Source organism: Leucoraja erinacea, chromosome 12 (assembly GCF_028641065.1).
Source record: "Leucoraja erinacea ecotype New England chromosome 12, Leri_hhj_1, whole genome shotgun sequence".
In the NCBI taxonomy this organism is placed as follows: Eukaryota; Metazoa; Chordata; class Chondrichthyes; order Rajiformes; family Rajidae; genus Leucoraja; species Leucoraja erinaceus.
In genome coordinates this window covers 757,634-901,812 of record NC_073388.1, presented here as the reverse complement: position 1 = coordinate 901,812, position 144,179 = coordinate 757,634, and the positions used below count along the sequence as shown (strand labels likewise).

Sequence of the window (144,179 nt, the reverse complement as noted above, 5' to 3'; positions counted from 1 at the left end):
CGCAACTGTTTACCATATATTAATGATTTGGAAGAGGGGATTAGGAGCAACACTGGCAAGTTTGCGGGTGACACAAAGCTGGGTGGCAGTGTGAACTGTGAAGAGGATGTTTGGAGGTTGCAGGGTGACCTGGACATGTTGAGTGAATGGGCAGATGCGTGGCAGATGCAGTATAATATAGATGCATGTGAGATCATCCACTTTGGCGGCAAAAACAAGGGGGCAGATTATTATCTAAATGGGGTTAGGTTAGGTAAGGGGGGGGGGGGGGGGGGTACACCGGTCACTGAACGTTGGCGTGCAGATACAGCAGGCAGTGGAGAAAGCTAATGGAATGTTGGCCTTCATAACAAGAGGATTTCAGTATAGGTTCTTCTGCAGTTGTTTTGGGCTCTGGTAAGACCACATCTGGAGTATTGTGTACAGTTTTGATCTCCTAATTTGAGGAAGGACATCCTTGTGATTGAGGCAGTGCAGCGTGGGTTCACGAGATTGATCCCTGGGATGGCGGAACTGTCATATGAGGAAAGATTGAAAAGACTAGGCTTGAATCCCCTTGATGAGGGGGATTCTTATAGAAACATATAAAATTATAAAAGGACTGGGCAAGCTAGATGCAGGAAAAATGTTCCCAGTGTTGGGCGAATCCAGAAGCAGGGGCCACAGTCTTAGAATAACGGGGAGGTCATTAAAACGTTTTCACACAGAGAGTTGTGAATTTATGGAATTCCCTGCCACAGAGGGCAGTGGAGGCCAAATCACTGGATGGATTTAAGAGAGAGTTAGATAGAGCTCTAGGGGCTAGTGAAGTCAATAAATATGGGGAGAAGGCTGGCACGGGTTATTGATAGGGACGATCAGCCATGATCACAATGAGTGGCGGTGCTGGCTCGAAACATAGAAACATAGAAAATAGGTGCAGGAGTAGGCCATTCGGCCCTTCGAGCCAGCTCCGCCATTCAATATGATCATGGGTGCTCATCCAACTCAGTATCCTGCACCTGCCTTCTCTCCATACCCCCTGATCCCTTTAGCCACAATGGCCACATCTAACTCCCTCTTAAACATAGCCAATGAACTGGCCGCAACTACCTTCTGTGGCAGAGAATTCCAGAGATTCACCACTCTGTGTGTGAACATTTTGTTCCTCATCTCGGTCCTAAAAGATTTCCCCCTTATCCTTAAACGGTGACCCCTTGTTCTGGCCTTCCCCAACATCGGGAACAATCTTCCTGCATCTAGCCTGTCCGACCCCTTAAGAATTTTGTAAGTTTCTATAAGATCCCCCCACATTCTTCTAAATTCTAACGAGTACAAGCCGAGTCTATCCAGTCTTACTTCATATGAAAGTCCTGACATCCCATGAATCGAAGGACCTAATGGCCTCCTCCTGCACCTATTTTCTATGTTTCTATGTAAGGCATTAGAGGGTCTCGACCCGAAACGTCACCTGTCCATGTTCTCCATGGATATTTCTCCGACGTTGCACTGTCCTTCTGATTAGTTTTATTGATTGTTTGCCCCCTTGTCACCGCCCCCTCAGCTAGCAATGAACTCTTCTACATTTCTTTATCTACGTCTGTTTAGATCTGTCGTTTTTACACCTTACCCTTCTATATATCCGTGTCCCCCTCTCCCCTCACCCTGAAGAAGAGTCTCGACCCGAATCGTCACCAATTCCTTCTCTCCAGAGATGCCGCCTAACTCGCTGACGAGTTACTACAACATTGTGTGTCTATCTTCTTCTGCTGTTTGCCCGGCTCTGTTGCTCCAGCACTTTCTGTCCATTTCTATTTGCTCATATCTGTTTACGACGCCATTTCATCCGGATGTTTCAATACCTTCTGCTGAATCCCTTCCACTGCCTTGGTCCCAGGACAACTTCCTTCACAACTCACCAAATAGGAACGGCTTCTCCCCGCCTTCTGCATTCAGTTCCACAATGTGCATCGTCATTTTACACGCTGGGCACAATTGTAAACATACTTGCGACATTTTGGAACACATAACAGTGTCATCTGTCCCCACATCTACGTCATTTAGAACGTCATTTAGAAACACTTTTTCTGACAGAGAGTGGTGAGTGTGTGGAATTGTCTGCCTCAGACGTCGGTGGATGCAGGTTCTCTGGATGTTTTCAAGAGAGAGCTAGATAGGACTTAAAAATAGCGGAGTCAGGGGATATGGGGAGAAAGCAGGAACGGGGTCTGATTGGGGATGATCAGCTATGATCACATTGAATGGCGGTGCTGGCTCGAAAGGCCGAATGGCCAACTCCTGCACCTGTCTATTGTCTAGATTGGAGCGGCTGGGCTTGAATACTCTTGAATTAAGAAGGATGAGCGGAGATCTTATTGAAACATATAAGATTATTAAGGGTTTGGACACTCTAGAGGTAGGAAACATGTTCCCGATGTTGGGGGAGTCCAGAACCAGGGGCCATAATTCAAGAATAAGTGGTGAGCCATTTAGAACGGAGATGAGAAAAACATTTTCACACAGAGTTGTGAGTGTGTAGAATTCTCTGCCTCAGAGGTTGGTGGAGGCTGGTTCTCTGGATGCTTTCAAGAGGGAGTTAGATAGAGCTCTTAGGAATAGCGGAGTTAAGGGATATGGTGAGAAGGCGGGAACGGGGTACTGATTGTGGATGATCAGCCATGATCACATTGAATGGCGGTGCTGGCTCGACGGGCTGAATGGCCTTTTCCTGCACCTATTGTCTATTGATACACTGCCCGACAAAATACTATGTTTACAAACCTGTTGTGATGCTGCTGCAAATTAAGAATGTCGTTAATCCGTTTCGGGACATATGACAATAAAACACTCTGACACTGAAGCATTCGGTAGATGTTTCCGTCTTTAATGATGAAAGATGATGAAAGAAAAAACATAATATTTTAACCCATTCCCTCACTGCCCCATGTAATCTCCCAGAATCTTTAACACAGTCATTGTTGTCTTGCACATGAAGGTTTACTACAGAACCATTTACATCGGGTAAAACACGTCTTAAGGCACAGTTATGCATTAACAATAGAAACATTCAGAATATTGTAAATTAATTACAGCGTAAATGAACAGTCCTAATCCTTACCCTGATACAATTTCTCAGATCACTGACATCCATCTGTTTACTGAGTCAGTGATGAAGCAGCATAGTTCAGTGTGATGGTGTAACAAGCTCCCACACCTTCCTCCCACTGTACCTGGCCTTTGCAATGTGTTTCTTACAAATTATTGTCCACTGCTTTTCCAATTCCTCGGAAGTTTATATCTAGTTTAGTTTAGTTTAGTGTCACATAGAGGTACAGTGAAATGTTTTTGTGCGGGCTAACCAGTCAGCGGAAAGACAATCTATGATTACAATCAAGCCATTCACGGTGTACAGATACACGATGAGGGATAAGGGTCCATTTCCTGTAGATGAATAGACACCGCCATCCAACACAAAGGAATCTTCCACTTCATTCCCACAATTGCCTTACTCGGCAAACAACCGGTTTTTGGTTTGTGTTGTAGTCTGTGATTTTTGGGGGAATTTGTCAAATCCAAGATAAATTTGTTGACTGGAATGTTCAGAGCACTTTATAACCATATAACCATATAACAATTTACAGCACGGAAACAGGCCATCTCGACCCTTCTAGTCCGTGCCGAACACATAATCTCCCCTAGTCCCATATACCTGCGCTCAGACCATAACCTTCCATTCCTTTCCCGTCCATATAACTATCCAATTTATTTTTAAATGATAAAAATGAACCTGCCTCCACCACCTTCACTGGAAGCTCATTCCACACAGCCACCACTCTCTGAGTAAAGAAGTTCCCCCTCATGTTACCCCTAAACTTCAGTCCCTTAATTCTCAAGTCATGTCCCCTTGTTTGAATCTTCCCTACTCTCAGTGGGAAAAGCTTTTCCACGTCAACTCTATCTATCCCTCTCATCATTTTAAAAACCTCTATCAAGTCCCCCCTCAACCTTCTGCGCTCCAAAGATTAAAGCCCTAACTTGTTCAATCTTTCTCTGCAACCTAGTTGCTGAAACCCAGGCAACATTCTAGTAAATCTCCTCTGTACTCTCTCTATTTTGTTGACATCCTTCCTATAATTAGGCGACCAAAATTGTACACCATACTCCAGAATTGGCCTCACCAATGCCTTGTACAATTTTAACATTACATCCCAACGTCTATACTCAATGCTCTGATTTATAAAGGCCAGCACACCAAAAGCTTTCTTTACCACCCTATCTACATGAGATTCCACTTTCAGGGAACTGTGCACAGTTATTCCCAGATCCCTCTGTTCACCTACATTCTTCAATTCCCTACCATTTACCATGTACATCCTATTTTGATTTGTCCTGCCAAGATGTAGCACCTCACACTTATCAGCATTAAACTCCATCTGCCATCTTTCAGCCCACTCTTCCAACTGGCATAAATCTCTCTGTAGACTTTGAAACTCTACTTCATTACCCGCAACTCCACCTATCTTAGTATCATCTGCATACTTACTAATCCAATTTACCACACCATCATCCAGATCATTGATGTACATGACAAACAACAGTGGACCCAACACAGATCCCTGTGGCACCCCACTCGTCACTGGCCTCCAACCTGACAAACAACCATCCACCATTACTCTCTGTCATCTCCCATTCAGCCACTGTTGAATCCATCTTGCTACTCAACCATTAATACCCAACCATTGAACCTTCTTAACCAACCTTCCATGAGGAACCTTGTCAAAGGCCTTACTGAAGTCCATATACACAACATCCACTGCTTTACCCTCATCAATTTTCCAAGTAACATCTTCAAAAAATTCAAGAAGATTAGTCAAACATGACCTTCCAAGCACAAATCCATGTTGACTGTTCCTAATAGACCCTGTTTATCCAGATGCTTATATATATTATCTCTAAGTATTCTTTTCATTAAGTTGCCCACCACTGACGTCAAACTAACAGGTCTATAATTGCTAGGTTTACTCTTAGACCCCTTTTTAAACAATGGAACAACATGCGCAGTACGCCAATCCCCCGGCACTATTCCCGTTTCTCATAACCCTTGAAATATTTCTGCCATAGCCCCTGCTATTTCTACACTAACTTCCCTCAATGTCCTAGGGAATATCCTGTCCGGACCTGGAGACTTATCCACTTTTATATTTCTCAAAAGTGTCAGTACTTCCTCTTCTTTGAATCTCATAGTTTCCATAGCTACTCTACTTGTTTCCCTTACCTCACATAATTCAATATCTTTCTCCTTGGTGAATACCAAAGAAAAGAAACTGTTCAATATCTCCCCCATCTCTTTTGGCTCTGCAGATAGTTTGTCTCACCTTAGAAATTGATTGATCTGCTATTTCTAACACCAGGCTTTTCATTTCAGTTATTTTTCACAACCACTGTGTGTTCCACACGGTAAGATGAAGAATCAGTAAAATCAATAACTCATCCCCAATATACAATGTCATTCATATGTTTTCTCCCAAAACGTTTCTGTGGAAGGACTACCACATATATTTCATGTCAACATTTAAGCGTTTTTTGTGCCTTCATAGTACCTGACACATGAAATAACATGCTCCAAACTGAGGCTGTATCTAGCTAGATTGAGCAATGCCTGGACATGGTATAAACAGGTTGGATACAGACGGTATATAAGAAAGCAAGTGTTTTCAATCAATTGTCAAGGGTGATCTTTGATTGTTAATAAACTGAGTTTTTTAGGGAAAGTTTTGGTGAAATTTGAAATGACTCGTCACCTGTACAAACGGGATAACTTTCCCCCCCATTAATAGATGTAAATGTAAAGCAGTTAATTAATTTCAAATGCTGCCCTCACCACCCTCTCCGCACTCTCTGTCAGATCCTTCAGTGCATCTCGCAGCATCGTGAAGGTCATGAGGAATGATGAACCTGCTCCAAAAATGGAACCAATGACAGGGACAAAGTCGAGAGCTAGTTCCAGAGCTGACACGGTAACAGCAGCAGTCCCCCAACCTATCCTCATAATGATATCTGGAGTTATTTCTCCCAGCAGATGAGGTTTTACTGCAGCCTTTAGCTCTTCCACAGGTTTACCTGTTCTGTTGGCCAGTCGGTGAAGAGAAGCATCATCTAGACCCAGACATTGCTGGAAATGTATTATTACTCTAATCAATATCCCAATGTCACAAGCGAGAGAGAGCCCAGGGATTGGGATCGCTCCCATTCCTCCAGAGAGAGTGGCGAACATCCAGATGTCCTTCTTCAGTATTTCATTTTTCTTTTGAACAATTTCTACACTTTCTATAGGAAGGGCCAGAATAAAGGCCCTTTTCTTTACATTCGTTAAATCACCTTCAAGTGCTTCCTTTAACCGATTGAAATCATACCGATCCGGCTCAAAACTGGAAATCAGGAATACGGTGTGATTTGGGATCCCGGCTTTTCCCAACCCACCGACGCAGTCACTACGGATCATTTCCATTTCTGCAACTTTATCAAATTCTTTCCGTTGTCTCCGCATACAATTAAGGTCAATGTCTATCTTAGAGCGGACAAAATAGAACTTCTTCCCCAGCCGATTAATCTCCATGGCAAGTTTTGCATCATTCCCTGTGAATCGACCAGCTGACACTATGATGACAAAATCGTATTTTTGAAATTGCATTTTCTTCAGGTAGGAACCCGCGGTGAATTGTGTAGATCCGGTCCCCGGCAGGTCCCAGTAGCGGACATTGGGCAGAGTGGGATGTGGGTATCTGGTTGGCGCCATTGTAGTTTCCTTGTTCCCAACCGCAGCCGCTCCCTCGTCTTCGCTACGAAGCCCTCTCATGGCGTTGATGAAGGTGGATTTTCCTGTACCCGTGTCTCCCGCCACGGCGATGTTCAGCTCGGTGTTGTTCAGTTCTTTGATTTTATTCTGTATCAAAGGTTGAACGTTTTCCACACCTCCCGTTTCGAACTCGGACTTCAGTATGCTGATTTCTTCCTGTGTGAAGAATGCGGGGGTCTCAGACTGAGCCGCCTGTTGGCTAAAACGAAAAATGTTTGGTGATAGTTTCCAGTTGAAACAGCACCTATTTAGCATCACGGTAATAGAGTCTTACAGTACACAGTTCCATCAACCCAACTCTCCTTGTCAACATAGATGACCCATCTAAGCCAATCCCATTTGCCCGCATTTAGCCCATGTTCATGTAAAGATTTAATATCCATGTATCTGTACCAGTCATTGTTTAATGCTGTTATGATACCATCCTCAACTACCTCCACTGACACTTTGTCCCATATACCCACGACAATGAGAGTGAAAAGGCTGCTCCTCACATTCCTGATAAATCACGCTCCTCGCACCTTAAACCGTTGGTTCTTGATTCCTTCATCCTGGATTCTCTGCAGTTGCCCTATCTTTTAGTCTCATGACTTTGTACACCTCTATAAATCACCCCTCATCCTTCTGTGCTCCAAAGGACATGAATTAATCACGTAATCCCTCATCGTAACTCCTCATAAAATACAGATCAAACTTCAAACTGGTAAGTTCTCGTTTAATCTTACTATTCTAGCCGTTTCCTCACTACCGATGTTAGACTAACTGGTCTGTGATTCCCCGTTTTCTCTCTCCATCCTTTTTTTAAAAAGTGGGGTTACATTAGCTACCCTCCAATCCTCAGGAACTACTCCAGAATCTAAAGAGTTTTGAAAAATTGTCACTAATGTCCTGTCTATGTATTTCCCTCTCCCCTGACTTCAATCTAAGGGAGGGTCTTGACCTGAAACTGTGCCAATTCCTTCTATTCAAAGATACTGCCTGTCCCACTGGGTTTTCCCCGTGATGTATTCAATCCATCGCCGGTGACCGCAGACAGGGCGGCACGGTGGTGAATCGGTAGAGTTGTTAATGCTCCTGTAACACTTCGGAAACCGGAACGGAAACCTCTGGAGACTTTGTGCCCCACCCAAGGCTTCCGTGCAGTTCCTGGTGGTTGCAGGTGGTTGCCAGTAGTGGAAGGCAGGGCCGGCCCTAGGCCGATTGGACCGATTTTTCCAAACCTCTTTGTAAAAGGACTTACTGCACACACACAAGTCTTTTACTATAACTATTTATTAGGTCACTGTTAATCACTATGCTGTAGCTGTCCGTGGTCATCACTGGAGCTAGAGAGCGAGCTAGAGGTGGGGACACTACAATTATACTGGAGACAATGGGGAGTGGTTAGTAATACGGGAGGTCACTATGGTTAAAGGAACATGCACTGATCTACATCCTTCCTCTGGGAAACAAAAGCATGGCAGGTACTATACAGAGTGACCACGGCTCATATGCTACGAACACCAACCGCACCGGCAACAGTACAACACTATGCGAATTCCCCGTAGCGGACAGGCGGCCTGACCAGGCGGCCAGAGCGGGTGCGTAAACCGCCCTCCTCCTCATCGTCGGGAACAGAAGGGACGGCAGCCGGGGGATGGGCAGGAGAGGCGGGCGGAGGAGAATGCGGGGCTGCGGGTGGAGAGACAGGCTTGGCAGGGGAGGGAGGTTTTGCGGGCGATGCTGGCTTGACAGGCGAGGCAGGGGAACGGGCGGACAGTTGTGAAGGTAGGGTGCGTGGCATGCGAGGCGTAGACGGGGCCTGAGGGGCCACGGGAGGTCTGGAAGAGATGGGGGGGTGAGAAGGATCCGCGGGAGGCGGAGCGGGCTCATTCACAAGGAGTAAGTGCTGGCGGGAGCGACGGTAGATAGCCCCCTCGTAGTCGACGAAATAGGAGCGCGGAGAACCGGCGTCTCCGACTACGACTGCCAGGCGGTAGTGGCCAGTGGGGGATTGCATCCGGACAACCTGCCCCGGGAGCAGACGTGGAAGTAGGCGGGCAGATTTGTCAAAAGAGCGCTTCTGGGTGTCCTGTTTTTTGGCAATGCGCTCAGTGACAGTGGCAGGATTTTGTACAGAGGGCTTGAGGGACTGCTGGGAAACCGGCAGGGGAGGTCTGGTGGTGCGAGACATGAGGCGTTGGGCAGGGGAACCGAGCGCAGGGTCGCGGGAAATGTTGCGGAGGTTAAGCAGGGCAAGGTGGAAATCGGCACGGAACAGGCGGCAGTGTTCCAGCAGCTCCTTGGCACTACAAACGGCCCGCTCAGCAAGTCCGTTGCTCTGAGGAAACTCGGGGCTGCTGGTGATGTGGTGAAAGTTCCAACGGGCAGCAAAGGTCTTGAACTCGTCGCTGGAGAACTGGCTGCCGTTGTCGGACCGGAGGGTCACCGGGGAGCCGAAGGTGGAAAAGTGACGGCGAAGCTTCCCGATGACGGCGGCAGAGGTGATGGAGGTCAGCTGATCGACCTCGAACCAGCTGGAATAGGAATCCACCAGGACCAGGAAGTGCTTTCCGCGCCACTCAAAGAGGTCGGTGGCAACGGCCATCCATGGGAGCTCTGGAGCCGGTGGCTGCAGGAGAGGCTGGCGCTGCTGATGGGGGTGCAGGGTGTTGCAGGCAGCGCAGGCGGAGACCCTGTCACGGATGTCCTGAGCCATGCCAGGCCAGTAGAATTGGCTTTGGGCATGGGAGAGGGTAGCTTCCACCCCAGGGTGGCCGCTGTGAGCAGTCTGGAAATAGTGATCCCGGAGTGCGGCAGGCACCACGACTTTGTGACCCTTTACCACCACGCCGGCGTGAAACACCAGTTCGTCGCGAACGAGAAAATATGGTGCCGCGCCAGCAGGCAGTTCGGAGCGACGGTCAGGCCAACCACGGCGGATAACGTCCGCAAGTTGTTGCAGGGCAGGATCATCAGCAGTATGTTGGACCAGGGACTGCATCTGCTGTGAAGGAACAATGTTGACGTTTAGTACCAGAAGGTCGGAGGATTCGTACGGGTGGCGGACAACGGAAGGCAGCGGAGCACGAGAAAGAGTGTCAGCTACAAACATGTCTTTGCCCTTACGGTAGACGATCTGGAACGTGAAACGCTGGAGCTGCAGCATCATGCGCTGCAACCGGGAAGAAGCAACATGGATAGGTTTATTCAGGATTGTCACCAACGGCTGGTGGTCAGTCTCGATGGTGAAAGAGTTGCCGAGGATGTAGTCTTTAAACTTGGAGCAAGCGAAGACCACGGCAAGCAGCTCTTTTTCAATCTGGGCATATCGCTGCTCGGCAGGGGTCATGGTGCGTGAAGCGTAGGAGACGGGCAGCTGAAGGTTGTCATAAAGCTGCAGGCAAGCGGCACCGAGACCAAACTTCGAGGCATCGCAAGTGAGGATAATGGGTCGGTGCAGGTCGAAAAATTTCAAAGTCGGGGTAGCGGCAAGCTTTAGCTTCAGAGTCACGAAAGCTGACTGGTGGTGCGGGAGCCAGACCCACGCGGAGTCCTTTTTGATTAGTTCCCGAAGGGGGGCACTCAGTTCACTGAGGTCGGGTATGAATTTACCCAGGTAATTGACCATGCCCAGGAAACGCTGCAGGCCAGGGACGTCGGTAGGAGCGGGCATGTCAGTGACTGCTGACGTTTTCTGGGGGTCGGGTTTGAGACCCCCAGCCGTGAAGACATGGCCAACGTAAGTGACTTCTGGAACCCGGAATCGGCATTTCTTCGGGTTCAGCTTGAGGTTTATCACCCGCGCCCTGTCCAGGACTTTGCGGAGGTTCAGGTCGTGCTCAGCAACGTCCCTCCCGTACACCAGAATGTCATCCACGATGATGGCGCACGGTAAGCCGGCAAACAGTTGCTCCATGGTGCGCTGGAAAACCTCGCTGGCAGAGTTGATTCCAAACGGCATGCGGAGGAAACGGAACCGGCCGAAGGGAGTGCTGAAAGTGGTGAGGAATGAGGAGCGTTCGTCCAGAGGGATCTGCCAGAAGGAGCTCTTGGCGTCTAGGACTGAAAAGACAGTAGCAGGGCCGACCTGTGCAGCAACGTCCTCTACCGTCCGCATGGGGTAGTGGGGGCGCTTGATGGCAAGGTTGAGGTCCTTGGGGTTAATGCAGATCCGAATCTCGCTTTTGTCCTTTTTGGCTGCGACGACCATGGTGGAGACCCACCTGGTGGGAACGCTCACCTCCTTGAGGATGCCCATGGTCACCATATCGCGCAGAGTAGACTCCACGCGGCCCTTCATGGCAAAGGAGACGCGGTGTGCCGGTCGAATCACCGGGTCGACGCTCGGGTCGACAACAATCTTGTAGTCGCAGGGCAGCTTGCCCAGAACGTCATCAAAACGGTCGGGGTATTCAATAAGTGGGTCCATGGGAGCCTGCACCAGGTGAATGCTGTGGTGGAATGAGACTAGCCCCAAGTCCTGACACGCACGGGCGCCCAGCAGGGTGACGTTGTCAGAGTCCAGAAGGTGGAAAGTGAGGGGCCGAGAGGTCTCTAGAACTGTGCAGATAAGAGTTGCCTTTCCCACGGGAACCAGGACGCCCCCCCCCGTAGGCATGGAGGCAGGTGTCGCCAGGGAGTACTTTCTCACCAGATCTGATCTGCTTGAAAAGGCTTATTGACATAACATTGGCGAAAGCGCCAGTATCGACCTTGGCTGAAAAGGAATGGCCGTTCACAGTAACATGCACAGAGGGATCCGTAATCAGAGCAGGTGTACCCAAAAGTGAAAAAATAGTTGGATCTTCACGAGAGGGGAGTGCATCAGAATCTTGGAGCTCCTCCAGCTCGTACTGAGGAAGCAGAGCGCTATCAGGGAGGGCAATGTTGTTTAGTTCGGCAAGGTTGTTTAGACTCCTTCTCGGAGCAGGGACTGGCTTCCCACGGGAACGGCAGGCGGCAGAAAAGTGGCCGAGTTTGCCACAGGAAAGACAGGTCTTGCCCTGTGCGGGGCAAATGTTTGAGGGATGAGCCGTAAAAAAGCAGTTAGGGCAGCGTCGCGGGACAGTGGAGGTGGCGACTTTCATGGGGAGAGCCGCGGGGTTGCGTCGCGTAGTCAGGCGACCGGCTTGACCGGTGAAGTTAATGTCCTGGGGAGCCTGTCTGGACACGGAACCAACGGCTTCAGACATGCGTGCAGAATACATAGCATCCCGCAGTGTCAGATCGGGTTTCACTAAGAGCTGCTCACGCAGTCTATCGTTTCGGAGACCATTGACCAGGACGTCCCTAATTAATTCGTCAGGGGTGATTGTGTCAAGGCGGCAGCGCTGAGCCAGGTGATGCAAGGCGGCAATGAAAGTGCCGACAGGCTCGCCTGGCAGCTGCTGCCTCTGGAAGAATTTGAAGCGTTCGATGATGTTGTTGGTAGGAATATCACAGAGGGCAGCGAACTTATTAAGGAGACATACCGGGTCGTTGCGGTCCTCTCCGGCGGCGAAATGGAACGATGCATACTGATCCATAGCTGCAGGTCCCGCGAGGTTAAGCAATAGGTGAGCCTGTACTGCAGGAGTGGCATCAGGATGGGCGATAGCAATATAATGCTCGTAATCGCGCTGGAACACGGTCCAGCGATGGACAATGTCCGTGTCGAACACCAACTGGTCTGGTCGACGACAGTGGTGGGACATGATAAAAGAAAGGAGGGAAGGACTGGGAGAAAGAAATGATAAAAGAAAAACCGATGAACAGGAGACGCAAGTCTACCGCTATGACACCATGTACAAGGACTTACTGCACACACACAAGTCTTTTACTATAACTATTTATTAGGTCACTGTTAATCACTATGCTGTAGCTGTCCGTGGTCATCACTGGAGCTAGAGAGCGAGCTAGAGGTGGGGACACTACAATTATACTGGAGACAATGGGGAGTGGTTAGTAATACGGGAGGTCACTATGGTTAAAGGAACATGCACTGATCTACACTCTTCTAAACATAATTACATTTTACTGGGGAATGTAGATTGATGCATTAATGACACATTGAGAATTTTATTAAAACTCACCATTATGATTCAGAACTTCTTCTTGGTGACATTCTTGGTCTGCAGTTTAATCATTCAATTTACCTACCGACCCACATTGTGTCTCTCTGTCTATCGCTCTCTCCCACCCTCTCTCTCTCGCGCGCTCTCTCCCTCTCTCTCTCGTGCACTCTCTCTCTCTCCCCCGTCCCCGCCTCTCTCTCTAGCTCTCTCGGCATTCCCGGAATCATTAACGTTTTGCAGTAGACAAAAATGCTGGAGAAACTCAGCGGGAGAGGCAGCATCTATGGAGGGAAGGAAATATGCAACGTTTCGGGTCGAACCCCTTCTTCAGACCCGGCCATTTCCTTCGCTCCATAGATGCTGCCTCTCCCGCTAAGTTTCTCCAGCATTTATGTATACCGCAAAACGTCAATGATCCCTCTGTGTGAGTTCATTCAAGAGCTTAAAATCTCTGTGTAGCACTGTCCCTTTCTTCAAATTCACACTTTGAAATACAATACAGTTTCCGACTTAAACATTTCGCAGCAGTATCGCGATTAGTCGATTCCCACGCATTTTAAATCCTCGTTCGATTTAGTGTAATGTTCATAACTGATTGATGTAGTTTTTTTTAAAAGATACAGTGCATTACAATAAATAGTTTCATGCATACCCGGTACTAAATGTAGGTATGTTACAAAACTTACCTTCAGCAGTGCTGCAGTTCTGTCACTGCCCGTGCGCGACTTTGGCGCCTATGAGAGCTAGGGAGTGGGGGGGGGGGGGGGGGGCTTGAAATGCTTTTTTTTTCCCCAGCCTGTTGACATCGATTTTTGTCAGGCTGTTTAGCTGCGAAAGAATAATCGCTCTGGCATCGGTTTTATTTAGTTTTTTTTCAAATTGCACTGCATATTTTAAAGAGCAGCAGTAATTAAAAAATCAACTTCTAAAGTTCTTCATTAGGATGGAGAGTGACATCGTTAATTCAGAAACAAGGATCCTGAACTTAAAGAAAGGTAAATTTGAGGGTATGAGACGTGAATTGGCCAAGATAAACTGGCGATTGATTCTTAAAGGGTTGACGGTGGATATGCAATGGAAGGCATTTAAAGACTGCACTGCATGGATGAAATACAATTGTTCATCCCAGTTTGGCAAAAAAATAAATCAGGGAAGGTAGTGCATCCGTGGATAACAAGGGAAATCAGGGATAGTATCAAAACAAAAGATGAAGCGTACAAATTAGCCAGAAAAAGCAGCCTACCAGAGGACTGGGAGAAATTCAGAGACCAGCAGAGGAGGACAAAGGGCTTAATTAGGAAAGAGAAAATAGATTATGAAAGAAAACTGGCAGGGAACATAAAAACTGACTGCAAAAGCGTTTATAGATATGTGAAGAGAAAAAGATGAGTTAAAACAAATGTAGGTCCCTTGCAGTCAGAAACGGGTGAGTTGATCATGGGGAACAAGGACATGGCAAACTAATTGAATAACTACTTTGGTTCTGTCTTCACCAAGGAAGACATAAATAATCTGCGGGAAATAGCAGGGGGCCGGGTGTCAAATGAGATGGAGGAACTGAGTGAAATCCAGGTTAGCCGGGAAGTGGTGTTAGGTAAATTGAATGGATTAAAGGCTGATAAATCCCCAGGGCCAGATAGGCTGCATCCCAGAGTACTTAAGGAAGTAGCCCCAGAAATAGTGGATGCATTAGTGATAATTTTTCAAAACTCTTTCGATTCTGGAGTAGTTCCTGAGGTTTGGAGGGTAGCTAATGTAACACCACTTTTTAAAAATGGAGGGAGAGAGAAAACAGGGAATTACAGACCAGTTAGTCTAACATCGGTAGTGGGGAAACTGCTAGAGTCAGTTATTAAAGATGGGATAGCAGCATATTTGGAAAGTGGTGAAATCATTGGACAAAGTCAGCATGGATTTATGAAGGGAAAATCATGTCTGACGAATCTTATAGAATTTTTCGAGGATGCAACTGGTAGAGTGGGTAAGGGAGAACCAGTGGATGTGTTATATCTGGACTTTCAAAAGGCTTTCGACAAGGTCCCACATAAGAGATTAGTATACAAACTTAAAGCACACGGTATTGGGGGTTCAATATTGATGTGGATAGAGAACTGGCTGGCAGACAGGAAGCAAAGAGTAGGAGTAAACGGGTCCTTTTCACAATTGCATGCAGTGACTAGTGGGGTACCGCAAGGCTCAGTTCTGGGACCCCAGCTATTTACGATATATTTTAATGATTTGGACGAGGGAATTGAATGCAACATCTCCAAGTTTGCGGATGACACGAAGCTGGGGGGCAGCGTTAGCTGTGAGGAGGCTGCAAGGTAACTTGGATAGGCTGGGTAAGTGGGCAAATGCATGGCAGATGCAGTATAATGTGGATAAATGTGCGGTTATCCACTTTGGTGGCAAAAACAGGAAAGAAGATTATTATCTGAATGGTGGCCGATTAGGAAAGGGGGAGATGCAACGAGACCTGGGTGTCATGGTACACCAGTGTTTAAAAGTAGGCATGCAGGTGCAGCAGGCAGTGAAGAAGGCGAATGGTATGTTAGCATTCATAGCAAGAGGATTTGAGTATAGGAGCAGGGAGGTTCTACTGCAGTTGTACAGTGTCTTGGTGAGACCACACTTGGAGTATTGCGTACAGTTTTGGTCTTCTAATCTGAGGAAGGATATTCTTGCCATAGAGGGAGTACAGAGAAGGTTCACCAGACTGATTACTGGGATGTCAGGACTTTCATATGAAGAAAGACTGGATAGACTCGGTTTGTACTCGCTAGAATTTAGAAGTTTGAGGGGGGATCTTATAGAAACTTACAAAATTCTTAAGGGGTTGGACAGGCTAGATGCAGGAAGATTGTTCCCGATGTTGGGGAAGTCCAGAACAAGGGGTCACAGTTTAAGGATAAGGGGCAAATCTTTTAGGACCGAGATGAGGAAAACATTTTTCACACAGAGAGTGGTGAATCTCTGTAATTCTCTCCCGCAGAAGGTAGTTGAGGCCAGTTCGTTGGCTATATTTAAGAGGGAGTCGGATTCAGATTCAGATTTAGATTCAACTTTAATTGTCATTGTCAGTGCACAGTACAGAGACAACAAAATGCATTTAGCATCTCCCTGGAAGAGCGACATAGCATATGATTTGAATAAATATTTACATTAGCATATATACAAACATAGTGTTTTTCCTGTGGGAGGAGTATCCGGGGAGGGGGGGGGGGGGGGGGGGGGGGGGGGGGGGGGGGGGGGGTGATTGGCAGTCACCGAGGTATGTTGTTGAGTAGAGTGACAGCCATCGGGAAGAAGCTGTTCCTGGACCTGCTGGTCCATCTGTAGCGCCTCCTGGATGGTAGGAGGGTAAGCAGTCCATGGTTGGGGTGAGAGCAGTCCTTGGCGATGCTGAGCGCCCTCCGCAGACAACGCTTGCTTTGGACAGACTCAATGGAGGGGAGCGTGGAACCGGTGATTCGTTGGGCAATTTTCACCACCCTCTGCAATGCCTTCCGGTCGGAGACAGAGCAGTTGATACAGTTGGTAAGGATGCTCTCAATGGTGCAGCGGTAGAAGTTCACCAGGATCTGAGGAGACAGATGGACCTTCTTTAGTCTCCTCAGGAAGAAGAGACGCTGGTGAGCCTTCTTGATCAGAGTTGAGGTATTGTGGGTCCAAGAGAGGTCATCGGAGATGTTAACACCCAGGAACCTGAAGCTAGAAACACGTTCCACCTCCGTCCCATTAATGTGGATGGGGGTGTGCGTGCCGCCCCTGGACTTCCTGAAGTCTACAATGAGCTCCTTGGTCTTCTTGGTGTTAAGGGCCAGGTTGTTGTCAGCGCACCATGCTGCTAAGTGCTGGACCTCCTCCCTGTAGGCCGACTCATCGTTGTTGCTGATGAGGCCAATCACCGTTGTATCATCTGCATACTTGATGATGGTGTTAGTACCATGTACAGGTGTGCAGTCATAGGTGAAGAGGGAGTAGAGTAGGGGGCTCAGCACACAGCCCTGTGGAACGCCGGTGTTCAGGGTGAGGGTTGAAGAGGTGTGCTTGTCTAACCTAACAGACTGTGGTCTGTTGGTTAGAAAGTCCAGTATCCAGTTGCAGAGGGAGGGATCGATGCCCAGGTTACCGAGTTTGGTGATCAGTTTAGATGGTATAATGGTGTTGAATACTGAGCTGTAATCGATGAACAGCATTCTTACGTAGGTGTCTCTGTTGTCAAGGTGGGAGAGGGCGGAGTGAAGTGCCATTGAGATGGCATCCTCTGTACTCCTGTTCTTGCGGTAGGCAAACTGATAGGGATCCAGTGTGGGGGGTAGGCAACTTTTGAGGTGTGCCAATTAGATGTGATTAGATGTGGCCCTTGTGGCTAAAGGGATCAGGGGGTATGGCGAGAAGGCAGGTACAGGATACTGAGTTGGATGATCAGCCATGATCTTATTGAATGGCGGTGCAGGCTCGAAGGGCCGAAGGGCCTACTCCTGCACCTATTTTCTATGTTTCTATGTTTCTATATGGGACAGGTAAAGGAAAGCCGTTTATTTCACATGTAAACGTGTTTCTTAGGATGCCTTTAATCAAAATTTCACATTGCGAAAAGGGAACTTAGTACCCATACGAATCGGAAGTATTTTTCCTGCCGATATGGGGTTTAAATTCACCGCAGCCGCAACGTTCCAAACGATCGCGTTCCTCAAAATCCCACGTAAGATGATTAAAATGCCCATTAATTTATGGGAATTAAAGACTAAATTCCTTTCATTTGGCCTATAAATGTATGACAATGAGATTTAAAAATCATGTTATATTGTGAGTTCTTGTATGAATGTTATTTGGACACTTAGGCTAGTTAAAAATGTTAACCATTTCTTAAGAAATTAAAAGATGTTTGGATCTAGTAATTGAATTTTGTAATTAGCTACAATTGGGTAACTAACTAATTATATGCTTTAATTTCAGGTCATCCATAAGATTGTTTCATATTTTTTTCAGAATGCTTTAATCTATAATAACTGAAAATTTCATTCAGTTCTCCTAATCTTTAAGAAAGTTATGGGCTTTTGACTGTCCTCGATCACAGCTTTTGTGTTGTCAATGAAAAGGCAATAGGGAACAAGATGCTAATTTTCGAGTATGAAAATGGCCATAACTTTTCTTAATACTGACGATATGATATTGAATTAGGTGTCAACTTAATTAAACTTATTTTTATGTTTTATCTGATGGGATAAATTGCAGACTTGATTTTTTTAATCTCAAAATATTGTAACATTGCTAGGAACTCTCCCCCGAATTGTCATGTTACTCACGCCACGTGACTCATTGATGATTATTTATTTATATTTCTATGAACAATTTTCCCAATTGGGCCCCGCACCTCCTAAGGCCGGCCCTGGTGGAAAGGGGTGGGAGACTGACAAAACCCTCCGGGAACCGCGCGGAAAACTTGGGTGGGGCGCAGAGTCTCCAGAGGTTTCTGTTCAGGTTTCCTAAGTGGGACAGGGGCATTACTTACAGCGCTTGCAGCACCAGAGACCAAGGTTGGATCCCGACCACGGGTGCTGTCTGTACTGAATTCTCCCTGTGACCTGCGTTGTTGTTCTCATTAGGTATTGTCCCCCAGCAGTCTCTGTTTCCGCACTGTCTTTAGCCTCATAGACCGTTAACTCCCGGGTCTGAGTGCCTGACTCGCCGGCGGGTAAAGAGTAAAGTCAGTCAAATGTGCTGGAGAAACTCAGCGGGTGCGGCAGCATCTATGGAGCGAGGGAATTAGGCAACGTTTCGGGCCGAAACGCTTCCTCAGACTGATGTGGGGGGGGAGGGGGTGGGGGGAAGAAGAAAGGAAGAGGAGGAACCAGACGGCTGAGGTAGAGCTGAGAGGGGGAGGAGACAATAAGAGCTACCGGAAATTGGAGAAGTCAATGTTCATGCTCCGCTATAAAATGTTTGGTTCATGCAGTTGGAGTACGGACTGACCAAGCGAAATATGGGGTGCTGCTCCGGCAATGTTCGGTGGTGTCCACTCTGGCCATGGAGGAGGTCCAGGACAGAAAGGTCGGCTTCGGAATGGGAGGGGGAGTTGTGGTGCTGAGCCACCGGGATACAGATTGGTTATTGCGGACCGAGCGGAGGTGTTCGGCAAAACGATCGCCAAGCCGACTGGAAACTGTTCAAAACACTCAGTGAGACAGGCAGCAGCCGCGGAGAGAATCAGTTATCAGTTTCTGAGTTATCTCTCTCCAGAGATGCTGCCTGTCCCGCTGAGTTACTCCAGCTTTTTGTGTCTATCTCTAAGTTATCAAATGTGAGTGAAGTGTTTCAGCTCGAGGATCCATTGGCTGCCTGGGCTGCTGAATGTTTCCAGCGTTTGATGTGAATTTTATTTCAGATCTCCAGTGCACTTGGTTTTCATTAACAGCATGAATTGAAGTGAGAGTTGGCAAAAGTGTGCACTGGGTTTGATCGACCTGGGCAGCAGGTGTGTGTGTGTGTGTGTGTGTGTGTGTGCGCGTGTGTGTGTGTGTGTGTGTGTGGTAGTAGCAAGGATGACATCAAAAGGAAAAAGTACAGATATGGTAAGGAAGAAATAAAAAAAAAACCCGAAGGAAATAGATGTTTACCAAAAAAAAGCGGGGCGGGCGATCGCACCGTGTCCGTGACTGGAAGAACGGGGGCGGGGGTTGGGGGAGGTGGTTTGAGTTCCTCTTTCTCCTGACCAGTCTCGACCCGACGGGGAGGAGTGTGTGTGGAAGAATGGAGAAGGGGAGGTGCCCTCACGCTCCCGGGTTAGCTCTCCCGTCCCTCCAGTCGCCATGCTTCACGCACACAGCCATTCTCCCTCCCTTCTCTCTCCTCCCCCCCCCCCCCCCCCCCACACACACACACACACACATCACGTACAGACAACTAAGATTGTTTTCCAGGCTCTAGTTAATTAAATTATTGTTTTTTTTTTACATTTCACAGTCACTAAAACAAGTGGTATTGTAACTATGTAATTTTTAGAGGTGATCTACACATTTTGTTTGTTACGTAGGCTTACATGTATGCAGTTTTACAGTAAAATGTAGCTTCGAACTGTTTGGTCCATTAACTCGCGGGCATTTTTAATCGCACTTTTTGATATATGAAGTATAATAAACTTTATTTGTATTTCAATGATTCTACAGGCCTTGGCTGGGAACCTGGGGCTCAGCGTGTGCGTGCGTGCGCGCGTGCGTGTGCGAATTGGACACGTTTCTAATTGTGATTTTCCCATCTTTTGTTCCACATAAACTGCGACGTTCGAGTGGAAATTAACCTGCAGCAGAGAAAGTAAATGTAGTCCGATAAAGGATAGGTGTTTCTCAGAGACTGTGTTTACACAAGCGGCATTTAGGGAGGCAGTAACAAAATGCTGCAGATCAGGTTTAATCGACGAATATATACATAAATACATGGAAAATAGGTGCAGGAGTAGGCCATTCGGCCCTTCGAGCCTGCACCGCCATTCAATATGATCATGGCTGATCATACAACTCAGTATCCTGTACCTGCCTTCTCTCCATACCCCCTGACCGTCTTTAGCCACAAGGGCCTCATCTAACTCCTTCTTAAATATAGCCAATGAACTGGCCTCAACTACCCTATGTGGCAGAGAGTTCCAGAGATTCACCACTCTGTGTGAAAAAAGTTCTTCTCATCTCGGTTTTAAAGGATTCCCCCCTTATCCTTAAGCTGTGACCCCTTGGCCTGGACTTCCCCAACATCGGGAAAAAAGTGATGGGGTCACACAACGGGTCAGGCAGCATCTGTGGACAAAAGGAATGGGTGACGTTGCAGAAGTCGGGATCCTTCTTCAAACTGAGAGTAGGAGGTGGGGGAAGGAAACTGGAGCGGGGTGTGGGTGGGTGTGAAGAGTTGGAGGTGGGAAAAGACCAGGACATATCAGCGCTCGTAACAAATCAGGGCGGTGCCCATTGTGTGATCTGAAGGGAAACAATGTGAACTGTTGAGCTGATGAAACAACCAGGGTGGAGGATGGGGGAGCGAAGTTGAGAGGAATGCTTGTAGGTTAATTTTAAAGTCTAATTCCTTTATTCTGCAGATGCAACTTGTTTCTGAGAATCACTGGGAGATTCAAAGCTAGTTACTGTCACAGGGTTTTATCCCAACACAACTAGAGAGCAGTTCTGAACTACTATCTACCTCTCCCGGGGCCCTCTGACTATCTTTGATCAGAATTTACTGTCTTTACCTTGCACTAGACGTTATTCCCTTATCGTGTATCTGTACATTGTAAATGGTTCAATTACAATAATGGATTGTCTTCCCGCTGACTGCAGAGCCACACGACAAAAGCTTTTCACTGTACCTCGCTACACGTGATAATAAACTAAACTGAACTGAACTGAATTAAGTTGGAAAGAGCGCAGAGACGATTTACGGGAGTGTTTCCAGGACTCGAAGACTTGAGCTCTAGGGAGAGGTTGGGCAGACTAAGACTTTATTCCTTGGAGCGCAGGAGGATGAGGGGTGATCTGAAAGATGCGTGCAATATCATGAAGGAAATTGAGCGTGAATCGACAGTCTCTTACCCGTGGTAGAGGCTTAGGGTTAAAGTGAGGGAGGAAAGGTTCCATTGGAACATGAGGGGCAACTTTTTTTACTCAGAGGGTGGCGGGTCTGTGCAACGAGCTACCAGAGGAACTAATTGAAGCAGGCACTATATCAACATCTAAAGTACATTTGGACAGTGGCATGGATGGAAAATGTTTATAAAGGTATGGACCAGTTGTGAACAAGTGGGACTAGCATAGATGGGGCATTGTGTTGGCACGGACCAGTTGGGCCAAATGACGTACATTGATTAAGAGGGATATACTTTGCTGTCTCACATACACCTCTGTTACAGAAAGAACCACCAGCAACCTCTCTGCTTTCCTCTAGGAGAACACACACAACTGAAGACAAGGAGGAGCCCCGGTGCCCAGACCTCTCCCCCCCGGGCAGTGCTGGGACCACTGGATCATCACACAGGCGAGACAAGGATAGTCAGAGAAGGAGAATGGGAAATGCCAGCTCCAGGTATGTCCGGATACATCACACAATGTTACTTCTCCACCTCTCCTCCCTCACCTCAAGCACAGCGCTGGAGTAACTCAGCGGGTCAGGCAGCATCTCTGGGGGACAGGTGGCGTTTCGGGTCGGGACCCTTCTTCACTCTGATTGTGATTGGAGGGAGGAGACTGGATGAGGATTGGGGGCAGGACTAAGTCAGGCAAGTGATAGGTTGATAGATGTTGGGGGAGGGGGAGGGGGGTGATGATTGAAGGGAGACCGGAACTACTTCCTTCCGGCGGACGTTACAAGGCCTTCTACGTCCGCACACCAGACTCGGGAACAGCTTCTTTCCCAGAACTATAGCGGCTCTCAACCGGCCCTGCTGAATATGCCCCCCCCCCCCCCGCCCCCCTGGACTGTCTCCCTCGGATGGTCACGTCGCACAGACACATCTGCACTTTAGTCTGTTTTGAGTATTTTACTGTTGTAATGTTCTTTGTACAAATAATGTTTTGGGGGTTTCTAAATCTAAATTTTAGTAGTTACTTAAGTTAGGATGTCGGATGGAAGCTGCATACCCAAATCTCGTTGCACTTATGTGCAATGACAATAAAATTTATTATTATTATTATTATTAAAAGACTGAGAAAAGGAGAACTCGTGGGATAGATGGGCTGAATGGCCTAATTCCGCTCCTAGGCCAAGAGAAGAGACGTGAAATGGGAAGCTGGATGAATGGATATAGGTGACGGGGGAAAGGGTGGGATTGTGGGATAAATGGTGTATCGAGGTGGAACAATGGGAAGAGAAGAGGGAAAGGGAGAGAAGGTGCTTGTCCTTTATTTCAGTTGGTTTCATTTCAACTGGAAACTTTCACCGAACATGTTTCCTTTCAGGCAACAGGCGGCTCAGTCTGAGGCCCCTTCACACCCCACACAAGAAGAGCTCAACAAACTGAAGTCCGACTTCGAAACGGGAGGAGTGGAAAAGGTTAAATCTCTGCTGGAGAAGAAGTTGAAAGAACTGGACGACACCGAGCTGAACATCGCCGTGACGGGAGAGTCGGGTGCAGGAAAATCCAGCTTCATCAACTCCATGAGAGGGCTTCTTAAAAAAGATAAGGGAGCGGCTGCGGTTGGGACCACGGAAACTACAATGGAGCCAACCGGATACTCACATCCCACTCTGCCCAATGTCCGCTACTGGGACCTGCCGGGGACCGAAACTACACGATTCACCGCGGGTTCCTACCTGAAGGAAATGCAATTTGAAAAATACGATTTCTTCATCATAGTGTCATCTGGTCGATTCAGAGAGAATGATGCAAATCTTGCCAAGGAGATTAAGCGGCTAAGGAAGAAGTTCTATTTTGTCCGCTCTAAGATTGACACTGACCTTTATTCAATGAAGCTGGAAGGGGGGGAATTTGATGAAGAAGCAGAAATGAAAACGATCCGGAGTGACTGCGTCAGTAAATTGGAAAATGCCGGGATCCCCGATACCACCGTGTTCCTGATATCCAGTTTCAAGAAGAATATGTATGATTTCCCTCCGTTAATGAAAGCACTTGCAATTGGTTTACCAAATATGAAGGAATCTGTCTTTGTCCTGTCCCTTCCCAACGATAGTGTGGAGATTATTTGGAAGAAACATGAGGTGTTGAAGAGACGGGTCTGGATGTTGGCGACCATCGCGGCAGGAGTGGGAGCGATCCCGGTCCCGGGTCTCTCTGCCGCCTGTGACGTTGGGATATTGATTGGAGCCATAAACAATTTCCGTGAATACCTGTGTCTGGATGCTGCTGGTCTCCACAGATTGGCCGAGAGAAAAGGCACATCCGTGGAAGTGCTGAAAACCAAAGCAGGATCACACCTGCTGGGAGAAATAACTGAACTTGTAATAGTAAAAACGCTGCGATTTGGTGCGGCCCTCGCTGCTGTTTCAACCGTGGAAGCCGGTCTTTACTTTGTCCCATTCATTGGTTCCCTGTTTGGTGCAGCGTCATCATTTGCTATGACCTACGCGATACTGAATGATGCGCTGAACCATCTGGTGGAGACCGCTGATAAGTTGCTCGCTATAACTAATGGCGTCGAGTAACCGCTCTGCCCCAGTATCCATCCCATCCGTTCACGTCGAGCTGAGCTTCATGCTTTGAATAAATGCTGTTTGCTTGGAGCTATCCGCTGGTCGGCCCAGGCCCACGTGATCTATGTTACTCTAACCCCCCCTCACATTCCCACACTGACCTTTCTGTCCGCGACCTCCACCACTATCAGTGAGGCCACACACAAATTGGAGGAACAGCATCTCATATTTCGTTTGGGCAGCTCACACCCCAGCGGTATGAATATTAATGAGTCCAATGTCAAGTACTCCTTGCTTTCCCTCTCTCTCCATCCCTCTCCTATTCTAGTTTTCGGACTGGTTTTACTGTCCTCCTGATTGAATTTTACTGATTGCATGCCTCCTTGTCACCTTCCATTCGGTTAACAATGACCCATTCACATTCTCCACCGGGTGTTGCTTCGATGGCAGCCTCGCCGACAGTCTGTCTGTCCCTTGATCGCCCCGAAGAGGAAGGCCCACCGCCGGCTATGGGAGTAAGATCGTCCCGTCAACGGAAGGTTTGAGGCCCCTAATCGCTGGAGGACAAGGAATGGAGAGATTGACCTTTTCCTCGCCTTCCATCACAGTGAGGAATGCGGAGGAGTCACTGTGGTGGATGTTCATGTTAAAATGTATTTTGTGTGTTCTGTTGCTTTTTATTGATATGATAACTGTATGGCAAATGAAATTCCTCGTATGTTGCAAAACGTGCTTGGCTAAAAAATATGATTATGATTATGATTCTATAATTTTCTTCAGCAGCGTCCCCTTTGATCTCTCGTTTTCACACCTCACCATTCCATACATCTATGTCTCCCTCTCCCTTGACTATCACTGAACAAGGGTCTCGACATGAAACGTCACCCATTCCTTCTTTCTGGGATGCTGCCTGTCCCTCTGTGTTACATCCCCTCTCAGCGGAATGAATATTGATTTGTCTAACATCAAGTAACCCTTGCATCCCCTCTCTCTCCGTTCCCCACCACTCTCGTCATCATAGCAACATACAAAATAGGTGCAGGAGTAGGCCATTCGGCCCTTCGAGCCTGCACCGCCATTCAATATGATCATGGCTGATCATCCAACTCAGTATCCCGAACCTGCCTTCTCTCCAAACCCCCTGATCCCTTTAGCCACAAGGGCCACATCTAACTCCCTCTTAAATATAGCCAATGAACTGGCCTCAACTACGTTCTGTGGCAGAGAATTCCACAGATTCACCACTCTCTGTGTGAAAATAAAAATACTAATCTCTTAGCTTCAAACTGTGACCCCTTGTTCTGGACTTCCCCAACATCAGGAACAATCTTCCCGCATCTCACCTTTCCAACCCATTACGAATATCGTAAGTTTCTATAAGATCCCCCCTCAATCTCCTAAACTCTAGTGAGTACAAGTCGAGTCTATCCAGTCTTTCTTCATATGAAAGTCCTTACATTCCAGGAATCAATCTAGTGAACCTCTACACTCCCTCTATGGCAATAATGGCTTTTCTCAGATTTGGGGACCAAAACTGTACGTAATACTCCAGGTGTGGTCTCACCAAGACCCTGTACAACTGCAGTAGAACCTCTCTGCTCCTTTTGCTATGGATGCTAGCATACCATTCGCTTTCTTCACTGCCTGCTGCACCTGCATGCCTAATTTCAATGACTGGTGTATCATGACACACAGGTCTTGTTGCATCTCCCCTTTTCCTAATCGGCCACCATTTAGATAATAGTCTGCTTTCCTGTTTTTGCACCAAAGTGGATAACCTCACATTTATCAATGTATCCACATTATACTGCACTAATGAAACATCATAATAGTTTCACTATCGTCCTGTTGAGTACCACAGTTTGTATAACTCGTTACCGCCTTCCCCATAGCCAACAATGCACCATTGTGGGCTCTACCTGACTTTCATCATCGCGCCTTGTTTTGATTTGTCCTTTTACATATATTTTATCCATTTGTTCTCTGTACCATTCCATATCTCTCGTTTCCCTCTCCCCTGACTCTCAATCCGAAGAAGGGTGTCGACCCGAACTGCCACCTATTCCTTTTCTCCAGAGATGCTGCCTGTCCCGCTGAGTTACTGCAGTGTTTTGTGTCTGTCTATGATTCTACCAGCCCGTTTGTGTCCCTCAGAACTTCCCGACAAGCAGCAATAAACCAGTTCTCATTCAGCAGCAAAACACGCCAATGCATCTACTTTGGTGTCAATGTGAACTGGAAAGTCAGCGCCTTCATTAGATTGTACCTGGCAGCGAGTGTCTGGGAAGGACGTTTCTCTCCAGGACGGGAAACTTCCAGTGTGGGGGAAGGTGGGAACGTGTCTGAGAACCTGTCACTTGTCTTATTCCCAGTAATCTTCACCAAGGTGAAGGAGTGGAGATACATCGGCAAGAAGACCAACTCTCTGTGAGGGAACTGGGACCATGTCTATCATCTACAGCTCCAGACAAAGAGATATGGAGAATATTTAGAACTGATGAGAATGACCCGCCTGAAATACATCCCACTGGAATGTGGGCGGCACAGTGGCGCAGCGGTAGAGCTGCTGCCTCACAGCGCCAGAGACACGGGTTCAATCCTGACTACGGGGGCTGTCTGTTTGTGCATGGGCTTCCACCGGGTGCGACGGTTTCCTCCCACACTCCAAAGACATACAGGTGTGTGTGTTAATTGGCTTCTGTCAGCATTGTAAATTGACCCTAGTGTGTAGGATAGTGCTAGTGTACGGGATGATTGATGGGCCACTTGTAATCAGTGGGCCGAAAGGCCTGTTTCCACACTGTATCTCTAAACTAAACTAAACTGTAACCACGACTATTTTGGTATTATTTTGCATTCTGTTATTATATGAAAACGTTGTTTCTAATGTAACCGACAATTACTATTGCAGCTTTGATCATACAGCTCGTTGATTGAGCAGGAAATGCTGATGGTAAAATAAGCCACATTGGGGGGTTTAATATGTACTTGTGTAGTAATGTGGACCCTGTTCCCTTCAACTGATTTGTTGATGGGGAATGTGTGTAATCAGATTAGTCTCGCACAGCAACAGGTGACTCTTTGACATGATATGTAATACTGTTTCTGTTGATGGGTCAACACATGTAAACTGTTTAGACAAGTAGAGTTGTATCTATTGTTAATTAACAAGCTTGCTTCAGTACAAATATACACAATAAAAGTTCTATATAAAGCCGAACTCTTAGTATTCGTCCGTTAAATTAAAATGACTGCAGCTGACCCGTGTTAGTGAAACTTGTGAGATCCGGTTGTGTTTCAACATGCTGAATATAGAGACAGATATTTCCCCTGGAGGAACGGGTTACATATCACTACCAGGTCGTGCGGCACTGTGGTCAACCCAGTTCTATAACCCGGGCATTGATGTTGAGAATGGGGCAGCACAGTGGCACAGCGGGTAGAGCTGCTGATTCACGGCGCGGGTGATACAAGTTCCATCCTGACATCGGTTCTTGTCCGTGTGGAGTTAGCACAGTCTCCCTGTGACCGTGTGGGTTCCCTCTGGGTGTCCCGGTCTCCTCCCACATCCCAAAGACATGCGGGTTTGTAGGTTGATTGGTCTCTGTAAATTACCCCTAGTACGTAGGGAGTGGGCGAGAAAGTGGGATAACTTAGAACTAGTGTGAAGGTGAGATCGATGGTCGCCCTCGACTAGTTGGGCCGAATGGCCTGTTTCCATGCTGTATCTCTAAATAACTATTCTGTGTCACGTCAAGGGGGTCAGTATCTGCTGTCATCGCCATGAAGTGGAAGACTACACACAGGCCTTGTCTTTGGTTTGTACTGAAGCAGTAATGTGGGAAATGGGGTTCCCACATGTTTGGGGAATCTGGTCACGTGGACATTTATTGAGGATTTGATCATTAAAGTGTTATGTTTACAAAACCCAATCTGATGTGGGGGATGTTAGATATAGCTCTTGGGGCTAACGGAATCAAGGGATATGGGGAGAAAGCAGGAACATGGTACTGATTCATGATCATATTGAATTGTGGTGCTGGTTCGAAGGGCCGAATGGCCTCCTCCTACACCTATTGTCTACGTTTCTATGTTCCCTTTGCTCTTGGATGTCCAAACATAAACAATTCGCATTCTGGGCACTTGCCCCAGTGGAGCTGAGTGGGTGACACCTGCCACCTGCAGGCGATGGTGGAGACTGCAGCTTTCCTGGCACTGAGCTGATGTACATCAGTGCTGTCTGCCCGTACAGGTGAGTCCCCACTGTCCCCAGTCACTTCATGTGGAATTTGTGGAGGCTTCAGCCACGAAAACGGAACAAGGTTCTTGCCCTGAAACGTCACTCATTCCTTCTCTCCAGAGATGCTGCCTGTCCCGATGATTGACTCCAGCTTTTTGTGTCTATCTTTGGTAAGAATTACTCAACAGGTCAGGGGAGGGAAACAGAGCTGGCATTAGGGATTCAATCCCCTCATCACAACTGGAATGATGGATTTGAGACTATTTTGAGTTGTGAACACCGATCCAAATGTAGAGTACAAACCTGCACGTACATGATAGTCCAAAATTAGTTTAGAAACACCTGATATAGAGCCATGTGGCTGGACAACACGTGACTAGGCTCTTCGGCCCATCACATCCATACTATCAAGCTGCCATTATGCTCTGGACCCATTCTCCTGTATTTAGTTCATGACCCATAAACCCTTCTGATCCATACATCTGTCCAAATATTTATTAAAGTCACAATTTCACCCCGTTCTATAGCTTCCTCTGGTAACTCATTCCCCTCACATTAAACCTATGTCCCCTCGTTCTCGACTCCCCTATACTGGGCGTGTGTCTCCATGCGTTTACCCGATCCATCCCTCTGACAATTTTGTACATAATTCTGTAACAAGTACGTATATTTTGTACCTCTCATCCTCCTGCGCTCCCAGGTATAGAGTGCCAGCCTGCTCCACTGCTCCTTATACCTCAGGCCCTTGAGTTCTGGCTACATCATCATAAATCTCCGCACCCTTTCCAGCTTGACGACATCTTTCCTATAACATGGTGCCCCAAACTGAACACAATATTCTAAATGTGGCCTCACCAACGTCTTATACAACAGCAACGTGACCCTCCAACCTCTATACTCAATACTCTGACTGATGAAGGCCAAAGTGCCAAAGGACATTTTGCCCCCCATGCCTTCCTGCGCCCTGTAAGAGGGACATTGGCGTAACACTAGGCAACAACAAACTCTTGTACCATTAAGTTGTGGAAACAGGAAGGTGCACAAGCTGTCAAAACCCGGGGGCAACGACTGTTAAACTGAGCGCACAGAACAGGTGGCTTGAGAAGGGAGAGATCCTGCACAACCAGTCAAGTAAGTGAATGGAGCAGCGTAGGAGCGGTGCCCGTAGGCAGCTGCATGGATCGCTGGTGGAAGGAGACAATGGCATCACGCTGGACCAGGCCCAACCCCACTCCAGCACACAACCTACTGTCCACAGCTAGAGTACGATTAGACTGGATCGCACGCATAACAAGCATCTCACCTGGTCTCTGCACATGTGACAACAGATAAAGCCACTATCTAAATAATGTCATCAGGTCATAAGTGACTGGAGTAGAATTAGGCTTTTCGGCCCATCAAGTCTACTCCACCATTCAAACATGGGTGATCTATCTCTCCCTCCTAGTCCCATTCTCCTGCCTTCTCCCCATAACCTCTGACACCTGTACTAATCAAAAATCTATTTATCTCTGCCTGAAATATATCAACTGACTTGGCTTCTACAGCCTTCTGTGGCAAAGATTTCCACAGATTCACCATCATCTGACTAAATAAACGTATCCTCATATCCTTCCTAAAAGAATGTCCTTTAACTTCAGTTAACCCTTGCTTTCTCTCCCCATCCCCTTCCCCTTCCCAGTTCTCCCACGAGTCTTACTGTTTCCGACCACATTCTATATTTGTCCCACCTCCTCCCCTGACATCAGTCTGAGGAAAGGCCTGGACCCGAAACATCGCCTATTCCTTCTCTCCATAGATGCTGCCTCACCCGCTGAGTTTCTCCAGCAGTTTTTTGTCTACCTTCTGTTAATTCTAAGGCTATGACCTCTCATCCTAGACTCTCCCACTCGTGGAAACATCCTCTCCACATCAACTCTATCCAAGGGCTTTCACTATTCGCTATGTTTCAATGAGGTCCCCCTCATTCTTCTACGCTCCAGTGAGTACAGGCCCAGTGCTGACAAACTCTCATCATAGGTTAACCCACTCATTCCTGGGATCACTCTTGTAAACCTCCTCTGGACCCTTTCCAGAGCCAGCACATAACAAATTAACTAAATTCCTTTGACAATTAGTCACAAGATCATGTGATAGGAGCAGATTTAGGCCATTCGGCCCATCAAGGCTACTCCACCTTTCAATCATGGCTGATCAATCTCTCCATCCTAACCCAATTCTCCTGCCTTCTCCCCATAACCTCTGACACCCGTACTGATCAAGAATCGATCTATCTCTGCATTAATAGTGTGATGGGGAACAATATGAAGTATGTGTTGCAATATTAAAGGGGCTTCAGGGAGAGAGGGACACGTGTCTTCTTGCAGACACACTCCGTCCTTGCACTGGGCTTTGCATTAGGAGCCTAGAGGCAGCGGACAACTTTGGTCAACAATATCAACGACATCTGGTGAAGCAAAGATGCTCCCGTTCTAAGCTCATGTGGTCAGAAGTGATAGGTGCACAATTAGGCCATTCAGCCCATCATGAATGATCCCACGAACGAGTAGGCTAACGTACGGCGAGAGTTTGTCAGCGCTGGGCCTGTATTCGCTGGAGTTTAGAAGGATGAAGGGGAACCTCATTGAAACATACAGAATAGTGAAAGGCTTGGATAGAGTGGATGTGGAGAGGATGTTTCCATTATTGGGAGAGTCTAGGACTAGAGGTCATATCCTCAGATTTGTGATTACCACAGGTGTCAGAGGTTATGGGGAGAAGGCAGGAGAATGGAGTTAGGGGGGAGAGAGATAGATCAGGTATGATTGTGGAGTCGACTTGATGGGCCGAATGGCCTAATTTTACTCCGATCACTTTTGCCCTTGTGATCAAGTCTACTCCACCAATCAATCGTGGCTAATGGAAGGCCTGGTGTCAGAGGGAATGAAGCCGTTCCCGAGGGAAAGATGTGTAAGGCAGTGACTAGTGGGGTACCGCAAGGCTCAGTGCTGGGACCCCAGCTATTTACAATATATATTAATGATCTGGATGAGGGAATTGAAGGCAATATCTCCAAGTTTGCGGATGACACTAAGCTGGGGGGGCAGTGTTAGCTGTGAGGAGGATGCTAGGAGACTGCAAGGTGACTTGGATAGGCTGGGTGAGTGGGCAAATGTTTGGCAGATGCAGTATAATGTGGATAAATGTGAGGTTATCCACTTTGGTGGCAAAAACAGGAAAGTAGACTATTATCTAAATGGTGGCCAACTAGGAAAAGGAGAGATGCAGCGAAACCTGGGTGTCATGGTACACCAGTCATTGAAAGTAGGCATGCAGGTGCAGCAGGCAGTGAAGAAAGCGAATGGTATGTAGGCTTTCATAGCAAAAGGATTTGAGTATAGGAGCAGGGAAGTTCTACTGCAGTTGTACAGGGTCTTGGTGAGACCACACCTGGAGTATTGCATACAGTTTTGGTCTCCAAATCTGAGGAAGGACATTATTGCCATAGAGGGAGTGCAGAGAAGGTTCACCAGACTGATTCCTGGGATGTCAGGACTGTCTTATGAAGAAAGACTGGATAGACTTGGTTTATACTCTCTAGAATTTAGGAGATTGAGAGGGGATCTTATAGAAACTTACAAAATTCTTAAGGGGTTGGACAGGCTAGATGCAGGAAGATTGCTCCCGATGTTGGGGAAGTCCAGGACAAGGGGGTCACAGTTTAAGGATAAGGGGGAAATCCTTTAAAACCGAGGAGAAGAACTTTTTTTCACACAGACAGTGGTGAATCTCTGGAACTCTCTGCCACAGAGGTTAGTCGAGGCCAGTTCATGGGCTATGCTTAAGAGGGAGTTAGATGTGGCCCTTGTGGCTTAGGGGATCAGAGGGTATGGAGAGAAGGCAGATACGGGATACTGAGTTGGATGATCAGCCATGATCATATTGAATGGCGGTGCAGGGTCGAAGGGCCGAATGGCCTACTCCTGCACCTAATTTCTATGTTTCTATGTTACCCAAATCCCCAGGAATTTCAAACCAAAGATCCCAGCTTCAAACAGGCGCATTATTGCAATTGGTTCATGTAGGAACATGCGGCCAATCACATGAACGCTACTGGGTGTGAGAGAGAGAGTGGGTGAGTGAGGCGGAGATAGAGAGAGAGAACAATAGCAACCGAAACCGAAAGCGAACGGGAAGGGGGAGAAGGAGAGAAGGAGAGAAGGAGAGAAGGAGCGAGCCACACACTGCTTGTTGTGTTCACCTTTCCCCTCCAGCGTCCACCTGCAAGGAGTACAGGTAGGAACAAGCGGTTGAAGGACAAACTGAGGCGAGTTCTCAGCGCGACGGTGTCACGTTAGATGGAGCCACACTGTAAAGGCAGCAATGTTCTCCCCGTCAGCTCTCCGTGTGATCTGCTGCAAAGCGACTGGATCCCACAATAGACGGAACAACTCCGGCAACACTTGAGCCTTACTTGTGTAAAGTCTCCCCTCCCCCTCCTTCACCAGCGCGGCTCTCTACTTCCGGCATGGTCTGGGCTTGAAGTTTTGGGCGAATCGAAACTTAACAGCAGCAGCAAAACACCCTTTGTTTGTCCTTCAGATTCTCTCTGAATGGGAGCGGTTTCAGAGAGCGGGCGTTGCACTCAATACATTGCAAATAGATTCGTAAACATGATAGGGGATTAGCGAGTGGCCGCTGGCGTTTGTTGTCACGTTACTAGTCCGTCTGGTTGTTCCGGCACTCACTGAGAGAAGGCGGCCGCTGTTGTCACTGGACTCTTTAACATCCGCTACAACCAGAGCGGCACAAACTCCAGCCCCGCGGCCTCCTGTGGGCGGTGAGGAGACTGAGTGGATGATCTGCCCCTCTCTGACACTTGTCTCCGGGCCCGGGACCCCCCTGCAGAATATCAACCCTCTCTCGGAGCCACGTTAGAATCATAGAAACAGCAACATATTTGCAGTAGTAGGCGGTTCGAGCCAGCACCGCCCTTCCATATGATCATGGCTGATCATCTAAAATTAGTTCCCCGTTCCTGCTTTTTCCACCCCATGTCCCTTGATTTCTTTAGCCCATTAGAGCTAAATCCAACTCTCTTGAAAACATCCAGTAAATTTGGCTTCCACTGCCTTCTGTGGCAGAGAATTCCACAGATTCACAACTCTCTGAGTGAAAAAGTTTTTCCTCATCTCAGTCCTAAATGGCCTTATTCTTAAACTGTGATCCCCTGGTCCTGGGCATTGTTTCAGTACCTGATCATTTTGATTGATCTCTGTTAGTGGTAACATTTACTGTACAGAAATAGACCATTCGGCCCAACTAGTCCCTGCCATCCTTTTTCTGCCACATGTTGATGGTGGTGAATTTGCCACAGGTAACATTGTTGTCTATCAGATGTTTCAGTTTAGACACAAAATGCTGAAGTACTTCAGCGGGACAGGCAGTATCTCTGGGGAGAAGGAATGGGTGACCTTTCGGGTTGAGACCCTTTAGACTGATGTCAGAGGAGTGGGTGGTACAGAGATGGATGTAACAGGGATTTCCAGTCCAAGACACTGTTTTAACAAGGGGATAGTTACAGCGTTTCCAGTTACACACGAGCCAGTTATTGTATGAGGTTGTCAGTCACCGTTTCAAAGTACTGACCGATTTACAGACTACTTCTGTAGACCGACCTACAGAGACCTTGAATTTCCCCCATCTCCATTCACTACCAGTCTCTGTGTTCAACAAGTCCTCCTTCTCTGGGGATGGGGAGACTCAATTCTCCAAACCTCCTGCTGTCAGGTTGAGGAAGGTGGGGTGAGACATCCCCGCTGTACACAGGTTCATAAGTGAAAGGAGCAGAATTAGGCCATTCGGCCCATCAAGCCTACTCCACCATCTCCCATGGCTGATCTATCTCTCCCTCCTAACCCCATTCTCTGCCTTCTCCCCATATCCCCTTACACCCATAACGAATGAAGAATGTATCTCTGCCTTGGAGAAATCCATTGACTTGGCCTCCACAGCCTTCAGTGGCATTGATTTCCACAGATTCACCAGCCTCGAACTAAAATAAATTCCTATTCCTAAAGGAATGTCCTTTAGTTCTGAGGCTATGACATTGGGCCCAAGATTCTCCCACTAGTGGGAACATCCTGTCCACATCCACTAGACAGGTTTTTGGTAAGTCTCAATGAGGTCCCCCTCATCCTTCTAAACCCCAGCACGTATTGGTCCATTTTCAGTAGATTGCATGAAACCCATCCTGATTAAGGGTGATTTTCCCAATAGCCTCAGGGATTTCTGGTATAGAACAAACCATCACTCACTCTCTCACTACTTTCCTGTTGAAGGAGCAGACTGACACATCCACGGACAAAGAGGAGCTCTGATCACCGACCTCACCTCAGCACAGCGCCGGGATCACTGGATCATCACACAGGCCGGCAGCGAGACACAGAGATCAGAAATGGGAGGAAGCAGTTCCAGGTAGGTCCAGACATGCCGCACCCTGTCACCCTGTGTCCCCTGTCTCCCTGTCACCCTGTCTCCCCATCACCCTGTCACCCTGTCTCCCTGTCACCCTGTCTCCCTGTCACCCTGTCTCCCTGTCACCCTGTCTCGCTGTCTCCCCATCACCCTGTCACCCTGTCTCCCCATCACCCTGTCACCCTCTCTCTCCCCGTCACCCTGTCTCCCCGTCACCCTGTCACCCTGTCTCCCTGTCCTCCCAGTCACCCTGTCTCCCAGTCACCCAGTCACCCTGTCTCCCCTGTCACCCTGTCTCCCTGTCACCCTGTCACCCTGTCTCCCCGTCACCCTGTCTCCCTGTCACCCCGTCACCCTGTCACCCTGTCTCCCCGTCACCCTGTCTCCCCATCACCCTGACTCCCCATCACCCTGTCTCCCTGTCACCCTGTCACCCTGTCTCCCTGTCTCCCAGTCACCCTGTCTCCCCGTCACCCAGTCTCCCTGTCTCCCTGTCTCCCTGTCACCCTGTCTCCCTGTCCCATGTCTCCCTGTCTCTCCCTGTCACCCTGTCACCCTGTCACCCTGTCTCCCTGTCACCCTGTCTCCCTGTCTCCCTGTCTCCCTGTCACCCTGTCTCCCTGTCACCCTGTCACCCTGTCTCCCTGTCTCCCTGTCTCCCTGTCCCCTGTCTCCCTGTCACCCTGTCTCCCTGTCCCCTGTCTCCCCTGTCCCCTGTCTCCCTGTCTCCCTGTCACCCTGTCACCCTGTCACCCTGTCCCATGTCTCCCTGTCTCCCTGTCACCCTGTCACCCTGTCTCCCTGTCCCATGTGTCTCCCCTGTCACCCTGTCTCCCTGTCACCCTGTCACCCTGTCTCCCTGTCCCTTGTCACCCTGTCTCCCCATCACCCTGTCACCCCCCGTCTCCCTGTCACCCTGTCTCCCCATCACCCTGTCACCCCGTCACCCTGTCTCCCTGTCTCCCTGTCTCCCTGTCTCTCCCTGTCACCCTGTCTCCCTGTCTCCCTGTCACCCTGTCTCCCTGTCTCCCTGTCTCCCTGTCACCCTGTCTCCCCGTCACCCTGTCACCCTGTCTCCCCGTCACCCTGTCACCCTGTCTCCCTGTCCCTTGTCACCCTGTCTCCCCATCACCCCGTCACCCCGTCTCCCGTCTCCCCATCACCCCGGGTTGAGATAGAGATATATACAATGATGAGGAACATCGATCGGTATGGTGAATGGTGACTTGTCTTTTTCACAGGGCAGGTAATTAAAATCTGGAGGGTTTCCAGTTGAGGGGCAAAGATGACTGGTGGGTATTTGGAACCAGCTGTCAGAGAAGTGGTAGAGACAGGAACACGATCGTCATTTATTAGCCAAGTGGGTTTAGCAACAAACGAGGAACAGTCAAACCTAAAAAGCAACAAGACACACAACTATATACGAATGTGATATAAACATCCACCACAGTGACTCCTCCACACTCCCCACTGTGATGGACGGCAATAAAGTCTTATCCACTTTAATCCTTTCCTCCTGCGAACCAACCGCAGCTGGAGATCGAGCTCCAACGTTGGGGCGGTCGAACTCTTGCAACTTGGAGCAACAAAAGCCGACTCCTGGCAATTGGAACGCCCGCTCCAAGATGGTAAAGTCCGCAGGCTCCATGGTTTTGGAGTCTAGAAATCCCAAAGCAGAGGCCGACAACTTCACGATGCTAGGCTGCAGTGCAGACGGAGATACGACATGGAAAGAGTTGCATCTCAATGGACAGTAGGTGCAGGAGTAGGCCATTCGGCCCTTCGAACAAGCACCGCCATTCAATATCATCCTGGCTGATCATCCCCAATTAGTACCCTGTTCCTGCCTTCTCCCCATATCCCCTGACTTTTTAAAAAAATTTTAGCCCGATCTAGCTCTCTCTTGAAAGCATCCAGAGAACCTGCCTCCACCACCCTCTGAGGCAGAGAATTCCACAGACTCACCACTCTCTGTGAGAAAAAATGTTTCCTCATCTCCGTTCTAAATGGCTTACTCCTTATTCTTAAACTTTGGCCCCTGGTTCTGGACTCCTCCAACATCGGGAACAAGTCTCCTGCCTCTAGCGTGTCCAAACCCTAAACAATCATATATCTAAAGTCCAGAGTGTACAAGCCCAGCTGCTCCATTCTATCAGCATATGACAGTCCCGCCATCCCGGGAATTAACCTGCAAACCTATCCTGCACTCCCTCAATAGCAAGAATGTCCTTCCTCAAGTTAGGGGACCAAAACTGCACACAATACTCCAGGTGTGGTCTCACTAGGGCTCTGTACAACTGCAGAAGGCCCTCTTTGCTCCTATATTCGATTCCTCTTGTTATAAAGGCCAACATGCCATTCGCTTTCTTCACTGCCTGCTGCAACTGCATGCTTACTTTCATAGACTGATGAAAAAGGACCTCCAGATCCCATTGTACTTCCCCTTTTCCCAACTTGACGCCATTTAGATAGTAATCTGCCTTCCTGTTTTTTCTACCAAAGGGGATAACCTCACATTTATCCACATTAAACTTCATCTGCCATGCATCTGCCCACTCCCCCAACCTGTCCCAAGTCACCCTGCATTCTCATAGCATCCTCCTCACAGTTCACACTGCTCCCTAGCTTTGTGTCATCTGCAAATTTGCTAATCTTACTTTGAATCCCTTCATCCAAATGATTGATGTATATTGTAAATAACTGCGGTCCCAGTACCGAGCCTTGCGGTTCCCCACTAGTTACTGCCTGCCATTCTGAAAGGGACCCGTTAATCCCTACTCTTTGTTTCCTGTCTGCCAACCACTTCTCTATCCATGTCAGCACTCTACCCCCAATGCCATGTGACCTAATTTTGCCCACTAATCTCCTATGTGGGACATTTTCAAATGCTTTGTGAAAGTCTCCATTGAGGAAAGAGATAAACAAGTTTCCCCCACCACCCCCCACAAATACACAAACTAAAGATAAACTAAAAGATACATTTTACAACAAACTAAAAAGACAAAGGATGAAAAAGACAAAGATGGCCCATTGGCGAGGCAGCCACCGTGCGGCGCCCCCTGGTGGTATAAAGGCATTTAACACAGACAGCAATTGGAAAGGTTAGTGGGATATGGCCCAGACGTGGGTGAAAGGGATTAGCCCTGGTTGGCATCCTGTTAACAGGGACGACTTGGGCTGAATGGCCTGTTTCTGTGTTGGATCCTTCTACGATTCTATGGCTGTGTTCTGTGTTGGCGCAGGCACTCTGACAATCTGACAATTCATTCTTCTTTAGTTGAGACTGGGCATGTTGTGAAAGCCTCTATCACCTTCTGCAACCTATTCATGACTGGATGTACTTAGACCACAGAGCTTTGCATTAGTCGACGGGTTGTGGAGCCACTTTGCTCTGTTCATTGTTTGTCAAGATCCTTCCGATTCCCTTCATTACAGATAGATGCATTCTTTGTATGAGAAACACATTTAAACGCTCCCCTTCTTGAGCAGATGTACCCTCACAAAGCAACTGTTCTTTGACTCTACCCAAACCTCACTTCACCAACTTGACCCCAACACCTAAACCTGGGAACATACAGGGCCATGTAAGTGGAGGCCTTCTTGGAGTGAGTGGATATTACAGAGTGAAGACATGCAGGTGAACGGAGGGAAGTGGTACGGGAAGGATTAGTTGGCCCGATGTGGAAGGGCAGCAGCTTCTGTAATGTGTTTGGGGACAGGTATCGATTGATCAGGGAGACACCAATATCTGGAGAAGCTCGGCCGGTCAGGCGGCATGTGTCGAGTGGCTGGGCTTCCTGTAATGAGACCAAGATCAGCAATTCCATGAGTTAAAGCAAGGGTGGCTATTCACAGTCAAAGTATATTGACTAACAGCAACAAATGAACAAACTGCAGGAGGAACTAAGTGGGACTGGTGCAGCCTCGACCCAAAATGTCCATCTTCCTTTTGCTTCCATACATGCTGCCTGACCTACTGACGTCTTCTGGCATTGCTGTTTTACACTAGATTCCAACATCTGCAGTCCCTCATGTCTCCACCATCAACTGATCCATACCCAGGCACATTCCAGAATCTCACTCTGTACAGATTATCTGTTGCACTTTGTTCTGTTGCAGGAAAAGCATATCAACCATAACTATACTTAGCCTTATCATTGTGCATGTGTACAGAGTACAGTGAAAAAAGCTTTGTTTAGCATGTTGTGTAATCAATAGGTCAGGTTGACATGAGGATATCTGGTAATGATGCAATGTGCAATGTATTTCGATGCTATTTCAACTGGAAATTATCATGGTTCCATTCAATCATGTTCTAACACATGTTTCCTTTCAGCCAACAGGCGGCTCAGTCTGAGACCCCCACATTCTTCACACAGGAAGAGCTCAGCAAACTGAAGTCCGACTTTGAAACGGGAGGTGTGGAAAAGGTTCAACCTTTGATACAGAATAAGATCAAAGAACTGGACAACACTGAGCTGAACATCGCCGTGACGGGAGAGACGGGTACAGGAAAATCCACCCTCATCAACGCCATGAGAGGGCTTCGTAGCGAAGATGAGGGAGCGGCTGCGGTTGGGACCACGGAAACTACAAAGGTGCCCACCGGATACCCACATCCCACTCTGCCCAATGTCCGCTACTGGGACCTGCCGGGGACCGGATCCCCACAATTCACCGCGGGTTCCTACCTGAGGAAAATGCAATTTAAAAAATATGATTTCTTCATCATAGTGTCAGCTGGTCGATTCAAAGAGAATGATGCAAAACTTGCCACGGAGATTAAGCGGCTGGGGAAGAAGTTCTATTTTGTCCGCTCTAAGATTGACGCTGACCTTTATGCTGTGCGGAAGGAACGGAAGACATTTGATGAAAACAAGGAATTGGAAAAGATCCGGAGTGACTGCGTCAGTACGTTGGGGAATGTCGGGATCCCTGATCCCACCGTATTCCTGATATCCAGTTTTAAACAGGATCAGTATGATTTTGCTGAGTTAAATGAAGCACTGGAAGGTGATTTACCAAACATAAAGAAAAGGATCTTTGTCTTGGCCCTTCCCAACCTCAGCGTGGAGATTGTTCAGAAGAAAAGTGAGTTGCTGAAGAAGGGGATCTGGGCATTGGCGACCATCTCGGGATTAGTTGGGGCCATCCCAGTCCCTGGAGTCTCTCTCGCTTGTGACATTGGGATATTGATTGGAGCAATCGTCCAGTTCCGGAAATGCCTGGGTCTTGATGATGCTTCTCTTCATCGACTGGCCAACAGAACAGGTAAATCCGTGGAAGAGCTGAAAGCCGCGGCTAAAAGTCCCCTGCTGGGAGAAATAACTCCAGATGTCATTACGAGGGTAGGTTGGGGAGTCGCGGCTGTTACTGTGTCAGCCCTGGAACTAGCTCTCGACATTGTCCCAGTCATTGGCTCCATTTTTGGAGCAGGTTCATCATTCCTCATGACCTTCAAGATCCTGAGAGATGTGCTGAAGGATCTGACAGAGAGTGCGGAGAGGGTGGTGAGGGTAGCGTTTGAAACTTGAACATAGAAGGGGACAGCACAGGAATGGGCCCTTCGAATAATGCCAACGTTACGCCAAGTTCAACTGATCTCATTTGTCAGTACATGATCCATGTCTCTCTACTGTCTGCACATCCAGGTGCCTATCCAAAGGCCCTTTAAATGCCACCATCAAACATGATTTACGTCTTTCAATTAATCGAGTTCCTTTTATGTTGTAGTCATAGATACATAGAATATAGGTGTGGGAGTAGGCCATTCGGCCCTTTGAGCCAGCACCGCCATGCATGGAAACAAAGAAACATAGGAAATAGGTGCAGGAGGAGGCCTTTTGACCCTTCAAGCAAGCACCACTATTCATGATGATCATGGCTGATCATCCACAATCAGTAACCCGTGCCTGCCTTCTCCACATTCCCCTTGATTCCACGAGCCCCAAGAGCTCTATCTAACTCTTTTAAATTCCTCCAGTGTATTGGCTTCCACTGCCTTCTGTGGCAGCGAATTCCACAAATTCACAACTCTCTGGGTGAAAACGTTTTTTCTCCTCTCAGTTTTAAATGGTCTCCCCTTTATCCCCTGGTTCTGGGCTCCCCCAACATTGGGAACATTTTTCCTGCATCTAGCTTGTCCAGTCCGTTTATAATTGTATATGTTTCTATAAGATCCCCTCTCAGTTTTCTAAACTCCAGTGAATACAAGCGCAGTCTTTCCAATCTTTCCTCATATGACAGTCCTGCCATCCCGGATATTAACCTCGAGAACTTACTCTGCACTCCCTTAAGAGCAAGAATGTCCTCCCTCAAATTAGGAGACCAAAATTGCACACGATACGCCAGGTGTGGTCTCTCAAGGGCCCTGTACAACTGCAGTAGGATCTCCTTGCTCCTAAACCAAATCCTCACACAATGAAGGCCAACATGCCAGTAGCTTTCTTCTCTGCCTGCTGTACCTGCATGCTTACTTTCAATAGATTGAAAGAAGTCAATAGATTGAAGAAGTCTAATGCCAAATCTTGCTGGATAAATACAAGAGTGATAGTATATTTATGATGACCAGGAACCACCAGTGAGATGTACAGGTGGTACTTCCAGAAATTCAGAAGCTCTGTAACAATCAAGGTGAAATGTTATTCAGCATGGGCCTATAGAAGGCACAGTTTTGTGAACTTTCAGTGTAGAGATACAGCATGGAAACAGGTCCCTCAGCCCACCAACTCCACCCCGACCATTGATCACAGTTTCACACTAGATCGACTTTACCGCACTCTCTCATCCACTCACTCCACACTAGAGGATATTTTACAGAGGCCAATTAACCTACAATCCTACACGTCTTTATGGGTAGAAACCTGAGCACCCGGAGAAAACCCACATGGTCACATGAAAACCATGCAAACTTCACACAGGCTGCACCTACCTGTTATATATAGAAACATAGAACATAGGTGCAGGAGTAGGCCATTCGGCCCTTCAAGCCTACACCGCCATTCAATATGATCATAGCTGATCATCCAACTCAGTATCCCGTACCTGCCTTCTCTCCATACCCCCTGATCCCTTTAGCCACAATGGCCACATCTAACTCCCTCTTAAATACAGCCAATGAACTGGCCTCAACTACCTTCTGTGGCAGAGAATTCCAGAGATGCACCACTCTCTGTGTGAAAAATGTTCTTCTCATCTCGGTCCTAAAAGATTTCCCCCTTATCCTTAAACTGTGACCCCTTGTTCTGGACTTCCCCAACATCGGGAACAATCTTTCTGCATCTAGCCTGTCCAACCCCTGAAGAATTTTGTAAGCTTCTATAAAATCCCCCCTCAATCTTCTAAATTCTAGCGAGTACAAGCCGAGTCTATCCAGTCTTTCTTCATATGAAAGTGCTGCCATCCGCCATTGCAAGGTACCAACCAACAGCACCTTACAGTTAGCAGCCAATTTGACAGCCAGAAAATGCAGCTGAAACGCTGGGGATTTTTAGCACAAAATAAGTGTAGTAAAGCACACAAATGATTGGACAATGCATATTCACCATCCCTACAAACCTCTGAGGTTTAATGTGGGTCAGAGTTTCCCAGCTAGGTTCTTGTCTCGTTGACCTGTGACTTTTCACCAATCGGGTGTAGGAATGGATTGCACTTCAGGAAGTTGGCCCAGTGGCCATAGGCAAGGTCTTGTATACGGAGGGCAGTGCGTGTTGAAGTTCCCTTGCATCACATTGATGAAGAAGCCTCAATCACAGAAATTACTAAAGAATCCTTACCTATATGTGAGGCACATCCACATGCAGGACGCTGTTATGGTTTTTAAAAACCTTGAAAGCCATTGAGAATAATTGAAGAACTATAAAAATGCTAAAACAATTTTAGTTTGTTCTCCCTTTAGAGTTTGATATTAACACACGGTGATGGGGGTAAAACTAATAATTGTACAGACAATAACTATGCAACACAAATAAACAATCTTTTGACATTTTCATTAACATGGGTAAAGAACATAAATTTATCACAGAAATATCAATAGATAACATGACATAATATGATGAATTATTGAAAGAAATTGCATTGTGTAAAAATAATGGCCTTGCGTAGCTTTAAAAATTACTTGTAAATGCCCATTTGACACTTGTTGAATGGGAAAGATAGATCAGCCATGATTGAATGGTGGAATAGACTTGATGGGACGAATGGCCTAATTCTGCTCCAGGAACTAATGAACTGTATTAATTCTGATTTTCAGCACAATGTATGTTACCGATCTGATGTATTCAAAAACGCTCTGTGATTAACATACACTATTCCAAATATTTCTCTCATCAATACATATCTGTGCCTTCTGATTATTCAAGATAAAACCTCAATAGAAATGCAAATATTGTGGTCTGATGTTTTTCTTACTTTTGCTTGTGCAGCGCAATGTATCTCAATACATGAGAAACACCAAAAGAGAGTTGTCTTTCCTGCAGAAATGCATTGCACCTTCCCACATGTTGCGAAGGTGCTCCATAGAGTACAATATTCCATGCAACTCATGCACATAGTATTTACACACATTTTCATCAATGGGCAGCACCTCATTCCACAGACGGTACAAGTCAAAGTCATCCGTTACATTGAGCGTGAAATCCAGGGTAATGTGTCGTAGGTGGTAATTGTTCAATAAAATATAGAAAACATTGGTTTGTCATCAAGACTCTACAGATATGGGGGACAAATAAATGATGAGAGGCGTAATTTGTTCAGATTGCAGACAGTTCTAAATATTCCACTGAGCAAATTGGTTCCCACTTTACGAGGTAATTCACAAATTCTCCCGAGTTTTCCCCTTGATTCAAACTCGCAGAATGTTCGTAACGGATCCGTAGGAGTCCGTAGATATATTATAAACCAGCCGTAGGTACTCGGGGCATCCTCCCGACTATTGTTTTACTCGTGGACATTTTATATCAGGCTGGAAAAAACGTCCTGACTTACCTGATGCCCTGAATACCTACGGCTGTCATGACGAGCCGCTACGATGCATCTTGAATTTAGTTTTGATAAAGGACTGATCTTATAGAGGTGTATAATGATCCTATAGAGGTGTATAATGATCATATGGAGGTGTACAATTAACCTATTCAGGTGCATAATGATCATATAGAGGTGTGTAAAAGCATAATTGGAATAGATTGGGTAGATGCACAGAATCTTTTGCCCAGAGTATGTGAATCAAGTGCCAGAGGACATAGGTTTAAGGTGAAGGGGGAAAGATTTTATAGGTATCTGAAGGGTAAGATTTTCTACACAAAGTGTGGTGGGTGTATGGAACAAGCTGCCGGAAGAGATAGTTGAGGCTGGTACTATTGCAATGTTTAAGAAACATTTAGACAGGTACATGGATAGGACAGGTTAGGATGGATATGGGTCAAACACAGGCAAGGAGGACTAGTGTAGAAGGAACATAATTTCAATGTGCTCACAAGTAACAAATGTGAGAATAACAAGCACAATTGACCATTGACTGTTGAGTGTTTTGTGGGCAAGTTGGGCCGAATGACCCTGTTTCACACTGTATAACTGATTCAATTATGTGATGAGTAGAGCCAGGATTTTGCCATAAGTGCCTTTTCATGCCTTTTTTGATGATTTCAGTAGGATATGCCTTTTTTCACGATTGAGTGCCTAAATCAGCCTTTTTTGCTGTTTTTAACGTAACTTACTTACAAGAACATTTACACCACCGGGGCAAACACCTGGCTGTAAGTGGGTGTTCAGTGGTGATTGAAGAGGGGTGCATGGGAAAGGGTCCAGTCTTTGCAAACTGGAGTCATGCTTTAAGTAGGTGTGAAGTGGTGATTGGGAAGGAGTAGGTGGGGAAGGGTCCAGTCTTTTCTGTTTATCGAAACTGCAGTAGAACTCGTTCAGGTCGTTGGTCAGCTGACGATTGTCCAAGGAGCAAGGGGTTTTCCTCTTGTAGCTTGTGATTTCTTGCAAGCCCTTCCACACTGAAGAAGAGTAATTTGCTGAGAACTTGCACCTCAACCTCTCAGAGTACCTTTCCTTGGCAGCTCTGATTCCTCTTCTTAGCTTGTACTTGGCCTGCCTGTAGAGGTCTGCATCCCCGCTCCTGTAGGGTCTACCCTTGCAAGCATCAAAAATGCTTAAAGTCAAGTCCACACCCTGTAAAAAATGGAATGATTTGGTGAGAGTGTACCAATGTTTTAAACTTTAATAAAACTTTTTTGCACTTTTAATGCTGTGTGTTCTTCATCACAATAGAACCTAATAGACAGGAATGGCTGCTCTGTGGGAGAGCCACTAAGAGTGCATGGGGGGAGGTTGTTTGGAGATGCACTGAATGTGTGGCTGGGAGGGGAATGGCAAGGAGCAGAGTGGGGGAGGGGGGTGGTGAAGGTAGGTGGGGTGACTGAGTGAACTGCTAGCGTACCAGGCGTGAGTGACTGCACTGCCAGCCCACGAGCCATGAGTTAGTGAACTGCCAGCCCACCAGCTGTAAGTGACTGAACTGCCAGCCCAATAATCCATTCAGTCCACCTTCTTCCCGCTTCTCTCTTACAGTCTGTCACCTGTTTTGGGCAGAATTTCTGGCAGTTTCTCAGCCGCCAGCCTGCCAGGTCCGAGTGATTGTACTGCCAGGCCTCAGTGACTGAGCTGCCAGCCCTCAGTGACTGTGCTGCCAGCCCAAAATTCCATTTGGCCCACAAACTCCATACTAGCCCTCTGGAAATCAGTACCTTCGGCCCACAACACTCATACTAGCGCAACAGGAAGCCCCCCCCCACTGGCCAGCAATATTGGAATTGGTGGAGAGGTGGAATATTGTGTTGGGTGTCCAGCCCTCCCATGTGATGCTGGGACCCAACGGGTCCCACTTAGTCTAGTATTCTCTACAAACAACTGTGTGCTGTTTTGCAATGTATGTGAGAAAACAGTGAATCATGAGAAAAAATATTTCATTTCCATGCACAAGTTGTTGACAGAGAAACAGAAGGTAGGAAATACACAAGGTTGTCTCCTCACAACATTTATTGCTGGCTCCAATCGCATATCTGAGTTTTTGAGTGATCTGTGCAACGCATTCATTGATGCTGGAATTCCCCTTTAGAAATTGGAAAACAAATCTGAGTTTTTTTAGGGAAATATACCAAGCGAGTCATCATTACGGAAAAATTGTGTTGACAGCAACTTCAACATTGATGAAGTTGCATGCAACAAAATATGGATCTCAATAGATGCGATAACTGATGCTGTGGGGAGATTTGTTGCCAATGTGGTCATTGGTACACTGGAGGCAGGTCAACCATCAAAGGGGTATTTCTTGACATCGGAAGTTTTGGAGAAGTCAAAAAACGGAACTATTGCTCAGTTGTTTACATCTTCACTTGCTGCTGTACTTTGTACTTAAAGTTCCAGGCGATGTAGGTGAAGACATACAAGGAAAATGTGAGAGAGTGTGGTTTTAGCTAACAAAGATCTTGAAGAAATACAAAACCTAGCTAAATTACTCAAAGGTAGTTGTAATGCACAAGATATCGACATGAATATTGAGTTTGTAGCTTGTTTCAGGTATGCACCAGTGACCTCAGCTGGGGCAAAAATAAGTTTTTCACAACTGTAGCATATTCTGTCTGACAGACGACATAGTTTAACACCAGATAATTTGAAAAAATGCTGGTAGTTATGTGCAACCAGGCAACTTTGGTCATTTCATGTAGTATACCTGTATAATTATCATTTTTAACCATATTTTGGTGGTGGAAATAAATGCCTTTTTCGTGCCTTTTTTGTAATTTTATTGTGCCTTTTTGCCTGCCTATTTCAGAGATTTTTAGCGCCTAAACATCCTAGTGATGAGGAATAATATGAAGAGATTTGCAAAGATCATATCGGGGCTGCTGTTGAGAAACGTTTGACAGTGTGTTGCAATGTTACGCATCCCCCCCAGTAATACAGACTCAATATATTCAGCAGCGAACACACATGATGGAGGCACAACTAGCATCACACCTGACAATCTACAACTGATTCCCTGTATGTAAATGCACCTTGTTGTGCAATAGGCAATTAAGTTGTTACAAAGAGGATAGACACAAAATGCTGGAGAAACTCAGCGGGATGGGCAGCATCTCTGGTGAGAAGGATCAGGTGATGTTCCAGGTCGAGACCCTTCTTCAGACTGAGAGTCAGGGAGAGTGAAACAAAACAAAGGTAGAAAGGGGAATGGGAGAGGGGGGTTAAAGTGCTTAGCAACTGGGAGATTGCCATGGCCCAAGCGGATTGTGTACACTTACAGAGTGTGTAAAGGATTATACAATTATCTAAATTCACAGTAGGAGCCGGGAACACAAACTGAAGCCGGTGCTTGCCCTGTGCTGCTGGTTTAGACACTTAGCAGCTGATCTGATAATAACATCAAATCGTCATTTACCAAAATCATGGCTTTAAGTCTGTCTGCATTTTTTTTAATGGGCATCCCTGTATTCTAAATCGGTGATCCTTAGTTCCAGTTTCTCCCACAATGAAATCATTCTCTGCACAGTCACCTGGTCAAGATCTGTCTGAGTATATTCTCCAAAATCAGCTCCACTTTCTCCCATTGATGCTGCAGTGGATGCAATGATCGGCTGTTCAACCTTTCACAGATTCATCCAGGCAAACAGCACGGAAATAGACCCTTCCGACCAAGATGACCCAACTACACTAGTCAACCTGCCCGCGTTTGGCCCAAATCCCTCTCAACCTTTCCTATTCATGTACCTGTTCAAATATATTTTAAATTCTGTCATGGTACTTGGCTCAAGTACCTCCTCTGGCAGCTCGTTCCAGATACCCAGCAACATCTCTGTATATTTGCTTAAAAAACAACCTGTCCTGTCCAATATGACCCAAGCACATGTTCCCTAAGCTCCTTCCAATTAGAGCTGCATCTAGAACGGAACAGTGAATAAGAAAGTCCCTTAGAGGGCAAATGCCACACAACCAGGCAGCAGTAAAGTACTCACCCATCGCCATTAGAGCATATCCAGCTTCCGAACAATGTATAGACTGTCACCAAATATAAATGAGTAAAACAAACAAGGTGCAACAATAAATTATCTTTCTCGTCCGGGGAATTATAGACCAGTTCGCCTGCCATCGGTGGTGGGGAAGATGCTGGAGTCAATTAGTAAAGAAGTAATAATGCCGCATTTGGATAGCAGTAAAAGGATTGGTCCAAGTCAGCATGGATTTATGAAAGGGAAATCCTGCTTGACTAATCTTCTGGAATTTTTTGAGGATGTGACAAGTAAAATGGATGAAGGAGAGCCAGTGGATGGATTGTAACAGGACTTTCAGAAAGCCCTTGATAAGGTCCCATACAGGAGATTAGTGTGCAAAAATTAGAGCACATGGTATTGGGGGTAGGGTATTGGCATGGATAGAGAATTTGTTGGCAGACAGGAAACAAAGAGTAGGAATAACCGGGTCACTGTCAGAATGGCAGGCAGTGGCGAGTGGAGTGAGGTAATGCTGGCCTCAACTATTTACAATATATATTAATGATTTAGATGATGGAATTAAAAGTAACACTAGCATATTTGCAGATGACACAAAGCTGGGTGGGCAGTGTGAACTGTGAAGATAGCATCTTATCATGCCCAGCCTGAAGAAGGGTTTCGTCCCAAAACGTCGCCTATTTCCTTCGCTCCATAGATGCTGCTGCACCCGCTGAGTTTCTCCAGCAAATTTGCGTACCTTCGATCTTCCAGCATCTGCAGTTCCTTCTTGAACATCTTATCATACATGTTATTCAACTATTACATTCACTGATTCTCGGGCGTTCTATCTCGGAGCTGGGCCCGTCAGGTGAAGACCTCTTGCACCTGAGAAGATCCAGAACACAGGAATGTCCCAATGTCGCTTCACTGCACACAATGTGCATTCGTGTGATTTAAGGTCCTGTAAAACCACACTGTTCATTACATTAACACAATGTATCAAACACACAATGTAAAGGTGGTTCAGTCACAAGTGGATTGTCTTTATTTTCATTCATAAATAACTCCAACTGGTCAACCCTCCATTATTAACCAGAAACCTCTTGGTCTTGCACATACACCTCATCATATTACAAAAAATATTAAATATAATTTAAAATGCATATAAAGAGAATCTATTGGAATGAAGCTGTTGAAACAGATTAGGGAAGCTAGGTTTTGATTTAGCTATATTTTTATTGATGGCGTGTACACTGAGATACAGCGAAAAGCTTTCAATGTATGCTGTTCAATCAGATCAGACAATGCTCTAAATGAATACAACCTTGTTAAACACAAGTACAATAGGCAGATCAAAGGCGGAAGTTACAGTGGCGAACACTGTTCTCAGCATTGCAGCGCACCATTCCCTAAACTAAGTCCAATGTCCATAATCATAATCATAAATTATTAGCCAAGTATAAGCTCTACTGCAAATAGGAGGAATTTGGTTTGCCACACAGTCATAATAAAAAAGCAACAAGACACACAACTACATAAACATTGACATAAACATCCACCACAGCGGCTGCTCCACCTTCCGCACTGTGATGGAAGGCAACAAAGTCTTATCTTCTTTCCTCCTGCGGTCGGGACAGTTAAACCATCCGCAACCGATGATCAAGCTCCCACTAAGCCCCCTCATTAACCATATAACCATATAACAATTACAGCACGGAAACAGGCCATCTCGGCCTTACAAGTTCGTGCCGAACAACTTTTTTCCCTTAGTCCCACCTGCCTGCACTCATACCATAACCCTCCATTCCCTTCTCATCCATATGCCTATCCAATTTATTTTTAAATGATACCAACAAACCAGCCTCCACCACTTCCACTGGAAGCTCATTCCACACCGCCACCACTCTCTGCGTAAAGAAGTTCCCCCTCATGTTACCCCTAAACTTCTGTCCCTTCATTCTGAAGTCATGTCCTCTTGTTTAAATCTTCCCTATTCTCAAAGGGAAAAGCTTGTCCACATCAACTCTGTCTATCCCTCTCATCATTTTAAAGACCTCTATCAAGTCCCCCCTTAACCTTCTGCGCTCCAGAGAATGAAGACCTAACTTATTCAACCTATCTCTGTAACTTAGTTGTTGAAACCCAGGAAACATTCTAGTAAATCTCCTCTGTACTCTCTCTCTATTTTGTTGACATCCTTCCTATAATTGGGCGACCAAAATTGTACACCATACTCCAGATTTGGTCTCACCAATGCCTTGTACAATTTTAACATTACATCCCAGCTTCTATACTCAATGCTCTGATTTATAAAGGCTAGCATACCAAAAGCTTTCTTTACCACCCTATCTATATGAGATTCCACCTTCAAGGAACTATGCACGATTATTCCCAGATCCCTCTGTTCACCTGCATTCTTCAATTCCCTACCATTTACCATGTACGTCCTATTTTGATTTGTCCTGCCAAGGTGTAGCACCTCACATTTATCAGCATTAAACTCCATCTGCCATCTTTCAGCCCATTCTTCCAAATGGCCTAAATCACTCTGTAGACTTTGGAAATCCTCTTCATTATCCACAACACCCCCTATCTTGGTATCATCTGCAAACTTACTAATCCAATTTACCACACCTTCATCCAGATCATTGATGTACATGCCAAACAACAAAGGACCCAACACAGATCCCTGGGGCACCCCACTAGTCACCTGCCTCCAACCCGACAAACAGCCATCCACCATTCCGGTAGGCGGCGCGGCTCTGGCCAGCAGCGGCCTCTGCAGCCTGTCCGCGTTTTTTTTATTTTTTGTCTGTGTTTTTATGTAGTTTTTGTTATTTTATGTTGGGGTGTGTGTGTGGGGGGATGGGGTGGGGTGGGAGGGGGGGGGAAACTTTTGAATCTCTCCCTGCACTGGAGACCCGACCTTTTCTCGTCGGGTCTCAGTCGTCGTTGAGGCCGCAACGAGGAGCGGCCTCCAACGGGAAGAAGCCGGGGACTCTGGTGCCGACTCACCGTTGCCGTCGCGGAGCTGGCCGAGACCGGAGCGGGTGGAGCGGTGGAGCTGCTGCTGCTGCTGCTGCTGCTGCTGCCGATGCCGCTGCTGCTGCTGAGTCGGAGGCTGCTACTGCGGGTCTGCGGACGGCGGCACCGGGAGCCCGCGGCTCCCTGGAGGGAGACCGCTTTTCGGGGCTCCTGCAACGGCGACTTCCCCCGCCCGTGTTGCGGGGTTGAAGAGCTCCTGGAGCGGGGCCTACATCACTGCCCCGCGCGGCTGGAATGGCCGCGGGACTTTGCGAGCGCACACCGGGGGCTCCAACACCAAGACCCGGTGTGCGACCTCGCACCACCCGGCGTGGCTTCAATGGCCGCGGGACAATCGCCATCGCCAGCCGGGGGCTTTGACTTTGACTCTGACATCGGGGGGGGGGGCGAGAGTGCAGTGGAGAGATAAGTTTTTTTTGGTCTTCCATCACAGCTATGTGATGGATGTTTATGTAAAATGTAATTATGTTGTGTCTGGGGTCTATTTGTGTGTAATGTATGGCTGCAGAAACGGCATTTCGTTTGGACCTCCAGGGGTCCAAATGACAATTAAATTGACTCTCTCTCTCTCTCTTGATTCATTACCCTCGGGCTTCTCCCATTCAGCCACTGTTGAATCCATCTTGCTACTCCTGCATTTATACCCAACAGTTGAACCTTCTTAACCAACCTTCCATGAGGAACCTTGTCAAAGGCCTTACTAAAGTCCATATAGACAACATCCACTGCTTTACCCTCATCAATTTCCGTAGTAACCTCTTCAAAAAATTCAAGAAGATTAGTCAAACATGACCTTCCAGGCACAAATCCATGTTGACTGTTCCTAATCAGACCCTGTTTATCCAGATGCTTATATATATTATCTCTAAGTATCTTTTCCATTAATTTGCCCACCACTGATGTCAAACTAACAGGTCTATAATTGCTAGGTTTACTCTTAGAACCCTTTTTAAACAATGGAACAACATGCGCAGTACGCCAATCCTTGGGGTCTATTCCTGTTTCTAATGACATTTGAAATATATCTGTCATAGCCCCGGCTATTTCTACACTAACTTCCCTCAATGTCCTAGGGAATATCCTGTCAGGACTTGGAGACTTATCCACTTTTATATTTTTCAAAAGTGTCAGTACTTCTTTTACTTTGAAATTCATTGGGGCGGTCGAAACTCCTGCGGCTGAGAGAACCCGAAATTGGTCGCTAACCAGGGGCAGCGAGTTTCACGATGTTAAAGTCCGCAGGTTGGAGCAACAAAGGCCGACCCCTGGCAAAGGGATCACCCGCTCCGAGATGTTAACGTCCACAGGCTCCACGGTTTTGGAGCTCTAGAACAAGAGGCCGCCAGCTCCACGATGTTAGGCCGCAGTGCAGACGGAGATACGACATGGAATAAGTTGCATCTCCGTCGTGGAAAGAGAAGAAAAAGTGCCCCCTCCCCCACCACTCCCACATACTACAAAACTAAGTATAAACTAAAACATACACTTATGGGATGGAGATGAATGGACAGTACCCAAGCTTATGGGAGGACCGTTCTGAAACAAAACGTTGATGATGCCGGTTGCTATTCGCAGGCATTGTGCTCTCTAAACAGAGTCAATGGTGGGCAGTGTGGTCTGTTTGATGGATTGGTGACAACTACATGCCGGCAATTTCTTGCAGTCTGGGGCACAGCTGGTCCACAACAGATCCTTGGTAACATTAACACAAAGGAAGTTGAAGCTCTCAACCATTTGCAGTCTTAAGAGTCTTTTAAATCCAGATATTTCTGGTGAACAGACAGATGGAGTTTAAATCCCGGAAGTTTATTGGACTTTGGGAAGTAGAACATCAAATCAAATCAAATCAACCTTTATTGTCATCATGCAAAGCAACAGTTGTACAGTGCAAAATCAGAAGACGTTTCCCGGGGAATACCGGAGCATCGCACATGAAACTTAAAACATTTCACACATAATAACAACAAAAAACAATCCAGTCCCTGATGAAACAGTATCAATAGTTAAAAGCAGGTAAATCAGCAACATTAAAATACAGTTAAACCAATCATTAAAATGTCCAGGGCAGCTGATTTGAGTGGCCAGTGTCAGAGTTATTAAAATGTCAGTGCAAAGCTGCAGAATCAGGTGACTGTGAGTACAGAGTGACTGTTTAGCAGCCTCACAGCCTGTGGCAGGAAACTGTTTAGCAGTCTTGTAGTCTGGGCTTTGATGCTACGGTATCTCTTGCCTAATGGCATGGCAGGAGATCCAGGTGTGTGTGGATGGGGTGCAGTTTGTCCTTAGCTATTCTCAGAGCTTTTTTCAGACAGCGGCTCTGGAACAGTTCTTGTACCGAGCGTCAGGAGAATGTACACAATTAATTAAATGAACCTTGACAGCATCATGTACAGATAGATATTGGGATCCATGTCCATAACTCCCTGGTTGTGACAACACTAGATAAAGTGAGAAATAAGGCATGGAGCATTCTTGCCTTTATTGGGCGTTGAATATAAGAGTCAGGCAGTCATGTTGCATCTTCATAAAAGGTGCATTTGTTGTATTCTATGGAGATCTGGTCACCTCATTTCAGTAAGAATGTACAGGCTTTGGAAAGGAAGAAAAGGATGAAGCACAGATTAGGGGTTAATTGCTGTGCGGAGAGGTTGGACAAATTTGGATTATTGTCTCTGGAGAGGCGAAGGCTGAGGGGAGACCTAATAGAACTCTATCTAATTATGAGAGGCATGGATAGGGTAGACTGGCTGAACATTTTCCCCCAAGGTCAGAGGTCAGTATTTAAAGGAAAAGAGGTGGGAGGGATACATCACAGATGTGCGGGCAAGTTTTACACACATGGTGTGGTGGGCCCATGCAACCTGCTGCCGAGGGTTCTGGTGGAAATATTTACATTGGTGGCATTTAGGAGGCCTTCGGATAGACAAGTGAATACGCAGTGAATAAAGGGAAATGGATCACTTGCAGGCAGAGGGTATTACATTAGATTTGGCATCATGATCATGTTCGGCAAAGATATTGCTGCTGTACTCTGCTATTCTATCTTCTATTCCCACATGCCAGGTGTTGGTGAAATGGTGCTTCCAATTGATCCATCGGCGGTGGGCTGTGCTCAAATGAAGATTGCCGATGCCACGATGACTGTAGGATTGAGGAGTTCCGGGGCCCTTACTGCTTTTGTGGTCTATGCTCTGTGGGCAAGCAGATGATAGATAGGTTAATAATGCTTTGATCATGGCTTCAGATTCAGATTCAGATTCAATTTTAATTGTCATTGTCAGTGTACAGTACAGAGACAACGAAATGCATTGGACAACGAAACGGCTTGATCGCGGATGTAACATTAGTGTGCGCTAAGTATACACACAGCACTTTAATTTAGATAAGCGATATAGCACGGAAACATTCCTTTAGCCCACCAGGTACACGCCTACCATGGCACCAGTTCCCGTTAGCTTTCCCATGAATTCTATAGTATACCACTTAGAAACATAGGAAATAGGTGCAGGATTAGGCCATTCGGCCCTTCGAGCCTGCATCGCCATTCGATATGATCATGGCTCAGTATCCTGTACCTGCCTTCTCTCCATACCCCCTGATCCCTTTAGCCACAAGGGCCACATCTAACTCCCTCTTGAATATAGCCAATGAACTGGCCTCAACTACCTTCTGTGGCAGAGAATTCCACAGATTCACCACTCTCTGTGTAAAAAATGATTTTCTCATCTCGGTCCTAAAATAATTCCTTCTTAACCTTAAACTGTGACCCCTAGTTCTGGACTTGTTCATTCACATCCACACATTAGGGGCAAATATACATAGGTCAAATATTCTACAAATCCACCTGCCTTTGGTATGTGGGTGGAAACCCGAGAACCTGCACGGAGCCCACGCGGTCGCAGGGAGAATGTGCAGACTCCATACAAACAGCATCCAAGGTCAGGATCGAACACTGGTCTCTGACACTAATTCAGCTCACCGCTTCGTCAGGTTGTCGCCCATTGAATGAAGAGCCTGGTTCTCATTGCCTGAAAGAATGTGAGGAAGGAAATGGCATTGCTTCAGCTCACCTAGATGGAGCGATCCCTGTGGCCACTTTCACACAACGTTGACACGTTATCTCCACGCTCGTCACTGCCCACACTGTTTACATCATCGTCGCTGTCATGAAATGAATCTGGAAGTGGGGAACGTGATGTTCACTGAATGCGATAATTCAACATGACTTTACATTTGAATGTTGACACGTGTCAACTCGCCTCCACTTCTTTAGAAGGTTCCACATGTCCCCAACAACTCTGTCCAATGTCTACAGATGCGCCGAGCAAAGCATTTTACCGCGATGTATCACAGCTTGGTTTGGGAACAGCTCCGCCAAAGACAGCAAGAAATTGCAGCGAATTGTGGACGCAACCCAGACCATGACACAAACCAACCTCCCTTCCATTATAGACAATAGGCGCAGGAGCAGGCCATTCGGCCCTTCGAGCCAGCACCGCCATTCAATGTTGTCATGGCTGACCATCTAAAATCAGTATCCCGTTCCTTGATTACTTTAGCCGAGAGCTAAATCTAACTCTCTCTTGAAAACATCCAGTGAATTGGCCTCCATTGCCTTCTGTGGCCGAGAATTGCACAGATTCACAACTCTCTGGGTGAAAAGGTTGTTCCTCATCTCATGCTGCCTGTCCCGCTGAGTTACTCCAGCATTTTGTGTCTATCTTCGATTAATAGCAGCATCTGCGTTTCTTTCCGACAGATAGTGGAAACTTACTCACTTAAGGAACGTAGTATTGATGGATGGTTGCTGACCCAAAACAATAACATCACACCAGGGTGAATAGTCCACACATGGGGTGGTCATCTCAGCTAACCTGGCTATTATTTACGGGATCGCACGTTAATGCGAGTCTGTATGTTGCTGGAAGGATGCGCAAGTGACAGTTTCCACACGAGAAAATCACCTTTGCCCAGAGTGAAGAATCCAGGAACTATTGTAAGTCCGTCAGCGCGTACCACGCTCTGACAAAACGCTTTTCGTCCAGTTCGCTTCCTCATAATAGCGACGGGATTGTCCTCCATGTCCCGTTAGTACATCAACAATTACAATGGTCAATGAGGAGATGACGTAGCTGTGCAGTACAGACAGCATCAAATAGAAAACAAACCTGAACCATCGGTTGGGACAATGTATTCTCCATGCGGAATATCCTCAATCTCTTCATATACAGCTTGGTACATATCAGCGCGGGAGTCCCATGAGCCAATGGCAACGCCTTTAAGAGAGCGGACGCGGTGATTACAATCTGTGTAATGTGATACATGTTTATCATCTCATAGTCTGAGTATGATTTGAAATCATGGCGAAGGTGAAGTATAATCTTTAGATCGGTTCAATATGAAACGGTGTTCCGGTGAGCGCGATGTGCGCGCCTCAATTTCCCCTCAACCCCTCGAGGCTTTGGGAACAATGTTTATAGGTCGTTTGGCAACAGAAAAACGCAAGGCAATAGACGATAGACAATAGGTGCAGGAGTAGGCCATTCGGCCCTTCGAGCCAGCACCGCCATTCAATGTGATCATGGCTGATCATCCCCAATCAGTACCCCGTCCCTGCCTTCTCCCCATATCCCCTGACTCCACTATCATTAAGAGCCCTATCTAGCTCTCTCTTGAAAGTATCCAGAGAACCTGTCTCCACTCTGGAGAATTCCACAGACTCTGTGAGAAAAAGTGTTTCCTCATCTCCGTTCTAAATGGCTTACCCGTTATTGTTAAACTGTGGCCCCTGGTTCTGGACTCCCCCAACATCGGGAACAAGGCACGTTATCTGAAGCGACATTTGGTGGAATTTAACGGGGCTTTTTGTGTTGAGGTGGGAGCGTGGGTTTCCCGGTGCTCTGGCCATTAACAACTACTCGCCGCTTTCAATATCGGTCAAATATTGCGCGCACTTCATTGAACGCGGGGATGAGGTTGCGGAAGAATATACTGGTGACCGGGTGCAGCGGCGCAACATGACGGATAACGCCTCACCTCTTCTTGCTTGCTTCCTCCGCGTTACCAGATACAAGGCGATGAACCCAGAGACGAACAGAACCCCCAACACAACACAGGCCATCACGGGAATGGTGAAGATCTTTCGTCCCTGTTCACAATAATAATGTGACAGACCATTGTAAGACAAACGTAGTCGGGTTGTTCTATCCAGACAGTTAGAGCATTCATCAGTCGAGTGGCCCGTCGAACAGAGAGTGGGAATGCAGTCATAATGAGATGAATGAAATCAGTTTTGTAAATATCGGTGGGGAGCAACTGAACTTTGTTGCCTCCCACCACAGTGAAGAATGTTGTGGTGGATGTTTGTGTTAAATCCTATTGTGTATTGTGTGTTCTTTTTAAGTGTATCGCTGCTGGCAAATTCATTTCACTGCATGTGATGTGGGTGTGACGAATACAATTGACATTGACTTTGACTTTAAACCTTTGGCTCAAGGGACTGGGGGTGGGGGTGGGGGTGGGAGACCGCCGAAGGGAGAGCAGCAGCACCAGTACTCCGGAATGCCGTGTCAATAGACAATAGGTGCAGGACTAGGCATTTTAGGAAAGCAGACTATTATCTAAATGGTGGCTGACTAGGAAAAGGGGAGATGCAGCGAGACCTGGGTGTCATGGTACACCAGTCATTGAAAGTAGGCATGCAGGTGCAGCAGGCAGTGAAGAAAGCGAATGGTATGTTAGCTTTCATAGTAAAAGGATTTGAGTATAGGAGCAGGGAGGTTCTACTGCAGTTGTACAGGGTCTTGGTGAGACCACACCTGGAGTATTGCGTACAGTTTTGGTCTCCAAATCTGAGGAAGGACATTATTGCCATAGAGGGAGTGCAGAGAAGATTCGCCAGACTGATTCCTGGGATGTCAGGACTGTCTTATGAAGAAAGACTGGATAGACTTGGTTTATACTCTCTAGAATTTAGGAGATTGAGAGGGGATCTGATAGAAACTTACAAAATTCTTAAGGGGTTGGACAGGCTAGATGCAGGAAGATTGCTCCTGATGTTGGAGAATTAAAGGAGATGTATGAAGGCAACGATTCTGCCAGAAGGTCGTAAATGTCTGGAACGCACGGCTAGGATTGGTGGTTGAGAGAGAAATGATAGTGGCATCTACCTTATTATTGATAGGTACACAGATATGCATTGATATTAATTATGTGCAGTTAGATAGCAGTTGGTTTTGGCTCCTATTGGCCAAGACATTGGTGGGCGAAAGGCCTGCTCATGTGCTGTCCTGTTCTATGTTCTATCTTGTGAATGAATTAATTAATGAATACGTTTTTTTTAAATGAATGAACAAGATTGTTGGGAAAGTGTGTACATAAACAAGGAATCATGTACAAGGGGCAGGGAGGAACATTTTTCCCCCCAGAGATGCTGCCTCATCAGCCGAGGTGCTCCAGCATGTTGTGTCCATCTTTGGTATAAACCAGTATCTACAGTTCTTTGTTTCCACATTCCCAAATATTTGTCTTGTCTATTGCACTAGAGAAGAGTCAATGACTCTATGACTCAATAAAAGGCGGCGTGGCACATGCTGTGTGTCTCACTTGTGCACCCCAACATTTGATGGGATAATCCTGGTGTAAATAGTGACCGAAATGAATGGGGTTTGATGGAATTATGTGAATTACGAGGAGCGCGATAATGTTGGATAAGGTTCCGAGAAATATTATGAAACCCATGACCACATAGAGGGTTAATAAAAATAACCTCATATTACCAACACTTACAGAACGCGATGAAGAATAGTCACGAGGAGACAACTCCGGATCTGTGGAGACGACGACAGAAACATGGTCAGATCTTTATTCCACAATATCTGCAAAATCCATACCAATATATTTAAAAACAGCCAAATGCCGCGGAAGCAGATAGAGGAGATTCTCACCGGAACAAACCACACCGGCATCTTCCTTGTGAGTGCAGTCGTTCTGACCCGGCGGCGAGGAAAGGCAGTCGGAGAGAAAGGATTCACTGCCCGTGCATTTCACCTCATCCAGCCAGATCACCCCGTCACCCTGACCAAAGGCGCCCCCCACCGGGGCCGACAGAGCGGGGCCGCAGCGCAACTGCCTGCAGACAACATGAGCATCCGCCTTGTCCCAAGAGTCATCGCACACCGTGGCCCAGCTGTTATTGGTGAATATTTCCACCCTCCCCGAGCAGCTGCTCTCAGCTCCAACCAGGCGCAACTCCTGTCCGGGTTCTAGCAAAGAGAATCAAATATTATATATTTAGTGCCAAAACAGCCAAACAGATTCAGGTAAACATTACAACAGGTAAACATTATGTGTAGGAAAGAACTGCAGATGCCGCTTTAAATCGAAGGTAGACACAAATTGCAGGAGTAACTCAGCGGGATAGGCAACATCTCTGGAGAGAAGGAATGGGTGACATTTCGGTCGACGCCCTTCTTCAGTCGACCCAAAACATCGCCCGTTCCTCCTCTCCACGGATGCTGCCTGTCCCGCTGAGTTACTCCAGCATTTTGTTCGATTTGAAACAGTCGACCCAAAACGTCACCCATTCCATCTCTCCAGAGATGTTGTCCGGGAACATTATGTACCTGCTGGGGAGGGAGATTGCAACCTTCACGTGGTCCGCCCTGTTTCGACCAATGCAATTAACCAAGCGTGCACAATCTAATAAGATCAAATAGAACAGGTTGTCCCACAACTTTAGGCTGTTCACGTCATAGGGAATAAGAAGTACCTGGTGAACGGGCATGCGCAGTTGGGGATTCCGTGAAACAGTCCTTTGGTCTCTCTGGCACGTTGGTGTCTGTGGAGAATGGAAATGGTTTAATTTAATTCAGAGGACATCATTATTTGAAATGGGGAACGCCGCGCGCACGCTGAGGTGCTCGTGGTTTTACCTGAACAAACAACTCCAGTGTCCATCGAATGTCTGCAGTCGTGATCATCACTCGGGTTGGCCGGGCACTCCCAAAGCGACGACTCGTGCGACCCACACGCCATTCCATTGAACCAAATGGAACCCGATCCCGATCCGTATTGCTGAGAGCCGAATCGAATACGCTGCAGGGGTCCGCATTGTAACTGTTTACACATCAATACGGCATCCACTGAGGTCACGTGTACCGAGCACACAGTTCCCCATGAACCATTATAGAACACTTCCACTCGACCCGCACAGTCATGGCCTCCGTTCACCAGTCGAATATCTTTGTGCTCTGGCCACCAAACGGGAAATACATGTTAGCCTCGGACCACGTTCACTTACGTTTTCACATTGTGTATCATATTTGGCACCGTCTGTGTTAACGGATTATCATCAATTGTTACTGACATGTTAGCTGGAGCGGAACACTGGCCGTTCATTTCACTGCCTCCTTGATTTTGACAAGGATAAGGAACAACTGCTAGAGTCAAGTTGGAATGTCATTGAATGAACCAAGACATCCTGATCTGGTGATACGTATGGTGCTTTAGACAACATGTAGTGTGGGGGGGTGTGTGGGGGTGTGTGTGGGGGGGGGGGGGGGGGGGGGGGCAGGAGAGTGCGCTCGTGATTTCTGGTCTATTGAGAATGCGCATTTCTATATCGGACACTACCTGTTCAATGTCAACATCTATGGACCCTAGGGAAGCAAGATGCCTAGAAGGAAGAAGTTAACAAAGCTGTCGTTTATTAAGCTGAGGATTGGGAGAACAGTTTGGGAACAAATGTTTGTATCATCTTGTTCCCTTGGGGAGGAAGGCAGGAACGGGGTACTGATTGGGGATGATCAGCCATGATCACATTGAATGGCAGTGCTGGCTCGAAGGGCCGAAAGGCCTACTCCTGCACCTGTTGTCTATTGTCTATTGACCTCAAGGCAACACTTCACAAGAAGATTGCAAGTTTACCCGAACACATGACCATCACGTCCTCTTTGTGAGCGCAGTCATGTTCACCCCAAGGTGCTGAGGGACAGTCCCAGAGAAAAGACTCGTCACCCGCACACGTCACTTCATCCAACCAAATCGCCCCAGAGCCTTGTCCGCAATCACTAGAACGTTTGGTCTTCAGGGCATTCCCGCAACCTAGTTGTCTACAAACCACATCTGCGTCAGCCTGATCCCATGAATCGTCACAGACTGAGCCCCAAACTCCAGCGTAATACACCTCCACTCGTCCCGCACACGGACTCCCTCCGTCGGCCAGTCGTAACTTTTTGTGACCTGTTGGACAGCAAATAAAAACTTCCAGCAGGATTTTCTCGTATTGGTCAAGTCAAGAGCTCCTCATTCTTTGGTCAAATGTCAACTCTGTTTATTTGTAGATGACCAATAATGGCCTCAGAACATCTAGAAATACACAACGATGTTAAGGCGCTGGTCGAGTGAGGACAGAGGGGGTTGTGGTGGATGGGAGTGGACACACAGACACAGAGTGGACACACAGCCAACCACGGAGAGGGTTAGAGAATAGGGTAGAGGGAGCGAGTGGTGGGTGGAACAGCGATGTGGACATTGGTCGGGATCAATGCATGGAAGGGAGGGGGGGGGGTCAGAGATGGGTGGAGGGCGGTTGAGGAGGGAGGGAGGAGCGGGGAGAATAGGCAATGGGGGAGGAAGGAACGAGTGGTTGGGAATATAATTATTTTCCAATTGTTATTGAATAGAAGGAGAGACTCATGGGAATATGCTCAAAGATCTTGAGATTCCCCTCCAAATTGAACCACATGTAAATGAATGATTTACCTGAACACAGAACCCCAACCCCGCCGCTATCATTGGCAAATGAGGGGGATGTCGTCAAGTTGCACTTCCGGAGCTGCGACACGTTTCCGTTACAGTGAACTCCACTTACAAAGAGAGGCAAGTGACTCTCTCCGTATTGTGAAGAATTAGAAGCAGACAGCGCTTCGCCACAGTCTAGTTCGTTGCAGACCACGTTGGCGTCATGAAGGTCCCACTGAATGTCCTGTACTCTCCCCCAACGTTTGTTGTGATAAATCTCCACGGTCCCATCACAGCGGCTACCTCCGTTCGTCAGTCGCGGAGTCCAACTTTCATCTGATGAACAAGGGTTAAGAGAGTCAAGAGTGTTTTATTGTCCCAGATAGAACGATACAATTCTTACTTGCGGCAGCGCAACTCAATATGTAAACATAGAAGGATGAGAGGGCATCTGAAGGATGAGAGGGTATCTCATTGAAACATGTAAGATTGTTAAGGGCTTGGACACACTCGAGGCAGGAAACATGTTCCCGATGTTGGGGGAGTCCAGAACCAGGGGCCACAGTTTAAGAACAAGGAGTAGGCCATTTAGAACGGAGACGAGGAAACACTTTTTCTCACAGAGAGTGGTGAGTCTGTGGAATTCTCTGCCTCAGGGGGGCAGTGGAGACAGGTTCTCTGGATGCTTTCAAGAGAGAGCTAGATAGGGCTCTTAAAATTAGGAGAGTCAGGAGATATGGAGAGAAGGCAGGAAAGGGGTGCTGATTGGGGATGATCAGCCATGATCACATTGAATGGCGGTGCTGGCTCGAAAGGCCGAATGGCCTACTCCTGCGCCTATTGTCTATTGTCTATTGGCTATAACAACCAAAGTTAAAACTAGGCTGAAATATCTCGCAAAAGGAATTCTAGTCATTAAAGTTCATAATAATAATAATTCGATTTGTGTTATGAGACCACGAGGCGGAATAGATCGCGTCAAGTGAAGATTAGATACACCGGGGTAGAAAAATAATTTGCAAACATGTCTTCAGGGAAGAGTTGAAGATTCTTCATGAAACACTCCATGATGAACGCACTGCGGGAATTACAAAGGAATGGACGAATCAACATTCCAGCAGGAATATTGAAGACTAGCTGCCAGGGCTAGTTGTGCATCCAGCCAAACTGTCCAAACATCCTGTTAAAGAGGGAACTGCAGATGCTGGAGAATCGAAGGTTACACAGAAAAGCTGGAGAAACTCAGCGGGTGCAGCAGCATCTATGGAGCGAAGGAAATAGGCAACGTTTCGGGCCGAAACCCTTCAAAGGAAATAGGCAACGTTTCGGGCCGAAACCCTTCGAAACCCTCCAAACATCCTGCTGGGCTAGAATCTACATGACAATGTGTATAGTCCGTAACTTAGACCGGCAACAAGGTGCGCTGGTAACGTCAATGGACCTCAACTGGTAAATAAACCAATTGCTGGGCTCACACTTCACACACATGAAGATGTCTCAGTTGTTGTGATCATTATCCCAGTCCCAACCTGTCACTGTCGCCGGACTGACTCGGACCCAACCATTTCCAGTTGTTTCCTCCGCTATTTTCCAAACAGCCTATGTTGGAATGTGAGCGCGTAAATGGCGAATATTTTTTTTTTAAATAGCAAAAAATTATTTTCTATCGATCACTTAAATCAATGAAGCATTTCATTGTCAGTCCACCGGAAATGTCGAATGTACATTTATTAATGTGAGCAGGTGCTCAGGTAATCTAGTCTCCTTTTACCTCACGATATCACAATCTACTGCAGAGACAAGGGAAAGGGCTCCAGGCCCACTAAACACCCCGATTTGAGTTGCCCGTTCCAAACAACAAGCTGGTTTGCTTTGGAACAAGATCCCCGATTGATGATTGTAATATTCTAAAATAGCAACATGGCGTGGCGACGCTTCATCGGAATGACCGTGTAAACATAGAAACATAGAAACATAGAAACATAGAAACATAGAAAATAGGTGCAGGAGTAGGCCATTCGGCCCTTCGAGCCTGCACCGCCATTCAATATGATCATGGCTGATCATCCAACTCGGTATCCTGTACCTGCCTTCTCTCCATACCCGCTGATCCCTTTAGCCACAAGGACCACATCAAACTCCCTCTTAAATATAGCCAATGAACTGGCCTCAACTACCTTCTGTAGCAGAAAATTCCACAGATTCACCTACGTGAAAAATGTTTTTCTCATCTCGGTCCTAAAAGATTTCCCCCTTATCCTTAAACTGTGACCCCGTGTTCTGGACTTCCCCAACATCGGGAACAATCTTCTTGCATCTAGCCTGTCCAACCCCTTAAGAATTTTATAAGTTTCTATAAGGTCCCCCCTCAATCTTCTAAATTTTAGCGAGTACAAGCCGAGTCTATCCAGTCTTTCTCCATATGAAACTGCTGCCATCCTAGGAACATGTCTGGTGAACCTTCTCTGTACTCCCTCTATGGCAAGAGGAGTAATCTCAAGACATTGGCGAACGATCAATATTGTACAGTTCAGGGGCAGGCGAATTAACAGGTGTGTTCGTGGAATGCGAGAGAGAAAGCAAGGTTTGCATCGGCCGGCGTATTGTGGCCGACATGTATATGGTGGACCGAGGCCATATTTGCGTGTTATCTCAGTGTACTTTCCCCTAGGCAAAGTTCGTTTCTTAAAAGCACACAACAACAAACTGGCTAAAGGTGAACCAAGCCAATCATTAATCGATCATCAGCTGGGAGTGGCGGGAAGTACAATGTTGCCAGTCTGTCCCCGGGCTCACAAAACAAAGAGGAATTAGTTTAGTTAGACATTTTTCTTATGAATAAAACACACCTACCAAGTATGAATATGGCACGATTGAAAGATTCTGTAGCCTTTCAGAATACAGAGTAAAAAGCTGGGTCCAAACCAAGCACATCCAACAACAAGTTATTACTGATCTCTGCAGCGTCAGCTATTTTTCCAATCTTCCTTCTTTATGGCCTTGAATGAATCACATGTTATTACCGCAGGCTGCCATCTTCATGTCTTTATTAAAAAGACAACCTGTCCTCCATATTGTGTTCCATAAGATTTTGTAAATATATTAGATTTGACTATTAGCTCTTTCACCAGGACCCACCTGAACAGGTGACACCGACGTCATTTGCATGTGAGCAGTGGAACGGTTGACCGGATGAAATGGGGCAATCCCAGAGCCGTGACTCGTTCCCCCTGCACATGTACTTCCGTTTCCAGGTTTGCCCGCTTCCTTTCCCAAAGTGAGCTCTTCTGTGGATTGCCGTCACTACTCCGCACTTCAGGTGTTCACACACAACAGCAGCGTCTTCCAAATCAAAGTGATCGTCGCACAAGGTGCCCCACGCAGGTCCTTGTTGGATTTCTATCCGTCCGGAGCATCGACCATCCCCAGATACGAGTCTCAGATTCTTGTAATCTATATAGTGAAAAGCACCGTGATTGTAAAATGCATGTCACTATAATTATATGCCACCAGCAAACCCCACCACGGCCCCTTCGCTTGGGAATCTCATATTCAGATGAAAACCTATGTGGAAAAAATCTATTTGCCACTGTCTGTAAATGTCCCTGATGCTCACAGACAGAAGCGCTGGGAATATATTTAAATAATTTGTATTCTGTAAGAGATTAATCAATTAAACTTTACAACGATACATTATTTACTGATAGGACATGTAAATGCCCTAAATAATGAAAACTGAAGCGAACAGTTAAAATCAACACGTGGTCCAGTGAACAATATTTCTCAGCACCAGGTCTCTAGGCCAGCGCTGTCTGCAGCATCGCCAGTAACAAACGCAAACATGTCGGTCTTTCAGTGGAAGTAAATCTCACCACATCGCTGAAAGTTCACAGTGAATTTACTTATAACCATTCCCCTCCCCCCTTCATGTCTACCGTGTGTATACTGTTTACACATGAAAGTATCAGGAATACAAATGATTCCATTTCAATTTAACCATATTTTGTTTACCATACGTCAGTTATGTTTAGATTTATTATTATTTAAAGCGTACCGAGGTACAACACAAAGCTGCACAGAGCAAAGGTACAACATTGGACTGAATAATGGTGTCAATAATGGCGGCGCCTGCATGTGTGAGGAGTGCAGGAAGATCCTCACTGTGTAGTTGCATATTCGACAAATAAACCTCCCCTGAACCAGTGATTGAAATTGTGCTCCACATCCGGTAACATACAAAATAAGCCAAACTCTGGTTGTGTTATCCTCCATTTTACCAGGAAGTGAATCCTTCTTGTCTGTTACCCCGCAGACAGCGAGACTACACATGTCATTGTTTAGACATTTGCTTTTAAATGTTCAAGGCCTGTACCGGAACAGATGATTTCAACGTCCCGTTTGTGTCCACACCCACGCTGACCAACAACAGGTCCCGAACCATTTCCGAAGTGGGTTGAGAGGGAAACTTCTATTCTGCTCCCACAGCCCAGTTCTTCACAGACATGGTCACCAGTTGGTATTAACCAGGACATATCTCCACACAATGAACTCCAAGTTCCATCCGTGAAGAGCTCCAACCGCCCTCCACAGGGACCACTTCCTCCCTCCAATCTGGGTTTCCGAGGTCCTGTAAATCAGAAGGAAACAGTGTCTTCAATCTTATAAACACAAGTTGCACTCCCTTCCCAATATATTTATTGTACATTCTATACAAATAAACACAACAAATAAACACAAAACCCACCGCCATGATCACAGAGGGGGCGTGAAACAAGAAATGATTCATGTCGCTATAAATTGTCATCTGGTGGAAAATATCGTCTCATTCGATGGGGTCACAGGATTGTGCAACTAACTTCCAAGAACAATGTTGAAGCAAATATTAGTAGATTACTAAAGGGGTGATCTTATAGAGATATAGATGGTCACGTGTTGAACTGACAGGGTGAATGCACAATCTTTTCACCCAGATTAGAGGAATCCAGAACCAGAGGGCACCGTTTTAAGAAGGGAGGGGATAGATTTCATAGGAACATAGAGGGGCAATATTTATACACAAAGGCTGGTCGGTTTGTGGAACTAGTTGCCGGAGGACATCGTTGAGGCGGGTAATACCATCATCAATTCTGATGAAATGTTGTGCATGTAAAGGGTTAATTTATTTTCGCCTTCCACAGATGCTGCCTGACCTGGTGATCCCTACTGGGGGGGGGGGGGGGGGGGGGGTGAGGGGAGTAAATATGCTCAATATTACCGTACATCTGTACTTTAAATCACAATGACAGCGTCTATCGTCCCATCAATCCGCCAAAGCATCGGCAGCATCGGGATCATTTTCACAAAGACGGACAATCCGGGTTATTTGACCTGCGGATATTTTGTGAACCAACAAACCCGCCTGGAGTGAAGACACAGAATGCATGTTTTACCTGTGCAGACAACGCCGGCATCATAGGCGTGGGTAAGGTTGTGGTGACCCCATCGTGCTGATCTACACTCCCGTAGAGCACTCTCGCTCCCGCTGCAGTGAACATTCCCCGTCACAATGGGTCCGGACCCTTTCCCAAAGTGAGCCCAGCTCGGCGCTGCCAGCGCGGCCCCGCAGCCCAGCTCCCGGCAAACCACAGCGGCGTCACGCAGGTCCCAGTCATAGCCCCACACTGTTCCCCACCGTCTCCAGTAGTGAATCTCCAGTCGTCCGGCGCACCGACTGCCGCCATTCACCAGCCGTAACTTCACACTTTCTGTAAAACAGCAGAAAACCCGACACCGCAGGTTACACTGGATTCATTCCGCGGCCACCCTGCGCTCTCCCGCCCCTCATTCCGCAGTCAACGTGGGCCATGCGATCTTCCCTGGCGATATGTTGCCTGGGACCAGGCCCCAGAAAGGTTGGAGTCCGCGCAGTCATGGTGAAACCAGGAGTGGACAGGTCAGCGCTGCCCACCAGTATCCCAGGATCAACTAGTGGGTGATGGGCGAGGCTGCTACATTCTACAGCGCAGCGGGACAGGCAACAGCATCTCTGGAGAGAAGGAATGGGTGACGTTCCGGGACCTCGACCCGATACGTCACCCATTCCTTCTCTCCAGAGATGCTGCCCGTCCCGCTGAGTTACTCGGGCTTTTTGTGTCTATCTTAGGTTTAAACCAGCATCTACAGTTCCTTCCGACACATTCTGCGGTGCGTTGTGTACAGCAGTGACCGGCCTGTCAGTGAGAGCCTATGGGCTGGAGGCGTGAGGGGGGATTCCAAACCTCAGGGTGAAGGACAAAAGATCCAAGGTGGGGGTTCACACAGCGCCCACTGAGCGCCCACTGAGCGCCGAGTGGTGAGATGAACCGTGAACGTTACCCGGTCCCGCCAACAGCGCGAAGGGATTGTTCAACCAGGGACCTCTCACTGAAGCTTGAAGGCAGCCGCTTCCCCTCATCGAGAAACTTGGACCTTTGTTATCGCGCGGTCGCTGCTCCCCACCCATCCTCACCGTGAAAATAACGCAGCATTCATTACCTGATGGGTCGGCTCGGCCATCCCCGGGACTGCCTGAAAGGGGAAAACGAGAATTAGATTTCACTGGTAGGACAAAAATGCTGGAGAAACTCCGCGGGCGAGGCAGCATCGACGAACGATGGAAAAGGCGACGTTTCGGGTCGAGACCCTTCCTCAGCCGCTAGATGCTGCCTCACCTGCTGAGTTTCTCCAGAATTTTTGTCTACCTTCGATTTTTCCAGCATCTGCAGTTTTTTTTAAACATTAGATTTCACTGGGTCTATTGACCATGAAATGACAAACCATAACAACAGCAAGCTGAGTGTCGCATTGTATTTCATGCGGAGAGTTTCTGATCCAGGTCCACAGGGCGTGAAACCGCGACCCTTGAACACGTAGATAGACACTAAAAGCTGGAGTAATTCAGCGGGACAGGCAGCGTCTCTGGATGGAAGGGATGGGCGATGTTTCGGGTGAAGAATGGCCTCCTCTTCAGAAGGGCCTCTACCCAAAACCTCACCCATTCCTTCTCCCCAGAGATGCTGCCTGATCCCTCTGAGTTATTTCAGCTGTGTGTGTCTATCTTCGGTTTAAACCAGCATCTGCAGTTCCTTCCCACACCCTTGAACATGTGATGTCTTATGAAAGGGAACATTCAGTCTGGGCAGCAAAGCAGTTACAACCATGGTCCGACTGAAAGTGTCTTTAGTGCGTGTTGACACCTCTGCAGACAAGGGGTGATCCCAACGTGGCCGCAGCTTCATGAGGAGACTTCGCTTTTGTCAGCCGCTGTAGGTAGATGGAAGTGTAATGAAGTGAACCAGCAAATGGATAAAGGGCAGTAGGTTAACTCCCTGGTCAACTCGTCCCTTCCCACCCAAACCGCCCCCTCCCCGGGTACTTTCCCCCGCAACCGCAGGAGATGCAACACCTGTCTCTTCACCTCCTGCATCGACTCCATCCAAGGACCCAAACTATTTCCAGGTGAGGCAGAGGTTCACTTGCACCTCCACAAATCTCATCTACAGTACCCGCTGTTCTGGGTGTCAATTTCTCTACATCAGCGAGACCAAGCGCAGATTCGGCGATCGTTTTGCTGAACACCTGCGCTCAGTCCGTCTAAACCTAACCGATCTCCCGGTGGCTCAGCACTTCAACTCCCCCTCCCATTCCCAATCTGACCTTTCTGTCCTGGACCTCCTCCATTGTCAGTGAGAGGCCCAGCGCAAATCGGAGGAACAACACTTCACATTATTCTTGGGTAGTTTACACCCCAGCGGTATGAACATTGACTTCTCTAACTTCAGATAGCCCTTGCTTTCCCTCTCTCTATTTCATTCCCCTTCCCAGTTCTCTCACCAGTCTTACTGTCTCTGCCAACATTCTACCTTTGACCCCCCCCACTCCCCTGACATCAGTTTGAAGAAGGGTCTCGACCCGTAACGTCGCCCATTCCTTTTCTCCAGAGACGCTGCCTCACCCGCCGAGTTACTCCAGCATTGTGTGTCTTCCCGTCATTATGGACAATGACCCACGTGTCAGGAATATAAACCTGCAAATATTATCATATTTCTTTATTAACCAACTTGTGAATTTGCTTTGCTATAACACCGGTGTTAATTTCCTCTCCCGCTTCTTGTGAATTACAAGGCAGAATGATTTTTGTGTACCCGTATAACACGATATTAAATCCAAAGTGTGTTCTGAAAATAAAGTGCAAATGTGTTCTTAGTTAATCGCACTAAGTCATGTGAAACTTTCCAAGCGACCAACCAGCAAAACTGTGCAGCTCAAGTATTTTGTACATTAATCTAGAACATGCGCTCATATGTTTTTGGTAAGTGAGCCTCTGCTTCATGAACTCTGCTCTTGAATGTAATTAGATTGTGATGGAATCATTTCAAGCACAACTCAAGGTACTGGACAGGGAAGGGCACCAAGAAACACCGAGAGAAGCTAAATAAAAGGAGGTTGAAGAGCGAAGCCGGGTCTATCATGTCTGAAGAAGGGCCACCCATTCCTTCTCTCCAGAGATGCTGCCTGGCCCGCTGAGTTATTCCAACTTTTTGTGTCTATTTCCGTTCTTCGTGAAACTGGCTACCTGCCAGTCCCTATGTCGTATTTACTAGAATACCATGGAACCAAGAATATTGACATTTAATTGATTAAAATACACAGCATGCAAACGGGTTCTTCGGCCTTCTGAGCCCACCCCGACCATCGATAATCCGTTCACACGAGTTCTGTCATCCACTTTCGCGGACACTCCCCACACATTTTACAAGACCCAAATGTCCTGCAACCCCTCAAGGCTTTGGGATGTCGGGGCATTCCGCACAGACAGCATCCGTAGTCAGGATCGAACTCGGATCTCCGGCCCTGTGAGGCGGCGGCTCTGACAGCTGCGGCACTGTGCCGCCACAGTATAAATCTCAATTCGTGAAAAATAAACCAAATTACAGATGCTGACCAAGTTCGAATGAAGTGTCATCGAGCTGAACTCTTTATAATTTGTTTCTCCGCTACACCATACGTCTCTCTACTGACCACCCATCCACACTACTCCTGTGTAATCTCATCTTTACCAAGGTTCTGTTGTGAAAATTACATTCTGCTGAACCGTTTAATTTGCAGGGAAATGCAACGAGACATTTGGGATCCAGCCGGCCTTTTTCATTATATTCAATATGTGAAAGTTCACCAGTCAAAAATAAATGAACCTTCACAATTACAAAAGTCTTGTGTTTCAGTGAAAATAACCTGCTTTAAAAATTGGTAACTTGGGAAATCCAACTTTACTTTTGGGATCTTTGGCCACCAGAGTTAGTCCAACTATTTGTTAAATATTGATGTCAACAGCAATGAGAATTTTTTAAAAGCGGAATAGCTTCATATTTAGATAATATTAAATGCAATGCCTATACATATTGGATTACAACCTTGTCGTGGTCGGGGAACTTGTGTGACTTAGTGACCCCTAGAGCTAAGCCAGCGGGAGATTCGTCTCCTGTTAGGGTCTCCCATGCTGGACAGGTCGAAGGGTCGAGGCGAGACGAAGAGCGATCCACTGGTCCTCCAGATTGGAGGTTGAGCACAGGGCTAACAACCCTGCCTCGTAAAACAAATATGTTACAGAAACAGCAACTGAAGGAATCAACAAGGAGTGGAGGACCTTCGTTGCTGCCGTACATGCCAGGAGGCATAATAGGCAGTAAATAAGTATACATATTGTACTGTAAAACCAGTGAATAGGAACTTTAACCCGATTTACTTCACGATAACATGTGCTGTGTACACAACGGTGTCAGCGATCAATATCAGAGACAGAAATATGTTCGCGCCTCAGCCGGCAGCAGATGCAACTTGAACTGAGGTTGCAGGCTCACACAGCCCATAACTTGCAGCCTCTGATACACTCGCTGCTGCGCTCATTAAACACCCGCCAGGTAAGTACCGAATTGAAAAGTCAACATTCCAGATTCTGGGGCAATTCCTTCCTAGCTGTTATCAGGCAACTGGGCCATTGTCTCATGAGGGTGAATGCGGTCCTGATCTCCCATATATCTCGATGGAGACGTTTGAACTATCTTTAAACGGACTGTATCGGACTTGCACGAAATGTTGTATCTTTTATCCCGTATCAGTAACAGTGGGCGGCTTCATTGCAATCATGTATAGTCTTGTCTTTGTCTGGATAGCGCTCAACACAAACTTTTCACTATAGCTCGGTACATATCAGTAACTCGGTATTAAACAGTTTGTTTGATTGTTTGCAGCTTCCACGGGCAGAGAGGGTTCACCTATGATTACACGCTCGTCTTCGGATGGTTCTTTCCGAGTGAGAAGCTCAAGCTCAAGACAGCGACAATGCTTCATCCTCCCGACTACCCAATAATCTTCAGCACAGCGATAAAAAGCTGTTGATGTTGAGTTCGATTAGAAATGGAGAAGGGATAAAGGGCGCCAACATTGAACAAAATCAATCATTTGAAGCCAGTGCAAGAATATTCTGGTGTCAAGATTTCATAAACACTGGCAAAATAATGTGCGGGGAAGAGAAACGCCGTCTCGTCAAATGGAAAGGCGTCAGCAGCCGGCCCCTAATTCATGAAATGGGGCCGATTCACACATTTAAAACCATTATAACTGTAAAATATGTAATTTGTGAAATTCCTATAAGAAAATAAAAATGACAATTCCTTTGAACGGGAGATTGATCCGATATAGAAGAGAACTGAAGGGTATAAAGTAAGTCTAGTGATGGCCAGAACACATCTCATTCGGAAACGCTGCATTTGACAAGGAATCTAATGAACAATCTAATGTAATGAAAACTGCAAAGGATCAGAAACTGGTCTATGTCATCCTTTAGGAAAAACACTGAAATGTAGATAAAATAGACGATTGAGATGGGAATAATCTTACTAAAAGTGCCAAATACATTAAACAGGATTGTATTTCTAATCTAATGTAAAAAAATACTGTATTCTATATATTGCACGATTCATGGTAGAGAAAGTGTGGGAGGAATATTAAACATATCCCCGTGTCGATCATTAAATTCTATGTCTACATCCACAGATTGGGCTGCATCCCAGCATGGGGGAAGAGAGGAGGGGGTGGGGGGGGATGTTGCATGAGGAGAAAAGATATTCAAGGAAATAATTGATGTAAAAGGACATAAACTGATGGCAATTGTTACCAAAGCAAAATCCCTCTTCTGGCAAATTTAGTTATCATATGAATTTAGCGGCAGTACACAATATTATCTTCACTGCATAATTATTATATTTTTATACCATATTATTAAACAAAATACTGCAGCGAATAAGCCATTGAAACTGGGGCGGCACAGCGGCGTAGCTTAGAGCTGCTGCCTCACAGCGCCATGACCCTGTTCCAATGCCGAAATAGTGTGGTGTTTGCACATTCTCCCTTCGACAGTGTGGGTTTTCCTCCAGTTATCTCCCACTTCCCAAAGACGTGCGGGTTGTAGGTTAATTGCCCCCTAGAATCGCCCCTAGTGAATGGGCAGCAGGTGCGATCGATGGGCCGAAGGACCTGATTCCATGCTGTGTCTCGAAGAACTAAAAACTAATCCTAAAGTGAATCAGTTACTTGTGCCATGCAGTACACAAGCAGCGATGTTGGTGATATATGTCAGGCACCCACAAATCTGTGCCGGCTCAGTAGGTGAACTTATGTCTGTGCGCCAGTCTGCCTGAGTCGCTTCACCGCTCTCCCTGATTGAGCGCATTCCAATAATGACGGTACTGTTCTCGAACAGGCTCGCTAATGATCCATTTGGAACTGCGGTGCTGGATCCTCAAGCGACAACATCAATAATGCAGCTACTTCCACGTGTTCGCTACTTCCAGGTATTCCAGCTATTTCCAATTGCAACTTACATTCAAATAGACACAAAATGCTGGAGTAACTCAGCGGGACAGGCAGCATCTCTGGAGAGAAGGAATGAGTGACGTTTCGGGTCGAGGCTCTTTTTCAGACCGTGCAGAAGACCGTCTGAAGAAGGGTCTCGACCGGAATCGTCACCCATCCTTCTCTCCAGAGATGCTGCCTGTCCCGCTGAGTTACTCCAACATTTTGTGTCTATCTTCGGTTTAAACCAGCATCTGCGGTAACTTCCAATGCAAATTACATTCGCTTCACCAAAATCTACAATGGGAATGTATCCGGTTCCAAACAATCGGAATCGGTTTTGCTGATAGTGAATATGAATATTAATAAACAAGCAGCCAACATACTGAAACAATGCATGCGCGGAATAAAGCTCTGATGTCCATGTGTGCATTTTGAGATAGCTACCAACGTGAATAAAATAAACCCGTTCCTCTGCTTCATGTATCCACCACTGTCCTACGTCGCATTTCTAAAATGCAGGTTACATTTTTCTATTAGTCTCACCTCATTCTACTAATTCAGAGTGTGGGGCCCAGCGCTGACAGACAACGTTTCATCGCCTCAATATGTCAATAGATTCTACAAAACAACATTGACACTGATCTACTTGGCGATCGATAACCGAGTAGGTTTAACGAGTAATAACTCACAGTTCCAATACAGTAGAAGCAACGCCAGCACCGGCAGCGGCATCTCCGGGCAAACAGTTGGGGCAATGGCACCCCAACAGTCAAGGGACGCTGTTTGCTGGTTATTTCACACTTATCCCTCTGACATCTCCTCACGCACCAGTGATCTGATTTGGCAGCTTTGACAACTTTCTTCTCCACAGGAATTATCCCTTCCGCCCAAACAACCAATAGATTGTCTCAAAGGTCAGATGTGAATTACAGACTTATTAAGTCAACCAATGGGAATGAACCTACCCAAACATGGACATCTTGGGCCCATCTCCTTTCCTGCCAGTCTGGAAAGGTCAATCTGTGCCAATTCCTCATCTCCCACTGCCCCCAATTATCACATGATCACCCAATGTTTCCCCCAAAGTCTTCAAACTACGAATTCTCGAGTCAGCCCACCGCACTATGTTTATAAAATGTAATAGCATAACAATGAATATTTGAAGATGTTTGATTAAATTGGGCCCTGACAGGTGAGGCGGATGAACTCAGGGCCCTGGTAGGTACCTGTGACTTCAACGTCCAGCTGTTGCAGCAACTTGGTTAAGGGAGGGACAGGTGTGGCAATGCAATGTTCCATGCTACATGTGTTACAGGTCAGACTGAGGTGGGGACAAATGTGCAGAAGAAGTTGCTTCATTGAATAAGGAAAACATCACGGCCATAGGCTGAGATGTTATTACTGGAGATTCATGTAGTGAGGCCATGTAGGTTGAGCTAGTAAATGGATCAGCTTGTTAAGGCAGTGGTGGTCTAGTCACTGGATGTTTTCAAGAGAGAGTTAGATATAGCTCTTGGGGCTAACGGAATCAAGGGGTATGGGGAGAAAGCAGGAACGGGGTACTGATTTTGGATGTTCAGCCGTGGTGATATTGAATGGCAGTGCAGACTCGAAGGGCTGAATGGCCAACTCCTGCACCTATTTTCTATGTTTCTATGTTAAGATTTTACTCTAGGCCTCCAAATAATAATAAACAAAAATAAGAATATCGGTCATGTCTGGAGGTTGCAGACAGATGCAAGTGTAATAGAGTTGTCCTGGTTGGGGATTTTAACTCTCCTAATATTTACTGCAACTACCGTTGTACCCAGGGATAGATGGGTTGAAATTGTCTATGGAAGAGGAGGTAAATTGTGATTCTGGTCATGAACAAGCAGGAGACGTGGGTCAAGTAGAGGCTCTTGGGTTTAATTTAATCCCCAGAGGAGTATTGGGAATTGGGGAGCACAGCTCAGAATGAAACCAGAAGGGTGAAAAGGGGACATGAGACAGCTCTGGTAGAAAATATCAAGGATAATCTAGAGAGATTACATGCATATCAAGGGGAAAATTAGCCTTTTCCAAATTAAAAATAATCATCTATGTGTCGAGCCACAGGTCGTGGGCCAGGTTAATCATCAATGCGTATCATCTGGGTTATTTTAGATTGAGGTGGGATGACAAGAGGAGAAGTTGCTTTATTAACTAAGGAGACAGTAGTTCCTCTCCCCTGTTTTCAGACAGGTAGCTGGAAAGATAATAGGCTGTTACTGTGGGGGATTTTAACTTTCCCTATTTAGACTGGAACTGCGATAGTGTCTAAGGCCGGGATGGGTGGGATTTGACATATGTGTGTTAAGGGAAGCTACCTTTGGCAATATGTTGGGGGCCTACAGGTTAGAGTCATAGCCAGAATCATAGAATGATACAGTGTGGAAACAAACTATTCGGCCCAACGCCCACACTGGCCAACATGTCCCATCTACACTAGTTCCACCTCCCTGCACTTTGTCCATATCCATCCAAACCTGTCCTATCCATGTACCTGTCTAACTGTTTCTTAAAAGTTGGGATAGTCCCAGCCTCACTACCTCCTCTGGCAGCTTGTTCCATACACCCACCACCCTTTGTGTAAAAAAATGACTCCTCAGATTCCTATTAATTTTTTTCCCCTTCACCTTGAACCAATGTCCTCTGGTCCTCAATTCCACTACTCTGAGCAAGACTCTGTGCATCTACCCGATCTATTCCTGTCATGCTTTTGTGCACCTCATTGAGATCACCCCTCATCCTCCCGCGTTCCAAGGAATAGAGACCCAGCCTACTGCACCTCTCCCTATAGCTCACACCCTCTCATCCTGGCAACTCTTCTCTGAACCCTTTCAAGCTTGGCAGCATCCTCCCTGTAACATGTTGCCCAGAACTGAACACAATATTCTAAATGAGATCTCACCAACGTCTCATGCAACTGCAACAAGACCTCCCAACTTCTATACTCTCTATGGCCATTCCTCAGCCCACCTGGTCAATTGATCCAGATCCTGCTGTGATATTTTACAACCATCTTCATTATCTACAAAACCACCCACTTTTGTATCATCAGCAAACTTGGTAATCTTGCCCTGTATGTTCTCATCCAAATCATTGATGCAGATGACAAACAGTAACGGGTCCAGTACTGAACCATGTGGCACAGCACTAGTCACAGGCCTCCAGTCTGAGAAGCAACCTTCCACCATCACCCTCTGCTTCCTTCCATGGAGCTAATTTGCTATCCATTCACTATCTCTCCTTGGATCCCATGAGATCTATCCTTCCAGGGCAGCCTACCGTGTGGCATCTTGTCGAACGCCTTACTAAAGTCCATGTTCACAACATCTACAGTTCTGCCCTCATCGACGTTTTTGGTCACGTCTTCAAAAACCTCAATCAGATTTGTGAGACACGACCTCCAATGTACAAAACCATGCTGACTATCCCTAATCAGCGCTTGCCCGTCCAAATGCCTGTATAACCTGCCCTCAGAATAACATCAAGTAACGTTGCAACTACAGATGTTAAATTCGGGGCAAAGCCTCCCCCAGCGGGGAATAGCAAGTGACTGAAGAATCGGTGAGCGAGACGTTTGCAACCAGCCACCATGGCGATATTAGCTTTAAAATAGTTATGGATAAGGACATGGCGGGTCCAAGTCCAAGTTCGGTATCGGGCCGAGGCCAGCATTGGTGGTATTAGACAGGAACATGTTCGGACATGTGCAAATTCCTCAATGACATTTTATCCCTTGTTTTACCCCGAAGATATAATGAAGGCTCGAGATCGGAGCAGTTAATGAAGAAATCTTGAGGATAGTTCATGTTACTGACCCAGCAACGCACGTGACAATAGTTATTTAGTTTAGTTTAGTTTAGTTTAGTTTAGTTTAGTTTAGTTTAGTTTAGTTTAGTTTAGTGATGCAGCATGGAGACATGTCCTTTGACCCACCGAATCCAGGTTGACCATTGATCAGATTAGTTTTATAGAATGACACGTTTGAATTACATCTTGTGAGTAGGGGAAGGATAAGAGAGTGGGATTATATAGACCAATGTGACCGGGTGGTCAGTGGACTCGGTGGGACGAGGAGCCTGTTTCTGTGTTCCATTATTAACCTAAACTAAACTAAACTATTGTCAGTAGAAGGACCTCGATCGGAAACGTCACCTATCTGTGTTCTCCAGAGAAGTTGCCTGAGCCGCTGAGTACCTCGAGTGTACTGTGTCCATTAAACTATTGTCATGTATGTTGCTGGGTCTGTCAAGTTCCTGTCAGTTATTAGACACAACAATGCTGGAGTAACTCAGCGGGACAGGCAGCATCTCTGGAGTTTCAGGGTCGAGACCCTTCTTCAGACCCCACCCATCACACATAAACGCCACCCATTCCTTCTCTCCAGGGATGCTGCCTGTCCCACTGAGTTACTCCAGCTTTTTGTTTCTATCTTTGGTTTAAACCTGCATCTGCAGTTCCTTCCTACACATCCTGTCTGTTACTGACTGAAGTATTCAGTTTGTATTTCCCTGCAGCGATGCTGTTTGTGTGGGCAATGCCGTGCGGAAATGATTCTCAGCAGCAGCAGCTCTGATATAATCTTTGCAACTCTGCCGTGGCAGCTAGCCAGGGGTTTCATGAAACATCCTGCGACCAGTGAAACGCTTGAAGAAATGGTAAATATTCATCATTAATGACCCGCACCGGGTAAAACCGATCGATCCAGACACACGACCATGAAGATACTTTATAGATGTCGACATGGTGTATAATAATCTGTAATATCAGCGTGGAGTGTGCCTCTCACTGACTGGGGGCGGGGAGTTTGGGGGGGGGGGGGGGGGGGGGGGGGGGGGGGGGGGGGGCAGGAATTGTGTTGCCAGTTTCATGTTGTTTTCTGCTGACAGGAAGCACCTGTAATTGTGGTCTTTCCCCGGCTCGTGTTACACTTGCCTCCACTCCTGAAACATGCTCACCTTGAGTAAACTCCACCCCGTGTTTTGTTTATTTCCAAGGCATTGACCTTAAACTTAAAGACCATCCAGTAATAATGAGCAGAATGATAAAACATATCCCCCACTGGAGAGCTGGGGTCGCTTGCTACACAGTACCCATCCCTTTACATCCAAAATCATTGCCAGTTATTATGGGGTATTTTGGATGTGAGGGGGAGCTCGGGTCAACGATTAGTTCATATGGATCTGTAGCATGACCGGTTCTATCTTCCCATGCCTAATTTTATCCAAATAACTTCCTATGTGTACAAACAAAGAAGGATACACAGTGCTGGAGTAACTCAGCGGATCAGGCAGCATCTGTGGAGAACATGGATAGGTGACGTTTCACAGAGTGCTGGAGTAACTCAGCGGGTCAGGAAGCATCCCTGGAGAACATGGATAGGTGACGTTTCGGGTCAAATGTGGGTCCCTTGAAGACAGACACATGTGAAATTATTATGGGCATCAAAGAAATGGCAGAAGAGTTGAATAGGTACTTCGGATCTGTCTTCACTAAGGAAGACACAAACAATCTCCCAGATGTACTGGAGGTCAGAGGATCTAAAGGGGTAGGGGAACTGAAATAAATTTCCATTAGGCGAGAAATAGTATTGGGTAGGCTAATGGGACAGAAGGATGATAAATCCCCTGGCCTGATGGTCTGCATCTCAGGGTCCCCAGTTTGTCTGACTTCGGTGGTGGGAAAGATGCTGGAGTCAATTAAAGAGGTAATAATGGGGCATTTGGATAGCAGTAAAAGGATTATTCCAAGTCAACATGGATTTATGAAAGTGAAATCATGTTTGATTAATCTTCTGGAATTTTTTGAGGATGTGACAAGTAAAATGGATGAAGGGTGCCAGTGGATGTAGTGTATCTAGACTTTCAGAAAGCCTATGATAAGGTCCCGCACGGGAGACTGGTGACTAAAATTAGAGCACATGGTATTGGGGGTAGGGTGTTGATATGGATAGAAAATTGGTTGGCAGACAGGTCCGGAGGAGGCGCTGTCCTGAACGGCTGCCTGTCCTGCAGCTGTCCGTTTTTCCCCTTCTTTTTTGTTATTTTTAGTACGTTAAGTGTACAGTCAGGGGGTCTAATCTTTTTATGTGTGGGGGGTGGTGGGGGGGGAGGGGGAAACTGCTTTTCCAAGTCCCTACCTGGTCGGAGGGGTTGCCTTCCTCCGAGCAGCGTCTTCGACCCGTCCTCGCGGCCTACCAGCGGGTCCTGGAACGACGTTTTCCTGAGGGGCCCTGCCCAGAACATCGACTTTGGTGGCGGCACAGCGCTGGAGCGCTGTCGTGGAGCGGGCGATGCCTTGTCTGGGTCGCCGCGCTGGAACTCCAGTATGCTGGGACCACCGATGAGAACATTGTGGAGCCGCGGTTCTGTGGAGCGGCCAGCTGCGACGTTGAACTTACATCTCGCCGAGTGTGTGGAGCTCCGTCCGGCGCGGTCTGTTTGGCTTGGAAGCCGCGGTCTCCGGTAGGAAGGCGGCCGTTCCTGGCACCCCAAGCCGCTGGGGGTTCTCCCGACGCCGGAATACCATCACCCGGCGAGAACATCGGGCGTCGTGGCGGCGACTGTGGAGGCCTCGATAGGCCCGATTTTGGGTGGACAAGAGGATGGGGACTGGACTTTGTGCCTTCCCCCACAGTGGGAATCACTGTGGGGGGATGTTGGATGTTTTATGTTTGGTGTTGAATTTCTTCATGTATACTATGTTGTATTTTTATTAGTGTGCTGCAAGAACATCTGAATTTCCCCTGAATAAGGGGATTACTAAAGTCTAATCTAATCTAAGACCGGAAGCAAAGAGTAGGAGTGAACGGGTCCTTTTCAGAATGGCAGGCGGTGGCGAGTGGAGTGCCGCAAGGCTCGGTGTTGGGGCCGCAACTGTTTACCATATATATTAATGATTTGGAAGAGGGGATTAGGAGCTACACTAGCAAGTTTGCGGGTGACACAAAGCTGGGTGGCAGTGTGAACTGTGATGAGGATGTTAGGAGGTTGCAGGGTGAACTGGACATGTTGAGTGAATGGGCAGATGCGTGGCAGATGCAGTATAATATAGATGCATGTGAGGTTATCCACTTTGGCGGCAAAACAAGGGGGCAGATTATTATCTAAATGGGGTTAGGTTAGGTAAGGGGGGGGGGTACACCGGTCACTGAACGTTGGCGTGCAGGTACAGCAGGCAGTGGAGAAAGCTAATGGAATGTTGGCCTTCATAACAAGAGGATTTCAGTATAGGAGTAGAGGTTCTTCTGCAGTTCTATGCGGCTCCGGTGAGACCACATCTGGAGTATTGTGTACAGTTTTGATCTCCTAATTTGAGGATGGACATCCTTGTGATTGAGGCAGTGCAGCGTAGGTTCACGAGATTGATCCCTGGGATGGCGGGACTGTCATATGAGGAAAGATTGAAAAGACTAGGCTTATATTCACTGGAGTTTAGAAGGATGAGGGGGATTCTTATAGAAACATATAAAATTATAAAAGGACTGCGCAAGCTAGATGCAGGAAAAATGTTCCCGGTGTTGGGCGAATCCAGAACCAGGGGCCACAGTCTTTGAATAACAGGGAGGTCATTAAAAACGTTTTCACGCAGAGAGTTGTGAATTTATGGAATCCCCTGCCACAGAGGGCAATGGAGGCCAAATCACTGGATGGATTTAAGAGAGAGTTAAATAGAGCTCTAGGGGCTAGTGAAGTCAAAAAATATGGGGAGAAGGCTGGCACGGGTTGTTGATAGGGACAATCGGCCATGATCACAATGAGTGGCGGTGCTGGCTCGAAACATAGAAACATAGAAAATAGGTGCAGGAGTAGGCCATTCGGCCCTTCGAGCCATTCAATATGATCATGGCTGATCATCCAACTCAGTATCCTGCACCTGCCTTCTCTCCATACCCCCTGATCCCTTTAGCCACAAGGGCCACATCTAACTCCCTCTTAAACATAGCCAATGAACTGGCCTCAACTACCTTCTGTGGCAGAGAATTCCAGAGATTTACCACTCTGTGTGTGAAAATTATGTTCCACATCTCGGTTCTAAAGATTTCCCCCTTATCCTTAAACGGTGACCCCTTGTTCTGGACTTCCCCAACATCGGGAACAATCTTCCTGCATCTAGCCTGTCCAACCCCTTAAGAATGTTGTAAGTTTCTATAAGATGCCCCCTCAATCCTCTAAATTCTAGCGAGTACAAGCCTAGTCTATCCAGTCTTACTTCATATGAAAGTCCTGATTTCCCAAGAATCGAAGGACCTAATGGCCTCCTCCTGCACCTATTTTCTATGTTTCTATGTAAGGCATTAGAGGGTCTCGACCCGAAACGTCACCTGTCCATGTTCTCCATGGATATTTCTCCGACGTTGCACTGTCCTTCTGATTAATTTTATTGATTGTTTGCCCCCTTGTCACCGCCCCCTCAGCTAGCAATGAACTCTTCTACATTTCTTTATCTACGTCTGTTTAGATCTGTCGTTTTTACACATTACCCTTCTATATATCTGTGTCCCCCTCTCCCCTCACCCTGAAGAAGAGTCTCGACCCGAATCGTCACCAATTCCTTCTCTCCAGAGATGCCGCCTAACTCGCTGACGAGTTACTACAACATTGTGTGTCTATCTTCTTCTGCTGTTTGCCCGGCTCTGTTGCTCCAGCACTTTCTGTCCATTTCTATTTGCTCATATCTGTTTACGACGCCATTTCATCCGGATGTTTCAATACCTTCTGCTGAATCTCTTCCACTGCCTTGGTCCCAGGACAACTTCCTTCACAACTCACCAAATAGGAACGGCTTCTCCCCGCCTTCTGCATTCAGTTCCACAATGTGCATCGTCATTTTACACGCTGGGCACAATTGTAAACATACTTGCGACATTTTGGAACACATAACAGTGCCATCTGCCCCCACATCAACACATCGCAGTGATGTGCAGAATGGAAAGAGACCTTGGTCCAGGGTAACCACTTGTTTTCATTCATCGTACACAGTTCCGTTTTTAAACTTCCCGTATTCCTTCCCATATATACAATTATACTGCATCTGCCAAGCATCTACCCACACAACCAACCTATCCCAGTCACCCCGCAGCCTCATAAGGAATTGGTGAGATCGCGTTGGGAGAACTGACTATATATCTGTTTAGGTTGTTCAGGGCTTGGGCACGCCAGAGGCAGGAAACATGTTCCCGATGTTGGGGGAGTCCAGAACCAGGCGCCACAGTTTAAGAATAAGGAGTAAGTCATTTAGAACGGAGACGAGGAAACACTTTTTCTGACAAGAGTGGTGAGTGTGTGGAATTGTCTGCCTCAGAGGTCGGTGGATGCAGGTTCTCTGGATACTTTCAAGAGAGAGCTAGATAGGACTTAAAAATAGCGGAGTCAGGGGATATGGGGAGAAAGCAGGAACGGGGTCTGATTGGGGATGATCAGCTATGATCACATTGAATGGCGGTGCTGGCTCGAAAGGCCGAATGGCCAACTCCTGCACCTGTCTATTGTCTAGATTGGAGCGGCTGGGCTTGAATACTCTTGAATTAAGAAGGATGAGCGGAGATCTTATTGAAACATATAAGATTATTAAGGGTTTGGACACGCTAGAGGCAGGAAACATGTTCCCGATGTTGGGGGAGTCCAGAACCAGGGGCCATAATTCAAGAATAAGTGGTGAGCCATTTAGAACGGAGATGAGAAAAAACATTTTCACACAGAGTTGTGAGTGTGTAGAATTCTCTGCCTCAGAGGTTGGTGGAGGCTGGTTCTCTGGATGCTTTCAAGAGGGAGTTAGATAGAGCTCTTAGGAATAGCAGAGTTAAGGGATATGGTGAGAAGGCAGGAACGGGGTACTGATTGTGGATGATCAGCCATGATCACATTGAATGGCGGTGCTGGCTCGACGGGCTGAATGGCCTTTTCCAGCACCTATTGTCTATTGATACACTGCCCGACAAAATACTATGTTTACAAACCTGTTGTGATGCGGTAGGCGGCGCGGCTCTGGCCAGCAGCGGCCTCTGCAGCCTGTCCGTGTTTTTGTTATTTTTTGTCTGTGTTTCTGTGTAGTTTTTGTTATTTTATGTTGGGGTGTGTGTGGGGGGGGATGGGGGGTGGGGTGGGAGGGGGGGGGGAAACTTTTGAATCTCTCCCTGCACTGGAGACCCGACCTTTTCTCGTCGGGTCTCAGGTGTCGTTGAGGCCGCAATGAGGAGCGGCCTCCAACGGGAAGAAGCCGGGGACTCTGGTGCCGACTCACCGTTGCCGTCGCGGAGCTGGCCGAGACCGGAGCGGGTGGAGCGGTGGGGGAGCGCTGCTGCTGCCGCTGCTGCTGCTGCCGATGCCGCTGCTGCTGCTGAGTCGGAGGCTGCTACTGCGGGTCTGCGGACGGCTTGGACGACCCCGCGCGGCTCCCTGGAGGGAGACCGCTTTTCGGGCTGCTGCAACGGCGAATTCTCCCGCCCGTGTTGCGGGGTCGAAGAGCTCCTGGAGCGGGGCCTAACACCATTGCCCCGCGCGGCTGGTACGGCCGCGGGACTTTGCGAGCGCACGCCGGGGCTCCAACATCAAGACCCGGTGAGCGACCTCGCACCACCCGGCGTGGCTTCAATGGCCGCGGGACAATCGCCATCGCCAGCCGGGGGCTTTGACTTTGACTGTGACATCGGGGGTGGGAGAGTGCAGTGGAGAGATAAGTTTTTTTTTTAAAGTTTTTTTTTGGCCTTCCATCACAGTTATGTGATGGATGTTTATGTTAAATGTAATTATGTTGTGTCTGGGGTCTATTTGTGTGTAATGTATGGCTGCAGAAACGGCATTTCGTTTGGACCCCCAGGGGTCCAAATGACAATTAAATTGACTCTTGACTCTTGATGCTGCTGCAAATTAAGAATGTCGTTAATCCGTTTCAGGACATATGACAATAAAACACACAGACGCTGAAGCATTCGGTAGATGTTTCCGTCTTTAATAATGAAAGATGATGAAAGAAAAACAGAATATTTTAACCCATTCCCTCATTGCCCCATGTAATCTCCCAGAATCTTTAACACAGTCATTGTTGTCTTGCACATGAAGTTTTACTACAGAACCATTTACATCGGGTAAAACACGTCTTAAGGCACAGTTATGCATTAACAATAGAAACATTCAGAATATTGTAAATTAATTACAGCATAAATGAACAGTCCTAATCCTTACCCTGATACAATTTCTCAGATCACTGACATCCATCTGTTTACTGAGTCAGTGATGAAGCAGCATAGTTCAGTGTGATGGTGTAACAAGCTCCCACACCTTCCTCCCACTGTACCTGGCCTTTGCAATGTGTTTCTTACAAATTATTGTCCACTGCTTTTCCAATTCCTCGGAAGTTTATATCTAGTTTAGTTTAGTTTAGTGTCACATAGAGGTACAGTGAAATGTTTTTGTGCGGGCTAACCAGTCAGCGGAAAGACAATCTATGATTACAATCGAGCCATTCACGGTGTACAGATACACGATGAGGGATAAGGGTCCACTTCCTGTAGATGAATAGACACCGCCATCCAACACAAAGGAATCTTCAACTTCATTCCGACAATTGCCTTACTCGGCAAACAACCGGTTTTTGGTTTGGGTTGTAGTCTGTGATTTTTGGGGGAATTGGTCAAATCCAAGATAAATTTGTTGACTGGAATGTTCAGAGCACATTATAACCATATAACAATTTACAGCACGGAAACAGGCCATCTCGACCCTTCTAGTCCATGCCGAACACATAATCTCCCCTAGTCCCATATACCTGCGCTCAGACCATAACCTTCCATTCCTTTCCCGTCCATATAACTATCCAATTTATTTTTAAATGATAAAAATGAACCTGCCTCCACCACCTTCACTGGAAGCTCATTCCACACAGCTACCACTCTCTGAGTAAAGAAGTTCCCCCTCATGTTACCCCTAAACTTCAGTCCCTTAATTCTCAAGTCATGTCCCCTTGTTTGAATCTTCCCTACTCTCAGTGGGAAAAGCTTTTCCACGTCAACTCTGTCTATCCCTCTCATCATTTTAAAAACCTCTATCAAGTCCCCCCTCAACCTTCTGCGCTCCAAAGATTAAAGCCCTAACTTGTTCAATCTTTCTCTGCAACTTAGTTGCTGAAACCCAGGCAACATTCTAGTAAATCTCCTCTGTACTCTCTCTATTTTGTTGACATCCTTCCTATAATTAGGCGACCAAAATTGTACACCATACTCCAGAATTGGCCTCACCAATGCCTTGTACAATTTTAACATTACATCCCAACTTCTATACTCAATGCTCTGATTTATAAAGGCCAGCACACCAAAAGCTTTCTTTACCGCCCTATCTACATGAGATTCCACTTTCAGGGAACTGTGCACAGTTATTCCCAGATCCCTCTGTTCACCTACATTCTTCAATTCCCTACCATTTACCATGTACATCCTATTTTGATTTGTCCTGCCAAGATGTAGCACCTCACACTTATCAGCATTAAACTCCATCTGCCATCTTTCAGCCCACTCTTCCAACTGGCATAAATCTCTCTGTAGACTTTGAAACTCTACTTCATTACCCGCAACTCCACCTATCTTAGTATCATCTGCATACTTACTAATCCAATTTACCACACCATCATCCAGATCATTGATGTACATGACAAACAACAGTGGACCCAACACAGATCCCTGTGGCACCCCACTCGTCACTGGCCTCCAACCTGACAAATAACCATCCACCATTACTCTCTGGCATCTCCCATTCAGCCACTGTTGAATCCATCTTGCTACTCAACCATTAATACCCAACCATTGAACCTTCTTAACCAACCTTCCATGAGGAACCTTGTCAAAGGTCTTACTGAAATCCATATACACAACATCCACTGCTTTACCCTCATCAATTTTCCAAGTAACATCTTCAAAAAATTCAAGAAGATTAGTCAAACATGACCTTCCAGGCACAAATCCATGTTGACTGTTCCTAATCGGACCCTGTTTATCCAGATGCTTATATATATTATCTCTAAGTATTCTTTCCATTAAGTTGCCCACCACTGACGTCAAACTAACAGGTCTATAATTGCTAGGTTTACTCTTAGACCCCTTTTTAAACAATGGAACAACATGCGCAGTACGCCAATCCCCCGGCACTATTCCCGTTTCTCATGACCCTTGAAATATTTCTGCCATAGCCCCTGCTATTTCTACACTAACTTCCCTCAATGTCCTAGGGAATATCCTGTCCGGACCTGGAGACTTATCCACTTTTATATTTCTCAAAAGTGTCAGTACTTCCTCTTCTTTGAATCTCATAGTTTCCATAGCTATTCTACTTGTTTCCCTTACCTCACATAATTCAATATCTTTCTCCTTGGTGAATACCAAAGAAAAGAAACTGTTCAATATCTCCCCCATCTCTTTTGGCTCTGCAGATAGTTTGTCTCACCTTAGAAACTGATTGATCTGCTATTTCTAACACCAGGCTTTTCATTTCAGTTATTTTTCACAACCACTGTGTGTTCCACACGGTAAGATGAAGAATCAGTAAAATCAATAACTCATCCCCAATATACAATGTCATTCATATGTTTTCTCCCAAAACGTTTCTGTGGAAGGACTACCACATATATTTCATGTCAACAATTAAGCGTTTTTTGTGCCTTCATAGTACCTGACACATGAAATAACATGCTCCAAACTGAGGCTGTATCTAGCTAGATTGAGCAATGCCTGGACATGGTATAAACAGGTTGGATACAGACGGTATATAAGAAAGCAAGTGTTTTCAATCAATTGTCAAGGGTGACCTTTGATTGTTAATAAACTGAGTTTTTTAGGGAAAGTTTTGGTGAAATTTGAAATGACTCGTCACCTGTACAAACGGGATAACTTTCCCCCCCATTAATAGATGTAAATGTAAAGCAGTTAATTAATTTCAAATGCTGCCCTCACCACCCTCTCCGCGTTCTCTGTCAGATCCTTCAGTGCATCTCGCAGTATCTTGAAGGTCATGAGGAATGATGAACCTGCTCCAAAAATGGAACCAATGACTGGGACAAAGTCAAGAGCTAGTTCCAGAGCTGACACGGTAACAACAGCAGTTCCCCAACCTATCCTCATAATGATATCTGGAGTTATTTCCCCCAGCAGATGAGGTTTTACTGCAGCCTTTAGCTCTTCCACAGGTTTACCTGTTCTGTTGGCCAGTCGGTGAAGAGAAGCATCATCTAGACCCAGACATTGCTGGAAATGTATTATTGCTCTAATCAATATCCCAATGTCACAAGCGAGAGAGGCCCCAGGGATTGGGATCGCTCCCACTCCTCCAGAGAGAGTGGCGAACATCCAGATGTCCTTCTTCAGTATTTCATTTTTCTTTTGAACAATCTCTACACTTTCTATAGGAAGGGCCAGAATAAAGGCCCTTTTCTTTACATTCGTTAAATCACCTTCAAGTGCTTCCTTTAACCGATTGAAATCATACCGATCCGGCTCAATACTGGAAATCAGGAATACGGTGGGATTTGGGATCCCGGCTTTTCCCAACCCACCGACGCAGTCACTACGGATCTTTTCCATTTCTGCAACTTCATCAAATTCTTTCCGTTGTCTCCGCATAGAATTAAGGTCAGCGTCAATCTTAGAGCGGACAAAATAGAACTTCTTCCCCAGCCGCTTAATCTCCTTGGCAAGTTTTGCATCACTCTCTGTGAATCGACCAGCTGACACTATGATGACAAAATCGTATTTTTGAAATTGCATTTTCTTCAGGTAGGAACCCGCGGTGAATTGTGTAGATCCGGTCCCCGGCAGGTCCCAGTAGCGGACATTGGGCAGAGTGGGATGTGAGTATCTGGTTGGCTCCATTGTAGTTTCCGTGTTCCCAACCTCAGCCGCTCCCTCATCTTCGCTACAAAGCCCTCTCATGGCGTTGATGAAGGTGGATTTTCCTGTACCCGTGTCTCCCGTCACGGCGATGTTCAGCTCGGTGTTGTTCAGTTCTTTGATTTTATTCTGTATCAAAGGTTGAACGTTTTCCACACCACCCGTTTCGAACTCGGACTTCAGTTTGTTGATTTCTTCCTGTGTGAAGAATGTGGAGGTCTCAGACTGAGCCGCCTGTTGGCTGAAACGAAAAATGTTTGGTGATAGTTTCCAGTTGAAACAGCACCTATTTAGCATCACGGTAATAGAGTCTTACAGTACACAGTTCCATCAACCCAACTCTCCTTGTCAACATAGATGACCCATCTAAGCCAATCCCATTTGCCCGTATTTAGCCCATGTTCATGTAAACCTTTAATATCCATGTATTTGTACCAGTCATTGGTTAATGCTGTTATGATACAATCCTCAACTACCTCCACTGACACTTTGTCCCATATACCCACGACAATGGGAGTGAAAAGGCTGCTCCTCACATTCCTGATAAATCACGCTCCTCGCACCTTAAACCGTTGGTTCTTGATTCCTTCATCCTGGATTCTCTGCAGTTGCCCTATCTTTTAGTCTCATGACTTTGTACACCTCTATAAATCACCCCTCATCCTTCTGTGCTCCAAAGGACATGAATTATCCTGCCCAACCATTCCCAGTAGCTCAGGCCCTCAGGTCCTGGCCACATCCTCCTGCACTATTTCCAGCTTAACTACATTGTTCCTATATCAATAGACAATTGCAATAGGTACAGGAGTAGGCCATTCGGCCCTTTGAGCCATTCAATGTGATCATGGCTTATCACCCACAATCAGTAACCCATAACTGCCTTCTCCCCATATCCCCTGACTCCGCTATATTTAAGAGCCCCATCTAGCTCCCTCTCTTGAAAGCATCCATAGAACCGGCCTGCACCACACTCTGAGGCAGAGAATTTCACAGACTCACAACTCTGTTTGAAGAAGTGTTTCCTCATCTCCGTTCTAAATGGCTTACTCCTTATTCTTAAACTGTGGCCCCTGGTTCTGGACTACCCCATCATTGAGAACATGTTTCCCACCTCTAGTGTGTCCAAACCCTGAATAATCTTATATGTTTCAATTAGATCCCCTCTCCTCCTTCTAAATTCCAGCACATACAAGCCCAGTCACTCCATTCTCTCAGAATATGACAGTCCAGCCATCCCAAGAATTGACCTTGTGAACCTACACTGCACGCCCTGAATAGCAAGAATGAACAAAACTGAAGAGAACAGAGGAGGACGAAGGGCTTAATTAGGAAAGGAAAAATGGATTATGAAAGAAAACTGGCAGGGAACATAAAAACTGACTGCAAAAGTTTTTATAGATATGTGAAAAGAAAGAGATTAGTTAAAACAAATGTAGGTCCCTTGCAGTCAGAAACAGGTGAGTTGATCATGGGGAACCAGGATATGGCGGACCAATTGAATAACTACTTTGGTTCCGTCTTCACTAAGGAAGACATAAATGATCTGCCGGAAATAGCAGGGGCCCGCGGGTCAAAGGAGGTGGAGGAATTGAGTGAAATCCAGGTTAGTCGGGAAGTGGTGTTGGGTAAATTGAATGGATTAAAGGCCGATAAATCCCCAGGGCCAGATAGGCTGCATCCCAGAGTACTTAAGGAAGTAGCTCCAGAAATAGTGGATGCATTAGTAATAATCTTTCAAAACTCTTTAGATTCTGGAGTAGTTCCAGAGGATTGGCGGGTAGCAAACGTAACCCCACTTTTTAAGAAGGGAGCGAGAGAGAAAACGGGGAATTACAGACCAGTTAGCCTAACATCGGTAGTGGGGAAACTGCTAGAGTCAGTTATTAAAGATGGGATAGCAGCACATTTGGAAAGTGGTGAAATCATTGGACAAAGTCAGCATGGATTTACGAAAGGTAAATCATGTCTGACGAATCTTATAGAATTTTTCGAGGATGTAACTAGTAGCGTGGATAGGGGAGAACCAGTGGATTTGGTGTATCTGGACTTCCAGAAGGCTTTCGACAAGGTCGCACATAAGAGATTAGTATACAAACTTAAAGCACATGGCATTGGGGGTTCAGTATTGATGTGGATAGAGAACTGGCTGGCAAACAGGAAGCAAAGAGTAGGAGTAAACGGGTCCTTTTCACAATGGCAGGCAGTGACTAGTGGGGTACCGCAAGGCTCAGTACTGGGACCCCAGCTATTTACAATATATATTAATGATCTGGGAATTGAAGGCAATATCTCCAAGTTTGCGGATGACACTAAGCTGGGGGGCAGTGTTAGGTGTGAGGAGGATGCTAGGAGACTGCAAGGTGACTTGGATAGGCTGGGTGAGTGGGCAAATGTTTGGCAGATGCAGTTTAATGTGGATAAATGTGAGGTTATCCATTTTGGTGGCAAAAACGGGAAAGCAGATTATTATCTAAACGGTGGCCGATTGGGAAAGGGGGAGATGCAGCGAGACCTGGGTGTCATGGTACACCAGTCATTGAAGGTAGGCATGCAGGTGCAGCAGGCAGTAAAGAAAGCGAATGGCATGTTGGCTTTCATAGCAAGAGGATTTGAGTATAGGAGCAGGGAGGTTCTACTGTAGTTGTATAGGGTCTTGGTGAGACCACACCTGGAGTATTGCGTGCAGTTTTGGTCTCCAAATCTGAGGAAGGACATCATTGCCATAGAGGGAGTGCAGAGAAGGTTCACCAGACTGATTCCTGGGATGTCAGGACTGTCTTATGAAGAAAGACTGGATAGACTTGGTTTATACTCTCTAGAATTTAGGAGATTGAGAGGGGATCTTATAGAAACTTACAAAATTCTTAAGGGGGTGGACAGGCTAGATGCAGGAAGATTGTTCCCGATGTTGGGGAAGTCCAGGACAAGGGGTCACAGCTTAAGGATAAGGGGGAAATCCTTTAGAACCGAGATGAGGAGAACTTTTTTCACACAGAGAGTGGTGAATCTCTGGAACTCTCTGCCACAGAGGGTAGTTGAGGCCAGTTCATTGGCTATATTTAAGAGGGTGTTAGATGTGGCCCTTGTGGCCAAGGGGATCAGAGGGTATGGAGAGAAGGCAGGTACGGGATACTGAGTTGGATGATCAGCCATGATCATATTAAATGGTGGTGCAGGCTCGAAGGGCCGAATGGCCTACTCCTGCACCTAATTTCTATGTTTCTATTTTTCTATGACTCCAATGCAGCCTCACTAACCTCTTGTACAACTGTAAACTAACATCCTGTGTGCTGGACACAATTCCCTGATTAATGAAGGCCAAATTATGAAAACCTTCGTGACGACCTCATCTACCTGTGAAGTAAGTACCTGTACTGTATCCCTCTACTCAACAACACTCCCCAGGGCTCTACCACTCAGGGGGGAAATCCTGCACTTGTTAGACCTCAGGACAGCTCTTTGCGAGCGGCAGTGAGTGAGCGGCCTAGTGAGGGAAGTGCCCTGTGAGAAAAGTGTGAGTCTTTGGTTCAAGAGTCTTCGGAGAGGAGGCTGAGGAGAGGAGACCACGCAATACGCTTGAGAGGCTAAGGATTCTGGGAGAGGCAAAGAGGTTTGCCACGCACTGCAAGGGAGCAGTGGACCAGACAGGAAGAGCGGACGGAATTACCACTAGACAGCCAAACCAGTAGGTAATTTACGGCTGGGATGAGTACTTTCCCATTTATAGGAGGTAGGATTATATAAATAAGGGGTGTATCAATACAGTAGGGGATTCTTAAATAGGACCAGTTAATTACTTATATAAGATGGGCGGTCAGGAGATGTGCCAATACTGCGAGATGTGGGAATTTGTCGGCACCATTGATGTAGATGATCCCTACAGCTGCAGTAAGTGTTTGAGGCTAGAGGAACTCCAGCTCCGCATTGATGAGCTGGAGACCCAACTTCATACGCTGTGGTACATCAGGGAGGGGGAGTATTACCTGGATGTTTTGTGCCAGGGGATGGTCACACCGACCAGTTTAACTAATTCAGTAGGCAGTGAGCAAGGAAAGGAAGGTGTGGCCATAAGCGAGGCAGGTAGGGGGAACCAGGAGGAGATGCGGCAGGAGCCACAGCCCTTGTCCCTGACGAGCATGACTGAGGCTCTTACTCAATGTAAGGACGGGATCAGGGGCTGTGGGAGGGATGAGCAACCTGGCTGCAGCACCGTGGATCAGGAGGCCATTCAAGAGGGGGGAGTTAGAAGAAATGCCGTAGTGATAGGGGATAGTATTATTCGGGGGGTAGATAGGGTTCTCTGCGGCCAGCAGAACATGTCCCGAAGGCTGTGTTGCCTACCCGGTGCTAGGGTTAAGGATATCTCTGCGATGCTGGAGAGAAATTTGCAGTGGGAGGGGGAGGATCCAGTGGTCGTGGTCCATGTGGGGACCAATGACATAGGAAGGACGAGGAAGGAGGATCTGCTGAAGGAGTTTGAGCAGTTAGGGAATAAATTAAAAAGCAGAACCTCGAGGGTACTGATCTCCGGATTGCTACCTGAGCCACGGGCCAAATCGGTGAGGATACGTAAAATTAAGAAGCTAAATGCGTGGCTCAAAGACTGGTGTGGGAATAATGGGTTTGGTTTCTTGGGCCACTGGCACCAGTACTGGGACAGGGGGGATCTGTTCTGTAAGGACGGACTTCACCTGAACGGTGCTGGGACTGGGGTCCTGGCAAATCATATAACTAGGGCAGTAGAGAGGTCTTTAAACTAAGTAGCGGGGGGGAGGTATCAAGGGGGGTAATAACGGCAGGGGTAGAGGAAATAGAGCAGGGTATCAGTGGGGAAGCGGAAAGTCAAAATGTGACAGGAGACAGAATGTGTGAAGATAAAGCTTTAGATGTAAAAGGGGCAAAAACGGAAAGGAAGGGTAGTAAAAATCATCTGAAAGTGCTTTATCTAAATGCACGGAGTATTCGTAATAAGATAAATGAATTAACGGTGCAATTAAGTATATATAGTTATGATATCGTGGCCATTACGGAGACATGGCTGCAAGGGGATCAGGACTGGGAGTTAAATATAGAGGGGTACTCGACAATTAGGAAAGATAGACAGGAAAGAAAGGGAGGAGGGGTGGCCCTTTTAATAAGGGAGGGAATAACGGCAATAGAGAGGAAGGATATTGCGTTGAAGGATCAGGATAGTGAAACAGCTTGGGTACAGATAGAGAATAATAAGGGGAAAAAAACACTAGTGGGTGTAATTTATAGACCTCCAAATAGCTGTGACGCTGTTAGTCAGAACATAAATCTGCAAATAGTTGACGCATGTAAAAAGGGAACTGCTGTAATCATGGGGGACTTCAATTTTCATATTAATTGGGCAAACCAAACTGGGCAGGGTAGACTAGAGGAAGAGTTTATAGAATGTATTAGAGACGGGTTCCTAGAACAGTATGTCACAGAACCGACAAGGGGGGAGGCAATCTTGGATCTGGTCCTGTGTAATGAAGCAGGATTAATTAAAAATGTCATAGTTAGGGACTCGTTGGGAACAAGTGACCACAATATGGTCGAATTCCATATTCAAAGAGAAGGGGAGCAGGTTGAAACTCAGGCTAGGGTGCTTAGTCTAAATAAGGGGGATTATGAAGGTATGAGGACTGAGCTGATCAAAGTTGACTGGGATAGCAGACTCAAGAATAAGACGGTACATGAGCAGTGGTGTACGTTTAAGGGTATACTGTATAACCTTCAAGAAAAATTTATTCCTATGAAGAAAAAAAGGGGTAAGGGTAAGAACAGTCAGCCATGGCTCAGTAAAACTATAAAGGATAGTATTCGGCTGAAGGCAAGGGCATATAAGGTAGCCAGAGATAGTGGGAGGGTAGAGGATTGGGAAGCATTTAAAGGTCAGCAAAAAATAACTAAGAGATTAATTAAGACGGGGAAAATAGACTATGAAAGGAATTTAGCGAACAACATAAAAACTAATAGTAAGAGTTTTTATAGCTATATAAAAAGAAAAAGGGTGGCTAAGGTGAACGTTGGTCCATTAGAGGGTGAGACTGGAGAGTTGTTGGTGGGGAACATGGAAATGGCAAAGGCATTAAACGAGTATTTTGTATCAGTCTTCACCATAGAAGACACAAAAAATATTCCAACGCTGGATAAACAGGGGGCGGTAGGAATGGAGGAGCTAAATACTATTAAGATCACCAAGGAGGTGGTATTAGGGAAATTAATGAGACTGAAGGAGGATAAATCCCCTGGGCCTGATGGATTACATCCAAGGGTCTTGAGGGAGATAGCGGTGGGGATTGTGGATGCATTGGTGATAATTTTCCCAAACTCCCTGGAGGCAGGAACGGTCCCAGTGGATTGGAAAATGGCCAATGTAACACCTATATTTAAAAAAGGAAGTAAACAGAAGGCGGGTAACTATAGACCGGTTAGTCTAACATCGGTGGTGGGTAAAATGTTAGAGACAATTATTAAAGAAACACTAACGGGGCACTTGGATAAACATGACTTCATCGGACAGAACCAACATGGTTTTGTGAAGGGGAAGTCCTGTTTAACGAATCTGCTCGAATTCTTTGAGGAAGTAACAACCCGGGTGGATAAAGGGGAACCCGGTGGATTGTGGTATACTTGGACTTCCAAAAGGCTTTTGACAAGGTGCCACATAAGAGACTATTGCTAAAAATAAAAAATTATGGGATTGGGGGTAATATATTAGCATGGGTAGAGGATTGGCTAACAAATAGGAAGCAGAGAGTGGGGATAAATGGTTCATACTCGGGATGGCAACCGGTAACTAGCGGGGTTCCGCAAGGGTCGGTGCTGGGACCCCAGTTGTTCACAATTTATATAAATGATTTGGAGGAGGGAACCAAGTGTAATATATCAAAATTTGCGGACGATACAAAAAATGGGAGGAAAAGTAGGGGATGAGGAGGATAGGAAGAGTCTGCAAAAGGATATAGATAAGCTAGGTGAGTGGGCAACAACTTGGCAGATGAAATTTAATACTAATAAATGTGAAGTCATTCACTTTGGGAAAAAAAATGATAGGGCAAGTTATTTTCTAAATGAGGAGGAGCTGCGTTGTAATGCAACGCAAAGGGATCTAGGGGTATTAGTACATGAATCACTGAAAGTTAGTATGCAGGTGCAGCAAGCAATCAGGAAGGCCAATGGAGTTTTGGCCTTTATTGCTAGGGGGATTGAGTATAAAAACACGGAGGTCTTGCTGCAGCTGTACACAGTATTAGTGAGACCACATTTGGAATACTGTGTACAGTTCTGGGGTCCATACTTAAGAAAGGATGTACTAGCCCTGGAGGCAGTGCAGCGAAGGTTTACAAGATTAATTCCTGCAATGAGGGGATTGACATATGAGGAAAGGTTAAGTAGGCTGGAACTCTACTCTTTGGAGTTTAGAAGAATGAGAGGCGGTCTCATTGAAACATATAAGATCGTGAGGGGCCTTGATCGGGTGGATGCACCGAGGATGTTCCCAATGATCGGGGAAACTAGAACTAGGGGACATAGTTGCAGAATAAGGGGGGGCTCTTTTAAAACTGAGATGAGGAAGAACTTCTTCACCCAGAGGGTGGTTAATTTATGGAATTCACTGCCCCAGGGAGCAGTGGAAGCAGAAACTTTAAATATATTTAAGACTAAAATAGATGTTTTTTTAGCTGCCAAGGGGATAAGGGGCTACGGGGAGAGGGCAGGGATATGGACCTAGGTATGGTTAGTATAGTAAGACCTGAGTGATCTCCTGGACAAGTGTCGATCGCCTAGATTGGGGTCGGAGAGGAATTTCCCGGATTTTTTTTTCCCGAATTGGACCTGGGTTTTTATCCGGTTTTTTGCCTCCCCCAGGAGATCACGAGGTTCTTGGGGTGGAGAGGGGTGATAGCGGTATAAAGGGGAGGGTAGTGTCTTGTGTTCTGTGTCTTGTGTCTACTGTTTGTGGGGTGTGTCTGTTTAGTGTTCAGCCATGAGCGAATGGCGGTGCGGGCTCGATGGACCTGGTGGTCTGCTCTCGCACCTACTTTCTATGTTTCTATGTTTCTATAATGCAATCCAGATATCTACATTAACCTCCATTAGCGAAGAGTAAGACCTTGCTGTAACTTTTACTAAACATCTTCATTATCCCTGATAGCACACACTTTAGTGCCACCTACACATTTATTAAACGTTTGTACAATTACATCCAAATTGTTGGTTGCAACCACAATCAGAATTCTGCCCCGCACTGATCCTCGAGACAACCGCTAGATATTGGCCTCCAGTCCAAGATACAACTTCCCACCGCCACCTTCTGCTTCCTTCCATTAAGCCAGTTCTACATCCCATTGGCTAGCTCTCCATGAATCCCATGCGATCTAACTTTCCAGAGCAGCTAACTATGGGGAACTTTATCACACACCTTGCTACACTGCATTTGGACAAAAGGTGTAACACAGCAACTGCAGTTCCCACCTACACTCTCCATATAGACATGCCTACAGCAGGACGGCAGCTTCCAGTCAAGTGCAGTTATGTCTTGCCTCACGTTAACACATGCCGAAAATAGAATAAATGCAAAGTAAAGTGAAGGGACTTGAGTTGCCAATCGACCAGCATTCTCCTGTAACAATGGGTAAGTGGAGCAGTGGCCATGCCCTGCGCTGGCAGCTTGTGCTGAGCCAGGAGACAAGCTGATAACATGACAAAAAGCCAAGGTGATTGTGTGACAAGTTACAATGAGACAAGGTGACAGGGAGACAGGGTGACAGGGTGACAGGGAGACAGGGAGACAGGGTGACAGGGTGACAGGGTGACAGGGTGACAGGGTGGCAGGGTGACAGGGTGACAGGGTGACAGGGAGACAGGGTGACAGGGTGACAGGGTGACAGGGTGACAGGGGGACAGGGTGACAAGGGACAGGGTGACAGGGTGACAAGGTGACTGGGAGACTGGGAGACAGGGTGACAAGGGACAGGGTGACAGGGTGACAGGGTGACAGGGAGACTGGGAGACAGGGTGACAGGGAGACTGGGAGACAGGGTGACAAGGGACAGGGTGACAGGGTGACAAGGTGACTGGGAGACTGGGAGACAGGGTGACAAGGGACAGGGTGACAAGGTGACAAGGTGACTGGGAGACAGGGTGACAAGGTGACTGGGAGACAGGGTGACAGGGAGACAGGGTGACAGGGAGCCAGGGGACAAGGGGAAAAAGTGACAGGGTGACAGGGTGACAAGGTGACAGGGAGACAGGGAGACAGGGTGACAAGGGACAGGGTGACAGGGTGACAGGGTGACAGGGTGACAGGGAGACTGGGAGACAGGGTGACAAGGGACAGGGTGACAGGGTGACAAGGTGTCTGGGAGACTGGGAGACAGGGTGACAAGGGACAGGGTGACAGGGTGACAGGGAGACAGGGTGACAAGGGACAGGGTGACAGGGTGACAAGGTGACTGGGAGACTGGGAGACAGGGTGACAAGGGACAGGGTGACAGGGTGACAGGGTGACAAGGTGACTGGGAGACAGGGTGACAGGGAGACTGGGAGACAGGGTGACAGGGTGACAGGGTGACAGGGTGACAGGGGTGACAGGGTGACAGGGTGACAGGGCGACAGGGTGACAGGGAGACAGGGTGACAGGGAGACTGGGAGACAGGGTGACAGGGTGATGGGGAGACAGGGTGACTGGGAGACAGGGTGACAAGGGACAGGGTGACGGGGTGACAGGGTGACTGGGAGACAGGGTGACAGGGAGACAGGGAGACTGGGAGACTGGGAGACAGGGAGACTGGGAGACAGGGAGACTGGGTGACAGGGTGACAGGGTGACAGGGTGACAGGGAGACAGGGTGACAGGGAGACAGGGTGACAGGGAGACAGGGAGACAGGGTGACAGGGTGACAGGGAGACAGGGTGATGGGGAGACAGGGTGACAGGGTGACAGGGAGACAGGGAGACAGGGAGACAGGGTGACAGGGTGACAGGGAGACAGGGTGATGGGGAGACAGGGTGACAGGGTGACAGGGTGATGGGGAGACAGGGTGACAGGGAGACAGGGTGCGGCGTGTCCGGACCTACCTGGAACTGCTTCCTCCCATTTCTGATCTCTGTGTCTCGCTGCCGGCCTGTGTGATGATCCAGTGATCCCGCTGAGCTCCTCTTTGTCCGTGGATGTGTGAGTCTGCTCCTTCAACAGGAAAGTAGTGAGAGAGTGAGTGATGGTTTGTTCTATACCAGAAATCCCTGAGGCTGTTGGGAAAATCACCCTTAATCGGAATGAGGTTAATGCAATCCACTAGAAAATACACATAGGTGGGTGTCTTAGCGTGGCACAGTAGCGCAGTGGTAGAGTTGTTGCCGTAAGGGCCTGTCCCACTTGCATGCGTCTGCATGCGTTTGGCGTGACCAGATAGAATGGAGTGGAACCGATGGAAGTGGGACCGACCACGCGCGGCCCGTATGCCTCAAGCGACCATGTTTGGTCGCGCCAGACGCATGCTATCACATGCAAGTGGGGTTGCGCCAGAGACAAGGGTTCGATCCTGAATTTGGTGCTGACCATACGGAGTTTGTACGTTCTTCCTGTGACAGCGTGGGTTTTCTCCGGGTGATCCAGTTTCCTCCCACACTCCAAAGACGTGCAGGTGTGCAGGTTAATTGGCTTCGGTAAAATTGTATATTGTCCCTTGTGTGTAGGATAGTGCTAGTGTACGGGGTGGTCGCTAGTCAGCACGGACTCAGTGGGCCGAACGTCCTGTTTCCGCGCTGTATCTCTAAAGTGTAAAATCTCACCTTGCCTTTTCAGCCCGTTATGTTGGATCGTGTCGGGAGAGTTGTGCTTCCTCCGTAGTATTCCAGGGAAGAAGGGCTCGTGGTGCCGGAAAGTACAAGGTGACCTGGCAGTGAGCAGAAATGGGAGAGAGTGAAGGTGTCTGTAGGCCACCGCTCACCAGTAGTCTGTGGATCAGTCAGCACTTTGATGTCAATGGAAGGGAGGTTGACTATCGACGTCCTTGAAAGTTCCCCATAGTTTTATGTTTTAACTATTATTTAAAATACCATCCCTACAGTTACAATGTCAATGTAGACGCAGAGTGTTGGAGTAACCCAGTGATTCAAATCCCCGCTCTCCCCAATGCCTTCCCGCCGTTGTGGTCCCCACTGACCTTGCAGTGGTGTCGGGGGCCAGCGGTCTGTACATGGCCGTCCGAAGGGGGGGGGGGCGGGGTGCATTGGGTGCGACCGCACCCCCCTTTTTTCCCTCCTAACTTAAGAAAAAAGTTGGGGGGGAAAAAATCGGGAAAACAAATCAACGTTACCACTTTGGAAACGGCCAGTTCTCTGTTCTCCCGTCATCGAGCGGGAGTGGCTGAATCTGAACCCAACGGCTGTAACCCCAACACCAGACCCTCCCCTCGCCGCCGGGGCCCAAGTCACCACCGCTGGGCACACGCCACCCCCGCTGGGCCCAAGTCACCCCCCGCTGGGCCCACGCCACCCCCGCTGGGCCCACGTCACCCCAGCTGGGCCCACGTCACCCCAGCTGGGCCCACGACACCCCCACTGGGCCCACGTCACCCCAGCTGGGCCCACTCCACCTCTGCTGGGCCCACGTCACCCCAGCTGGGCCCACGTCACCCCCGCTGGGCCCACGTCACCCCAGCTGGGCCCACGACACCCCCACTGGGCCCACTCCACCTCTGCTGGACCCACAACACCCCCACTGGGCCCACCCCACCTCTGCTGGGCCCACGTCACCCCCGCTGGGCCCACGTCACCCCTCGCTGGGCCCACGCCACCCCCACTGGGCCCATTCCCCCTCTGCTGGGCCCACGTCACCCCCGCTGGGCCCACGTCACCCCCGCTGGGCCCATGTCACCCCAGCTGGGCCCACGCCACCCCCGCTGGGCCCACACGCCACCCCTGTTGACTCCCGCTGGGCACATGCCACCCCCACGTTACCCACTCCACCCCCGCTGGGCCAACGCCACCCCCGCTGGGCCCACGACACCCCCGCTGGGCCCACACTATCTTCATCCCCCTCCCGCCCGCTGGGCCCCCGCTGGACCCACGCCACCTTCATCTTCGCCCCCCCCCCCAAAGAAAGAGGGGGGATGTGAGAGGGAGAGAGAGAGGGGGGGAGGGGAGAGGGAAAGGGGGATTATCTTGGGTGAGATTGCAAAATTAAGGTAGGTTTGAGAGCTATTATATTTTCTCCTCCACATGAATAATATTAAACAATATCAAATAATATCAAACAATTGAAACTGCTTTCTTTTCCTTGATAACAATACTGAAAAATATGAATTCCATAGTTTGTGACATTAATACACATTTTAATGGGATCATTATATACAAATAATAATAATAATACTAAATTGTATTTATGGGCGCCTTTCAAGACTCTCAAGGACACCTTACAGAATTTAGTAAACAGAATACAAAACATGTAAGCGGAATGAAACAAAACAAAAAATAACGACAAAAAAAATAGTAAAGACATCAACAATACACAATTCAAAGACACAATTCAAAGATTATATACAGATGTAACAATGCATACAGATGTAACATTTCCATTTTGAGATGGGGGAGGGGCTGGGGGCAAATATACGTCAAGCCGATAGCCTAATCGTTAAAGAGTTAGAAACATAGAAACATAGAAAGTAGGTGCGCGAGCAGACCACCAGGTCCATCGAGCCCGCACCGCCATTCGCTCATGGCTGAACACTAAACAGACACACTTACCCACAAACAGTAGACACAAGACACAGAACACAAGACATTACCCTCCCCTTTATACCGCTATCACCCCTCTCCACCCCAAGAACCTCGTGATCTCCTGGGGGAGGCAAAAAAACGGATAAAAACCCAGGTCCAATTCGGGAAAAAAATCCGGGAAATTCCTCTCCGACCCCAATCTAGGCGATCGACACTTGTCCAGGAGATCACTCGGGTCTTACTATACTAACCATACCTAGGTCCATATCCCTGCCCTCTCCCCGTAGCCCCTTATCCCCTTGGCAGCTAAAAAACCATCTATTTTAGTCTTAAATATATTTAAAGTTTCTGCTTCCACTGCTCCCTGGGGCAGTTAATTCCATAAATTAACCACCCTCTGGGTGAAGAAGTTCTTCCTCATCTCAGTTTTAAAAGAGCCCCCCCTTATTCTGCAACTATGTCCCCTAGTTCTAGTTTCCCCGATCATTGGGAACATCCTCGGGGCATCCACCCGATCAAGGCCCCTCACGATCTTATATGTTTCAATGAGATCGCCTCTCATTCTTCTAAACTCCAAAGAGTAGAGTTCCAGCCTACTTAACCTTTCCTCATATGTCAATCCCCTCATTGCAGGAATTAATCTTGTAAACCTTCGCTGCACTGCCTCCAGGGCTAGTACATCCTTTCTTAAGTATGGACCCCAGAACTGTACACAGTATTCCAAATGTGGTCTCACTAATACTGTGTACAGCTGCAGCAAGACCTCCGTGTTTTTATACTCAATCCCCCTAGCAATAAAGGCCAAAACTCCATTGGCCTTCCTGATTGCTTGCTGCACCTGCATACTAACTTTCAGTGATTCATGTACTAATACCCCTAGATCCCTTTGCGTTGCATTACAACGCAGCTCCTCCTCATTTAGAAAATAACTTGCCCTATCATTTTTTTTCCCAAAGTGAATGACTTCACATTTATTAGTATTAAATTTCATCTGCCAAGTTGTTGCCCACTCACCTAGCTTATCTATATCCTTTTGCAGACTCTTCCTATCCTCCTCATCCCCTACTTTTCCTCCCATTTTTGTATCATCCGCAAATTTTGATAAAGTTAAAAGATAAAGTGCTGAGAAGAGAAATCAGAGCTGCCAAGGAAAGGTACTCTGAGAAGTTGAGGAGCAAGTTCTCAGCTAATGACTCTTCTTCAGTTTGGAAGGGCATGCAATAAATCACCAGCTATGAGAGGAAAGCCCCCCCCCCCTCCTCCCTTTAGACAATCATCAGCTGACGAACGCCCCCCCCCCTCTCTGGACAATCATCAGACAATTCCCCAACAAACACAGCCAGACCCCAGTCTGCAAAGAATGGACCCTGCACCCTCTCCTTCCCATTCACCACTTCAGACCTACTTAAGGCAAGACTCCATTATGAGAGTACAAGACTCCACCCCAACCAACACTTCACACCCACTCACAGCCTGATCTCAGTCTGCATTTTTCTTCTTCACTTTTTAGTCATAGAATGATGCAGTGTGGAAACAGGCCCATCAGCCCAACTTGCCCACACAGACCAACATGTCCCATCTAAACTAGTCCCACTCACACGCGTGTAGCCGATATCCATCTAAATCTGTCCTATCCATGAACGTGTCCAAATGTCTCTTAAACATTAGGATAGTCTCAGCCTTAAATACCTCCCCTGGCAGCTCGTTACATACACCCAGCAGTGTGTGAAAAAGCTACCTCAGATTCCTGTTAATTTCTGAAAAATTGGGCATATATTTGGTGCAAAAATGCTCCAAAACAAGACTCAGAATGCATCAGCGAGCATCTAAAACCCCTGAGCTTCCTGGCATCGAGGGTCTTCACGCTCCGCGCTCGTGATGTGCTTTCACATTAAGTTTTTTGTAATCCTGTCATGCCACCCCCATTTTTGAAAAGCTTCGTCCGATGAAGTAGGGTCCCGGAGACAAGTGTCAGAGAGGGGCAGACAATCCACTCAGTCTCCTCGCCGCCCACAGGAGGCCGCGGGGCTGGAGCTTGTGCCGCTCTGGTTGTAGCGGATGTTAAAGAGTCCAGTGACAACAGCGGCCGCCTTCTCTCATTGAGTGCCCGGAACAACCAGACGGACTAGTAACGTGACAACAAACACCAGCGGACACTTTCCAATGCCCTCTCTTGGTTTCTGATCCATTTACAAAGAGTTCACTGCGTTGATTGCACCATCCTCCCCTGCCCGCTTCTGTAAAGACACTCCCCTTTGGAAAACATCCAAATGCCAAACGTTGTTTTCCTGTAAGTTTCGATTTCCCCTCAACTCGAAACCGACCGATCCCGGATTAGATAAACTCGCGCGCTGGCGAAAAACGGGCAGAATTGACACAGATTGAAGTGCAGCCCCATTGCCGGAGTTTATTTCACACAAGTGGGACACATGAGGGCAAGGGGGTGGGGGTGAAATTGCGATTTGGGGAAACTGTATTATATTATGTGTCGCCTCCGAGAATGTCGGATGAAGTTTTTTTGCACGGTGCAGAGTAAATACGGCTTTGTTCCGTCTAGAATTAGCAGACCCGACCCGAAACATCGCCCATTCCTTCTCTCCAGACATGCTGCCTGTCCCGCTGCGTTACTCCAGCTTTTTGTGTCTATCTTCCGTCCAAGATTACACCGCGCAGTCGAGCTGATAACTCGGCTCAGTTTGTGATTTCATTCGCTGTTCCTACCTGCACTGGTTCTTGGAAGGGGGACACTCCGTCAGTGCGTGTCCCGTCCTCTCTCTCTCTCTCTCACTCCCACTCTCACCCAAAGATCTTACAGCTTTGCTATAAGATCTTTGCTCTCACCCACTCACAAACTCTCGGTACCTGTCATGTGATTGGACAGATTTACGTAAATTATCCAATAACTAAACAAACCGTGTGTGTTGGCTCTGTTGTTGCCGGGTGAATTTATGACGAATACAGTCTACATCAACCCACATCTGATAGTTTTCCTGTTACACTGAGGAATAATTATCGCGACCATTTAAACGTGTTGTGCTTCTCGCTGTGTCGGGCGGGCGATTCAGGATCTCCAGGGGTAAATGCTGTGAAGCGGTCACCGTCGTGTTTGTTATTGTCCCAGTGAAACACGTTTTTGGTTCTATACAGACAGCAAGAAGACTATGCATGATTACAATCTTGGAAACATAGACAAGTAGGTGCAGGAGTAGGCCATTCGGCCCTTCGAGCCAATATCTCCATTCAATTTGATCATGGCTGATCCCCGCTCCTGCTTTTGTTTCCATATCCCTCGATTCCTTTAGGCCCAAGAGCTAAAACTAACTCTCTCTTGAAAACATCCAGTGAATTGGTCTCCACTGCCTTCTGTGGCAGAGAATTCCACAGATACACAACTCTCGGTGAAAAAACAATTATCATCTCAGTCCTAAATGGCCCACCCCATATACTTAAACTGTGGTCTGGACTCACCCAACATCGGGAACATGTTTCCTGCATTTATTGTCCAATCCTTTAAGAATTTTATATGTTTCTATACGATTCCCTTTCATCCTTCTAAATTTCTAGTGAATACAGTCGAACAGTGACAATAAATGGCATATCTATCTATATTTATCTAAACTCAAATCCTCTCGCAATGAAGGCCAACATGCGATTAGCTTCTTCACTGCCTGCTGTACCTGCATGCTTACCTTCAGTGACTGATGTACAAGCACATTCAGGACTCGTTGCAGAAACACTCACATTTTTCCTGCATGTAGCCTGTCCAATCCCTTAAGAATGTTATATGTTTCTATAAGATCCCTTCTCATCCTTCTAAATTCCAGTCGACCCATTATTTCATCATATCTCAGTCCTGCCATTCCAGAAACTAACCTGGTGAACCTAAGTTGTGCTCCCTCAATAACAAGAATGTCCTTCCTCAAGTTAGGAGACCCAATTGCGCACAATATTCTAGGTGTGGTCTCACCAGTGCCCGCACCACTGCAGTAGGACCTCCTTGCTCCTACACTGAAATCCTCTGGCTATGAAGTTGAACATGCCATTTGCTTTCTTCACTGATTGCTGTACCTACATGCTTACTTTCGGTGATTAATGAACAAGGTCTCGTTGCACCTTCCCCTTTTCTTAATCTGACACAATAAGATAATAATCTGCCTTCTTGTTCTTGCCACCAATGTGGATAACCTCACATTTATCCACATTATACTGCATCGTCCATGCATCTACCCACTGAACCAACCTAGCCAAGTCACCTTGCAGCCTCATAGCATCATCATAAGGTGTTTACAAACCTGTTGTGATGCTGCTGCAAATTAAGAATGTCGTTAATCCGTTTCAGGACATATGACAATAAAACACTCTGACGCTGAAGCATTCGGTAGATGTTTCCGTCTTTAATGATGAAAGATATTTAAAAAAAAACAGTATATTTGACCCATTCCATCATTGCCTGATGTAATCTTCCAGGTTCTTTAACACAGTAATTGTTGTCTTGCACATGAAGTTTTACTACAGAACCATTTACATCGGGTAAAACACGTCTTAAGGCACAGTTATGCATTAACAATAGAAACATTCAGAACATTGTAAATTAATTACAGCGTAAATGAACAGTCCTAATCCTTACCCTGATACAATTTCTCAGATCACTGACATCCATCTGTTTACTGAGTCAGTGATGAAGCAGCATAGTTCAGTGTGATGGTGTAACAAGCTCCCACACCTTCCTCCCACTGTACCTGGCCTTTGCAATGTGTTTCATCCAAATTATTGTCCACTGCCTTCCTCGGAAGTTCATATCTAGTTTAGTTTAGTTTAGTGTCACATAGAGGTACAGTGGAATGTTTTTGTTGCGTGCTAACCAGTCAGCGGAAAGACAATCTATGATTACAATCGAGCCATTCACGGTGTACAGATACATGATGAGGGATAAGGGTCCATTTCCTGTAGATGGATAGACACCGCCATCCAACACAAAGGAATCTTCCACTTCATTCCCACAAAGGCCTTACTCGGCAAACAACCGGTTTTCAGTTTGGGTTGTAGTCTGTGATTTTTTGGGGGGAATTTGTCAAATCCAAGATAAATTTGTTGACTGGAATGTTCAGAGCACTTTCTCTCTCCTTAGAAACTGATTGATCTGCTATTTCTAACTCCAGGCTTTTCATTTCAGTTATTTTTCACAACCACTGTGTGTAGTTATTTTTTTAATCCACACAGTAAGATGAAGAATCAGTAAAATCAATAACTCAGCCCCAATATACAATGTCATTCTTATGTTTTCTCCCAAAACGTTTCTGGGAAGGACTACAACATTAATTCCTTGTCAACAAAAATGTCTTTTTGGTGCCTTCATAGTACCTGACTGGCATAAAATAACATGGTCCAAACTGAGGCTGTATCTAGCCAAATTGAGGAATGCCCGGGCATGGTATAAACAGGCTGGATACAGACGGTTTATAAGAAAGCAAGTGTTTTCAACGAATTGTCAAGGGTGACCTTTGATTGTTAATGGTATGCGAATGGTATGTTAGCTTTCATAGCAAAAGGATTTGAGTATAGGAGCAGGGAGGTTCTACTGCAGTTGTACAGGGTCTTGGTGAGACCACACCTGGAGTAATGCGTACAGTTTTGGTCTCCAAATCTGAGGAAGGACATTATTGCCATAGAGGGAGTGCAGAGAAGGTTCACCAGACTGATTCCTGGGATGTCAGGACTGTCTTATGAAGAAAGACTGGATAGACTTGGTTTATACTCTCTAGAATTTAGGAGATTGAGAGGGGATCTTATAGAAACTTACAAAATTCTTAAGGGGTTGGACAGGCTAGATGCAGGAAGATTGCTCCCGATGTTGGGGAAGTCCAGGACGAGGGGTCACAGCTTAAGGATAAGGGGGAAATCCTTTAAAACCGAGATGAGAAGAACTTTTTTCACACAGAGAGTGGTGAATCTCTGGAACTCTCTGCCGCAGAAGGTAGTAGTCGAGGCTATATTTAAGAGGGAGTTAAATGTGGCCCTTGTGGCTAAGGGGATCAGAGGGTATGGAGAGAAGGCAGGTACGGGTGATCAGCCATGATCATATTGAATGGCGGTGCAGGCTCGAAGGGCCGAATGGCCTACTCCTCCACCTATTTTCTATGTTTCTATGTTTCTATGTGGGGAGTTTTGTTAGGGAAAGTTTTGGCGATATTTCAAATGACTCATCACCTGTACAAATGGGACAACTTTCCCCATTAGTCACGACAATAAGTAGCACTCAAAGTCAGAATGAAAATGAATAGCATGAGTTGAATTTAAAGCTACGCTAATGCCATTATTTCTAATCTCAACTTCTGAAAAGTGTTGCTCTCCATTTTTTGTCTCAGCTGTTCACATCTGTAATTACAGAGAAAAAGCAATGGATACAGGTACATTGTGACAGCAGAACAAACCGAAAGATAGTCCCGCTCTAAAGTAAATATTAGTGTCTTGCACTTTTTAACAGAATCAAACAACAAAAGGGCTCATGTTCTTACTACTTACAAAATTCTCAAGAGGTTGGACAGGCTGGATGCAGGAGATTGTTCCCGAATTTGGGGAAGTCCAGAACAAGGGGTCACAGTTTAAGGATAAGGGGGAAATCTTTTAGGATCGAGAAAAGAAAAACATTTTTCACACACAGAGTGGTGAATCTCTGGAATTCTCTGCCACAGAAGGTAGTTGAAGCCAGTTCATTGGCTATATTTAAGAGGGAATTAGATGTGGCCCTTGTGGCTAAAGGGATCAGGGGGTATGGAGAGAAGGCTCATAATACTGAGTTGGATGATCAGCCATGATCATATTGAATGGCGGTGCGGGCTCGAAGGGCCGAATGGCCTACTCCTGCACCTATTTTCTATGTTCCTATGTTTCTATGTTCCCCAACATGGAACTGAGTCAATTATGTTAATTTGTTCATAACCATTAAAGAATGTTTGAATACAAGCATTACTATAAATTAGGAGGACCTATGGGATCCCATAGGAGGGTGACAGAAATCAACGATTGATGTGAGAATTTCTTGGTTGAACTATCCAAGGAATGGTTTAGAGTTGGATTGAACCATTGTACACGTCTCTATCAGGGTCACTACAGTAGAAGCAGCAGTTTAAGGGTCTTCTGGTGAAAATAATGTCACTACCTTGGTACATGTGACAATAAAAGTATCACTGAAACATTGAAGAAGACCCAGCTGTTAATAACAATTGATGAATGGAATCACTGGAGCATGGCCTGTGTACTTTACAAACACACAATCATAAATAACCCTTTCCCTGTTGCAGTCACAAATGACCCAACCATATGTTTTGTCTATTGTTCGTGTACACATGTAGAGTGTGAAGCTTTTTTGGTGCATGCTGTCCAGTCAGCACAAAGATGATGCATAATTACAATCAAGTGGTCCACAGTGTACAGATACACGATAAAGAGAATAACAGCAAGGGCAAGTTAAAGTCCAGTAACGCCCAATGCTGGATATCAGCCGGGAAGACTCTGTACCTGAATCTGGAGGTGTGCATTTTTACACTTCTGTACCTCTTGCTTGATGGGAGAGGGGAGAAGAGGGAGTATCCGGGATGAGTCTTCCTTGATTATTTTGCTGGCCTTGCTAAGGCAGCGTGAAGTGAAGCTGGAGTTAATGCAGGGGAGGTTGGCTTGAGTGATGGTTTGGGCTGTGTCCACAAGTCTCTGTAATTTCTTGCCGTCTCGGATGGAGCTGTCCCCAAATCATGCTGCGATGCATCTCAATAAAATACTATCTACGATGCATGTCTACAAATTGATGAGATTTGTTGGGGACATGTCGACCTTCCCGAGCCTTCTACACGCACGCAAACACTTCGCACCAAATAGAAAAACTTGTCATTCCATTCCTCTCGTTGAGACTCGGGTTCACGACTTTACATATGTTGAATGGTCTTTAACGTATTTGCAGTTGTAACGTGGGGAATATACCCACCTGATTGCACGCGGTGATGTCACACACGTAGCAACACGACTGTAACACGCTGATGCTGGCGATCAGCAGATGCGCTTTGATCAGGTCTCTGGGGATAACCTGTTTGCTCTTCTGAAACAATAGACTCACAAATACATTGGGTCCAATTGTGAGGTGCAGACATGACTTCAGACATCATTTCATTTTAGCGTCTCATTGGACAGAGGATGCACCCTCAAGTACTGTGCCTGTACTTCAAATAATGCAATTCCTAAATCCTCCTGGAATGTGGCTGTGAAATATGTAAAGGGAAGGCAACAGCAAACGGAAAATCATCGAGGAGAATTCCGACAGGATTTGGCGTTGGATGTGTTCCGACTATTGACTACAACATGACATGAGCTCTCTGGGTCGATGCAAAGGCAAAGTAGTTAACTAATTTCAAACGCTGCCCTCACCACCCTCTCCGCATTCTCCGTCAGATCCTTCAGTGCATCTCGCAGTATTTTCAATGTCATGAGAAACGGTGAACTTGCTCCAAAAATGGAACCGATGACAGCGACAAAGTCGAGAGCCACTTCCAGACCTGACACGGTAACAACAGCAGTTCCCCAACCTATCCTCACAATGATATCTGGAGTTATTTCTCCCAGCAGATGAGGTTTTACTGCAGCCTTTAGCTCTTCCACAGGTTTACCTATTCTGTTGGCCAGTCGGTGAAGAGAAACATCATCAAGACCCAGACATTGCTGGAAATGAAGCCCTTTTCTTTACATTCGGTAAATCACCTTCAAGTGCTTCCTTTAACCGATTGAAATCATACTGATCTGGCTCAAAACTGGAAATCAGGAATACGGTGGGATTTGGGATCCCGGCTTTTCCCAACCCACTGACGCAGTCACTCCGGATCTTTTCCATTTCTGCAACTTCATCAAATTCTTTCCGTTCTCTCTGCATACAATAAAGGTCAGCGTCAATCTTAGAGCGGACAAAATAGCACCTCTTCCCCAGCCGCTTAATCTCCTTGGCAAGATTTGCATCATTCTCTCTGAATCGACAAGCTGCCACTATGATGAAGAAATCGTATTTTTGAAATTCCATTTTCCTCAGGTAGGAACCCGCGGTGAATTGTGGAGATCCGGTCCCCGGCAGGTCCCAGTAGCGGACATTGGGCAGAGTGGGATGTGAGTATCCAGTTGGCTCCATTGTAGTTTCCGTGGTCCCAACCGCAGCCGCTCCCTCATCTTCGCTACAAAGCCCTCTCATGGCGTTGATCAAGGTGGATTTTCCTGCACCCGTGTCTCCCGTCACGGCGATGTTCAGCTCGGTATTTTTCAACCCAATCACCTTCTTCTCCAGCAGAGGTTGAACCTTTTCCACACCCCCAGTTTCAAACTGGGACTTCAGTTTGTTGAGATCTTCCAGTGGGAAGGATATGGGGGTCACAGACTGAGCCGCCTGTTGGCTGAAACGAAACATGTTTGGTGATAGTTTCCAGTTGCAACAGCACCTATTTAGCATCACGGTAATAGAGTCTTACAGTACACAGTTCCATCAACCCAACTCTCCTTGTCAACATAGATGACCCATCTAAGCCATTCCCATTTGCCCGTATTTAGCCCATGTTCATGTAAAGATTTAATATCCATGTATCTGTACCAGTCATTGGTTAATGCTGTTATGATACCATCCTCAACTACCTCCACTGACACTTTGTCCCATATACCCACGACAATGGGAGTGAAAAGGCTGCTCCTCACATTCCTGATAAATCACGCTCCTCGCACCTTAAACCATTGGTTCTTGATTCCTTCATCCTGGATTCTCTGCAGTTGCCCTATCTTTTAGTCTCATGACTTTGTACACGTCTATAAGATCACCCCTCATCCTTCTGTGCTCCAAAGGACATGAATTATCCTGCCCAACCATTCCCAGTAGCTCAGGCCCTCAGGTCCTGGCCACATCCTCCTGCACTATTTCCAGCTTAACTACATGGAACCAATATCAGGATGACCAAAACTGAAGACTCCAATGCAGCCTCACTAACATCTTGTACAACTGTAACTTCACATCCCGGGTGTTACACACAATTCCCTGATTGTGCAAAGTACAAAAGCCTTCTTGACCACCTCATCTGTGAAAAATATACATCTTCTAGATGAGCTGGGCCACATCCTCAGTGATGAGACCTGGGATCATCGGGTGATTCTGGTCTCACAACATCAGACCCCCTCGCCCATGCAACCCAGCCAGGGTTGATCAGGCCCCGACCACGGATCAGCCATCTTAGTAACCACTGCAGTGGTTGGGAGACTCTAGTGCGTGGAGGGACTGGGCTCTGTGGGGGTGAGTCCTGGCCGGGCTCCTCCTGCGTCTCACCAGGTTCAGGGCCTGTGTGCGCGCTGCACCTCATTCTCCTTCTCCGAGCATTTCATTCTCGCCTGATGGATTTTGAGGCCACGGTGGTTCATTAGGCCTTTCCGTAGCTTTATTGTGTAACTTTCTCATGAAAGACACAGATTGCGTTGCTAACCCAGCCTGTCCCGGGTGCCATGTCTCCGTGCGGTGAACTGTCTCTCCAATAGTCACCAAACTATTCTTGGTTGTCACCCAGTCTATTCCAAGGTGCAACTGGCTGCCAGACGTCAGTGTTCTTCATGCACTTGTTTGACTTCTCATAATGCAATCCCGATATCTACATTAACCTCCATTAGCCAATCAAGATCTTGCTGTAACTTTTACTAAACATCTTCATTATCCCTGATAGCACACACTTTAGTGCCACCTACACTTTTATTAAACGTTTGTACAATTACATCCAAATTGTTGGTTGCAACCACAATCAGAATTCTGCCCCGCACTGATCCTCGAGACAACCGCTAGATATTGGCCTCCAGTCCAAGATACAACTTCCCACTGCCACCCTCTGCTTCCTTCCATTAAGCCAGTTCTACATCCCATTGGCTAGCTCTCCATGAATCCCATGCGATCTAACTTTCCAGAGCAGCCAACTATGGGGAACTTTATCACACACCTTGCTACACTGCATTTGGACAAAAGGTGTAACACAGCAACTGCAGTTCCCACCTACACTCTCCATATAGACATGCCTACAGCAGGACGGCAGCTTCCAGTCAAGTGCAGTTATGTCTTGCCTCACGTTAACACATGCTGAAAATAGAATAAATGCAAAGTAAAGTGAAGGGACTTGAGTTGCCAATCGACCAGCATTCTCCTGTAACAATGGGTAAGTGGAGCAGTGGCCATGCCCTGCGCTGGCAGCTTGTGCTGAGCCAGGAGACAATCTGATAACATGACAAAAAGCCAAGGTGATTGTGTGACAAGTTACAATGAGACAGGGAGACAGGGAGACAGGGTGACAGGGTGACAGGGTGACAGGGTGACAGGGAGACAGGGAGACAGGGTGACAGGGTGACAGGGTGACAGGGTGACAGGGAGACAGGGTGACAGGGTGACAGGGAGACAGGGTGACAGGGTGACAGGGTGACAGGGTGACAGGGTGACAGGGTGAAAAGGGACAGGGTGACAGGGTGACAAGGTGACTGGGAGACTGGGAGACAGGGTGACAGGGGGACAGGGTGACAGGGTGACAGGGTGACAGGGTGACAGGGAGACTGGGAGACAGGGTGACAGGGAGACTGGGAGACAGGGTGACAAGGGACAGGGTGACAGGGTGACAAGGTGACTGGGAGACTGGGAGACAGGGTGACAAGGGACAGGGTGACAAGGTGACAAGGTGACTGGGAGACAGGGTGACAAGGTGACTGGGAGACAGGGTGACAGGGAGACAGGGTGACAGGGAGACTGGGAGACAGGGTGACAGGGTGACAAGGTGACTGGGAGACTGGGAGACAGGGTGACAAGGGACAGGGTGACAGGGTGACAGGGTGACAGGGTGACAGGGTGACAGGGAGACTGGGAGACAGGGTGACAGGGGACAGGGTGACAGGGTGACAAGGTGACTGGGAGACTGGGTGACAGGGTGACAAGGGACAGGGTGACAGGGTGACAGGGAGACAGGGTGACAGGGTGACAGGGTGGCAGGGAGACAGGGTGACAGGGTGACTGGGAGACAGGGTGACAAGGGACAGGGTGACAGGGTGACAGGGTGACAAGGTGACTGGGAGACAGGGTGACAGGGTGACAGGGTGACAGGGTGACAGGGTGACAGGGTGACAGGGTGACAGGGTGACAGGGAGACAGGGTGACAGGGTGACAGGGGGACAGGGAGACAGGGTGACAGGGTGCGGCATGTCTGGACCTACCTGGAACTGCTTCCTCCCATTTCTGATTTCTGTATCTCACTGCCGGCCTGTGTGATGATCCAGTGATCCCGGCGCTGTGCTGAGGTGTGGCCGGTGATCAGAGCTCCTCTTTGTCCGTGGATGTGTGAGTCTGCTCCTTCACGAGGAAAGTAGTGAGAGAGTGAGTGATGGTTTGTTCTATACCAGAAATCCCTGAGCCTGTTGGGAAAATCACCCTTAATCGGGGTCAACTAGAAATCAACTAGAAAATATACAGAGGTGGGAATCTTAGCGTGGCACAGTAGCGCAGTTGTAGAGTTGTTGCTTATGCCCCTGTCCCACTTAGCAAACCTGAACGGAAACCTCTGGAGACTTTGCGCCTCACCCAAGGTATCCGAGTGGTTCCCGGAGGTTGCAGGTAGTTGCCGGAGGTTGCAGGTAGTTGCCGGAGGTTGCAGGTAGTGGAAGCAGGTAGAGAGTCTGACAAAAACCTCACGGAACTGCACGGATACCTTGGGTGGGGCGCAAAGTCTCCAGAGATATCCGTTCAGGTTTCCTAAGTGGGACAGGGGCATTACAGTTCTCCCTGTGACTGCGTGGGTTCTCTCCGGGTTCTCCAGTTTCCTCCCACACTCCAAATACGTGCAGGTGTGCAGGTTAATTGGCTTCGGTAAAATTGTATATTGTCCCTTGTGTGTAGGATAGTGCTAGTGTACGGGGTGGTCGCCAGTCAGCACGGGCTCAGTGGGCCGAACGTCCTGTTTCCGCGCTGTATCTCTAAAGTGTAAAGTTTCACCTTGCCTTTTCAGCCCAAGTTATGTTGGATCGTGTCGGGAGAGTTGTGCTTCCTCCGTAGTATTCCAGGGAAGAAGGGCTCGTGGTGCCGGAAACTACAAGGTGACCTGGCAGTGAGCAGAAATGGGAGAGAGTGAAGGTGTCTGTAGGCCACCGCTCACCAGTAGTCTGTGGATCAGTCAGCACTTTGATGTCAATGGAAGGGAGGTTGACTATCGACGTCCTTGAAAGTTCCCCATAGTTTTATGTTTTAACTATTATTTAAAATACCATCCCTACAGTTACAATGTCAATGTAGACACAGAGTGTTGGAGTAACCCAGTGATTCAAATCCCCGCTCTCCCCAATGCCTTCCCGCCGTTGTGGTCCCCACTGACCTTGCAGTGGTGTCGGGGGCCAGCGGGCACTGCGTGCGACCACCTGTCTGTAGGGTCCCGGAGACAAGTGTCAGAGAGGGGCAGACAATCCACTCAGTCTCCTCGCCGCCCACAGGAGGCCGCGGGGCTGGAGTTTGTGCCGGTCTGGTTGTAGCGGATGTTAAAGAGTCCAGTGACAACAGCGGCCGCCTTCTCTCATTGAGTGCCCGGAACAACAAGACGGACTAGTAACGTGACAACAAACACCAGCGGACACTTTCCAATGCCCTCTCTTGGTTTCTGATCCATTTACAAATAGTTCACTGCGTTGATTGCACCATCCTCCCTGCCCGCTTCTCCAAAGACACTCCCCTTTGGAAAACATCCAAATGCCAAACGTTGTTTTCCTGTAAGTTTCGATATCACCTCAACTCGAAACCCGACCGATCCTAGAAACATAGAAACATAGAAAATAGGTGCAAGAGGAGGTCATTCGGCCCTTCGAGCCAGCACCGCCATTCATTGTGATCATGGCTGATCATCCCCAATCAATAACCCGTGCCTGCCTTCTCCCCGTATCCCTTGACTCCACTAGCCCCTAGAGCTCTATCTAACTCTCTCTTAAATCCATCCAGTGACTTGGCCGCCACTGCCCTCTGTGGCAGGGAATTCCACAAATTCACGACTCTCTGGGTGAAAAAGTTTTTTCCTGGATGAGATAAACTCGCGCGGTGGCGAAAAACTGGCAGAATTGACACAGATTGAAGTGCAGCCCCATTGCCGGAGTTTATTTCACACAAGTGGGACACACGAGGGCAAGGGGGTGGGGGTGAAATTGCGATTTGGGGAAACTGTTTTATATTATGTGTCGCCTCCGAGAATGTCGGATGAAGTTTTTTTGCACGGTGCAGAGTAAATATGGCTTTGTTCCGTCTAGAATTAGCAGACCCGGCCCGAAATATCACCCATTCCTTCTCTCCAGACATGCTGCCTGTCCCGCTGCGTTGCTCCAGCTTTTTGTGTCTATCTTCCGTCCAAGATTACACCGCGCAGTCGAGCTGATAACTCGGCTCAGTTTGTGGTTTCATTCGCTGTTCCTACCTGCACTGGTTGTTGGAAGGAGGACACTCCGTCAGTGCGTGTCCCGACCTCTCTCTCTCTCTCTCTCTCTCTCTCTCACACACACACACACACACACACCCACTCACAAACTCTCGTTGCCTGTCATGTGATTGGACAGATTTACGGAGCTTGTCCAATAACAAATCAAAAAGTGTGTGTTGGCTCACTTGTTGCCGGGTGAATTTATGACTTGAATAAAGTCTACATCAACCCACATCTGATAGTTTTCTCAAACTTGGCCCTGTCCCACTTAGGAAACCTGAATGGAAACCTTTGGAGACTTTGCGCTCCATCCAAGGTTTCCGTGCGGTTCCCGGAGGTTGAAGGTAGCTTAAGGATAAGGGGGAAATCCTTTAAAACCGAGATGAGAAGAACTTTTTTCACACAGAGAGTGGTGAATCTCTGGAACTCTCTGCCACAGAGGGTAGTTGAGGCCAGTTCATTGGCTATATTTAAGAGGGAGTTAGATGTGGCCCTTGTGGCTAAGGGGATCAGGGGGTGTGGAGAGAAGGCAGGTACGGGATACTGAGTTGGATGATCAGCCATGATCATATTGAATGGCGGTGCAGGCTCGAAGGGCCGAATGGCCTACTCCTGCACCTAATGTCTATGTCTATGTCTATGTTTCTAAGCCGGTAGGGAGACTGACAAAAACCTCCGGGAACCGCAGGGAAACCTTGGGTGGGGCACAAATCTCCAGAGGTTTCCGTTCAGGTTTCCTAAGTAGGACAGGGGCATAGTCGCGACCATTTAAACGTGCTGTGCTTCTCGCTGTGTCGGGCGGGCGATTCAGGATCTCCAGGGGTAAATGCTGTGAAGCGGTCACAGTCGTGTTTGTTATTGTCACAGTGAAACACGTTTTTGGTTCTATACAGACAGCAAAAAGACTATGCATGATTACAATCTTGGAAACATAGACAAGTAGGTGCAGGAGTAGGCCATTCGGCCCTTCGAGGCAGCATCTCCATTCAGTATGATCATGGCTGATCATCTAACTTCAGTACCCCGCTCCTGCTTTTTTCCCATATCCCTCGATTCCTTTAGCCCAAAGAGCTAAAACTAACTCTCTCTTGAAAACATCCAGTGAATTGGCCTCCACTGACTTCTGTGGCAGAGAATTCCACAGATACACAACTCTCGGTGATTTTTTTTTAATCTTCTCAGTCCTAAATGGCCCACCCCATATACTTAAACTGTGGTCTGGACTCACCCACCATCGGGAACATGTTTCCAGCATTTACCCTGTCCAATCCGTTAAGAATCTTACATGTTTCTATACGATGCCCTTTCATCCTTCTAAACTTCTAGTGAATACAAGCCCAGTCGCCCCATTCTTTCATCATATGTCAATCCCGCTATCCCGGGAATTAACCCGGTGAACCTCAATGGCAATAATTTCCTTCCTCTAATTAGAAGGCCAAAAATTGCCCATAATACGACAAGTGTGGTCTCATCGGGGCCCTGGACAGCTGCAGCAGGAACTCCTTGCTCCTAAACTCAAATCCACTCGCAATGTAGGCCAACATGCGATTAGCTTCTTCACTGCCTGCTGTACCTGCATGCTTACCTTCAGTGACTGATGTACAAGCAGATCCACGTCTCGTTGCAGAAACACACACATTTCCCCTGCATGTAGCCTGTCCAGTCCCGTAAGAATGTTATATGTTTCTATAAGATCCCTTCTTATCCTTCTAAATTCCAGTCGACCCACTATTTCATCATATCTCAGTCTTGCCATTCCGGGAACTAACCTGGTGAACCTAAGCTGTTCTCCCTCAATAGCAAGAATGTCCTTCCTCAAGTTAGGAGACCCAATTGCACACAATATTCCAGGTGTGGTCTCACCAGTGCCCCACAACTGCAGTAGGACCTCCTTGCTCCTATACCGAAATCCTCTGGCTATGAAGCTGAACATGCCATTTGCTTTCTTCACTGCTTGCTGTACCTACATGCTTACTTTCGGTGATTAATGAACAAGGTTTCGTTGCACCTTCCCCTTTTCTTAATCTGACACAATAAGATAATAATCTGCCTTCTTGTTCTTGCCACCAATGTGGATAACCTCACATTTATCCACATTACACTGCATCGTCCAAGCATCTACCCACACAACAAACCTATCCAAGTCACCATACATCCTCATAGCATCCTCCTAAGGAATTGGTGAGATCACGTTGGGAGAACTGACTATATATGTGTTTAGGTAAGAACAGCAGATGCTGGTTTATGCCGAAGATGCTGAAGTGACTAATGCTGGAGTAACTCAGCGGGTCAGCAGCACCTCTGGAGAAAAGGAATAGGTGACGTTTCTGGTCAGTATCTTTCTTCATACTGGTCTCCTAATCTTGGATTCATAGGATATAACAATTTGAACATGAATGAATATGTTGGAAGCAGCACAAAGAAAGTTTGATGAAGGTTCTTGACACGAACCGTCACCAATTCCTTCTCTTCAGAAGCCTGTCCCGCTGAGTTACTCCAGCTTTTTGTGTCTATCTTCGGTTTAATGCAACATCTGCAGTTCCTTCTTAGACAGTTGACGGGTCCAATACCCAGAGGTGGAGGTTATTTCTTGCGGTACGAGGTAGACTTGCAACCTCTGGAGCTTAGTGCAACGGTTGGGGACTTACATAGAAACATAGAAACATAGAAATTAGGTGCAGGAGTAGGCCATTCGGCCCTTCGAGCCTGCACCGCCATTCAATATGATCATGGCTGATCATCCAACTCAGTATCCCGTACCTGCCTTCTCTCCATACCCCCTAATCCCCTTAGCAACAAGGGCCACATCTAACTCCCTCTTAAATATAGCCAATGAACTGGCCTCAACTACCCTCTGTGGCAGAGAGTTCCAGAGATTCACCACTCTCTGTGTGAAATAAGTTCTTCTCATCTCGGTTTTAAAGGATTTCCCCTTTATCCTTAAGCTGTGACCCCTTGTCATGGACTTCCCTAACATCGGGAACAATCTTCCTGCATCTAGCCTGTCCAACCCCTTAAGAATTTTGTAAGTTTCTATAAGATCCCCTCTCAATCTTCTAAATTCTAGAGAGTATAAACCAAGTCTATCCAGTCTTTCTTCATAAGACAGTCCTGACATCCCAGGAATCAGTCTGGTTCCCAGGACTTATGGGACCATAATAGACCGCGACGTGTGTGGAAAGAGTCGATGTGAGGGACTAATCTACTCGCATTGTGTGTAGCCGCGCATAAACAGCGATGATGGAGTAACATTCTCTAGAGGAGGAAGTGGTGTAATACCACCCCCTTGTGGCTGCAGGAGTAAACTACTGCTGCTGCCAACATAATCCCGCCATTGTGGGTTAATGCCTGCGATATATATTAATGACTTGGATGAAGGGATTAAAAGTAACATTAGCAAATGTGCAGATAACACAATGCTGGGTGGCAGTGTGAACTGTAAGGAGGATACTATGAGGATGCATGGTGACTTGGACAGGTTGGGTGAGTGGGCAGATGCATGGAAGATGTGGATAAATGTGAGGTTATCTACTTTTGTGCCAAAAACAGGAAGGCAGATTATTATCTAAATTGTGTCAAATTGGGAAAAGGGGAAGTACAGCGGGATCTGGGGGGTCCTTGTTCATCGGTCACTGAAAGTAAGCATGCAGGTACAGCAGGCGGTAAAGAAAGCGAATGGCATGTTGGCCTTCATAACAAAAGGAGTTGAGTATCGGAGTGAAGAGGTCCTCCTGCAGTTGTACAGGGCACTAGTGAGAGCACACCTGGAGTATTGTGTGCAGTTTTGGTCTCCAAACCTGAGGAAGGACATTCTTGCTATTGAGGGAGTGCAGCGTAGATTCACGAGGTTAATTCCCATGCTGATAGATAATCAGCCATGATCACATTGAATGGCGGTGCTGGCTCGATGGGCCGAATGGCCTACTCCTACACCTATTGTCTATAGTCTAGATTGGAGCGGCTGAGCTTGTCTTTATTACTAAAATCTGATCTTGACCACTGTGCTGCGATTTCTGAGAGAACGCCGCCACCTACCGCCGTCATTTTTGGCCACCTCGCTCAGAGCCCACATCTGCCTTCCTGGACCAGAGGATTTTTCCCATTGATGAAAAATCAGAGATATACTAATATTTTTTTTTAAATTACCATTCTCTCTGCTGCCCCTGCTGGAGGAAGGGGGGGGGGGGGGACTATAAAACCAGGAAGTGGTGTGCCTCACTCAGTCTCTGCAAGATGGAGGTCACGTCTCTCTGAGATCTGAATAACACTGAACACATGTCTACTCAAATTTAATATGGTTTGAAAATGAAAATATGGTTGGTTTGAAGTAAAAAGGCCCTCTCTCTCTCTCCCCTCATCTCTCTCCCCCCCCCCGCCCCTCCCCCCCTCTTTTTCTCACCTCCCCCTCCTCCCTTCCATCCCCTCCCTCCCCTAAACACACCTCCCCTCCCACACCCCCTACATGCTTCCCTCCCCCCTCCCTGCTCTCCCCACCTCTCCCCCCTCCTCCCCCCACCCTCCCTACCCTAAACCCCCCTCCCCTCCACTCTACCCACTACCCTCTCCCCCCTCTCCCACCTCCCCCCTCTCTCCCCCTCTCTCTCACTCTACCCCCTCTTTGACTCCCTCTGGCGGTCTGTCTCTCTCTCTCTCTCCCTCTCTGCCTCCCCTCCACACCTTCTCCCTCTTGCCCCTCTCTCTGTGTCTGTGTCTCTCTCTGTCTCTGCCCCTTGTCTCTACCCCCGCACCCCCTCTCTAGATGTGACTGCAAGTTGGGGGCTATGCGTCAGTAGATAGGGTGGTTAAGGGGTAAAAGGAGCAAATTAATAATATCAATATAATATCAAGGGGGGTAATTAATGTGTGTGGGGGGGGGGGGAATTGTTAGTGTGTGTGACGCTGCATGCCGCCTCACCCCCCAACACACTTGGTCTAGTATACTCTAGAATTTTGAAGGATGAGAGGATAAGGGGTTGGAAATGCTAAAGGCAGGAAACATGTTCCTGATGTTGGGAGTCCAAAACCAGGGGCCACAGTTTAAGAATAAGTGGTGAGCCATTTAGAATGGAGATGAGGAAAAACATTTTCACACAGAGAGTTGTGAGTCTGTGGAATTCTCTGCCTTGGCGGTGGAGGCTGGTTCTCTGGATACTTCCAAGAGGGAATTAGATAGAGCTCTTGGGGAAAGCAGAGATAAGGGATATGGTGAGAAGGCAGGAACGGGGTACTGATTGTTGATGATCAGCCATGATCACATTGAATCTGAGGAAAGACATTCTTGCCATATAGGGAGTGCAGAGAAGATTCACCAGAATGATTCCTGGGATGTCAGGACTTTCATATGAAGAAAGACTGGACAGACTCGGCTTGTACTCGCTTGAATTTAGGAGATTTGAGGGGGGATCTTAAATAAACTTACAAAATTCTTAAGGGGTTGGACAGGCTAGATGCAGGGAGATGGTTCCCGATGTTGGGGAAGTCCAGGACAAGGGGGTCACAGTCTGAGGATAGAGGGGAAATCCTTTAGTACCGAGATGAGAAAAACATTTTTCACACAGAGAGTGGTGAATCTGTGGAACTCTCTGCCACAGAAGGTAGTTGAGGCCACAGTTCATTGGCCATATTTAAGAGGGAGTTAGATGTGGCCCTTGTAGCTAAAGGGATCAGGGGGTATGGAGAGAAGGCAGTTACAGGATACTGAGTTGGATGATCAGCCACGATCATATTGCAGGCTCGATGGGCCGAATGGCCTTTTCCTGCACCTATTTTCTATTGGTACACTGCCCAACAAAATACTATGTTTACAAACCTGTTGTGATGCTGCTGCAAATTAAGAATGTCGTTAATCCGTTTCAGGACATATGACAATAAAACACACAGACGCTGAAGCATTCGGTAGATGTTTCCGTCTTTAATGATGAAAGATGATGAAAGAAAAAACAGAATATTTGACCCATTCCCTCATTGCCCGATGTAATCTCCCAGAATCTTTAACACAGTCATTGTTGTATTGCACATGAAGTTTTACTACAGAACCATTTACATCGGGTAAAACACGTCTTAAGGCACAGTTATGCATTAACAATAGAAACATTCAGAATATTGTAAATTAATTACAGCGTAAATGAACAGTCCTAATCCTTAACCTGATACAATTTCTCAGATCACTGACATCCATCTGTTTACTGAGTCAGTGATGAAGCAGCATAGTTCAGTGTGATGGTGTAACAAGCTCCCACCCCTTCCTCCCACTGTACCTGGCCTTTGCAATGTGTTTCATCCAAATTATTGTCCACTGCTTTTCCAATTCCTCGGAAGTTCATATCTAGTTTAGTTTAGTTTAGTGTCACGTGTACCGAGGTACAGTGGAATGTTTTTGTGCGGGCTAACCAGTCAGCGGAAAGACAATATATGATTACAATCGAGCCATTCACGGTGTACAGATACATGATAAGGGATAAGGGTCCATTTCCTGTAGATGGATAGACACCGCCATCCAACACAAAGGGATCTTCAACTTCATTCCCACAATGGCCTTACTCTGCAAACAACCGGTTTTCGGTTTGGGTTGTTGTCAGTGATTTTTTGGGGGAATTTGTCAAATCCAAGATAAATATGTTGACTGGAATGATCAGAGCACTTTCTCTCGCCTTAGAAACTGATTGATCTGCTATTTCTAACACCAGGCTTTTCATTTCAGTTATTTTTCGCAACCACTGTGCGTAGTTAATTTTTTAATCCACACAGTACGATGAAGAATCAGTAAAATCAATAACTCAGCCCCAATATACAATATCATTCATACGTTTCCTCCCAAAACGCTTCTGTGGAAGGACTACCACATATATTTCATGTCAACAAATAAATGTTTTTTGTGCCTTCATAGTACCTGACTGTCATAAAATAACATGGTCCAAACTGAGGCTATATCTGGCCAGATTGAGGAATGCCTGGACATGGTATAAACAGGTTGGATACAGACACTTGCAGCAAGTGTATTCAACGAATTGTCAAGGGTGACCTTTGATTGTCAATGTGGGGAGTTTTGTTAGGGAAAGTTGCCCAATTGTGAGGTGCAGACATGATTCCAGACATGATTTCATTTTAACGTCTCATTGGACAGAGGATGTACCCTCAAGTACTGTGCCACATTTCAAATAATGCAATTTCTAAATCCTCCTGTAATGTGGCTGTGAAATATGTAAAGGGAAAATTATCGAGGAGAATTATGGCAGGATTTGATTATTGACTACATGACATGAGCTCTCTGGATCGATGTAAAGGCAAAGTAGTTAATTAATTTCAAACGCTGCCCTCACCACCCTCTCCGCATTCTCCGTCAGATCCTTCAGTGCATCTCGCAGTATCTTCAATGTCATGAGGAATGATGAACCTGCTCCAAAAATGGAACCAATGACTGGGACAAAGTTGAGAGCCACTTCCAGAGCTGACACAGTAACAACAGCAGTTCCCCAACCTATCCTCACAATGATATCTGGAGTTATTTCTCCCAGCAGATGAGGTTTTACTGCAGCCTTTAGCTCTTCCACAGGTTTACCTGTTCTGTTGGCCAGTCGATGAAGAGAAGCATCATCTAGACCCAGACATTTCTGGAAATGTATTATTGCTCCAATCAATACCCTAATGTCACAAGCGAGAGAGAGCCCAGGGATTGGGATCGCTCCCACTCCTCCAGAGAGAGTGGCGAACATCCAGATGTCCTTCTTCAGTATTTCATTTTTCTTTTGAACAATTTCTACACTTTCTATAGGAAGGGCCAGAATAAAGGCCCTTTTCTTTACATTCGTTAAATCACCTTCAAGTGCTTCCTTTAACCGATTGAAATCATACCGATCCGGCTCAAAATTGGAAATCAGGAATACGGTGGGATTTGGGATCCCGGCTTTTCCCAACCCACTGACGCAGTCACTCCGGATCTTTTCCATTTCTGCAACTGCATCAAATTCTTTCCGTTCTCTCTGCATACAATAAAGGTCAGCGTCAATCTTAGAGCGGACAAAATAGCACCTCTTCCCCAGCCGCTTAATCTCCTTGGCAAGATTTGCATCATTCTCTCTGAATCGACCACTTGACACTATGATGAAAAAATCGTATTTTTGAAATTGCATTTTCCTCAGGTAGGAACCCGCGGTGAATCGTGGAGATCCGGTCCCCGGCAGGTCCCAGTAGCGGACATTGGGCAGATTGGGATGTGGGTATCCGGTTGGCACCATTGTAGTTTCCGTGGTCCCAACCGCAGCCGCTCCCTCATCTTCGCTACAAAGCCCTCTCATGGCGTTGATGAAGGTGGATTTTCCTGCACCCGTGTCTCCCGTCACGGCGATGTTCAGCTCGGTATTTTTCAACCCAATCACCTTCTTCTTCAGCAGAGGTTGAACCTTTTCCACACCACCCGTTTCGAACTCGGACTTCAGTTTGTTGAGCTCTTCCTGTGTGAAGAATGCGGGGGTCTCAGACTGAGCCGCCTGTTGGCTAAAACGAAACATGTTTGGTGATAGTTTCCAGTTGAAACAGCACCTATTTAGCATCACGGTAATAGAGTCTTACAATCCCATTTGCCCGTATTTAGCCCATGTTCATGTAAACCTTTAATATCCATGTATCTGTACCAGTCATTGGTTAATGCTGTTATGATACAATCCTCAACTACCTCCACTGACACTTTGTCCCATATACCCATGACAATGGGAGTGAAAAGGCTGCTCCTCACATTCCTGATAAATCACGCTCCTTGCACCTTAAACCGTTAGTTCTTGATCCTTCATCCCGGATTCTCTGCAGTTGCCCTATCTTTTAGTCTCATGACTTTGTACACCTCTATAAGATCACCCCTCATCCTTCTGTGCTCCAAAGGACATGAATTATCCTGCCCAACCATTCCCAGTAGCTCAGGCCCTCAGGTCCTGGCCACATCCTCCTGCACTATTTCCAGCTTAACTACATGGAACCAATATCAGGATGACCAAAACTGAAGACTCCAATGCAGCCTCACTAACATCTTGTACAACTGTAACCTCACATCCCGGGTGTTACACACAATTCCCTGATTGTGCAAAGTACAAAAGCCTTCTTGACCACCTCATCTGTGAAAAATATACATCTTCTAGATGAGCTGGGCCACATCCTCAGTGATGAGACCTGGGATCATCGGGTGATTCTGGTCTCACAACATCAGACACCCTCGCTAAGGCGACCCAGCCGGGGTTGATCAGGCCCCGACCACGGATCAGCCATCTTAGTAACCACTCTGCAGTGGTTGGGAAACTCTAGTGCGTAGACGGACTGGGCTCTGTGGGGGTGAGTCCTGGCCGGGCTGCTCCTGCGTCTCACCAGGTTCAGGGCCTGTGTGCGCGCTGCACCTCTTTCTCCTTCTCCGAGCATTTCATTCTCGCCTGATGGATTTTGAGGCCACGGTGGTTGATTAGGCCTTTCCGTAGCTTTATTGGGTGACTTTGTCATGAAAGACACAGATTACGTTGCTAACCCAGCCTGTCCCGGGTGCCATGTCTCCGTGCCGACAACTGTCTCTCCAGTAGTCACCAAACTATTCTTGGTTGTCACCCAGTCTATTCCAAGGTGCAACTGGCTGCCAGACGTCAGTGTTCTTCATGCACTTGTTTGACATCTCATAATGCAATCCCGATATCTACATTTTATTTTGGAGTCACGTGAGTAACTACATGAAGACCCCGCCAGCACGCATGTGCGCATTATCGTCTCTCGTATTGTGCAAACGGCAGGCTGGTGGAGCGCTGCTCCAACAGCTCAAACCTGAAGGTAATTTTTTTTTTTTTTTTTTTTTTTTTCTCTGATTTTGTTTATTTTATTAGAAGCAGTACAGTCATTACAAAACAGTACAGTGGAACCTAATTTTAGGTGCCAACTATGTAATACCATAATCCATTCTATGTACAACCTCTAGTTTTATGTTATGAGAAGGAAGTAAGCAAGACAAGAAAAAGAAAACAACAGAAAGAGGAAAAAGTGGAAAAATAGATGGTAGAGAGTAGAAAAACGTGAAGTGTGTATATAAAAAATAAAAAATAAAAAGAAAAAGTGGAAAGTAAAAATAGAAGAGAAGGCCCCTTAAAAGAGAATTTTTCAAATCTGTATTCGGAGATGTAGATCTATCCGCGTCATGAACTGAAATCAGCAATCTTTACGGTACCGCTGCATCACATGATGCCAAAAAGTCGATGAAAGGAGACCAACTCCTTAAGAATTGGTCATATTTATCTATTAGTCGGAGTCTCATTTCTTCAAGGCGTGCTATGTCCATCATATTCCTAATCCACATTTTAACAGTTGGTATGGTTGTATTTTCCCAAAATTTAAGTATCAATTTCTTTCCAATTATTAACCCATAATTAAAAAAAACATTTTGATCTTTATTTGAATTGGTATCTTCTCCTATTATTCCAAATATAATCCATTCCGTTTTGGGTTCTATTCTTGACTTGAAAAGCTTTGTAAATATATCAAATATATCACTCCAAAATTTATTCAACTTTGTACATCCTACAAATGAATGTGTTATATTAGCGTTTTAAAACAAACATTTATCGCATCTGGGAGAGACGTTTGGATAAAATTTATTCAACCTCGTTTTTGAATAATATAGTCTATGTAATAATTTGAATTGAATTAAATTATGTCTTGCATTAATAGAACAGTTATGTGTGTTCATCAAATACTTTTCCCATCTATCCTTCGAGATCTTTATCATTAGCTCATGTTCCCAATCTTCCCTTAGTGCTTCTGTTGAGGGTGATTCTCTATTTATAAACCATATAACCATATAACAATTACAGCACGGAAACAGGCCGTCTCGGCCCTACAAGTCCGTGCCAAACATTTTTTTTTTTTTTTTTTTAATATATTATTATAAAAGTATGATATTATTTTTTTATAAAAGTATGATATTTATAAAAGTATGATATTATTTTTTGTGAATCAGCCTTAATATTCATTGCTTCTTCTAAAGGGTCTAAAAATATAGTTTGAAATCTATGTGTATATTTCTTCATAGTCACATACCTGTATATATTTAAAATATTGATTATCCTTCAATTTAAATTTTAATTTTAATTGTTGAAATGATAACAGTTTGCCCACTTCATACATATCCCCTACTTTCCTAATCCCCAGTCTATCCCATTGTTGATATGTGTTGTCGATGAGAGAAGGTTTGAATGCGGGGTTGTTCAATAGTGGGGTTAGTACTGATAAATTATTTAATTTCAAGGATACTTTTATTTGTTTCCAAATTCTTATTATATTGTGAATAATTGGGTTCTTCTTATATATTATACTATTCAATTTTATCGGTGAGAGCAGGATCGTTCCTATATGTGCGGATAGCACTCCTCTTTCTCCATTCTTATCCACTCCAACTGCTGAGTGGAACTATCCAGCCAGTACATTATGTTCTTAATATGCACTGCCCAGTAGTAATACATAAAGTTAGGTAATGATAAACCCCCAACTTCTTTAGATTTGCACAAATGCTTTCGTTGAATTCTATGTGTTCTGTAGTCCCATATAAAATTAGTGATAGTGGAATCTAGTTTTTTGAAAAAATATTTTGGAATATATATTGGGATCGCTTGAAACAAATATATTAATTGTGGTAAGAAAGTCATTTTTATAGCATTAATTCTACCTATCAATGAGAGCAGAAGCGTTTTCCAAAATTTAATCGTATCATTCAGTTTATTTAATAGTGGTACAAAATTGGCACTAAATAATGATTTGTGTCTTCTCGTAATTTGAATACCCAGATACTTGAATTTTTCTGTTGCAATTTTGAAGGGGAATTTTAGTAAGTGTCTCGAATCCTGTGGTTTTAAAGACATAATTTCGCTTTTATTCCAATTTATTCTATATCCTGAAAAAGAACCGAATTCCTCAATTAGTGTTAATAAGGTGGGTATACTCGTTTGTGTATTAGTAATATATAAAAGGATATCATCGGCATATAATGAAATTTTATTCTTTGAGTCCTTAGTGTTATATCCGTGAATATTCGGGTGATTTCTAATCTTTTCGGCCAGCGGTTCTATCATAAGGGCAAATAGCAATGGTGATAAGGCACACCCTTGCCTATTACCCCTTGATAAGTACAATTTTGGAGATAGCGTATTGTAAGGTAATATTCTTGCCGTAGATCTATCGTAAAGTAGTTTAATCCATCTAATAAAATTCTCTCCCGTATTAAATTTTTGGAGTACCTTGTATAAATACTGCCATTCTACTTGATCAAATGCCTTCTCTGCATCCAACGTGATAACTGAAATATCTTCATTGTCCTCATTATCAGAGTACATTATATTAAAAAGCCTTCTCAGATTATTAAATGATTGTCTTTTGGGTATAAATCCCGTTTGATCCGTATTTATTAAATTGTTAATATAATTATTTAGCCTTCTAGCTAGAATCTTTGCTAAAATTTTCTGATCCGTATTTAGAAGTGAAATAGCTCTATAAGAACCCGGTTCATCTAAATCTTTATCTTTTTTTGGTATAAGCATTATTGTTGCTTCTGCTAGGGTTTCTGGTAGTTTATTTTCAATATAAGCTTGCATGTATAAATTGAATAATCTTGGTACAATTGACTCCTGAAATCTTTTATAAAATTCATTACTAAAACCGTCTGGTCCTGGGGTCTTCCCATTTTTCAGTGAGTTTATTATTTGTTTTATTTCTTCACTAGTAATCCGTGCTCCTAATTGCTCTTGTTCTAAACTATCCAATTTTGGGAGCTTGCAATTATCTAAAAAAATTGTAATTTTACTTACATCTGTCTTTATTTTAGATGTATATAAATTATGATAAAATTGGGCAAACCTCTTATTAATATCCGTAGGCAATGTTAGAAACTCACCCTTATCCGATTTAATTTTAGTAATAGTTTTTTCCTTTTCTTGTTGCTTCAGTTGCCTCGCAAGTAGTTTATGTGGCTTATCCCCAAATTCGAAGTGTGCTTGTTTTGTAATTTGGAATAATCTTATTACTCTAGCCGATAGTATTCTATTGACTTTATATTTCAATAAAGTTATCTTATTATGTTTATTTATGGTTGGGTCAGTTGCATTGTCCAGTTCTAGTAATTTTATTTTCTGTTCTATCCGCTGAAGTTCTCTTTTATTTTCCTTATTTTGAAAACGTTGGTAAGAGATTATGACACCGCGAATATATGCCTTGAAGGTTTCCCATAATAGCGGTGCAGAAATACCCGGCGTGTCATTTATTTCGAAAAAAAGTTTTGTTTGTTCTTTTATATACTCATAACCCTGCGGGTTATTTAATATCAATTTTAAGTATAAAAGTCAATGGTGAGTGATCAGAAATAATACTATTATGATATGATGGTTTATTTGTATACGGGATCAATTTTGTGTCCAATAAGAAATAGTCAATTCGCAAATACGTTTTGTGAACTGATGAATAAAATGAGTATTCCCTACCACTTGGATTTGCTATTCTCCAAACATCAGCTATGTTATTATTTTTTATATAAGTATTTAAAAATTCACAGGTCTTAGTTTTAACAAGACGCTTCCCTTGCTTTATTGATTTATCTAAGTATGGGTCTATAACACAGTTGAAATCTCCCCCCATTATTATATTTTGAAAATTATTATGCTCTGCGATTAAATCTATTATTTTCCTAAAGAATTGTGGGTTATCAAAATTAACGCGTAAATATTTATCATAGTTAATGGTGTATTGTAAATTTCTCCCGTGACTGTAACATATCTTCCCTCTTTATCAGATATGGATTTATTTCATTTAAAAGGTATGCCCTTCCGAATTATAATGGCCGTGCCTCTTGCTTTAGAGGTGAATGAGGAGTAATAGGTTTGACCTATCCAATTTGCCCTTAATCTGATCTGAGTTTGTTGTTTCAAATGTGTCTCTTGTAGGAAAGCAATATCCATATTTAATGATTTTAATTGTGCCAGAATTTTACCCCTCTTAATTGGCTCATTCGCACCTCTGATGTTCCAACTACAGAAGGTGAGACCTCCGATATTTATTCGACTATTATCTTGCATTGGCTATTATTACCAGACTGTATGATTCATGTGATGCAGCCAAGTACCTCAGAATCCCGAATCCAGAGTTGTCCTTCATAATTTCTACAGTAGTTCTACATCTCCTGACACTATTAAACATAATTAAGGGAAAGAGAAAAACATAAAATAAAGTGTACATAAAAATTATTGAGTCATACAACACATAATTGTGAATAAACAAAAAAAGTGAATGTAATTTATCAAAAAAAGCGATAAATTACAAAAAAGCCACCTAAGGTAGCTAGATTTGTTTTTAAATTGACCTCCGTCGATGAGATTATGCACTGGGCCTTATCCCCCTATTAGAATTTGACCCAACGTTAGTCGGTTCCCTCTAATTGTTACCAAAATTATCATATCAGGTCATCGCTGAACAGTTTAAAATAGAATAAAATAAAAGGGAAGGTAGAAGATTTGGATTAAAATAAAAGTAATTATGGGTCAAAGTACCTCGTCAAAAATTACACTTTTCATTTACCTGTATGTTAGTTAATTCATTATTAGTATTTAGTATTTAAAATATATGTCTAACCTCCCCCACCCTTCCTGCTATATAGTTTATCGTGTTAGTATAGGACATTACGCCTTTAACATTGGTTGAGTTTATTGCGCGTAATTGGATAATAGGTCATATAGTGTGGAACAGATGCCTCATATCATGGCCATTTCAAAAGGAGACGGTCTCATAGTTCTCCGTGCTGAAGGGTTTGGTGACGAGCTTGTGACCTTGAGCTTTCATATGTGCTTTCAGTTCAGGAGTTTAATTCGGCCTTTGTTATTGTACAACACATTCTTGCCAGATAAGACTGTCTGGTAACCGTCTGAAGCGTTCTAGTGTCTTGGAACAGAAAAAACAAAGTTCCACAGATAAAATGGCTATTATTGTGTTCCTCCTTGAATTTTGTTTAAAATCTCCTGAGCGTATTTGCAAGCAGAGTCCGGGTCCGTGAATGAGCGTTGCTTGCCCTTAAAAGTAATTAGCATTTTTGCTGGATAGATCATGCCATAACGAACTTCAGAATGTCCATATAAAATACTGCTTGCCCTTTTAAACTCGCGTCTTTTTGCCAGAATTTCCCGAGGATAATCCCTGTAGAATCTTACGATATTATCAGCGAATGTAAGATTTTCTCCATAGGTTATCTTCTTTAATAGAGTTTCCACAGTTGAAATATCCAGAAACTTTACAATAATTTGCCTTTGTGTAGCATTATCATGTTTTTGGAAGCGACCCACTCGATGAGCCAGATCTATCTTTGGTTTTTCAGGAAGTTTGAAAACATCTTTAAGTAGATTAGTAATAAAATCACGCATTTGAAGGCCGTGTTCAGCACCCTCTTTAACCTACTATTCTCAGATTTTGCTTCCTTGACCTGGCCTCTAAATCTTGACATTTCTCATTCAGTTTATTCGTTAACTCCCAATTCGTATCGTGTCGTTTTTTCAGACCTGTTATTTCTTGGCTCATCTGTACCATCTCACCCTCCATTTCTTCCATCAATTTTTCCGTGTCTGTTAATTGCTTCAGCAGGGTGTCATGTTTGTTGTTATAATCTCTCCGCATACTTTCCATTTCCTTCGCTGTGCTGGACTCCAAATCTTTAAACTGCTGGTTCAGGGCTACATAAATCTCTTTTACTTCGCCGCAGCTATTATCAATTTTCTTAGAAAGATTGCCCTCCATAGTGGAGAAGTTATTCTGAATTATAGAATTCATTTTGGCAAATTGCTTCTGAAGATCTTTAGTAATGTCTTTAATAATATTAGCTCTTACCGTTTCTTCCCAGCTTTTCATTTCTTTCTCCTTTGTATCACTTCTCGCAGCCATATCGCTTGTAGGTTGTTGAGGTTCCAGCTCCTTTTCCAAACTTTCAAACGTGGGTTCAGGGGTGGTTTCAAGCTCATCCAGAGCTTTTTGGAGCTGGAAACTGATTGTAGTTTTCTTGGGTCCTCTCTGACCTCTTCTCTTTCTCATCCAGTTTTTACGATAAGATCGTTTTAAATCCCAAATCCACCAGTACCGTTTGATGGAGTCAGTACCCTTGACGTTCAGCAAACCTGATAAGAATGTTTAACTCGATCCTGGCATGGGAGTCGACTTTAAACACGATTTGTCTGGAGGAGAGCTCAGTGCAGCTGCCTTCACTGCTTCATAGAAGTCACCTGATTTTTAGGTAAATTTTTAACTTCTCCAGGTCTCATTTTTATTGCGGGCAGCTTTCAGATCCGGGGTCTGAACCCTTCCCAGGGGACCGGGGGGGGGGGGGGGGGGGGGGGGGGGGGGAGCCCGACCAGACATCGCGGGGAAGCCCTTCTTCAGGGACCGCGAGGGAAACCCCGTTTGGAACGCCACGCCAGCTCGGGGGAAGCCCAAACACAAGGGAAGCTAATAGAGGGGAAATCCCAGCTCCCGACATCATAAGGATCCCTGCTACAAGGGCCGCAGGGGAACGCCAAACCATGGGGAGAAGCTTGGCTGCGGGAACCACGGGACCTTGGAAGACCGCGGGCAACCCGACTTCATAGACAACGGGAAAACCGCGGGCAACCCGACTTCGGTGACCACAGGAAGACTGTGGGTAACCCAGCTTCAGGGACCGCGGGAAGACTGCGGATAACCCAGCTTCAGGGACCGTGTAAAAGACCGCGGGTAGAACCGTGCTTGGGGGACACCTCAGCTACGGGGACCATGTGGAAGACATGGCTAGGACCGCAGAAGAGCCGGTAGCCGGTGGCGAATTCAGACTCCGGCTGCCCGAGGAGAGTAAGAGCTAAAACAGGAGACTGAAAGGCCCAGACTAAAGTCAGGCCAGGAGGGTCCCCTCCGACATGGGTACATCCTCGGACGTTTTACCCATCCTGATGTGGCCATGGAGGACCATATCAGGGCAGGTCTCCTCGAGAGCCTGTGGCCACAACCTTTTCAGGTCTGCCTACAAAACTCCCTTCTGTGAAGGTGAGTGTAAGGGGTCAGTTGGCAACTGACTCTGAACTCGGAAGCATGTCCGAGGAACAAGTGCCGGCTGTGAGATACCATGCACCTGGAAAGACATGGGGTCCACAAACACCAGCAGCCCTACGCTCCAATCAAGGATGGAAATCGAACCCACATCGGGGGCCTTTTGGGCTTACCATAAAACCACCGATAACTATGACGGTAGGTGGGTCGGGTTCTTTCCGAAACGTGGGGTTGTGGACCATTTACAAGAAGGTAATATTTACACTTTGTCATTATGGATGAGATTAGTTTATACTGCACAGTACACAAGCGAGACAGTCTCGGAATATGGCTGGAGTTGCCTCTTTAGGCAGGCTCGCTATTATGACAGATGTGGCCTGTTTATTATCAACAAGCCCAATTGGCATGTGCAGTATAGACTTTGAAACTTCGTGACTATTCATTTCCATGGGGTCAGTTTTCATTCACAGGGCACCGGAAATATCTGAAATTTAACTGGATGGGGCAATGATACAGTTAAAAACATTGCCAAATAGGCTAACTTCAGCTCCCAGGTTATTTACTAAATTAGTGCTTCGGCTGCTCAGAGCTAAAAAATATTGTTAAGAACTATCTGGATGAGATTTGAACGCTGTATTTTGCTAATTTAGCTGTATCAGCCACAAAAACCATTTGAGAAATTGGGTTCTCATCTGTCCAGATAAATTTAAGTTGACACCAACTGAAATTATTGATTATTGGGATTTACCTTTAACTCTATTAATCGTCTGGGACTCCACCCTGAGGTAAGGGTTGGAATTAATTGAAGCCTGTAACAAACCTTATCAAACAGCCTTCTATTCATTAATTGACTATTTATATTGGCTTACAGCTGTGCTATTTGGGCCTTTGCACAATCAGAACTATACAACATGCAAAAGAAGTAAGCACTCAAGCACCATGTGGTCATTGTCCAAGTTGATACACTTTGGTGGTGGTAAATGTTAATCACATGGGTGCAAACAAGTCAAAATATCCGGTGATAGTTTACCTAAACCTCATTAATGTAAACAATATGGGTGTTGGATCACAAAGTATTAAAATATATTGTAAACATTAAAGACCAAGATGCTTGCATCCAGGCTCAATCACCAGTTGCAAAAAAATAATAATAAATAAATAAATAAATAAAAAGTGGCATATCAGTAGTGATGGTTACATTCTCGCTACACTAGGGAGGAATGTTCTTTTATGTCTTCCTCCATTTCTGTCTCATCAAATGGGTTTGCAATATTCAGTAAGTTCCCGCCTCAGGCATTTTCATAGTGCCTGCCGGGCTTAGCCAGCCATGGTTCCCATGATGTGGGGAATGATAGAACCTTATATGGTTATTTCTAGACACAAAAGTGCTGGTTTAGCAGTGACGTGGGAAACCATCCTCAGCATGATAGAATCAATTCATTGACTTACAGAGACTGAGAAGACCGTTCCTGCGGATTGGAATGTTAAACCAACCATGAGCGTGCTCACTGCAGATCGCAGGGATAGCACCAAAAAATAACAGTATTTCCTCATAAGGAGATGGGAGGTATTTGTTTTATGCTTATATTACATAATTCGGCACGGATGACTGACGTCTTGTACTTCAGGCTCATATGAGGGCTTGACAATCATTATGTTTAAAGTGCCATCAATTAGGCTTAAAGTGCTTTTCAACATACTGGCTGGGAGGAGAAGAATCCATTCTGTCGGGTCTCACCCTCTGAGTTCGAGAATATGAAGGAAATCTGCAACTCGAAAACTCCCAGGCCTTGGGACGCAGAGATATAGGGTGTTAACGTTGTGATACGTCGCTTCGCTGAAGGGCTCCAGCTACATCCCTGTCCTTGGACTAACTCACTTATAAGTGGTTATGCTCATAGCCCTGCATGCAGCACTATGGGTCCAGTCATTGCATAAACGTTGTCTGGACAGGGTGATTATATCTGCAGGCTCAATAACATTTATGTTTATGACATAGTCAAGCAGAATAGACCAGGGGCAACAGGTCTCAAACTAGATGTTCACATATCTCATGAACCTTCGATTGTGTTAGTTACATCTACCCTCAAAAGAAGGTATCACTTTAGAAACATAGAAAATAGGTGCAGGAGTAGGCCATTCGGCCCATCGAGCCTGCATCGCCATTCGATATGATCATGGCTGATCATCCAACTCAGTATCCCATCCCTGCCTTCTCTCCATACCCCCTGATCCCTTTAGCCACAAGGGCCACATCTAACTCCCTCTCCAATATAGCCAATGAACTGGCCTCAACTACCTTCTGTGGCAGAGAATTCCACAGATTCACCACTCTCTGTGTAAAAAATGATTTTCTCATCTCGGTCCTAAAAGACTTCCCTCTTATCCTTAAACTGTGACCCCTAGTTCTGGACTTCCCCAACATCGGGAATAATCTTCCTGCATCGAGCCTGTTCAACCCCTTAAGAATTTTGTAAGTTTCTATAAGATCCTCCCTCAATCGTCTGAATTCTAGCGAGTACAAACTGAGTCTATCCAGTGTTTCTTCATATGAAAGTCCTGACATCCCAGGAATCAGTCTGGTGAACCTTCTCTGTACTCCCTCTATGGCAAGAATGTCTTTCCTCAGATTAGGAGACCAAAACTGTACGCAATACTCCAGGTGTGGTCTCACCAAGACCCTGTACAACTGCAGTAGAACCTCCCTGCTCTTATACTCAAATCCTTTTGCTACGAATGCTAACATACCATTTACTTTCTTCACTGCCTGCTGCACTTCATACTTTCAATGACTGGTGTACCATGACACCCAGGTCTCGTTCCATCTCCCCTTTTACCAATCGGCCAATAGTCTACTAATCAGATAATAGTCTACTTTCCTGTTGTTGCCACCAAAGTGGATAACCTCACATTTAGCAACATTATACTGCATCTGCCATGCAATTGCCCACTCACCCAACCTATCCAAGTCACCTTACAGCCTCCTAGCATCCTCCTCACAGCTAACACTGCCCCCCTGCTTCATGTCATCCGCAAACTTCGAGATGTTGCATTCAATTCCCTCATCCAGATCATTAATATATATTGTAAATAGCTGGGGTCCCAGCACTGAGCCTTGCGGTACCCCACTAGTCACTGCCTGCCATTGTGAAAAGGACCCGTTTACTACTACTCTTTGCTTCCTGTCTGCCAGCCAGTTCTCTATCCACATCAATACTGAACCCCCAAAACCACGTGCTTTAAGTTTGTATACTAATCTCTTAAGTGGGACCTGTGTAAACCTTCTCAAAGTCCAGATATAACACATCCACAGGTTCTCCCTTATCCACTCTACTAGTTACATCCTCGGAAAATTCTATGAGATTCGTCAGACATGATTTACCTTTCATAAATCCATGCTGACTTTGTCCAATGAATTCACCACTTTCCAAATGGGCTGTTATCCCATCTTTAATAACTGACTCTAGAATTTTTCCCACCACCGATGTTAGACTAACTGGTCTGTAATTCCCCGTTTTCTCTCTCCCTCCCTTTTTAAAAAGTGGGGTTACATTAGCTACTACTCCAGAATCTGAAGAGTTTTGAAAAATTATCACTAATGCATCCACTATTTCTGCGACTACTTCCTTAAGTACTCTGGGATGCAACTTATCTGGCCCTGGGGATTTATCGGCCATTAATCCATTCAATTTACCTAACACCACTTCCCGGCTAACCTGAATTTCACTCAGTTCCTCCATCTCATTTAACCCTCCGGTCCCTTGCTATTTCCAGCAGATTATTTATGTCTTCCTTAGTGAAGACATAACCAGAGTAGTTATTCAATTAGTCTGCCGTGTACTTGTCCCCCATGATCAATTCGCCTGCTTCTGACTGCAAGGGACCCCCATTTTTTGGCGGCGTGACTCACCCGTTGCAGCGGCCCCTACAGCCTGTCTGTCTTTTTTTTATTTTTTGTCTAGTTAAATGTAGTGTTTGGTGTTTTTTAATAGTGTTTTTAAATGTGTACATGTGGGGGGCGGGGGGGAGGGGGAAACCGTTTAAAATCTCTTCCCTGTCCGGGAGACCCGACCTTTTCCCTGTCGGGTCTCCGTTGTCGTTGGGGCCTAGCACCGTGGAGCAGCCTCCAACCTGAATGACCCGGGGGCTCGGGAGACTGCGGAGCTGCGGACTACTCACCATCGTGGGGCTGGCCGGCCTCGGAGCGTGGGGAGCGGTGGTGACTCGCTGCTGCGACTCGACTCCTGGGGCTCGGAGGCTCCAGCAACGCAGCCGCAGGTCCGGTGAACTGGGACATCGGGAGCTCGCGGGTCCGGGGGGAGAGACCGCTTCCCGGAGCTCCCGCAACGCGACTTCTCCAGCCCGTGTCGCGGGGTTGGAACAACCCGGACCGGGACCGTACATCACCTGGCGCGGCTTCATGGCCGTGGGACTCACCAATGCCCGTGGGGGTTCCAACCTTGTACTTTCAGACCGGGAGCGGGGCCGTAAATCGCCCCGCGCGGCCTAAAATGGCCGTGGGACTTATCATCACCCGCCTGGGGCTTGGACATCGGGAGAGAAATTGAGAGCAGGGGAGAGAAAAGACTTTGCCTTCCATCACACTGGGTTCACTGTGATGGTTGTTTGTGTGAATTTAATTGTGTGTATGTCTGTAGGACATTGTCTTTGTTTGTATGGCTGTGGAAACAAAATTTCGTTTGAGTCTCACTGGGGCTCAAATGACAATAAATTTGTATTGTATTGTATTGTATTGTATTGTATTTGTTTTAACTAATCTTTTCCTTTTCACATATCTATAAAAACTTTTGCAGTCAGTTTTTATGTTCCCTGCCAGTTTTCTTTCATAATCTATTTTCCCTTTCCTAATTAAGCCCTTTGTTCTCCTCTGCTGAACTCTGAATTTCTCCCAGTCCACTGGTAGGCTGCTTGTTCTGGCTAATTTGTACGCTTCATCTTTAGTTTTGATACTATCCCTGATTTCCCTTGTTATTGTGCACCTTGTGATGCACAACCTTCCCTGATTTATTCTTTTGCCAAACTGGTATGAACACTTGTTGTAGTTCATCCATACAGTTTTTAAATGCCTTCCATTGCATATCCACCGTCAACCCTTTAAGAATTAATTGCTGGTCAATCTTGGCCAATTCACGTCACATACCCTCAAAGTTACCTTTCTTTAAATTCAGAACCATTGTTTCTGAATTAACAATGTCACTCTCCATCCTAATGAAGAACTCAACCATATTATGGTCACTCTTGCCCAAGGGGCCACGCACAACAAGACTGCTAACTAACCCTTCCTCATTACTCAATACCCAATCTAGAATAGCCTGCTCTCTCGTTGGTTCCTCTACATGTTGGTTTGGAAAACTATCCTGCATACATTCCAAGAAATCCTCTTCCTCAGCACCCCTGCCAATTTGATTCACCCAATCTATATGTAGATTGAAGTCGCCCTTTATAACTGTTTTACCTTTGTTGCACGCATTTCTAATTTCCTGTTTGATGCCATCCCCAACTTCACTACTACTGCTAGGTGGCGTGTACACAACTCCCACTAGAGTTTTCTGCCCCTTAGTGTTTCGCAGCTCTACCCATATTGCTTCCACATCCTCCGAGCTAATGTCCTTCCTTTCCATTGCATTAATCTCCTCTCTAATCAGCAACGCTACCCCACCTCCTTTTCCTTTCTCTCTATCCCTCCTGAATATTGAATATCCCTGGATGTTCAGCTACCAGCCTTGGTCACCCTGGAGCCATGTCTCCGTTATCCCAACTATATCATAATCATTAATAGCTATCTGCACATTCAACTCATCCACCTTATTACGAATACTCCTTGCATTGAGACACAAAGCCTTCAGGCTTGTTTTTACAACGCGGGTAACAGGGTGACAGGGTAACAGGGTGGCAGGGTGCGGCATGTCCGGACCTACCTGGAACTGCTACCTCCCATTTCTGATCTCTGTATCTCACTGCCGGCCTGTGTGATGATCCAGTGATCCCGGCGCTGTGCTGAGGTGAGGTCGGTGATCAGAGCTCCTCTTTGTCCGTGGATGTGTGAGTCTTCTCCTTCAACAGGAAAGTAGTGAGAGAGTGAGTGATGGTTTGTTCTATACCAGAAATCTCTGAGGCTATAGGGAGGTTTCACGGCTGTCGGGTCACGACCTATGACACGTACTGTTGCTACACTACTCCAAATGGATTACACGCGATGAACTGCAGGTAGGCACTGACCATTGTTTCCAGCGTAGCGGGCCCGTTAAAACCCACCAAAATTGTCAATTTTTGCGCTGTAAATAATTATGGAAATCGGGATAAGCGTGTGAGACATTTAACTTACTTCAGAATTCCTAAGGTGAGGAGAAATTATGGTAGATAGAAACGAGAGCTGAAGGGACAACAACAGCCAGCGTGCTTGGCCAACATTAGCCGTTTGCTCACTGCATTTCTTCAACTAAGGCATTATTTGTGTTTTTTCATGATTCCTTTGGCATCTAAAAAGTTTCAGGTGATAAATCTGGCTGTAAAATTTAAAAATCGCCCATGGTTCTCAAGTGGGTTTTTACATACACAATGAAAACGCCTCTGAAGCAAAATTTACATTCAGATTTATCACTTCTGAAACTTTTTAGATACCAAAGGAATCAAGAAAAAACACAAATAATGCCTTACTGTTGATGAAATGCAGTGAGCAAACGCGATAATTCCCAATATTTTCAATTCTGATATCTGCACGGCCAATGTTTACCAAGCACTTTAGCTGCTGTTGTCCCTTCAGCTCTCGCTTCTCTTTACCTTCATTTCGCTTCACGTTTGGAAGTCTGAAGTTGGGTACATGTCTCTCACACTTACCCCGACTTCCACAATTTTTTACAGCGCAAAATTTTAACCTTTAGGCGGTTTTTAACAGGTGGGAAAGTACGCGTTTCTAGCATAAATAACATATACCGGAAGTTACGGATGTCCTCCAGATGGATTGAGCGGCTCCGTGCGTCAAGCCCTCCTGCCCAGTGCAACCCCCCTATTGGGAAACTAGAAATCAACTAGAAAATACACAGAGGTGGGTGTCTTCGCGTGGCACTGTAGCGCAGTGGTAGAGTTGCTGCCTTACAGCGCCAGAGACCCGGGTTCGATCCGGAATATGGTGCTGTCTGTACGGAGTTTGTACGTTCTCCCTGGGACCGCAGGGGTTTTCTCCAGGTGCTCTAGTTTCCTCCCACACTCCAAATACGTGCAGGTGTGCAGATTAATTGGCTTCAGTAAAATTGTATATTGTCCCTTGTGTGTAGGATAGTGCTAGTGTACGGGGTGGTCGCTAGTCAGCACGGACTCAGTGGGCCGAACGTCCTGTTTCCGCGCTGTATCTCTAAAGTGTAAAGTCTCACCTTGCCTTTTCAGCCCAAGTTATGTTGGATCGTGTCGGGAGAGTTGTGCTTCCTCCGTAGTATTCCAGGGAAGAAGGGCTCGTGGTGCCGGAAAGGACAAGGTGACCTGGCAGTGAGCAGAAATGGGAGAGAGTGAAGGTGTCTGTAGGCCACCGCTCACCAGTAGTCTGTGGATCAGTCAGCACTTTGATGTCAATGGAAGGGAGGTTGACTATCGACGTCCTTGAAAGTTCCCCATAGTTTTATGTTTTAACTATTATTTAAAATACCATCCCTACAGTTACAATGTCAATGTAGACACAGAGTGTTGGAGTAACCCAGTGATTCAAATCCCCGCTCTCCCCAATGCCTTCCCGCCGTTGTGGTCCCCACTGACCTTGCAGTGGTGTCGGGGGCCAGCGGGCACTGCGTGCGACCACCTGTCTGTAGGGTCCCGGAGACAAGTGTCAGAGAGGGGCAGACAATCCACTCATAAATCCACTCACAATCCATTCATAAATCTGTCAGTTCAAACTTCTTGTCAAGAATAAAATTTGATTCTGGTAATTGTCTTTTTTAATGTTTTTTAAATCATTTCTTTTTAAATGGCTCACAAGCAGTGTTTGAGTTGATTTTGTAGTGACCGGAACCGACCCGACTCGCAGGGTGATTGACAGGGGGGGACTTTTTGTGCGTGATATAGGGTTAGATTCATAATTCTGTTAGTTCATAATTCTGTCGATTCTTGTTAAAGAATAAAATGTTTATAAACACACATACATGAAAATTATATAAATGTATATAACACACACAATTATATTTTTTCTAATCCAATAATGAACTTTATTTCAGACTAGACAAGGGACATTAAATAAGAAACATTGTAAATAAGAAACATTGTAAACCTCCCTGCAACTTCACACACACTAGGCCTTCCCCCCCCCCCCCCCCCCCCCCCTCGCCCCCCCTACTCTCCCCCCCCCCTATGCCCCTCTCTACGCCGCCCCCCCCCCGCCTCTCTCTCCTCGCCCCTCTCTCTCTCCCCGCTGCCCGGGCCCCCACACTCTCTCTCCTCGCCGCCCCGGACCCCGCACCCTCACCCCGCTGCCCCTCCCCGCACTCCTTCTCCCCGCTGCCCCCACTCTCTCTCTCCCCGCCGCCCCGGACCCCGCACTCTCTCACCCCGCTGCCCCGGGCCCCGCACTCCTTCTCCCGCTGCGGATCCAATCTTTGGCCGGAAGCAAGAAAGCGGAGCAAGAAAGCGGGGGCTGGTTGCTGAAATGAGGCATAAAATCGTCCATGAATCCGCCCATGAACGTACTTCACGTTTGCGTGAGAGTAACGCATCTTGCTCTGCTATAGGGTCTTTGGTTTCGATTTCCCCTCAACTCGAAACCCGACCGATCACGGATTAGATAAACTCGCGCGGTGGCGAAAAACTGGCAGAATTGTCACAGATTGAAGTGCAGCCCCATTGCCGGAGTTTATTTCACACAAGTGGGACACATGAGGGCAAGGGGGTGGGGGTGAAATTGCGATTTGGGGAAACTGTATTATATTATGTGTCGCCTCCGAGAATGTCGGATGAAGTTTTTTTGCACGGTGCAGAGTAAATACGGCTTTGTTCCGTCTAGAATTAGCAGACCCGACCCGAAACATCGCCCATTCCTTCTCTCCAGACATGCTGCCTGTCCCGCTGCGTTACTCCAGCTTTTTGTGTCTATCTTCCGTCCAAGATTACACCGCGCAGTCGAGCTGATAACTCGGCTCAGTTTGTGGTTTCATTCGCTGTTCCTACCTGCACTGGTTCTTGGAAGGAGGACACTCCGTCAGTGCGTGCCCCGTCCTCTCTCTCTCTCTCTCTCTCTCTCTCACCCACTCACAAACCCTCGGTACCTGTCATGTGATTGGACAGATTTACGTAAATTATGCAATAACTAAACAAAACGTGTGTGTTGGCTCCGTTGTTGCCGGGTGAATAGAAAATAGGTGCAGGAGTAGGCCATTCGGCCCTTCGAGCCTGCACCGCCATTCAATATGATCATGACTGATCATCCAACTCAGTATCCCGTACCAGCCTTCACTCAATACCCCCTGATCCCTTTAGCCACAAGGGCCACATCTAACTCCCTCTTAAATATAGCCAATGAACTGGCCTCAACTACCTTCTGTGGCAGAGAATTCCACAGATTCTAAATGAACTAAATAATCATTTCGGCAGGTTTGAGGCACTGAACACCACTACAGTGAGGAAATTAGAGCCACAACCAGGAGAACAGACACTGTCTTTTGAAACTGCTGAAGTCCGCAGACTCCTGGAGGGCATTGACCAGCGAAAGGCAGCCAGACCGGATAACATGCCGGGGTGTCTGCTTAGGGGATGTGCCGACCAGCTGGCTCTGGTTCTGACAGACATTCTTTAACATCTCCCTGAACCAGGCCATTGTTCCATCATGTTTCAAGACAGCCACCATCATATCAGTTCCCAAAAAGTCTACAATAACCTGTCTGAATGATTATCGCCCCGTAACACTCACACCAATAATAATGAAGTGCTTTGAGAGGCTTATTAAGCAGCACATGGTCTCTAAACTCCCCTCCAGTTTTGACCCGTTCCTGTTTGCTTATCGGCCGAACCGCTCCACAGAGGATGCTATCTCCTCTGCAGTCCACCTGAGCCTACAACACCTGGAGGAGAGGAACACCCACGTGCAGATGCTGTTTGTTGATTTCAGCTCAGCATTTAACACGATAATCCCCCAGCATCTGGTGAGCAAACTGGCACCCTTAGGATTCAATACCAGACTATGCAACTGGATCCTGGATTTCCTTTCTGAAAGATCACAGTCTGTGTGGGTGGGGAAGAACACCTCCTCGGTCATCACACTGAGCACCGGCTCCCCTCAGGGCTGTGTCCTGAGTCCGCTGCTCTTTACATTGATGACACATGACTGTGTCGCCAGGTCCACCACTAACCATATCATCAAATGCGCGGATGACACAACAGTAGTGGGCCTCATCCGCAACAATAACGACCAGGCATATAGAGAGGAGGTGGAACAGCTGGTGAGCTGGTGCAGCAGGAACAACCTTCTCCTAAATGTGAACAAAACCAAGGAGATTATCGTCGATTTCAGAAGGAAAATTCAGCCCAGTCACACTCCACTTTGCATCAACAACTCAGCAGTGGAGCAGGTGAAAAGCATCAAGTTCCTGGGGGTGCATATAACGGACACCTTAAACTGGTCCACAAACATTACATCTCTGGCAAAACGGGCACAGCAGCGGTTGTACTTCCTCCGCAGGTTGAGAAGTTTACACCTCCACCCTCCCATCCTCGCCACTTTCTACAGAAGCACAATTGAGTCGGTCATGACCAGCTGCATCTCTACGTGGTGCGGCAGCTGTACAGCTGCGGACTGGAAGTGCCTTCAGAGAGTGGTGAGGACAGCGGAAAAAATCATTGGGACTTCTCTTCCTTCCATCATGGACATGGGGTACAAGCGATGTCTGATTAGAGCTAAGGGCATTACCAGAGCCCCCACACATCCACAATTTGGACTGTTTATACTGCTTAACTCTGGGAGGAGGTACCGCAGCATGAAGAGCGGGACAACCAGGTTCTGCAACAGCTTCATCCCCCAGGCCATAAGATTACTGAAATCAACAAAACCGAGGCTAGAACTTTTTAAATATCGACACTTTTTAAAAAAACTTTTTATATATATTAATTTTACAGAACCATGCACATGAGGCATTTTTATGGACGCACCTAGAACTTTTTACTATTACCTGATTTTGGAGAGTCAAATGTAACGAAATTTCGTTCAAGGTGCACTGTGTCTAGGTGTATATCTGAATGACAATAAAGTTTTCATTCAATCATTCATTCATTCAATCATTCATTCATTCATTCATTCATTCATTCATCCATTCACCACTCTCTGTGTGAAAAATGATTTTCTCATCTCAGTCCTAAAATACTTTCCTCTTATCCTTAAACTGTGACCCCTAGTTCTGGACTTCCCCAACATCGGGAATAATCTTCCTGCATCAAGTCTGTCCAACCCCTTAAGAATTTTGTAAGTTTCTATAAGATCCCCCCTCAATTTTCTAAATTCTAGCGACCATTGACATAGTTATTGTGTTACCTTCAGCAACCACAGAATATAACACTGGGATTGGAAGAGATGTCACAATACATCATCAATCAAGCATGGTCATAGTGTGTGACACCCCTGCTGTAAATCTGGAACAATAGTTGTTTAAATACAACATAAATACTTGG

The 144,179-nt window shown here is 46.3% G+C and overlaps 4 protein-coding genes and 1 pseudogene across 4 annotated transcripts; 1 reads left to right on the top strand and 4 right to left on the bottom strand.

Moving 5' to 3' along the window:
• Positions 1 to 2,842: 2,842 nt before the first annotated feature.
• On the bottom strand, positions 2,843 to 7,435 carry LOC129701969 (interferon-inducible GTPase 5-like). The gene has a single exon (XM_055643428.1). It carries the CDS (start codon positions 7,088 to 7,090, stop codon positions 5,834 to 5,836), a length of 1,257 nt encoding a protein of 418 aa, XP_055499403.1. The 5' UTR covers positions 7,091 to 7,435; the 3' UTR covers positions 2,843 to 5,833.
• Positions 7,436 to 21,768: 14,333 nt separating this feature from the next.
• On the top strand, positions 21,769 to 43,083 carry LOC129702400 (uncharacterized). Its single transcript, XM_055644177.1, has 5 exons — positions 21,769 to 21,939; positions 22,812 to 24,013; positions 26,376 to 26,430; positions 34,574 to 34,699; positions 39,036 to 43,083. The coding sequence occupies exons 1-5, from the start codon at positions 21,920 to 21,922 to the stop codon at positions 40,231 to 40,233; spliced, it is 2,601 nt and encodes an 866-aa protein (XP_055500152.1). The 5' UTR covers positions 21,769 to 21,919; the 3' UTR covers positions 40,234 to 43,083.
• Positions 43,084 to 52,578: 9,495 nt separating this feature from the next.
• LOC129702399 (deleted in malignant brain tumors 1 protein-like) lies at positions 52,579 to 82,209 on the bottom strand. The gene is made up of 15 exons (XM_055644176.1): positions 82,152 to 82,209; positions 67,967 to 68,025; positions 66,909 to 67,260; positions 65,852 to 66,106; positions 64,618 to 64,932; positions 61,501 to 61,815; positions 60,664 to 60,978; positions 59,670 to 59,987; positions 59,507 to 59,575; positions 58,683 to 59,000; positions 58,525 to 58,565; positions 56,773 to 56,884; positions 55,905 to 56,012; positions 54,807 to 54,913; positions 52,579 to 53,927 (listed from the first exon to the last, which is right to left on the bottom strand). Exons 1-14 carry the CDS (start codon positions 82,207 to 82,209, stop codon positions 54,807 to 54,809), a joined length of 2,742 nt encoding a protein of 913 aa, XP_055500151.1. The 3' UTR covers positions 52,579 to 53,927.
• Positions 82,210 to 84,470: 2,261 nt separating this feature from the next.
• LOC129701973 (interferon-inducible GTPase 5-like) lies at positions 84,471 to 103,783 on the bottom strand. The gene is made up of 4 exons (XM_055643431.1): positions 103,708 to 103,783; positions 99,058 to 99,161; positions 98,344 to 98,452; positions 84,471 to 88,493 (listed from the first exon to the last, which is right to left on the bottom strand). The coding sequence occupies exons 3-4, from the start codon at positions 98,361 to 98,363 to the stop codon at positions 87,293 to 87,295; spliced, it is 1,221 nt and encodes a 406-aa protein (XP_055499406.1). The 5' UTR covers positions 98,364 to 98,452; positions 99,058 to 99,161; positions 103,708 to 103,783; the 3' UTR covers positions 84,471 to 87,292.
• Positions 103,784 to 104,571: 788 nt separating this feature from the next.
• Positions 104,572 to 115,553, bottom strand: LOC129701979 (interferon-inducible GTPase 5-like; annotated as a pseudogene).
• Positions 115,554 to 144,179: the final 28,626 nt, after the last annotated feature.

Excerpts from the sequence above, each read along its gene's own strand:
- LOC129701969 (XM_055643428.1), bottom strand. The coding sequence starts at position 7,090 with ATGCTAAATAGGTGCTGTTTCAACTGGAAACTATCACCAAACATTTTT.
- LOC129702400 (XM_055644177.1), top strand. The coding sequence starts at position 21,920 with ATGGGAAATGCCAGCTCCAG. Across the intron at positions 21,940-22,811 it reads ATGGGAAATGCCAGCTCCAG|GCAACAGGCGGCTCAGTCTG; the intron begins GTATGTCCGGAT and ends GTTTCCTTTCAG. Across the intron at positions 34,700-39,035 it reads ATGGGAGGAAGCAGTTCCAG|CCAACAGGCGGCTCAGTCTG; the intron begins GTAGGTCCAGAC and ends GTTTCCTTTCAG.
- LOC129702399 (XM_055644176.1), bottom strand. The coding sequence starts at position 82,209 with ATGACGATGCACATTGTGGAACTGAATGCAGAAGGCGGGGAGAAGCCG. Across the intron at positions 60,979-61,500 it reads GGTTGGGGTTCTGTGTTCAG|GTCACAAAAAGTTACGACTG; the intron begins GTAAATCATTCA and ends GCTGTCCAACAG. Across the intron at positions 56,885-58,524 it reads ACTATTCTTCATCGCGTTCT|GGACGAAAGATCTTCACCAT; the intron begins GTAAGTGTTGGT and ends TATTGTGAACAG.
- LOC129701973 (XM_055643431.1), bottom strand. The coding sequence starts at position 98,363 with ATGGGAGGAAGCAGTTCCAG. Across the intron at positions 88,494-98,343 it reads ATGGGAGGAAGCAGTTCCAG|CCAACAGGCGGCTCAGTCTG; the intron begins GTAGGTCCGGAC and ends TTTTCGTTTCAG.